Raw genomic sequence first — 144,179 nt, forward strand, 5'->3', positions numbered from 1 at the left:
ACTGCTTTCTCATCGCCATTACTGGCCTTGAATACTTAAATACCTTAAATGCAGATGTAAATGTTAATTCTTCTATTTTTTTGCTTCAAATCATCCTCTGCACCATCTGGAAAACACCACAGGTTCCTAACACCACTGTGGTATTGCATTAGCAATTGCAAGACTTAAGTTAGAATTTTAACATACCTGGAGCTTAGGAAGGAGGCTAAAACACAGAGAGTTCACTAGTGCATTTCTTGTGTTTGTCTTCAGTTAACTGTAAACAACATTGCATTGTTATGACACTAAATAGAAGGAACGAAGTGCTCTCTTACTGACAAAAGTGACAGTAAAATGCCATACTATAAGTATCAATGAAAACTCTATTACTTTGAATGAGATGCACTTAGTTTTTTTGAACTGTTTCCTGTAAATTTTTGCTGCCAATGAAAACCTGCTTTGACGTACCCGAGTATCAGAGTTAGTTGTAGGAGCCAGTAATTTTGCAAGTTAATCAGAACACATGAATTAGCCCTCTCATATTGTTTAAATGCAGAAAAGATATGAAAAGGGATGGGATTAGGAAGGCAATTACACTCCTCTATTAATTAGATTCCTTACTAACAGTGAATATTCAAGTAAAAAATGGTGACCACAGTAATAATTTTAACGTTTATTTTAAAGTGATTCACCTATCCTTGTTGACAAATAAACCTGACACAATTAATGCAGGAGCCTAGACAAACAAGACTAGCAAAAGAAGCAATAATAATTCACAGCAGAGAGACACTGTTTAGAAAGGTCAGTACAGTAACTTTTCTGTAGCTCAGACGGGCCCGGCACAGCCCTGCGGGGGGACATGAGGAGAGGAAGGGCGCCCTTCAAGCAGCACTTCTCTCTGTCAGGGCGGAGTGGGCAGAGCTCCATCGCGGCTCCCTGCGGGACAGCTCGGCCATGCCTGCATCCCCGGCAAGGACGGCGAAGCAGCGGGACCGGCCCGGCACCACCAGCGGAACCGCCCGGGCAGAGCGGACGTGCCGCTATCGCGAGAGCCCGCGGGGACGGTCGTCATGGGAACGGCGGCGGCGGCTCCGCGGGTCCTGCCGCCCTCCCGCGGTGAGAACGGGGCTCTTCTGTCCCGCCCGCCTTCCCTCCCAAAAAATCCACGGGTGTTGTGGGCCATGCTGCTGGCAGAGGCCTCGTGTAGGCCAGAACTCCTCAGGGAATAGGGGGCCTCTCGGCTGGCCGCGGTGGGAAGCGGGACTGCAGCTTCATCGGCCGTGGAGGCACGTGGTGATTGGTGTAAAGAGGCCTCTGCGTGGGATGAGCCCGGGATGCACGAGGTGAAGTGAATGGATACAAACTACTCTGTTTCTTCTCTGCCCGCTTTTTATACCTTGTTATGTTACAGACTTGTGTACAGGACTCGGTTTGCTCCGTTTCTTGTGCTGAAATAAAGAGCTATATTCATTTGGGCCTTCAGAGAGTTGCCAGCGCATGTCGCACACTCAAGATGTTTAGTTCCTGGGAATTCACACAGTTTTTGCAGAGGAACATGCATTTCTGTGGTTTAAACTCAAAACAGCTGAGATGGGGAATGTGATCATTTGGACTTTGGAACTTCCCCCGTTTAACATAAATAGCTTTTGGCTGCTTGAGTTGTGTTCAAGATGTCTCTAAAATGCCCTAATTCTTTTGTTTGTGCTAACTTAGCCAGTCCAGTAGTTTTTAAGAAAAGAAAAAAAAAGAACCATGATAATTTCTCCATTGTGAGATTACTTTTAAGATTTACACCATTTGAAGTTTCTTTGATAGTAAGCACATTTGAATAATTTGGTTGGCTTGATATAAATGTATATTTGCACTTATATTAAAAAATGTATAATTGAGTAGCAAGCTGATCTAAATAGGAAAGACCTCTCAATATGGAATTTCTAGAAAGGATTTGAAACTTGTTTGATCTACATCTGAAATAGTACAAGATTTGTATTGCTTTACTACGGAACTGATAGTTTGAAGGGTTGTTTTTGAATTTTTTCCCAATTTTAGGTAACAATGGACATTACAAGTGGGAGCGCAGATGACATTTCAAGGCCTGCATCTAGCTCAAAACCCAATTGTGGATCTTTGAATACATCTATAGAGTTACTAACACCAGAGCCACATTTGCAAAAGGTAATTCTCACCTTCAGCAGGTTAGAAACTCTACACCTAGTTCTTCATAAGAATGCTAAAAGGTAATGTTCTACCTTTTTAGCTTCATATGCAGTTCTGGGCTCTGCAGGTGTGCTAAGGGCTTATGTGAACATTCATGATGTGATCTGCTCCTTATGCAGCAATGGAATAATTTTTAATTTCATTTTGGTGAATCTGTGTTACTTTTATATTTGCCACAAAAAGAGTAATTTAGCACTGCAACCTGGAAAACTTGGTTGTCTTCCTTTTTATATTTAATCGTATTATTAAATAAATTCTGTTTTAAGATAAAAACATTTGAAATTCTGTCAGTAATACGTAAATGCACAGCTATAAGTTGTTAATGCATGAGCAGTCTCTGAATAATTTCACTTTTATCCCATTTGTGCTTTTAAATTTAAATTGGAAAGATTAAAAGAAATCATTTGAGCAATCCTCACAAGTTTAATTTTTGACTACAAAGTTGTCTCTGGGTATTTTTGGGTTAAGTTTAAAAACCAATTCATACTATTCTAAGAAATAGCTCTGGGAATTTAGCAAAGTCTATTGGAAGTAGGTGTTCATCCATCCACTGAGAAAATTATTATTGGAGATTAACTTAATTTGGGGATGGGATATGAGATAAATTTGTTGGGATGTAGGAACTAGGACTTGGGAATTGGAGATTTAGATTGATTTACTTAGCTTAGTCCAATTGTGTTGTACCTCTGCTCACTTGTCTGTAGAATGGGATCATACTTAGATGCTTCACAGAAAGATTAAAATATTTTTTTATAGATTCACAGTCGGGTATTGACGTTAACAGCAGATAACTTTGAATCCAAGTTCTGATCTAAACTTACCAGCTATCGAATGGAAATTGTAATCTCTTGAGAGTGATGAATTAAGCATGAGCTTTTCAGCCTTTCTTTGTAGTATGAGCAAGAGATTGGGACGCTTCACGTTGCAGAGCATTCACAGTGTCTGGAAATGGATGAGATTGTTTTACACACAGACTCATGTGTGGTTGTCTGTGTAATAATTATTTGTAATTAATTGTAATAATTTCCTAGCGTAGCAGTCCCAGATTTGGCAGTCTGTGGAATGACGAGCTTGAGAATCAAAGTGATAACTAAGGAACTGAGCTCTGTGTCAGACTTGAAAATGGTTCTTTTATTTAAGAAGTACACTTAAATATTGTGCAGAATTGTTGTTGGCCTTTGTGATAGCATGTGAGTATTGTGATTACCCTTAATCTTCTCCCAAAATATTTCTGTCTTTATGGTTGTAATAATTTGCATTTCATAGGTTGATTTACTTGTCAGTGTGACTGATGGTTATCAGAGAGGCAGTCTAGAAGATTGCTGTCCAGCAGAAAACAAAAGAGAGAAATCTGATGTCCAGGCAGTAAGAACAGATCAGCAAACCACAGTGGAGAGTACGACCTTCTCTCTTCAGAAATATATACAGAATCCCAACGAATTGTCAGGTGCGGAAATGACTAACACTTTCTCGTGTTGGGACTAGACCAAATATGAGGTTTGTATAGTTTGGGTAAAATTCTATTGGTGGAAGGAAAAGAGCTTGCAAATAGGTATTCTAGAAAAGAAGGTGTCAAAATCCATACCTTCACTTCTCTTCACTATTTGGAATCCATCTTTGGAAGAAATGGGTTATTACTGTCAGTAAAGTACAGCATATCTTTTGTGGCCTCGTAAGCTGTGATCTGCACCTTGGTGATGGCCTAAAAGATTGGGAGAAAGCAGTGGGTTGACCCAGGCTGGATGCCAGGCACCCACCAAAGTGGCTCTCTCAATCCCCTCTGCAACTGGACAGAAGAGAGAAAATATAACATAGGGTTCATGGATTGAGATAAGGTCCAAGGGAGAGATCACTCACCAGATACCATCATGGGCAAAACAGACTCGAAATGAGCATATTAACTGAATTTATTAGTAACAAAGTCAGATCAAGATGAGAAGTAAAATAAATCTTAAAAGCACCTTCCTTCCACCCCTCCCTCCTTCCCAAGCACCTTCCTTCCACCCCTCCCTCCTTCCCAAGCTCTACCTCCTCCCCTCCACCGGCACAGGGAATGGTGGTTACAGTCAGTTTGCCACAGGTTGTGATGCTGCTGGTCAGGGATAAGAGTCTTTCTGCGCTCCACTGTGGGGTCCCTCCCATGGGAGACAGTCCTCCATGAACTTCTCCAACATGAGTCCAACTCACGGGCAACCGTTCTCCATGAACTGCTGTAACTTTTGCATGGGTCACTTTTCCACGGGGTGCAGTCCTTCAGGCACAGGCTGCTCCAGCGTGCGTCCCCCACAGGGCCACGAGTCCTACCAGGACCCTGCTCCAGCATGGGCCTTCCATTGGTTCACAACCTCCTTTGGGCACCCACCAGCCCTGGCGTAGGTCTCCTCCATGGGCTGCAGGTGGATCTCTGCTCACCCATTGGCCCCCATGGGCTGCAGGGGCACAGCTGCTCCACCATGGTCTGCACAATGGGCTACAGGGGAACCTCAGCTCTGGCACCTGGAGCACCTTCTCCCCTCCTTCTCCATTGACCTTGGTGTCTGCAGAGCTGTTCCTCTCACAAGTTCCCACTCTGCTGTTCTCTGGTCGCAGGTAAATCTGCGCTTTAACTTTTTTTCCTTCTTAAATATGTTATCACAGAGGCATTACTGTCATTCTGATTGGCTCGGCCTTGTCCGGCAGCGGGTGTGTCCTGGAGCCGGCTAACATTGGCTCTGCCAGACATGGTGGAACCTTCTGGCAGCTTCTCACAGAAGCCACCCCTGAAGCCCCCCCACTACCAAACTCTGGCCATGCAAACCAAATACAGTGTGTTCCATGGAACCATGCTAGAAAGTGTATTCATTAAGGTGTTTTTATCAAACGTCTCACAGAGATCATGATCATTAGTTAGAAACTGTGTATCCTAACCTGTCCAAAAAATTGGGTTTATGGTTATAAGTTATAGTATTTAACAGCTGAATATTGTTAATACTAATAAAGTACTTTGAATATAAGTATGCAATGTGTAATTTTAGTTAAAGCACTCGCAGCAGTGCTTTGGATGGCATTCTTCTCATTCTGTAAATGGTAATGAATTAACTTTCTGGAGCTTCTGACTATTGAAAAATAGAGATGCAAAGGCCAGTATTTGAAGCAGAAGTTTGGATACCTTCTTCAAATTTAGTTAAGAATTGGGACCAAAAGAAATCCCTTGATTCCTGCTCCTGCATTTAACATGAGTCCTGGCGTACTAGTCCATACCATTTTTTAAACTAATCCCTGCAGAGGCTCTTTGGGGATCCTTAACTCAAAAAAATGGATCTGGGTTATTGTGAAAGGCTTTTCCCTGTGTTTTTCAGGATATAGCTCTAATTCAGATTGTGAAGACACTGAAACATGGACTTTGAAATTCTGTGAACCTTTCCAAGGAGAACCAAGTACTGCAAAATCAGGTATTGCTTTTCAGGTGTATAAATTGAACAGTTTAATAAAACTTTTTCATTTTCCTTTTCTTATTAATGCTCCTAGGAGAGTTTGGGACTCAAGTGTATTTGTGTGTCTATTATGTAGTTATAAAAAAATACTACAAATTGAAAACATATATGCATTGTGCTATTCAAGAGGTGTTGGATGAATTCTTTGTTTAAAGATTGTTTTATTAATGGATATTCACTTTCTTTAATGTTGTGATAGAATTTAGTTTTACCTGCATTTGGTCAGGCAGAATCCAGGGGTGATTCTTTCCAGTGCAGCAGTGCATGATACTTTTTTCTTCAGAACAGAAATTGGATAGAATTTAACCTCAAAACTTAACCCAGTCATTTAAACCCATCTGCTGGGTTTAGGCCAGTTGAAATAAGAGCTCTTTTTTTACCCTCTGTCCTTAGAGTTTCCCTGGAGCTCACTTAGATTTTTATAGCTTTTATAGCTTTCCCCTTGTTTTGTCACTCATCTATTTTATGGCATAAAGTAGACCGATGCATTACAATAAATGCTTGGATCAATGACCTCGAAGATTAGAAAATGAAAGAGAGTATTGAAGGACTCCAAAATTTGGAAGTCTGTGGGATAGGGACGGTGCTACAAGTGTTCTACTTGTGATGTGGAAACTAAGTTTGGCCAGGAAAGAGGACATGGTATGAGGATGCTATAGGAAGGGGAGAAGCTGAAAGTGATCAGAAATTGTGGTCTGCATATTTAGGAAAGAAAAAGAGACAGTACAGAAATCTACTTTAATTAAATAATGGTAGTTTTCATAATGTTTCATAATTTCTATTTTTCATAGCAACATTATCAGAATCTGATTTGTCTGAGATATAAGTCAAGACTGAGACTTCTGTAACATTTAAAGGTAGAGATATTAGACGGTCTCAACCCCAGAGTTATTAATTTCAACATATGTTCTACTTGTCAGGTTGAAGACATTCTTTTTATTTTTAAGCTTACTTTGTGATTTTTGCTGATACTGTGGAGATGTTGTCAGTCTTCCAGTATAACTTTGAATCAAATCACTTGCCCAAAATGGGTGTGTCTTCCTCTCCCACACCTCCGTATCCAACTGCTATAGCTCAGAGGTTGATTCAGCATTCTGTTGCAAAGACTTCTGTATTTTTCCCTGCTACAAACAGGTTTAGAAGTTAACATGGTATATGTGCTTGACAGTAGTTGTACTCTTGTCTATTGTTGTTAGCAAATTACTTGTTGTGCTTTTTAGTGTTTGTTTGGCTTTTTTTGAGTTGACATACTTCAAGCTAACATTAATTTTAAATATATTCTACAGCAAACTTGAAATGTTCTGAAGACACAGATGTAGATCCTCAGATTCAAGCAGCTATAAAGAAAATGAATAAACTTGACACAATACTTGAAAAGCAACATCTTAAGGAGAAAGCAATTAAAAAACAAGGCAAAGAAATGAGGGCAGTGCTCTGGGAAGAACTTCAGGTTAGGAGTGTTCTGCTTATTTTGTGAATGGTGAATCTTAGACTAATGTCTTATAGAATATTATATTTCACAGAAGCATTATTTTAATAATTAACTCCCAGTTGACTGATTAAAGTGAAGAAATGAATTTTAAAAATTAACATTGGATAGGTTTTAATATATATTGGCTAGGCAGGCTTTGAAAAAAGGCCATGGTCCTTAAAAATTGATAAGACCGATTGTCAAATATACAGCTGTCTAGGTGTGGTCTACTAGCATAGTATTATGCTTCAGTTCACTACTTGCAGGTATGATAAGTTGTGACAAGAGGTAGTGTCTGTGAACCCAGGATGAAAAGCGTTTATTCTGCTCTAGTATGACCATTCTTAAGCCTATCTATTTCAGTACTGTCTATTGTTGAAGAAATAGAGATGCCCCCTGAAAAAGGCATAAGAATGTTACAGCACAAATTCCTTCACACTATTCCTACTCTCACCTCTAGCAATTAAATGCCACTTTAAGCCTTGAAACAGGTTAGTATTTCTTCTGAGGTTAAGTATTGTATATTTTGCATGAATACAAATGTGAGTTGCTAAAAAGACATGACTGGTTTGACTGCATCTCATAATTTCATTGGATTTGGATTTGGGGCCACGTATATGTTACAGAACTTCTTTGACTTGTGAAATGTGGCTCCAAATAAGAGATAATATGTAACAGAGACTTTAAAGTTCCATGATATGTACTTTTATCATAAATTCAGATGTTCAGATAACCTTGAGAAGAAAATAAAGTAGTAAGTAAATGTTGCCACTGAACAAGGAATTTTTAATAGGGTCTGAAGTTCATTAGATTTGATAAGCAGATGTGTTTCACTTTAAAGAATTTACTTTAAATATGTGCATGTATCTATATATTTACACTTTATTCCTTTTGAATAGTCTATCAGAACCAGAGGAGGCCACGAGGAGATAGAAAACACAAACCTTTTTTTAGCTTTGTTCTCACCGTGGCAGGATACAGCTGGTAAGTAAAAAGAAATAAATACCCTTATATAATTATCCTATATTTTGATTACTGTTCATATTTTTGTTGGATATGAGAAAAGCAAATCTTTCAAACCTTTACAATAGAATAATATTTGCATGAAAAAAGTGTATAAATGGAATATTTGAAAAATCAACTGACATAATTTTTGCATTAACACAAATGTAGAAATTGTACTTTACCATTAATTTTGCTTATAGAAACTGCATTTTTTCAAAGAACTGGATATTCTAGAAGGGTGGAAGTCCAACAAAAGTAAAGACTGCATTTTTCAAGTTATTGGCAAACACACATGATTTTTTGCAGGAGGAGGGAGAACAAAACCAGACCGAATTTGTTAAGAATATACCATGTCAAATCTTCGCGAGAATGGTTTTTAAAAAATTGCTGTTTGAATAATCTGTGTGGATGCTGGAGTTCTCAGAGACGTGTCAATCATGTGCATGTTTTGCATCCCATCCTTCATCTGTATACCTTTGGTGAAAGGGTTTCTTGGCTGAAAGGAAGCAGAATTTTGGTTCATCCTGTCTTTTTCCTTGTTGGGGAGAGAACAAAGATTTGAGGTCTGAATGGTTATAAATGAGCAGAAGTCTCAGCTTGAATGTTGGATGTACATGCATATAAATGGTAGCAATATGTAATTAAAACATTTAAGCAAAACTTACTATTGCAAGTAACCTGGTTTTATTTCTATGCTAATAATTGGGTTATTAAGGGAACAAAACAGAATTTGATACAGGTGATATTTAGAAAGTCTCCAGTAGATGTCAGGATATATTAAAAAAACAGTAGACAAGAAAGACTGCTAACAAACCTCCTTTTTTTCAAAGGTTACTCCTGCATCATATGTTTTCTGGTGTTCTTTACTGACAAAACTCTGTGTAGTTTAGATTTATATTTTTCCTCTAGCTTGATCGTTATCTTAACTTTTTGTAATATGCTAGTGCCTTACTTTTAAGGTCTTATTTATTTATGTATGTATTTATTTATTTAAATGAGTGCCCTCATAGCTGCATTTGTTGATACTGCAATGGAACGCAGTTCATATATTTTGCTTTTCAGAACTTGAATTTGATAGAGCTTTATTAAGTAAATTACATAGGGGAGCTATTTAATGATAGTTTTTAATGTGGCTGTGAAATCAAACACAAGTTCCAGGTATAAAATTGTTGATAACTTAAGTGTCCCAGCCTGTCAGGGACAACAAAACCCTCTGGCACACTCACAGCGGAAATGTAAATCAGAAGTTAATTAAATGGCCTTAAATTCATTACCCAGTGGTCTGTATATCAAAATCGTACTTTTGAGTCCATTGCACTTCCTAATACTGGATACTGTTTGTTTTTTTCCTTGTGAAAAACACGTAATTCAAGTGGTTCTTTGCAATATGAGTTCTTTTCTGTAAGTGCTAGGTGTATAGACTAGAAGTTACTGCTATATTTCTAGTTGATACATGCCAATACTATGATTTCTTTTCTTTGCATGGCTGAAACAAGTAGGGTGCTGTTTTTCTAGACTATACCCTTGACCTAAGCCACTTGGAAGTCTAATAATTCATGCATAGGCAGACACCAACTGTGAAAACCTGGATACTTCATTTTCATTCAAATTTCTAGATGATTCGCCACATGGTGTCTGCAGAGGCATTTGAACTTCAGGGCCTTGGGCTATGGCTTTGAGAATGTGATTAATTGTCCTCTATGGGCAGTAGTTGTTAAAAACAAAAATATGAAACAGCATACTTATTCATGAGTCACATCTTACACTTTCCCCCTTCTTTATTTCTTGAGAAGTAAGGTGTTTATGTAATTTATCCAAGTGAATTTCTTTAACTTTTATGTGTGAGATATTATAGCACGATACACATGAAGCTAGATCTTTTTTAGATGCACTTCAATTAAATTTTACTGAAAAAATTCCTTACAGATCCCTCCCATACTAAAGAAAATGAAATATGTACTTCAGTAGTTCACACACAAATGAATCCAGAAGATTATGATTGTCATCAAGCCCAACGAAGCAAGGGTAAGCTTTATTAATTGTACAGTTTGTATTTTTGGATATGACAAAACAACATGCAGTGGGTGGGTAATGAAGACTCGGCCTTTGTGGATAGGCCAATGAAATGGTAAAAAGCAAGGTTGCTTACTGGAATGGCAGTAGTTCTGACTTTTTTTGCAAATGATAAAAGAGAATAGTTTTGTGACTTATCTAAAACATTTTACTCAACATGCTAAGAAAATTTTTACTTTTGGGTTTATAAAACCATTTGCCTTTCATTTCAAAATGAAAAGGTGTGCAACTGATATATGCTAAAATGTATCATTGGTTTTTCATGGAAATTCTTTAAAATATTGTCTTTGCTGTTACTCTAGGGTATCATAACTTTAATTAGTAGGCTTATATTCAAGAAACCATATAAAAATGATGAGTGGTGCTGTATATAGTTGCAACTATTCTGTTTTGGGTTTTTTTTCAGCAGAAATTGTATGGATTTGTGACAAATATAAATCTTCAGACAACTTATTTTATATTTTGTTATGCTGATTATTGTAAAGTCTGCATTGCTTTTATGGATTAAGTACTTTCTGGCGAAACTCAAACACCTGCTGATTCTTTTAGAGATCACTTGTTAATGTGCACTGTATAGACATTTAAAATGCTGGTAGTAGTGTAGTGTGTCCAACACTTTAAAATAAATGGAATTGTGCATTTATACCTCTGTTGTTTCCCTCTTTGAAATTCGAATTTGCGTGGTTGAGTAACTTTTCACATGTGTTGTGACATATGAAAAATAGCTTTGGTTGCCATTGCTATCACCTGCAATTGTTTATTTCTTTGTCATCTACCATTCTATGTAAACAGAAGGACTCTATCTTCCTGGTGACTGGCTAAGATGACAAGGACATAAACGTGCGTTCCTCAAGGCTGAACCATTGATGGCATCAAAATCTCTGCAGTTTGTAGAATGTGACTGCATGTTTTAGGTTTTGAGCACGGACCTCATTTTATCACTTAGTCCACCAATATGCAGCCTTAACTTTGTGGGCTGGAGCAGTGCTTTGCTTTTCATTTCTCTCTATTCCTATCATGTGTCTTCATTCTTCCCTTAAAATGAAACTTGACCCTCAACTTCCACCTTCAAGGTTTCTGAGTTGTGCTGGAGTGCCACTGAATAGCAACATAGGTTTCATTACCAATATTCAGGACAGCACTGACTTCTCCAGCTTCCAGTACATAGGGGTGGTTGGGAGTTGTGATCTCTTGCTCTATTTTGAGATGTTCTACATGCTCCTAATTTGGGAACGTGTGAAGTAGAGATCGCTTACAGCTTGTGGGCAATACATTGCTTAAATGACTTTTACTATTTCTTCTGGAGACTCATGATGTGGTATCTGAATAGCTAAGACTTGCTGTTTTGGTTGCTTTTGGATTTCTGTGTCACAGCTGTCATAAAGGCAGACCCTAAGAGGAGCTTAACTTGGGAAGAAGAATGTATGCATTAGTTTGATATTATTGCTTCAGCAGTCTCATTGAGATTGGTACCAAATCTTTGAAATTTGAACCAAATCTACCAAAACTCATATGCAAAATTTGTTGAGCTGCAATCTCTCTTTTACTTACCCATGTCAATCTTCAGTGTTTTCTTTGTCTCAGTGATCCTGTCTGTCCATTCTTTACTTGAATGTTCTGAGATGTTTTGCATGTAGTTCCCTCTCAAAAATGCTATCTACAGTAAGAGAAAGATATAGTTTAAAAGTAATGTATATCTTACTGTTATGTTGGTGTTTGGTGTGTTCTGCTTATTTCAGAATAGGACATCTCTTGTTTATATTGATTGGTAAGTTCTTATATGATCCAGTTTCTTAACAGATTCAAGGTGTTGCCTGGTAATGTTAAAGTTTGGGATGCTTTCAGTAGACAGTTGTGCATTTGAACTGTGACAGGTTTTCTTGGTCAGATCCAACACTTCAGTCCTTTAAGGTTTTTGTGTAAAAGGATGCATGGAATTTATTTCATATCTTTGAGAGTTTGCTTTCAATCTTTTCACTGTAAAAAAAATCTACTTCTGTGTAAACTTCCATAGCCTGTCTTCTATTATCTAACATGTCAAATTTGGTTTTTTGAAGGCAAAGAGCCGACCCATTTTTCAAACCTCTACTTTCCAGAAAAGCAAAAATAGACATGACTAATTTTGAAGTAGTTCTTGAGATTTAGAAGTTGGTTCTATTTGCTTAGGCTTGTTATTTAATGTGATAAATATTTGCTGTTCATAAAGGAATTGTTATTTTAAGCCTCGTAAAAGTCTCTGAAAAACAGAATACATACCCACGTTTTTGTGATGGATAGAACCCATTGTTATTAGAATATCATGTGTCTGTTTAATAGATTTACAGCTCTGTGATGAGTTTTATTTTTTAACAAAATTTGTTTTATAAGCTGTTATAATAATATCAACTATATCATCTGTTTTTCAGCTGTTTTATTTAGAAAAATGTACTTGATATGTCTCCAAATAGTTCTGTGGTTTTCAAAAAATTATTGTCTGTTTTTTTCCTGATGAGAAAACTGCAGTGATGATAGGGTTTGAAGGAATGCCGTGGATTTAAGGCTACCATGTTTAACATTTTTGAGGTCAGAAATCCAAAAGTATTTTAGCCTTTATAACATTGAATGATCTCATATCATAAAAAGTTAAAAATGAAAATAGATTTTGACAATAGCTATGTTTTAAATATAACCATATTGTTTATGTAAATAATGAAAACACCATACAAAAAGTTTGTCTATAAACTTTATATGTTTGCTAAAGGTTTAAATGGGATTGCTGTTATTACAGCTCTTACTGAACCAGAATAGGAATGATTATAACTTAGAAACTTTTCTTCCTCAAACTTCAGATTATCCAAGTGAATTAGAAACAGAATTAGAAAAAACAGCAGAGAAAACACGTAGCAAAAATAAAAGCAACAAGGATTTCATTAAAAAGAACATTGAGGTAAGCATTAAAGTGTCAAATAATTTACATTTTGTTAAATGTTAGCTAAATATTGGTCTATAAGTACTTCTGGAGACAGTGTTTTTAAATCAGGAACATTAAAAGCTAATTAGACATAAATTAAAAACCTTTATCTTTGAACTGTTATTTATGGCAGAGTACTATATAAGGTAGATTTCATCTTGGATGATCGTATTGGTGAGGATAATACTGCTTCTGTGTATTTGCTAAAGAGTACTGGAAACTGAATTTTTCTGTTTGTGCCTGGCCATAGCTTGTTTTAAGAACAAATATTTCCTAAGACTTATATTTACTGTTAAGTTAAAGGAAGATGTCCTTATTCATAGATAAGGAATAGATATACAGATTGTTCATGTGCTGGGTCAGGAACTGGCTGAAGGGCCGGGCCCAGAGAGTGGTGGTGAACGGTGCTGCATCCAGTTGTCAACCAATCACTAGTGGTGTCCCCCAGGGATCAGTGTTGGGCCCAGTCCTGTTTAATATCCTTATCAATGATTTAGATGAGGGGATGGAGTCCACCATCAGCAAATTTGCAGATGACACTAAGTTGGGGGGGAGTGTCGATCAGCTGGAAGGCAGGAGGGCTCTGCAGAGGGACCTGGACAGACTGGAGAGTTGGGCTGATTCCAACGGGATGAGGTTCAACAAGGCCAAGTGCCGGGTCCTGCACTTTGGTCACAACAACCCCCTGCAGCGCTACAGGCTGGGGACAGAGGGGCTGGAGCGCAGCCAGGCAGAAAGGGACCTGGGAGTTTGGATTGACAGGAAGCTGAACATGAGCCAGCATGGATCCATCCAGGTGGCCAAGAAGGCCAATGGCATCCTGGCCTGGATCAGGAACAGTGTGGCCAGCAGGTCCAAGGAAGTGATTCTTCCCCTGTACTCAGTGCTGGTGAGGCCACACCTGGAGTGCTGTGTCCAGTTCTGGGCCCCTCAGTTCAGGAAGGATATTGAGGTGCTGGAGCAGGTCCAGAGGAGAGAAACAAGGCTGGTGAAGGGACTGGAGCACAAGTCCTATGAGGAGAGGCTGAAGGAGCTGGGGTTGTTTAGCCTGGAGAAGAGGAGGCTCAGGGGAGACCTCCTCACTCTCTACAACTCCCTGCCAGGAGGTTGTAGCCAGGTGGGGGTTGGTCTGTTCTCCCAGGCAACTATCAGCAAGACAAGAGGGCACCGTCTCAAGTTGTGCCAGGGGAGGTTTAGGTTGGATATTAGAAAGAATTTTTTTACAGAGAGGGTACTCAGGCATTGGAATGGGCTGCCCAGGGAAGTAGTGGATTCTCTGTCCCTGGAGGTTTTTAAGAAGAGACTGGACGTGGTGCTGAGTGCCATGGTCTAGTAACCGCAGCGGTGTTGGATCAAGGGTTGGACTTGATGATCTCGGAGGTCCCTTCCAACCCAGCTGATTCTATGATTCTATGATTCTATGATTCTATGTATAGTGTGCATGGGACCTCTTTTTGTCAGAAAATACATCCCCCAATTTTTGTGCTTTTTTTCCTTTGAAGACCTACTATGTATAATGATTCCTCATCCAGTGAAAAATATTTGCCTCCCTGCTATGTCACAGACTATTACAAGGTTATAAATTTATTATATGTAGGCTGCTATATTTTTCTGTCAGTGATACTTTGTATTATGGCAATAAGCAAGTTTGGGATGTTAATTTCACGGAGTTTAAAAACTTTGTTTTGATGATGTTTGAGCTAATGGAGTTCTAAAGTGTGTTTATTTTTTTGTTTTTGTAAATATTTTAGCTAGCAAAGGATTCAGAAAACCAGTTTGTAATGCTTGAGGGAGAAAGGAAAAGGCTAATTGAACTATTGAAAGATACAGAGGATGGAATTGAATTGCAAGGTCTTGAGGTATGAAAACTTTAATCTGTCCTGTTGTATTTAGCTTATTTTTACAGTAAATCTAAAACTGATCTTAGTCCTACCATGGAATACCCTACTGAGATAAGAGAGAAAAGCTGGACAAATCCTTTTGCATTTGTCTCCAGGAATGAATTTGCATTGGTTTCTTTGTTAATTCTACTAACTGCAGAACTTAAAAGAAAAGTTAGGCACAGGTAGAAGGAGCCTTAGAACTACACTCGGAGTAGATGACCTATTTATTCTGCATAAACTGTGAAGTTACGGAGTATCAATCTGCATGGCTGGTGCTGTAGTCTCAGGCAGAAGGGCCAGCAGCTATTTTCAGAATATTCCCAACGAGAGTTTTTTAAGGACATGACCTTAAAAATACAGCAATTGAGGAAGTATGCATTGATGAAGCTTACATGTCCATTTAGAAAGATAACATGACATCTTTCTGTGGCTTCCAACTCTGTCTTAAAAGTATACAAAGTGGACAAAGTCTGCTTAAGTATTAGTCATTTATACTTTAATATAATATTGTTAAAGAGTGTACAGTCTGCATACTGCAGCAGGAACTGAAGTAGGTAAAAATACCTTTCCTCACAGATAATAAAAAAGAATATTTGATTGTCCCACCAATCATTGCTTCTAGGAGAACCTGAGCACTAAAATGATTCCCAGGGATGTGAAGACATCAAATAATCTTTTGATCTCCCAGCTACTTGGAGATGGCCTTTATGTCTTACTGCTTTGAGGGGAGTATCACAGTGAAGATGTTCTTGGAGGCTCTGTTGTTTTACAAAAGCTGCTGGGATGGAAAGATAAAATTTTATTTGAAAAATGAATCATACTGGGAACTTACAGTACTTTTCAACTATAGATGGTATCAGATATGCTAAAGATACATGTTTTTATAGAATGAACGTCCTCAAACAATATAAACTTGATATAACTCTTCAAGAAACTTGCATTTTAATAAGTAAAAAGAAATGTTGGAAAAATGCTTTGTGTAAAGAAATTAGGTGGCTTTTCTAATTTGCTTTACATTAAAAATTACATTATGTTAAGTCTACAGTAATGTTATGAACTTCTTCACTACATTTGTAAGTATACATTGAACAATGGTATCTAAGGACAAAGATGTGAATTCTGCATAGATGAAAAAATATATCCAAGGTCCACTTTCTGTTTAATTTATACAGCTAAAAATGATCTGGAGTAAATTATTTTTCAGTAGGTTAAGTAACAACTTAGGTGTGAGAGAAACAAAAGCAAATGCAATAGTATTATTTTTTAATTGTTTCTTCCCATATTTTAGTTCTATTTATATTCTAATAAGGTCGTGAAGACATCCAATTCATTACTCTTTTCTAAAACATGTCTAAAATACATCTTTATAAATTACTATTTCAGGATATGGGGTAAGGAGATGAGCTTATTGTTTTTTTCCATCTGAATCCAAACTGGTTATGGAAACAGAGGACTAGCCTACCCATGGTTTGTGACATTAAACAGATCTGTAATTTACCCAACTTCAGTGTGATTTCTAGGTTGACAGTCATTGGATCTTTTTGCTCTAGGGAAACTAGTAAGTACACACTGTGTTTTGGCATTTTCAGAGCTTTGTGGGGCAAATATAAGTGAAGGAGTCCGTATCAGTCAGGAAAACCTGATGGACAAATGATTAAGATTATATAAATGTGCAGTATTTTAACAGTAATTGTTCTTTCACAGTAAGATAAAGTAGCAGCACAGATAATGTATCCTTTGCTGATTGTTGATTGTTCATGTACAAAGGTTTAAAACTATCAGCCACACTCAGCGCTTGTGTTCATCAGATGAAAATCTTCAAGTTCTGTAAAATTGCAGCAGTCTTCCTGTTTACCCGACATTTGTTCCCTCGCTTTACATAAGATGCTAATATAATTTTTTTGAACATGAACACTGAGCTTGCAGATTGAATTTTTTATCTGTGTAAAATACTCATCAATTAATAATGTTGCACAGAGCTATTTGACTTAGCTGACATAGTTTAGCATTAAAAAAATGCAATGGAAGTTCTTTGGTCTAATGTTGATCTGTGGTTAGGAGAGTTGATTCTTATTTTACTTTTAATTTGTTGCATATTAGAAGAACAAAATTAAAGCTTACTGGATCATTATTTAATCTTTTATCTGCGCATTTATGAAAAGATTGAAGGTGTTCTATTGGATCTGCTTGCAACAGGCCTGGCATTGCAAACCCATGTAAGGGTGACAAAATGTTCAGCTGAAACTACTTCATCCTGACTTTGAATAGGAAGAAACTGGAGGGAGAGGATTGTGGGGGATTTGTTTTTGTTTTTCTCCTCTTGTTGGAAAGGTCAGTGTTTGATTAACGATGCTGTCTCTTCTGTTCTTTCCTGATCAAGGACACGTTTCAATTTGAGGAGATGGTTCTCCATTTGATAAATGTCAGCATTTAAAGACCTGAAGATGTTTTAAACATCCTTATGTTAGTAAACATAGTTTTCTGACCTAGGGAATAGTGGCCTTTTTAGTATAATTTATTTTACTAATTGCAAAAGTATTTTCTCAAAATGCGTAGTTATTAGGTTTTCCTTTTCTTTAAGCTGATGTCCTTCACAAAATTCAGAGACGTTTATGCAGAACAGCTAGTGCAAATTCTGACTAATGTGTACCTTTTTTTGCACCAATTCTCAAAGCATCGAGGCATCAAGGCAAGGGAAAGTGTAACCTTTACCCACATTTTGTATTTGGCACATGTCACTATCATCTTGGCATGTATCTATAGATATTTTACTATTAATATCTGCTATGAAGTAGATTGCCTCACAGGTCATGTGTGTTGTTGCTGTGTGTTCCTTATGCCATGGACAAGAATGGTAATTTGTGGCTTACTCTGGTCTATACTAGATCATCTCTTCAAAGAAAAAAGCTCCTAATTCTACTATCAAAATGGAATAGAAGAAAGGATAATAGTTACTTAAACCTGTCTAGTCTGGTGATTCTTCCTCTCCCACATTTCAGTTTTATTATGGTGAGGCATTTCCTATAGCTGCTTTGTAACAAAGATCATGAGGAAATTATCAGCTAGTGAGTAATCTAGACAACTTCAAACTGGCCCAGGTAATTGTCCAACTGATGGCCTTTTTCATCTTATTTTATTCTGACTTTTAAAAAGCTTGTGCAATCACATAGGCTAAAGTAATGTTTTGGAGGCTCTCAGTCAAGGCAGATCTGGCTATGCTGTATGAATTCTTCTGTATAGTGTAATGTGGATTAGATAACTTCACTGGACTCATACTACTAAATATGTCAGATATCCGAACAGCACTTCTCACTTTTCAAAAAGGTGTTTTATGAGTTTTTAAAATATTTTACAAGTACATATTCATTCTAATTGTCAAAGCTGAAGGTGCAGGGGTATAATTTGTTTCAGATGTTCCACAGTAAGCACTGACTGTGCTGTTATAAAAATACTGTTCTGAGTTAACACACAGGAAACATTGACAGGACAGAAGCTTATTTTCCAAGCAAAACCATCTTAAAAATACAAAAGAGAATGTGTGAGTCCATTTCACCCTAAAGTAAAGTGACTACTGGTGTAATTTGGATATTTGGAGCATGGGATATAGACACTGAGCTGTAGCTAATGAGTCCAGTTGCATCTTAATCGACTCCTGTAGAGTAATTTCTGTGTATTTGCGCTGTGATCTTCATTCTCTGATTAGGGGGTGGTTAATGTGACACAAATGTAGAACCATGCTGGATAGTTATGTTTTGATGGCCACTGTCCCACCTGAACAGACGTTTCCAGAAAGCTGGGAAGCATCTAAGACATTTGTGAGTGGCTCTTTTAGAATCAGGTCGGGTCCGGTCAGGCTTACTGGTTGTGTCTCATCATACTTGTATGAGAAAGCATTAGAACTGATTTTGTTTCACAAAAAGCATGACTCTCTCTTGACTATTTTTTTTATTTTTTTTTAAATTTATTATGGAGGCAATTTATGACAAGTGTTTGGAGTATGCTTTTTTCTTTTTGAAACTAGTGTGCTTTAGGGTAATGGGAATGAACCACAAATGACCTCATAGCAATGGTATTGAAGTTGGAAGCTGATATTTCCTCCTCTTGTATGGATGCAACTGCTTGAATGGCCAAAGGACTAATCTGGAAGCTGTAACAGAATGGTGGACATGAATTCTTTGCAAAACAGATGTTAGAGTCTTAGGGCAAGGTGCTTGCCCTATTCTGGGTAGGAAAAAGAAAGGAAACCAGTAATACACTCATGTCCTTCCCCACATCCCTGCTCTTCTACGGTCTTATCTGCTGTTTCATTGTGGTGAAGACAGAGATGTAATCTGCTACTGTCATGCCCATTGAATGGTGGTTGTGCATACTTCCTTCCCTGAGTGTTGAGGCAGGAGTGCCAAGTTGCTGTGGAGAACCTGCATCTATCTGTGAGTATGAGCTCATTTGCTTGGGTTAAGTGGGCCAAGCTCACTCACATTATGCAACTGTCTGTAGTAGGAGTATATATTCATATTTGTTATTCAGGTGTTACTGCTATCAAGAGGAAAAAGTCATGTAAATCACAATCAGGAAAAAGAACTCTCTGCTTTCTGCCTCTCCCAGTCTTTCTGGGCCTCTAGAAGGATGGCAACTACTGACCTCAGAGCAGTTCCTTTGATTTCCTATGGATGCTGTGTCTCCTTCTTTGGTGATGTGCTGCAAGTGTCATGTTACATCTCATACCCTCCCTCTGAAATTTGGCTCTGGGTGGTTTCTGCCATAGCATCAATCTCTGCAGTTCCATTCTAAGCCTAGTTTTGGTCAAGCTTTCTCTCTTTGTGACTCCTTTATCAGATGGAAAGTAGTTGTCCTATTAGACATAGCTGCTGATTGTATTTCCTTCTTTGACTTGCACAGGGGTCTGTTGCTTCCACTTCCTTCAGAGGACAATAGAGAGTAGTAGTGTATTATGTTCCAGTTTATTTGGATTTCTAAAGCGCTGCTGTGAAGGTGTGTTTGAATATGTAGCAGAATAGATATGTCTCTGCATTTGCCACCAGACTTTGAGATGCAAGTTTATTGGGGTTGTTCGAGAAGATGTGTTTGGTGTAGATAAGAACATCTCATTATGCCTGTGGACTTTTATTTGTCTTTTTTAAAACCAAAAAATACCTTGCTGTTTCAGTTATGTGGTCAGCTCTGTGCTGTTTCTTGTACTTAGTCTGTAAAATAATAAGCATGCAAGCAAGGAGTGCTGAGATGCTTGACCTAACGGAAGTGATTTAGGGTGATGTTGAGGAAACTCCTAGTGCAGATTCTGAGGGCTGTGCTTTTCCACTTCAATATTAGCATTGAAAATGTGAGCTTATAACATGTTCTTTATGTTTGCTCTTTTAGGACTGGTGGGTCTTAAATCTGCCAGACACTTTCCTCTTCATCTCTATCCTCTGCAATATCTTGCAAACACTTCTAAATTGATTTTCACGTCAGTGGCATCAGAAAGTGATGCTTACTGTGCAGCACTGAGCAGCAAGATGTTTGTGCAAGTTAGGAAATGACAAGAAATTATTCCTTCAAAAGGGAGCTGAGTCTGCCATGTTGAACAAATATATAAACCACAACAGGGGAAGAGTTTGCATCTGTGGAAGGGAGCTGTGGTTGGCATGGCATGGCATGAAACTGTTTTTAAGGTTTGACTAACTTGGCTAAGAGGCTATTAAGTAAGATGTATGGTTAAGAAAAAGGGATTGGCTATCCAAAGAGCTTCTTTTGGCTGTACAAGAACTTGTTCAAGGTAGTTGTATAACCTTGAGAAGAATGGAGGGGCAACCTGGGATCTGTCTGATTGTTTTTTGGCCAGCTGGCATGAAGGCAAAGCATCTGGCTTTAAGCAATTTTATTTTAGGGCTTCTGAGCAACTAGTCTGTTGAGGAAACAGGCTTTGGATTTTGATAGAAATAAGTATAATAGTAGCAAAAGTCTGTTTAGGTTAGCACAGCACGTTTTTTGCTATTAGATTTTAACAATGCATGTAGATGTATGTGCTTTCTAAAAATAAAATTATATATATATTAACTTGCTACTTGGTTATATTTTAAAATGAAAAATGTATGCCTATACTCATTCTGTCTATATCTGCTTTTGAGTGTGCTAGGTACATGAATATTTGGGAGATTTCAGCTATATAGTGAGATGGGTGAAAATGTACATTTTACTCTTAAGTATGCTCATTTGAAGAACAAATACACTTGATGTGTAACTGCCTTTAAGGTCTTTTTCCTTTGGGAATGAGGTTTAAGTATTTTCTGTACTTTTCAATAGGAGAATGTATCTGTCTGGCTAGCACCAGGAGAAGGGTACACACCTGAACCCACGGAATTTCATCTCCTAAATGAAATAGACATTAAGCTTCAAGCACTACTATCTGATGGGGATTTTTCTGCAATTTCCAGCTCTTTCTCAAAACCTCCAAGCCAGATTTATCAGGTAGGTTACAGAACAGAGCTTATGCTGCAGGTTTTTTGTTTGAAGTGTGCGTTGAGATCAATACAGCATATGTCTGTCTGTATCTTTTGCGTTTTTCTTTAGTATCTTCTGTTTGTTCTCCCAGTATATGTGATAAGGAATGAAGTGAAAAATTTTGGCTATGGAAAAATAATTTGTTGCTATTTTGAGTGGTATGTAATTCAAGGACTGTCTTGTTTTCAGCATTTTTGATTCCACACTTTTAGAACTTTTTTTTTTTAAGGGGTTGGTAACAGACATTTTTAGCTGCGTGAGGGTCCCATGGGTTTTTTTCAACATAGTAACAAATGATAGTTTATCTTTGGGAATAAGAATTAGGTTTCTTCTTATCTCAGGATTCCAAAACTGCTTCTTCACTTGTGATCAGAAAGATAAAGCAATGACTGTAGAAAATAGATTGGAATCGTATGCCCCTTGTTTTTAGTGGCCTTCATCTTTTTCCCTTGCCAACAATATTAAGAACCCATGAAGATTAAGAATCAAGGTCTCAGCCTTGGGAAGTGATTGTTTGAATTTTGTGCTTAGAAGACTCCAGTTTATCCCATGCCCCAGTAGTATTGCCTCTACTATAATGGGGCATAAAATAAAAAAACATAATTCTTATTTTGCACAAAACTTGTTTACTTCTGTAATATTTACATTCTATGGCCAGAACTGGTATATCAGAGAGAGTTACCAGTGTATGAGAAACATTTATTTAAAAGGCTAAAATACCTGTGGGGTTTTTTTTTCCCTCTTTTTCTAAGGTCACTTTAATGTAATTTTTGTATTGACTTATTTCTGAACATGAGGCTTTGTTTTACCTCTAGTGGTATCTTCTGTAGCTCAGTTCTGGAGGAGTAACATTTTGATGTTGATCATTTACCAACTGGGATTTAATATGTGAAAGAGCACCTCCCTCTAGCTGGTAGTGGCTTATGCAAATGCAGTTGTTACCCAGTAACTTCAGTTTCATGGACCTGAGCTTGCCAATGATTGCCTGATCTTGTGTTCAGTGTTACGAGACATCAGCTTGAAGTTAATGCAACTGCCTGTGATAATGAACTCTCTGCTTGGGAATGTTTGTTCAAGTGGTTGTTGTTGCTTTCTTTCAGGTAATAGCTCAGAAGTATTTGAATAGAAAGTGGCATTTAGGTGTATGCTGATTGAACAGTAAAGTATTATCTATTTTGAATAATATTAAACCTAAAAACCAAAAAGAGGTGGTTAATTCCTTACGATACCTTTCATTCGTGAAAAGCAGTTGCCTTTCAACTTTGTTTTGCAGCATGTAAAAGGGATTTTCATTTCGAATTTTAGAAGTAATTAAAACAGAATTAGCTTAGAGTTGCATATTATAAAGCTGCACGTTCTTTTCTTCCAAGAATTGCACTAGATACAACTTTCAAAATGGAAACACTCAATCACCACTGCCTCAGTGAGAGATGTGCTTTCTGACACTGATGGATGCTTTGACAGGATATAGGAACCGTGCTGTGACTCTGAAATCTTTAATAAATGGCATTAATTGTAAAGAAACAATAATTTCTGTTTGCTTGATTGTGTTAAAAGATAAGGTAATCAACATTGTATTGCCTTGAGGAGTTCTTTCATACATGTTTGGGATTTTTTATCCAAAAAATATTCCCTTTTTCAGTTATGGAAGTAGACTATAGTTAACAGTTTAAAACTAAATAAGTACTCAAAATTATTATAGAATATACACTAATTTTTCAATTAATGAACTCTGATAGCCTATGCTCTTTGCCTCCACCAAAGCAAATGAGTTTCATGGGTATATCTGTTTCAGGGCATGGTTAGAAGCAGGTTGATAAGCTGATCAGCCAGTTTTATGTCTCAGGAAGATTGTATGACACTAATATATTTCATTAAGAGGGATTTTGTTATTATTTATTTATAGAATTTTGGAGAAGAGGGAACGCAATGAATAATTTTAGACATTTCAAATACTCTTGCATTATGTTTGTTACAGCTTTGTCTGTTGCTAAGTACTTGTATTTTGTCTTGTGTAAACATATTTAACACTTATTATCTACAGATCTAAAAATCATATGAGGTAATCTCAAATGGACTTTCACTATGTACACGTGCTGTATAATTGAAACATAAAATAATGAAGGATTGAAAAATTTGAAGTATTTGAAACATAGACAATAAAATATTTTCCTTGATATAATACTTTCTGCATTTATTCTATCTTGAGAAAAATACAAAAATATTACTAAGTGAGAAAAGCCTTAACTTTACTTATATTGTGTGAATTCTGATCAGTTACTATTCAGGGATGAGAGAAATGAAACTGTGACAACTATTTCTGTGAAAGCAGCAGGTTAATGTTCCATAGTAGTCAAATATTCAAATAGATTATTAGGAATAATTATGAAAGCAATACAGAATGAAACAGAAAATGTGACTGTCTGTTATGGGAAAATTTACTGTCATTGGAGTACTGCCAACTATTGCTGACCATAAGTAAGATTTGTAGTGTTTTAAGTTTATTTTCAAGCAGCTAGTAGTTTGATTTAAATGTCAGAACTCATAGATTTTCTAGATGTTTAGAAGTTGTTTACAGATATAGTCTTTTGTATATTGTAGTTGAGAAATTTTGTGTTGAATGTTGAATTGCCAAGGTTGTTTTTCTTTCCAATTAGACATGCTACTTGGAATTATTTTCCTTGTGTGTGTCTATTAAGATTCCTTGAGCTGCTTCTGAAAATAAGAACAAATAGAGTATGTTTTTATTATATGGCTGCTGATTGTTCTTTGGTTTGAATTGACTATCAAGTTGGGTGGAGGGTATTTTGCTTGTTTTTTTCCCCTCTGCTGTTATTTGTATCCCTTGAATTCTTCTACAGAATCTTTGGTTTGCAAAAGAAAGCTCTGTTTTTTTCCAATCACAACATAACTGCAGTTTTGCCAATACTTGTCGATCTTAATGAACTGAGTTACATGTAATATCGAACCTTGAATGTATTTGGGACTTCAGGGTCCAATTCAAAACTACTGAAGGATGTGAGAGTGTGTAATCTGAATCTTTAATAATGGTTGGGCAACTAACTACAACTTACAGAGAAAGGATTATTTCTCATTTACTGTGATATCTAGTAAACAAAAACTATCATCATTTCAGCTCAATTCTTCCTTTCCTTTCTGGCTTAATTCTGATCCCAGTATGGTTAATAAGATCAAACTTTGAATCAGTCATTCTGTCTCCCCTAGTCTCAGTGCATTTTTATTGTTGTGGTAGAAATTAAGCATCAAAGTATTAGTGCTGGAGACTAAGAAATTCCTCTTAAAATGCAAAGGGGAAGAATTCTTTTACTGAAATATGTCCAGCCTGATATTTAGCTATTGTATTTGAAAACGTGCATAATGAAAATTATGCGTATGCAGAATTTGACATTGACACATTTTTGTGTTTCCTAGTAGAAATCAAAAGAACACCCATCTGGCTATGAAGCAGTATAAAGTCATGTGTTTAACTTCTGTCTGTTCTTTCTTTTGTCAGGAGTCTCTGGTTTATGCCAACAGAAGCCTAGAAGCAGTTCCAGGTGAAAAGGTTCTGCGAGACAATAAGGAAAAACGTGATCAACAGAATCGTCTGAAAGAAATAGATCATAAACTGGAATCTCTAGAGAGAAATCTTGTAAGTGTCCTATTTTTGTTGGATTTTTCTTCCCTCAGTCTGAAAACTTTGGAGTTTATCATTCCATCTGTCTTAAAATAAAGTCAAATTTTGCAACCTTATGTCAATTTCTGGAGGAATCCCCAAAGAAATATGCAAGCAAGTTTCAAATAATTTTTCTTAATCTGGGAAATACATTTTTTAGTTGTAATGCGTGCTTACCATTAATGTAGTGTCTTTCAAAGTGAAAGATACTATTCTCCTCTCTTCCTCCCCTGAGGTGGATAGCATAAACATCCTAGAAGGATTTTTTAATGTCTCATATACTTCGGTGTTCTTTGAAGGACCAAGTCTGATGGAAATGTTGTATACACTAAGTTATTGTGGTAATCTTTCTTTATTATCATTAGATTGAAGTAAAAATAGTATTTTTTAATGGTTGTGCATTGTAGAAATTTGTTTCTTGTTTGTAGCTGATTTTAGTGTTTTTCATGTAGTCATAAAAACATAAATATATGAGTTTGTTGCGTCAGATCAAAAAATCCATCTACCCTAACTTTGGCTTGTGGAGGTCTTTATTCAGCAGTAGGTTTACTCTCTGCAATAATCAGAGTTAGGACAAGTACTGTTCCAGTTATCTTTTATAACCCTCAGAAAGGGATCCCCAGTGCAGATCAAAAGCTTTGTGGTTCAGGTAGCAGCATAACTGCAGTGGTATAATCTCAATTACCGATAGCACTGTCGCTCTGGTTGCAAAAACTTCAACCACTCTACATAAGCAAAGTTTATTCTGGCAGTGCTGGAGTATATATGGAGTATGGGAACAAAGACTTCAGAAAAGGAAACAGTGATTGTTTTAGAGGCTGTTCACTTGTCTGTGTATGACTACAGTAAGGCAGCATATTTAATTCTTATCTGTTCACAGACCAAAACAACAGTAGAACTTTGTTTTAATACACTGCTCTATTATATTAAACAGTTAAAAGACAGGAGACAAGTAAATAGAGGAATTCTGTGAACTTCAGTATATTGAATAGGTTAATGGGTAAACAGATAAAATGTCTGTGTATTGTCATATTTTTCTAGCCATTGACCTTTATATCACTTTTTGTCACTACTGACCTTGTTCATGAGGCAAGCACAATCTGAGGAAGTGCGTCTGGGAATTGTATGATAGTCTACAGCAGGCCTGGGAAATGCAGTGGGCTGCTGACTCATTCAAATGTTTTGTATATAAATGGGTCAGTTCCAAGTCTTGGTTGGGTTATAGCAATTTTGTTTGGTATCATATTACAGCAGACTCTTGCAACATACCACACATTTTTCCTTGACTAGATTGTGGGTATTTAAAGCTCTAAATTGATAGACTGTAATGCTGATTTACAATGTTTATAAATATAGAATGTTACCTGTACCGATGTGTAACTCATGGCCAGACTAGCCTTGCTGTGTACTATGCAGCACCTGGTAAGGCTTCTTCAGGGGGGCACACTGTGTCTTCTTAGCAGTTGCTGCTCTGTAGTATTACTGAGAGCATGGTATATGGATATGAAATATTTGTTTTAGGTCATTTGCAAGGTACTTTGGTAGTCAGTGCAAATAAAGTGTTCAAGTCTGAAAGAAAGTAGTTTTTTCCTTCTAATACAGTACAGTAAAATATATTAAAATGTACAATTTTTTGTGTGAACAAAGAACAACCTTAGAAGAGACTGCTTTTCTTTTTTTATTAAATGCAGCACACATAATTGAATAAATTTTTTCTTAAATCAGATAACTTATGCAGTGTTGATGGGGCACCTTGTTTGTATACCAAAGTTATATTTTGGCAAAACTGCTCTCTGCTGGGAAACTACCTGATAAAAAGCTAAACTGAATGCTTAGCTTGATGAAGGGAGTACACAGATGGCATGTTTCCAGAATAATTTAATGATTTCTGGAAATACTGTTTTTTATTCAATAGGTGGCACTCTTCACTGTATGTCAGAGAAGGAATGCGTAGGCATGGTTCTAGGGGATATTTTGACTGGTAAAAAAAGTTGTCATTCCTGCGTTACAAAATACAGGTTGTGAGAGATTGACTCTTTTGGCAAGAGTCCAGGTGTGCAGCTTTTAACACTGTTATTCTTCTATCTTTCTTTAAAATTGTCTATTTAAAATCCATGTTTTTCAAATTCACATTGCATTTCAATTTCTCCTTTACTCTTTCCTTAACCACTATAATTTGCTGTGTAAAATTATAAATAAATTCTCTGCTCTGAGTAGAGAAGGTGGTTTGCCAGCAGTTTGGAATTCTGTTTCTGAATGCATGGTTATACTGGGCTTGATTGTTGTAAAACACAGTATTTTACAAATTCAATGTCTGAGAGAGAACTTACATTAAGTGTCCTTCAAAAAATCTCTCAGACAAAGTATTTGTTTTTGGTTTTGCTTCCTATGTGGAAATTGTGGAGAGTTTAACTAAGCAGAATTTAGCTCTGTGTTGGGGAATAACTTGCATTGTAGGTGTAAAGGTAACTTTATTAGCATTTTTTTGTGTGTACAGTAGAATGCTATGTTTCTTCGCTACTGCAAAATGAATTATTCAAATTTATTCATGTAATAGTAGTTTTACTCTGATCTTCTCTTCAAGGGGGAGGAATACATTCATCATATTTCTGAAGGAGGCTATTTAGTAGGTGTGGGCTTCTGAAATTATAACATTTATGGATTCTTCCACTACAGTTTACCTCATGTATGCTGTAAGTCTGGGGGTGAACTCACAAGACAAAGCTGGAAGATAAAACCTTAACCTACTTTACATGCGATATAAACCCAGAAAATCTGCTAAATATTCTGCTTGAATTAATGAAACTAAGGGCTTTGGAATCTGAGTTCCTCCTTTATTTTGACAAAAAATTGTCCCCAGTGAATTAATATACCAAAGAATGTATTGTATGCATTGTTGAAATACATTGTGAAATTTCAATCCAACTGAAATGTATCTGGTTTCTTGCTGAATTTCTTTTAGGTTTTAGTTTGACCTTAGCTCACTTGTTCTTCATTTGAAATCATGTCTGACTCTCTCTGCATTCTTTCATCTTTCAGTTTCCTGGAAACCATTGAGCTTATCTTTGTTTTGTGAATTGCATTGTTAACTGCTGCTTAAAAAAAAAGTTCAGCAGCCAAATGCCTGTTGCTGAGCATTAATGAAAAGAATTTTATATAGAAAGAATAATAAATGTAGTTATTTTTCAATTGTGGCTTCATCTAGTTGGCCATTTTTGATAATGCAGTGGCACGTTTGATGATGTATTGAGTTTCTTCATGGCAGACAGTAGGTTTAAATGCACCTCAAAGCAAGCTATTAAATAAGATAGCTTCACCTTTGCTGGCTATATGTGTGTTTATTTCTAATGTGTTACCCTGGAAGCTAATTATTTCCTGCCAGAAATCTGCCCACAGATGTCTGTTTTGGGGTTTTGGTTAAATATACAAGTTAAATTTACATAAATGAAAATATTTCAAAGGATATTGAATATGCATATGATAGTGTGTATACATACAGATATGTATAAATGATGCTACCTCTCAGCATGACCAAGATATTGATACCTACTTTAAAGAAAAATGTGTCCTCTTACCTGTAGTAAGTACTTTTAAAACAGGAGCTAAATCTAGTCTTAAATTTATCATCAGATGTCGGTACATCTGTAGGAATTATTTTTTCTGGTTCATGCTGTCTAGTGGCCAAATGCATTATGTGATTGCTAATTACTAAGGGTTTTTTTATATCAAATAGTATTAGTAAAATACACATTCTGTTATCTGAACAGCTGAAATATGCAGGAACGTGAGCAACTGATGTGGATAATGCAGAACAAAAATAGTAAATGTAACATTGCTGTCGAGAACTTTGATTACCTGCAGGATCTTACTCCAAAAGGCATGATTCTTATCTTCTTGATGCACAATAATGTATATCTATGGGAAAGCCTCAGGATAAAACTGATTATTGTTCGGTCCTGGAGAAAGTCCCATTAACCATTTTGTTTTTTACCCTGCATCAGGGTGATGAGGGGGTTTGTTGTTTACATAATTTTATTCCATTTTTTTCCCTGAAACTGATTGAATTCAGTGTACCTGATCCTGAGTCTGTATTAGGCAACTTCCAGAAAAGGAGAATAATTTGTTCCGTAATTCCTTTTTTTCACCTTTAAAGGGAAGAAGAGGGCAAGATAAAGTCCTACTATATATTTGGAGAGCAATTTCTCAACTAGACAATACTGTAATGTGGTTTTGTGTCACAGTGTCAGCAGAGATTAGTGGCTAATACTTTTGAACACGGGAACATAGCCATATTTTTTAACTACTCCGTGCATTGGTAGTCCTTCTCAGTTCTTCCAGTATGCTTTGCAGTAGCATATAAGTAGCAAATATCTTTATTTTAATCCACATAGTATCATGTAGTGTCTGGTTTCTACATAAGCATGTGTTTATCCATAAAAGTAGAACTTGTTTAATAAAGCATTTTCATAACACATATTTCATTGCACCAAGTAAAGGGAAAAAGGACAACTTAACGTAAATAAAGTTGAGATATGCCGGTTTCTATGTTATTCCTTTGAAAAGTATCTTCCAGGTGCTAAGGTTGCTTACCAAGCTGTTGCCAAGCTTCAAACAGGTATCAAGTTTATTCAAAGTTTTACAAGAATTCATTCTGATTATGTGATTGTACAGAGTTGTTTCAGAACGAAATGCGGTAGCATTTCCACCTGGGACAAAATATCAGTATGAAAATCTTATTTTCTTCATTTAACAGCTACTACACACATGAAGAGAGCAATAAAATTAACAGCAGATTGACAAAATGTTAATATTTCACCCATATGATTGAAATAAATTTCCTGTGTATTGATTGTTTTTCACAGTACTGTGGGTAAGAATGAAGCGGCCACTAAGAGTATTTGTAATAAATTATTTGAAAACTGTGAGTTGCACTAAGACTTAATATAATTCAATAATTTTTGTATAAATGTTAAATTTTTAAAACTAATTTATACTAAAATATTTATCAGTTAAATCTTAATGGTGCTTCTGGTTTATATGGAAAATTATGAAGATAATATTTACATAGATGAAGATAAATTTTACGTGGATGCTGGAGCCTATTAAATGAACTGCATCCCTATGATGGTGATAAGCAACATTGCCAGTTGCATCATAAGTATTAATTATGGGTTGATACTGTATATGAGAAATTATTGCTGGAATTTGAAACCTGCAGTGAGACCTGCTTTAAACATGATGGGTTTCTATGTAAGAATAATCAAATTTTTCTTCATTTAATGTACTGATCCTCCTTCTCCTGAAATGTAATTTCCAGTTTAGGTGTCAAATCTGCTATATTATGGTGTTTGACATCTTAAAATAACAAACAAACCATCTTTGGCTACCCACCCGTCTCTAAATTTGTTTGATCATTGTTCGATCTCCTCCCATTTTGTGTCTCCAGCATGACTTAAATTTGACTATAACTGCACTGCTTTCTTAATTTCCTTTATTTGTAAATGGCATTCAATACCATCAAATAGATCATTATTGGAAATGTGCTTTTTCTTAGATGACGAAAGAGTTCACGAAAACCGATTTGTTTCTGTACTCTTGTGTTATTCATTCAGTGTGTCTTTGTCACACCCTCTGTCCTCTCTGACCTCAACAAATATAACAGTATTCTTGTATTTGCCTATTACTTTTTGTATTACTTTTTGTTACTATGTCATCTATTTATCTGCCCCTGACCTCTTTCATCATGTATAAACCGGGTTCCATGTATCCACTTGCAAATCTCTTTTCCATTCCTTCTTAACTCCCCTTTAAAAGGTCATCTTTAGTTCATGGTTGAGATAAATACATGGCTTCAAAGCAGGACAGCGTCTTTCATCCAGTGGCTCTATATTTAAATAATTTCATATTGCTCTGCTTCCCCCAGAAGGGAAGCCTTCTGGTTTAAGACATTCAAGCATGTTGATCACTGGAGTTTCAGTGTTTTCCAAGTACTTGACTATGTGTGTAATTGTAGCTTTTGTATGGATATACTTACAGGTTTGTTTGGAATTTTCATTACTCCTTTCTCTTCCAGTGTTTGTACAACATGTAGCATCACAGTTCAATGCAGTAACTATGGTTTCTAGCTGCAGTGATATTAAAGTAATGCTTAACAATTCTTCTGGTTAGTAAAGGTATTGACAGCATAAAATTTTCATCATTGAAGTGTTCATGTCCTTCTGAGGCAAGGAGAAGGTGCTTACTTGTTACACATCTCTACTGGCAAATGCAGGAGTTCCTCATTCCTTTCTGCCCGTTAGCACTATGCTTTAATCCCTGTAGGAAAGAAGCGTTGTTTTTGTTGGTCTTCTTGCACCCTTTGCTCTAAGAGAAATAGTCAGGAAAAAGCCTCTGTTTCTCCCCAAACAGGAAGGCTGTTTCTGCTTTGCCATAGGATGTCCCATGCAAAATGAGAAACGAAAACCAGCACTGCTCTGGAGGAAACCTTCTCCAGCGTGTGCTTAGGTGTAATTTATCCTTTGCGGGTAATTAGCATCTTGATCTTTTGATAAGTTTCCTGAGGTGTCAACAGCAGTATTTCTAGCATGGTTGCAATAATTTTATTTTCAGAAATAGTAATCCTGTTTACAGAGTCAAAAGGTTGGAGAAAAGCTTTGAAAGTTTTTTCTCATTGATCTGAATAGTCTTGTTATACAGCATATTTTCTAGTTATGCTGCACAGTGCAGACCAATATCAGAAATACTTAGGAGGTTGGGATGTCCCTTTTCCAGAAAATCTTCACTTAAAATATTCCTCTCATTAGGAATCTGAAGAACTAAGGGCATATAAACTTCTGATGAAAAAAATACCTAGATACCTAACATTCTGCTATTTGTACTGGTTGCCAGTTTGGCAGAGTTGGGCACCTCGTGGGCTGTCTCATGCCTAAGTCTGTTTTTTGATTCCTGGACTGAGTATTCCTTTTTCTGTGGCCCCATTTGCTACACATACTCAGAGCATGACAATACACCCAAGCAGCCGTAGGTACAAAGCGTATTACCATGCATTATCAAGATTATGTCTATTTTCTTTCAGAAACACAACCTGGGAAGTTAGCATCTTAGAGTAGTTCTCCACTTTCACCTTCAATAAATTTATTTCAGTGGCTTTATCTCCATTTTGCTTCAGAGTCACCTAGCCCCTACATAATTATTTTTCTAAGATTTAGAGGACGAAGGACATCATCTCACCAATGATGAACTAAGATATTCATCCAGGAACAAAGTATTCAGAGCCAAACCAGTATAAATTAGTAGGACAATATTTCTGTAGCCTGGTGATGGGTGGAATGCTTCTCTGAAAGAAAAGCAGATAATAATCTGAGCACTGCTTGTACAGACTTGGATTCTCTCATGCAAAATGTATAAACAGATTGTTGTGTGGGGCCTGGGACCTTCCTTTTTTGCAGATGACAGTCTCATCATTGATCTAGATTAATGGTTTCTAACACAATGAATATTTCATTTTCCTAGTGCTTCATTTCAGGGCTTTGGTGAAAAGAGTTTTTATTCGGACTTGCCTGAGTCCTTACCAAAAGGGGAAGTAGGTTGAGACTTGGAAATCACTTTCTGGACTTGTACTTTTGTAACTATGCAGGGCAAATGTATGTAAGAGGCACAGCCACAGCCTTTGTGATAAATCCTCCAAATCTTAAAGGAGCATGGTTGTAGGATCTTCCCTTTGGCTCTTTTTTCTGTTGTCTGGTTTAGTTTTGGGTTTCATTTCTCTTTAAAGCACAGTGCTAATAACACCAAGGTCATGGGTTTGATCCCCATACGGGCAATTCACATAAGAGTTGGACTTAATGGTCCTTGTGAGTCCCTTCCAACTCAGAATATTCTTTGTGATTCTGTGTGATTCCCCTCATTATTTCTTTGGCACTGTTCTGCTTACAAATATTGAGAAATATACTTTGGTACATAATACTGCATGATAGTGACCATTCTTTATATGTTATGGACTACTTATTTATGGAGATATGCTTTCTAAATGGTGTGTTACCTTTAGTTTCAACTATTCAGGTAGTACCAAAAAAAGAAGCCCATTATAATAAGTTGATGTTGGAAGACAGAAGATACTGACTGGACTTTGTAAGAAATGCTTTCCTCTGCTTCTTAATATGATCCATTTTTAGTTTTCTCTTCTGCCAATTATGCTTAGGAGTGAATAGGTTTATTTGAATTCCTTCCATAGAAGAAGTCCCACACTTCTAAATTATTCCGTTAGGAGTACTTCCACTATATCTTCACAAGCTTGTTTTTTTTTCCTCCTTTATAATATAGTGTAGTAGTATAATATAATAGTGTAGTTAATTATCCAAATACAAAAGCTAGTCAAAATTAAACACACCTCCATACTAATAATCTCCCTTTGTATGCTCTCTGTCACTTCCCTTTTTTTGGAACGCCTTGCTATTCCTTATGCGGTTGTCTTAATTTTCTGACATGCAGGAAACTCCCCATCCCTTTCTGGTGGGATCTAGTCTTTGTTTATGTCATATAGTCTTTACTGCCTAGACTATTGATGATCTTTGTTTAAAGAGTATATATTTTTCTTTTGATTGTATTTATCTTCTCTAGTGCCTTAATTGCAAAGTAGTGTAATTATACTGTGGGAGGTGTATGTGTGTGTGTGCGCATGTATACGTATTGAACACTAAACAATATTGCTAAGAAGAGTATTTTACTCTAAATGTTTTGAATAGTTTCACTCTTTGGGATGTTAGCTGAAAAGAGATTAAATGGATAACTGCTTCTACAAACATGAACATGTGGTTGTAGCAGACCTTTTTTCTTCCTAGCTGCTTTTCTTTCTGTAAATCAAAGCCTTCCTTCAAAGAAATATCAAGGAAGAGTGGTGTCTCTCAGCAGGGAGTCTTCATTCTGCAGGAAACAAACATTTTGTGCCTGTCCTCTGCTATTGGCTTAAGTGTAGTAGAAGCTTATTAAAAGTGTGCTGGAAGCTCCTGGTTTGTGAAGAGCAGCCTAGAGGACTTGGCCTTTTTTGTTGAAGCCATGTGTATTACTTTCTCAGTTTGATTGCATATGAATATAACACGCAATAGAAGTTTTTGAATTTATCGTATATTCAACAGGTATATCTGTGTAATTGGAAAAGTATTTAGGGTTGTTATGGTTAGAATTGTCACTTCTATGCAATATCTTGTACCTACTTTTCGTTTAAGATAATTGATTGGGAAAATAAAATCCAGTGTAAATACCAACAGATGTTTTTATTACTAGTATTTTTAGTGGCAAAACTAGAAAGCAGTTATGAGGTAAGTGACTTCAAAGTGATAGTGGTAACCAGCTAAGAATTTTTAATATAAAAAACCAGCAAAAGAACAGTGATCTTTTTTGTACTGTATGCAAAGGAAGGCATTGTGACCTGCGTTTGTAAGAGAAATTTCAAGTATGGTGTGGTGATGGTCCTTCTCAGAAAGGCATGTCTTTAACTTGAACTCTTATAACAATAATAATAAATTTATGTTTTAAAATTACATTGAATTATGTGAAGACGAGAAATGACAAGAGTAAGTACTGTATAGAAGGTAGAGAGTATGGACTGATTTGTGAAGAAAGATTAGAAATAGTCATTATGCATACATTAATCAGACTCTTTATGAATTATACACTTAGAGTGTAACCTCTAAATAGAAGTATAGATATATAAATAGGGGATATATAATAAATTAATGCCAACAGTCATTATGCAAACGCATGCCTTTCCAGCTGGGAATAGTATGAAAACTGAATTACCAGTGTTTGAAATTATTCTATGAATAACTTTTATAGGTGTTTCAGTCTCTGTCTCATTACCAAGTGACTTTCAGTGACTGTCTAGTTTCTCAAGGGGAAACAGTGTTTCTCCCTTTTGAATGGATCCACCTATGAAATAATTTTTAATTGGAGGAAGATTTATGCCATGTGAACTAACCCTTTAGTATAAGTTCCAATATAGAAGTGTTTTTTAAACTTTTCTTTGTATTCTTTATTTTTCAATTACCCACACTTCCTTATCTGACACTTCGCTTTTTAAACCTTTGTAATGCAATAGTTTTAGTTCATTTATGAAGCTTTGGTACTGAAGCTAGGAGTTTCAGGTGCAATATATGATACCTAAGAAAATAAAGCATTGTATTGGAAACTGAATTGATAATGTTAGCAGGAAAATCAGGTTCAAATTCAGATTTCTTACATTAATGACATGTTTTTATTTTCATAAAAATTAACAAAAGATAAATTAGATTAAATTTGTTTTATTGTTTCATGCTATAGGAATTGTCTTTTTTATTTTTTAATGCTTAATAAGAGGATGGTCTTAGTAGGAAAAGTAATATCTGTATCTTGCTTGTTTTAATATTGGGGGTTCACAACAGCATTTAGCTCGAGAAAAGTGAGTGGACAAATCTTTTAATTAACCTCCATCATTACACATCATGCCCTCTCATTAAATAGATGTAACAGGGAGAAAAGCCAGTTGTTTCTATTAATTTTCTAGTCCTTTTGTGGTTTGTATACTTCAGTGTTCTGAAGGTCGGATAGAACTACCAGACCATAAAATCCAGCCAGCGAGAGATTTGGAGCTAAGAGAGCTCAAGGATTTATTAAGTGATGTGAAACTCTATTGTTTTGTGCATGTGTTACATAATTGCTGTCAGTGCAAGGCTGTTAAAATTCCCTGCTAGTAATAACACGAATACCATTTTATAGCTTCAAGAGGAGATAAAAGAAGTTTCTTAGTCAGCACTTCAACAATATCACAGCACATGTCAGTTTTATTATTCCGGGGGCTTCAGTTTTGGCAGATGCTCTCCATTCTGGCTGTGGTGTGGTAATTACCATATAAATTAAGCAGTGAAATAAGCTGAGTGCAGCCTTATCCCTGCTGCCTGTAACCAGGTTGCAAGTACCACTGTGTGAAACAGGCATAATTCAGGCTGATTATATTTAGAAGACCACATTTTGAAATCCTGGGCCTTTATTTCTATTTGAGTCAATTTTAAATGTAAATTGAAGCCGTTTATTTGCTGTGCAAACAGGAGGATCATTCTTTCTCCACAAGGTACTCTCCATAATAGCATTCCAGGAATTAGTTTAATCCATCCAGGTTTGATTCATAGACACTAATTATATTTCAGCATACATTCTAATCCTTCAAATTATATGTGTCCTTACTTTAATGAGTTGTAACTAGTCCTTAAATGGGGAGCTTTGCATTTTCTTTTATAACTAACAACCTTTACTTTGGATTTTATGGGATTAAGCTACTATGGAAAGTCTAGGAAAGTGAGCTGAAATTAGTGGTTTTATTTTGTTTTATGTCTTTTTTTTTCCTAATACAATTAATTCTGCTAATTTGGGAAGCCTTGGAAATTGTTAAATCGAGAGTCCAAATGCAAACATGTCATTAATGTAAGAAATCTGGACGATGATAGTGATAAACCAGATATTTTTCTCCATGTGCTAAGTAACTGCATGTGTCAACAGTGGGCAAAGAAAAAAGAAATGATGTGAGCGACTGATGCTTTTTAAAATCAGGAAAATTGTGTTGGAAAATAAAAGCCTCAAAAAAATAGTGTATTACATAATTTTTTTTCTTTCTGGTGTTGCACTACAGAAGTCAAGGCATTTTAGAGAACTGGATGTGTTATGAATGGTGTAGTGGACAGAAAAAACACGGCCAGGGTTTTGGTGAGCAAGTGACAATGCTGATGATGTAACTGCAATCTTTTGATTTAAATTCTTCTTTTAAATTCAGTGTCATGGAAAGGACAAGAGCAGAAACTTGTGCCATCAGTGTTAGGCTACAGTTAATTATCTCTTGCTTTACTAGACTATTTTCTCTATAGCTAAAATTTGAATCCACAAAACTGCTGCATAAGAGATAATTTCTGATCTTTTAATAAGATGGAAAGTAAATTTAGGGATTTGATTTTTGTACTTACATTTCAACTCTGAGGGATAATGTACAAGATATATTAAACTATCAAATCTATTAAAAATATTGTTATATTCAAAAGATAATAAAATTAGAGTTCCTATCTTCTCAGTTTTCATGTACTTTTGGAGTAAAAACTGTTTTCCCCGTTTTGGTGATTTTCTTCAAGTACAGCAGCTGGATTTCTTTTAACATTCTTGACATGAAACTCGCAGTTTCAACAGTGAAACAGAACTGAAATAATAGGAATTTTATTCTTTAAATATCAGAATTGTATTTAAGTATTGTAGAAATAAACACCAATGTTAGAAGCAATTCCAGCTCAACTAAGTTTATTATTCCTACTTAAACTCTGGTGTAAGGTATATCTTCCGCCCTGGTGTGTTGTTGGGTCGGAATCCTTTTCCCCCTTTCCCCATTTCTCTTGAGCATTACTCAAGAGTTGACTGACTTATTTTCTAACTGACAATTTAGGTAGTTTCATGCAGCACTTCAATGGCCTGTAGAAACAAAGGTGCTATATAAAAATTTTGGATTACTAAATATTTGAATTGTTAATACTAGGGTAATCTTTCTATGAGCATATTGAATGCATTTTGATATCGTTGAAGGAAGAGAAGAGGCTCTTCCAATCTGTCAAATGTGTGGTACGTGGCATTAAATGGCTTTTTCTGCTTTGGAAAATCCTATTTTTTTCTCATTTTTTTAAGCCCTTTCTGAAGACAATATTAGATAAACCATTTAAATAATTACTTTCTGCATGTGTATCTACTCTATGCATTGTTATTAATTCTTGCTGTATAATTACCTTCATTAGGGCTGTTTTGTTTGCATTTTCTTAGAAATTAAATCAATTAAGACATGCTGTAATCCCACAGAAACTTTACAGAATTCAGAGTAGTATGACTGGCCATGAGATCTGCTTGGGCAGAGTAATTTTAAAATTTAATGCTGAAGTCACTACTTGGTTTTGATACTCAGACCTTTCAGTAGATGAAAGTTTAGCAGCCATACTTGGAATGTCTGGCTTGGTAAGACCCTCATGAGAGTATTTTCTGTGCTTGACAGAAATAATATGGGAACACAGGTAACAGTGGATAAAAATAATAATTGGTGCTGAGAATATGGGAAGTGAAGACCTTGGTTAATCAGTAAAGATATGTTACAGTTAAAGATTGACAAACTTTTGAGCTTGCTTCACAAGCAGATACATACAACAAAACAACTCCAAGCTACTAATTATATTATACTACTTGACTTACTATCTGGATTTTTGCCAGGTAGAAAATGATTAGGCCAAATCTTACTTGTACTTTCACAGTTGACCTCACTGTAATCCCATGGAGGAGAAAAAACCCAAAATAACAAAACCAAAACTCAACCAAAAACCTTGGTAAGTAATGCTTTGTGGGGAAAAAATGTGTTTAAGTATTGTCAAACTTAATATTGCTGCTGGAAAAATTGAATTCCACTTCCATCCTTCACTCTTAAAGTTATTAATTCACAACTTGTCATTCCATTACCAAAAATACTTTTAAATACAAGTAAAATACTTGTGGGTATATAAAACATTGGTAGAATCTGTTACAGACTGGATTATGTATTTGGAAAGGGCTTTTGAGAGCTTTAGCTTTTGCTTTTTCTTCTCTGCTGTCTTGCAGGCTTTCTGTTTATATTCTGTTTATTCTTATTTGTAGAGCTTTTCTTTGTGTTTCATAATGTGTGAGGGCAGTGGTATATCTCAGCTGTTCCTCCTATGTTTAGTCAGTTTTGAATGTGGAGTAATGTTTGCTTTCATAGATTCCATTGAGCAGGCAAGTAACAGAAGGCAAAATTAACTGTGAGGACAAGAGATTTTAAGGTGCAATTTTAATCGTGAGTTATAATTTTCCCTCATTTTGTTTCTAGAATACAGCATGCAGCACTTTAAAATTCAATTTGTTCTTAATCTTCTCAATTTAAAACCATTTCTGTGGTTTACCTAGTAATAACGTATTTGTAACTATAAACTGCTAGATGATGTGTAAATTCACTGACTATATAATCTTTAAGGTTAGGTTAAATTAAGTAGTGTTGATGTGCAGTTGTGGTACAGGATATCAGAATCTTGTGCAGAAATACAGTGTACTCATGTTTTGATGAAAGTTAGAACAGTCAAATTGTGTTAATTCATCTCCATATATCATTAGACTTTACTAGGTCATTTTTTTTCCACTAAAAATGAAAATTTGTTGCCTTAAAAAAGCCTACACTCTTCTTCTAAATGTATCTAAATGTGATGTAGGCAAAAGAAAACAAACTATACAAAGTAAAGATGGGAATGACTTTCAGCTTTTATTAATACAACAAAACTGCTAATGCCTTTAATGGAAGTTGTAAAAGCAAATCAAGCAATATAGAACAATATAATATGCAAGATTGAAAAATCACATTCTTGAGGGTTTTATGGTATAGCAAGCTAAATTTTGAATTTAGTGATTTTAACAATCTGTCTGGCTTGAACTAGCTAAACATTCTCTATTAGGACAACATTTAAAGTGCAGTCTAATTAATCATTAACACAATTTTGTGCAGTTAATGCCCCCTGCAATGAGTTTGCTTCATCTATATAGCAGTCATAGCTGAAAATTGTAGTTTCTGCTCTGAAGCAAAGTGTTCAAGTTGTGGACATGTGTCATTGCAAGAAAAAATTAGGAAAAAAAAATCTTGAACTTACACTTGATTTGTACAGAAGTTGCAGGACTGTTCTTTGAATCATTGTTACTTAGCTGTCTGATGTAAAATGCTTAAAGGTAGTTAACATGCATATTTCAACTTCATGGACTAATAAATATTACATTGGCACCAAAAACTGCAGTCTGCAAATAACTAGACAATAATTAAAACAAGAATAAGCTTGATTTCTCTTTAGTGCTGACATAATAATTTTAAAAGCTGATATTCTCTCAGACTTTTGAGTTTCTTTTTATTAAGAAAGGAGAACTCTGCCCCAAGTTCTGTGTACTGCCAGATCCTTCGCAGAATGCCTATATACAGAAAGCAAAGTGGCTTATGCAGATTGCTCTGCTCTGAATGTTTTAACCATAGATGCAGTTAGGCAGGTGTCAGGTAAGTTCAGAGAGGGAGATTACTTTTAAGCCCATGTATTAATTTTTTCCCTAGGTAATTAAGATTTTTTCCCCTTAATAATCTGCTAATTCATATGTTAAAACACTGCATCTCAGAGAAGATACATGTAAGTGCTTAAATCATTACAAGACCAGTCACTACAGAAAATCTTGATACTATATAAACATGTGTACAATGCAAGAAAGTGGATTTCATTTAGTTGAATGTAGCCTTTGTCCTGCATGTGCATTCATATGCTGTCTGTGAAAGCTGTTTGTGCTTGGGCATCAGGTTGCATAAAATTTATTAAAAAACCCCCTCATGTAGTTTCCCAGTTAGTACTTGAAATGTTTTAAGGGGCCTGCTAAAGTCCAAGTCAGTTTAAGGTTCTAAGCTAAAACTAGTAATAATCTATATTCATTGCTGCCTTTAATAACATTGAAAAGTTCTTTGATTTTTACCAATTTACCTTCTGAAGAACTAGAAAGTAGAGAGCTGCCCTTTCATTTTGAGCAGAATACTGTTATTCTGTATTTTGAGTAGAATACTGTTATTCTGTATTTTGAGTACAGGGTGAGTATTATTGCTTGGATAAAATAACAACTCTCTTATTCTTAGGTCCATTCTAGTGTCAAGGAATGTGATTTATGTGGTAATTTCCTTCAGCATTTCTTTTCTGTCTAAATCTTAAATGTTAAAAGCAGTAACTAGATATGGAATATCAAATGGAATATATTACATTTGGCATAGATTTTCAAATAGTACAATGTTTATTTACAGGTAAACTAGCCAGTTGTTTAATGAGCTGTAATATTTATGGGCTTTGGAACAGAGTTTATCATAAATGTTCAAGCTGGAGAATCAAGAGCCTTATTCTTTGTTATGTCGTTGTGATGTGACAGAGAAAAAGCAGAATACATATTTGAAAAAGAACATTCCAAACCACATTAATTTGCTTAAAAACATTTATCTTCTTCCTCTTTGTGGATGTTTTGTGTTTGAGCACAGAAGCCTTAATGATGAATTCTGGAATAGAAAACTAGCAATTATAGAAATAGCGGCCTTGTACCTTAGACTTCTGTAGTGAGCTGCTGGTAAACAAGTTGTTCAAAACATTTGTCTATAAACATCACAAATATTTTCATTCAACCTAGAAAGTATTGAATACATAGTTCTGAAATAAATGGAAATAAATAAAAAAAACTTGTTTTTTCTTTCACGTATAGTGTGGTTTTGACTAAGAAGGTTTGCATAGAATCATTTAGGTCAGACAGACCTTTGATGTCATCGAGTCCAACCACTAATCCAGCACTGCCAAGTCCACTATTAAACCATCTCTCTTGAGTGCTACATCTACACAACTTTTAAATACTTCCAGGGATGGTGACTCAACCACTTCCCTAGACAGCCTGTTCCAATGCCTGACCACGCTTTCAGTGCAGAAATATCCAATGTAATCCTCCCCTCGTGCGACCTTATGCCATTTCCTCCATCCTATTACTTTTTACTTGGGAGAAGAGAACCGACCCCCACCTGCCTGCAGCCTCCTTTCAGGTAGTTGTAGAGAGCAACGAAGTCCCCCCTGAGCCTCCTTTTCTCCAGGCTAAGCAACACCAGCTCCCTCAGCTACTCCTCATGGGATTTGTGCTCCAGACCCTTCATCAACTTTGTTGATCTTCTTTGATTCTGAATGACTTTTCTTAAATAGTAAAGTCATCAATGAAATGAAAATACTGTGGTAAGTCAAAAAGCATATTTAGTATTTGAACATTAGTAATGCATCAGTTGTGCAAAGCAGAAAGAAAAAAGAGCTAGCTTTTCAAAATATAATACGCTGAAACAGCAGTACAATACAGAACACAATGTAGCTCAGTACAATACCTGTTTTGTATCTTTTCATTTTTTCAGAGTTAAAACTTAGGTTACTGGGTTTATTGGAGAAAGGGAATACTGGTCGCAGAACTGTTAAAGCTATGACTATACAGACAATGTTAGAAATAGTCTTCCTCTTGGAGTTTTTCATTCTGACAGATTTATCAGGGCCATTCATATAAAAAATAAAGTAGGAGGAAATCCTATGCTTATTTTCTGTGGAAGAGGAACAATGTATACAGGAAACAAATGTATTACTCTTACATTGTTGTTTATAAAAGCAGGACGATAGTTTGGCTCAGGGTGTCTGAAATGTCCGTAGTTCATCTCTAGCTTTTAGCATCCTTTAGTTATGACTATGCTTTATTGACATATACCTGCACAACAGTCTTTAACAAAATGGGAAACCTTGCTGTAAGTGGCGTTTTGTTAGTGTGACAAGTAGACTAAACAGTGAAGATGATTAAGTGCTAATAATTCATATTGGACTTTACTGTCTTACTTCAGAGAAGTGCTATGGTGTTATCTTTCATATCATATATGAAAGACATAATATTTCCAGACATAACTGTTTCCTCCCTTTTATTTTCACTTGTTTTCCTTCTCCAGAATGAACATAATAGTTCTGTATTTGGTCAGTATTTGTTTATTTAGATGCTTCTGTGGTTCAGATTAAGTTTCATAGATATTTTGACTATATACTTTAATTTACTGTGAAGGGTTAAAATGAGTGGTTTTGTCATAATTAAGGCACACATGTTTAAGGTTGTTCAAGTGCTTATAGAGTTTGTCAATCTGTCTTCACTGCTTAAATTGATATTATATAGCCTGATCTTGCAGGTTCATGCTTGTAATATGAATTCAAAGAAATATTTATAATTTAATTTTGTCTTGTGTGTTTTATGATGAAGTCTGTAATTTTTATTACTAGAAATCATCAAAGTGGCAGAAAAGTAACATAACTCATTATTGTGGTCTATGCCTAGGAGATGTTTTTAAAAAGTAATTCAACTGTTTAGATAATTTCAGAGATTTCTTAAATAGCAAAAATGCATGCTTCTAGGAGACAAATGCAATGTTCTGGTTGCATGTAATAAGTAGAACGCTCTTTTACATTTTCTTTATTACAATAACAATTATGAACTTGCTCCTGTTACACTAAAAGCTGGACAGAAATATTATGATGGTCCTCTCTGTGAAATTTGACCTTTGTGTGATTTTTAAATTATTGTTAGATGAGCTTTGTAGATATACTCGTGTATTTAGATGTGTGTGCTTGCTTAGATGCTTGCTAAGTCAGGCAGTCTTGCTAAGTCTTGCCTGTCTTGCTAAGTCAGGCAGTAGAAACCAGGGCTAAATTTTCAAAACACTGTTGTATCACTAAACGATGCACAGCACACATAGGCTGTGCGCAGAGTCATTTTCTTATGCAAATTATCCTTTGCATATCTAGCTACTGCTTTTAACATAGTAACATGGAGATTTGCTTTCATGATAGGAAGATGCCCATGCATAAGTCAATCATGTGAAAAGAATTTTTGCATGACCAGATGAGACACTGCAAGATAGCTATACTCCCTTCAGATGGCTGGCTGTAAAAAGAGGCAGTGAAAACAGGATAGATATTCCTTTGTTTCTTCTTTGGTAGTCGTCTCTTACATTCAGTCATTTTGTAGAACTGATTTTAAAAAGTTTGTTTCATTTCTTTACTAGTCAAGAAATACCAGCCTTCTAATATGTAATTGCTTAAGCAGTGGTTTGTATGCATCAATTTTATGTAAAGGAATAAAACTTTTCTGCTGTGGCTGTGTTGTTTGGCTGGATGTGATTTCTACCTACACTGTTTAAATGTACTATTACTGATCTACTTTAGGACTAACTATTTTCTACTTTTATGGGAAACAGACAGAATGTCTGGAATTCCACTTACAAAAAGGAATCTGTATCCTGCTGAGTAATAGCAAGACGGTTGTCTTTTTTTCCTAACTGCAGATGTAAAATTCAATACCCAAAGGCATGCAAAGTATTGAAGGCGATTTACTGTTAAGATTTAATATTGTTTCTTAAATTACATAGCTATAAGGAGTATATCTGGCTGCAGGATTAATTTCAAGAGAGGTAGCTTAATCTTTTGTTGGAGAAATATATTTCTAAAAGGAAGAAATAAAAGTAATAGATTTAAATCTTTAAATTGCTCATATGATTTATATTTTTTGATTTAATGCATTCACTCCTGTTTATAAGCGTTCACATACACATCCATGTGTACTTCCTATGACTTGACCAAGTTTAGGTACATAGGGCAACTGAAATTGCAACACATTGCTGAATGTATTTTGCTTATGTTGATGATGGCAGAAACTAAAGAAGCTTAGAAACTTGTTGAAAGATGTAGCTTTATATATTGTTAAGAAATTTAAATGCATTATTCTTAAAACTTACATATCAGGCACTTACGAAAACAGCAATAAACCAAAATGTTACTCCACTTGCATCAATAACTATAATACAGCAAAGCAGTGCATATATAACCTTCTCTTATGAGCTAGACATGTCATTATTTTAAGGAGATGGTTGTGTTTACACAACAAAATCCGTGACATCTCTTCCATTGATAGGATTTTGTTGGTATTTCCTAGTTTTCAACCTTCTTTCTGACAAAAAATATGGTAATAATATGAAGATTTTGGAAATAACGAACGTAAAGAACTTCAAGCCATTATTCAGTTTGCAGTAGATCTGCTGTGGTGAAATAGCAATTACCCTGTTTCTTTACTCTTGTTTTCAAAGTCATGTGGATTTTGAATAATCTAAACTCTTTGATTTCATCCTCTGGATTTGAAGATTTTAGCAAATCATTATTATTTTTATAATTAATTTAGCACTTAATTTTCTTCTTTAATAAAACATTTGGGTTGGCAGGTGAAGTGATATTACCAGTTTTTGTGTTACTAACATTAAAAATATTTAATTTAACACTATTTTTATGTTAACAGATACCAAATTTTAAATTTGAAGTCCTACATAAAGACATTTGAGAACTTGTTTGGTTTTTGTTAAATATTGATGGCAAATAGAGGCAAAAAAAAGAGTGACAAGTTGAGTTGTTGACTACTCTTCAGAAGTACACCATATAAATACACAGTTCATAAAGGTATTTTTTTAAATTTAGAAGAAAATCATCAGAAGTAGCTTAGGTTTTGGATAAATGGAGGAATGTTCACTAATTTTTTCTACAACTCTCTGGTTGTAGAAATCACAGCGTTTGTGGGTTAAGGGCATCTAGCACTTGGAAAAATCTCAGTTCTCTAGGAAATAGAGTTAACAAACACATCTTCTTCATGTTGGAAGAACTTCCAAATTTACAGTATTACTTGTAAACTTGGGGTACGAAGTAGTAATACAGGATCATGATACGCTGCAATGCATATTGCATCAAATTTCTAATACCATTTGAATGCATAAAACCTCTGTCTTCTACTGTTGTTTATATTTGTAGGAATCCTTTTCAGGTGTAATTTTTACAAACATTGGGAGTAGAAGCGTGGGAGAACAATACTTAAGTTGTGCTGACTCTGTGTCTGAAGTCAAACACTTCATGCCTCTGAAGAAGTAACAATGAGATGTACGCACTGTTTTAAACATGATTTCTGGAGCTGGAGATTTGTTTGGAGTAATTAAAGCACAGAGCTCATGCTGAAGTAATGGGAATTTAGTCACCTAATTAGTTTCTATAAATCTCATTGTGTAGGGTTGAAATGCTTGGTTTCTTGACCTGTTTCATTGTGTCATTGATAATGATGACTCTGTTGGGACTGACTGAGTCATTTAGAGCCCTATACTCAGGTCAGAACATGGGTACTTGCCTTCTTACCAGTTTGGATTTTGGATTTATCCTCTTTTTATTGCTTACATAAATTTTGGGGTTCGGCTATTTAGACTATTTCATGGAAGTAAGTTTATTTTGCTACTTTATTTCTGCCATTTAAACCATGTGTATATTACCATGTAAATCATGCTCAATAAATTAATGTGATTTAAGTGCAGAAGGACATATACTTTGTAGTTTCCCTTAAATAAAGAACAAGACTTTTGGAGACAATGCTGTCACACTGGAGAAAAAAACCCAAACAACCCACCACATGTTTCCTTGAGTAATTCTCTGTGGCTGAGGACACTCTTACTGAACATTTTAGAAGTCATTCTAGGTACGAAACATCTATGAGAATTTTGTGATTGGAAGTTATCCAAGAAACACTGTGCCGTAAAGAAAACCATAATACATACAGTTATACTACTGACTCTATTTATTAAATATAACTTTAATATATTAAAAGCCTTGTAATACTGGCCACAGTGAAAGTGGATGCAAATACATCTCTATCCATTTGTTCCGTTATATTATTCTGCATAGAGCACACCAATAACAAGAGGCTCAAAACATTCATTTGGAGTGATGATACTGTTAAAAGAATGGTCAGCATTCATAGTGTTTTCTGAAAGTTTGGGGTTTGCTGGTTTTTTTTAGCATGAGCTGCCTTTTTTTTTTTTTGTGTAGTGCAACGTGGCTTCTTGTGCGCTGTCTTTTTTTCTCTAGGTAATTTTAGGTGGTAATGTAGCAGGGCAGTTGATGAGGTGTTCAGAGCTGTGGCTCATTTATGCCTCTTGATAGAATTTTGAGGCATATCAACTGTTTTGATGAAACAGAAAATAATTTTTCGGTCTTTTTCCCTCTGTTCTTTTTTCTCAAATTTATGTTGTGTTATATTTGTTAGTATTTCCCACATCAACTTCTGCCTACCTCTTCTGGTATCATATTCTTTTCCTCTTCACATCTTTTCCTGTTTTCCCCACAACAGAGATGGTCTCTTTGGAGTTGTTATTGAACCATTACAATGGTTGCAACCCACTCCTCTTGTGATTTCTTACAAAATCTTTCCATCATTAGTGCTGTCTCACGCTTTGCATTGTCTCCTTTAGTTTATGTAGCTTCCTCCCTTGATCTCTGCACGCTCCTTCTCTTTCATGTCTCCTGGAAGAAATTTCTGATTTTTAACCACAGTACAAATTACTCTTTGTAGAGAAGGTAGAGAGGGGAGTGTAGGAATAGATGAGCAAAGTATAGAATCTCTTTTGAGCTCTTTTTCTCCCCATGTTGAAGAGAAAGAGGTCAAATGGGAAATTCTTTCCCTACTCTCAGTACCTTCTTAGAAGCACTTTTTCTACTGGTAGGGAAACAGTCTGTAAAGCTTTTAAGTTCAAGCTTTTAGTTGCCATCAGTAAGACTGGATTCAAAACCAGGTGGCAGAGATGAATAGACAATGTCTGTTAACAGTGCTTTGAATTCTACATCACAATACCTACCCTGATGAGTTCCTTTTATTCATGCTGAAATAAGAATTAAATAGTGCACAGTGAATCACTGAATAATGCTTTAAGAAATACTAAAAAAAAAGTGAAGTAATTGTTTTTTGATGTTTGTCTGTTTCTTTGTTGTTTAAATTCAAACTGTTTTTAATCCTTCAACCCCTGTTGTTTCTTGCATTATTGCTCTCAATGCACCGCACATTGTTATTTCTGCCCAAGTTCCCTTCAATGAGAAAGGCTGGGTCCATTGTCACTTCTAACTTCATGTTGTGGGGAAGCGTTGGGAGTGTGAACTACAGAGATACATTTTTGTATTTGGAGTACCACTATGATTATTAATATAGCTGTATTTTTTCTTATTCTCTTCAGTCTTTGTTATGAACATGTAATTGGGTACTGAATCTGGTATTTGTCCTGAATGCTTGCCTCTCAAGAGTATGTGACTCCTAGGGAGTAAAATTCTTCTACCATGGCATCAATTAATGGTATTGTGTTGTATAGTAAGTATGAATGGCAGAAATCCAGACAGGCAGAGGAGGCATGTAACTTCAGGTTCTTTTGTTGTAATATTCAGAGTTGGTTTAAGCTGTATACAAAGCTTTGGTTAGTGCATAAAATCTAATCACTTTAGAAAATTAAATAAGTTTTAGCTACTAATTGAAGATGGGAGGGGATACGGACACTTTCCTTGAGAGTCTAGATTTTACTTAGTCATGGGATTCGTAGCTTGGATAATGTTCTCCATAGAATAGGATGAAAATGGGGAACATTATTTACATTAGTGATTATAAATCAGATTATAAAAAGCATTCTTGTCAAGTTGGAAGATGATACCAAACTGGGGGAGGGCAGAGAGGGTGGTGCAACACCAGTCAATACACTTAAGAGCAGGGCTGCCATCCAGAGAAACTTCAGCAAGCTGGAGGAATGGGCCAACAGAAAGCTTATGAAATTCAGCAAGAGTAAAAGCAAAGTCCTTCACTTGGGAAAGAAGAACTGCCAACAACAGTTCTGTGTTTGGGGTTGGGGACTTACAGACTGGGAAGCAGCTCCACTGAAAAGTACCTGGGTTTCCTGATGGATGGGGGGGTTCAAGCTGCGTGGGAGGCAGCAGTGTGCCTTGACAGCAAAGGACAACAGCATCCTCGACAGTATTCACAGGAGCAGAGGCAGGAGAGTGAAGGAAGTGATTAGCATCTCAGCTCAGCACCTGCCTAGATTTTATAGGCAGTCCTGGAGGCTGCAGTTCAGGGGAGACTGCAACAGAGAAATGTGGGAGGTGGAGCACTTGCCCTGTGAGGAGCAGCTGAGGTAAATGGACTTGTTCAGCCTGGAGAAGAGGAGGCTACTGGTAGCAACCTCCCAAAACATATGAGAATCCAGACTCTTCATGGTGGTGAGACAAGAGATCATGGGCATACTGTGAAACAAGAGATTCAGACTGGATGAAAGAGCTCTTTCATGAGATCAGTCAGGTGATGAAAAAAGTTGCTCAGAGAGGTTGTTCCATCTCCATTGGAGATTTTCAAGACCTGACTGGATAATTATGACCTGAGTCATAATTTTCATTTCAGCAAGAGCAGAGAAGAAAGATCGTTCTAGATATCCTGAAGAGTAATTGAGGACTAACATAGACTGCCTTTGCTAGCAGGATGAAGATCAAGTCAAATTGAGAACTCCTCTAATATGACAAAGCTAAAATCAGAAGTAATAGGTTGGGATATATATTAAATGTATATTATAAGTATATGTTAAATGCCAACTGAGGCACTGAACAGCCTCTTCCAATTGTGTTGGATTTGTCTTCTGGCAAATTTTTAATTTTTCTGCATATGATTATTTAATATTTTATTGTTTAAAACTATTTATCTTAATTTCCTATCATGATTTTGTATTTGTAAACAGTGAGAGCATTGTCTGTCAACATTTATTTTACTGTCCATTTTAGAAATTTTTCTTCTCCAACTTTTGGTAAATTTCCTTCTTTTTTAAGGGCAGACTTGTATATGTGTGAAATGTGTTTCTCTTTCTCAGCATGTTCACTGGAAGTTGGGAATACTTCACATGAAATTATTGCCTGTCTTCCAGAAATTATTCCCATTATTCTAAATTTCTGTGTCTTAAATGAATGGAAAAAGATGTATTTGCATGGTGCCAGTCCATTGTGGTGGACGTTTTGTGTTTTGCAGAGAAAAAGCTTCATGTTTGGATACTTGCACATTTATTTCTTAATAAGTAGTTGCTGAGGAATGCTGCAAGGCTCTGCAGGTGCTTTTTAAAAACATAAAAGATTGTACAGGTATTTAAAACCTGTATTGGGTATTCTCCAGTTATAATCAACTCTTACCTTATTTAAACTCAAATCAAACTTACTCGTTGCTGTGCTAGTGAATGTCAGACTGGGGCATTAGGAAGGTGAAAATATATCTAGCAAATGGGAACCAAGTTAGTTAGAAATGGCTTTCCTCACATTACTGCATTCATATGTTTATAAATGTGTTTAAATATAAAGATTTATCCCCTCCCTCCAATTTTTAATACTTTTAAGCTCTGCTGACCTCTATCTTGCTTAGGCTTAATGCCTGGCACTTTTAAATCACTTTTGCTGTCTCTTACCACATTTAGCGACAAAGCCAAACCAACCAGTAAATGTAACCCTTCACAGATGTTAGCAGGTTATAGCACAGCAACAGCTTTGTTACAGGAAATGAGGGCAAATATCTCTCCCGGTGGAAACTATGGGAAGAATTTAAAGAGAAAGAATATTTGGGGGGGTTAGGTGTTAAACTTAAAACTTTTATGCTTAAAGTGCTGAGGGATCTCTCTAGCACAGTTATTAAAACCCCCAGTTTTAGATCTAATTCCAGATGAGGCTGGTTGTATTACAGAATCTCCGTGTGTGTCTGGAGGACAGTAGGGCTTTTTTATTCAAAAAGTCACCTGAGCTATGAACTAGGAGTTAATCAGATCTCTCTTGTACAAATTCTGAGTGGAATCTGATTCTGCTTTTATAGCAGACAAGATCAATGCCCGATAAGGTTATGGAGCAGATTATCTTGAGTATGATCACATGGCACATACAGGACAAACAAGGGATCAAACCCAGCCAGCATGGGTTTAGGGAAGACAGGTCCTGCCTGACCAACCTGATCTCCTTCTATGACCACGTGACCTGCCTAGTGGATGAAGGAAAGGCTGTTGATGCAGTCTATCTGGACTTAAGCAAAGCCTTTGACACTTTCTCCCATTACATACTTCTGGAAAAGCTGGCAGCCTACAGCTTGGAGAAGTTCCCTCTTCACTGGCTTAAGAACTGTCTGAATGGCCGGGCCCAGAGAGTGGTGGTGAACGGTGCTGCATCCAGTTGGTGTCCGGTCACTAGTGGTGTCCGCTAGGGATCAGTGTTGGGCTTAGTCCTGTTTAATTTCTTTATTGATGATCTGGCTGAGGGGATTGAGTGTACCATTAGCAAATTTGCAGATGACACCAAGTTGGATCAAAATGTTGATCTGCTGGAGGGAAGAAAGGCTCTGCAGAGGGACCTGGGCAGGCTGGATCAGTGGGCCGAGACCAGCAGTATGAGGTTCAACAAGACCAGGTACCAGGTCCTGCACTTTGGCCACAACAACCCCAGGCAATGCTGCAGGCTGGGGACAGAGTGGCTGGAAAGCTGCCCAGCGGAAAGTGACCTGGGGGTGCTGATCAACAGCTGGCTGAACATGATCCAGCAGTGTGCCCAGGTGGCCAAGAAGACCAATGGCATCATGGCCTGCATCAGCAATAGTGTGGCCAGCAGGACCAGGGCAGTGATTGTCCCCCTTTACTCAGCACTCGTGAGGCCACATCTTGAGTACTGTGTCCAGTTCTGGGCCCCTTACTTCAGAAAGGACATTGAGGTGCTGGAGCATGTCCAGGGAAGGGCAGCAAGGCTGGTGAAGGGTCTGGAGCACAAGTCCCTGTGAGGAGCAGCTGAAGGAGCTGAGGTTCTTTAGCCTGGAGAAGAGAAGGCTCAGGGAAGACCTAATCACTCTCTACAACTACCTGAAAGGAGGTTGTAGACAGGTACCTCTTCTCCCAGGCAACAAGTGATAGACAAGAGAACATAGTTGTAAGCTGCACCAGGGGAGGTTTAGTTTGGACATTAGGAAGAATTTTTCACAGAAAGGGTGATTAGATATTGGAATGGGCTGCCCAGGGAGGTGCTGGAGTCACTGTCCCTGGAGTTGTTTAAGGAAAAACTGGACGTGGCACTTAGTGCCATGGTCTACTTGATATGCTGGTTGGGTCCTAGATTGGACTTGATCTCAGAGGTCTTTTCCAACCTAGCTGGTTCTGTGATCACACGTCATAGGTTTCTTTTCTGATGTGTTTCTGACAAATGATATTAAATCATGCTAAATCTTGCTAAAATGAGCAAGATATGTTCAAAGAAAGCAACATTGTATGTTAGAAAATCCTTCTACTTAAAAGGGGCCATGCTAAGGATCAAAGTTCGTAATACTTTGGGTTTTTTACGTCACACTTGGATTTAAAAAAATTGTATGCAAGTGCTAACCTTACCATTTCTAGTATCAGTCAGCTAGCAACTCTATCCATAGATTAAAAAACACCCCAAAACTATGGTAGATTATGTACATAGACTGGGTGTTTTCAAATTATCTGTTTGATGGGGCTCATCAGACTTAAATTACTGCAAGAAGATATCTCAGAAATATTAGTAGTCAGAATTAAAGATGGCCACAAGAGTGGTTAACTGAGAGACTGGGTACGGCAAAATAGTGCTTATTTTTTAAAAATAAGGAAAAAATAACAAGGATGCTACAGCAAGGAGATTCGTCAAGAAAAATAGTATCAAAACAAAGAACTCCTTTGTGTGACAATGTAGCAAGAGGGAATTTGGATAGAAGTGATACACTGAAGTTGGGTTCAAATCTATTTACACAAGCAGGCTAGAAATATTAATTGTTCTCAGTGGAAAAAGTCAGTGAAATGTGGCTCCGAAGGGATTTGTCCTTGGCTCAGTTTTATTTTGAATTTTCATTTATGACCTGAAAATTGAAATGAACAGTATGCTTATTAATTTTTGGTAGCATGAAGTTGACAGATGTGTCAATATCTTTAAAAATGACTGTTATGTAGAAATGATCCAAAAATAGTTAAGATGCAGTTCATCAGGGTGCTGTGATTATCAACAACAGCACAAATACAAAGGACATTAACTGTTTAGGTGAAAAGCTTCTCAGGTTTATAGCAGCTCATGAACTGCATGAGTCATGATGGAAAAAATGTGAAACATTGTACTGTGATGTATAAAAAAGATATATTTCTGTTCTGTACAGGTTTGTTAGGTCTTGTGCCGCGGTCCGAAAGGGGGGAGGGGAATGGGGCCGCGACACAGCACGGATCCGAGACACAAAGGTGGGGTGCAGGTAGAATGATTTATTCCAGCGCGCACACGGGGTTTTTATCTGGAGGGAAAGGGCCAGGGTGGAGCAGGAGACAGACAGGTGGGGGGACAAACCAGGATTGGGCCATGGGCAAAAGGGGGGAGGGACGCAATCGGCAGAGAAGACAGAGGAGCAGGGAGGTGAACAGGCCGGGACATGCCCGGAAGATACAAATTTGGGGGAACACACAATGTGTACATGCACAACAACTATAAAGTCCAAATCATAAAGTCCGTTCAATCGCTGTACATATTTTTCCATTTCCAGAATCGTTCCCATTCCGATTCCTGGTCCTTGACAGTCTTGGTTAGAATCCCACATTCTGTTACACAAACTGTAGTAAAAGGGTGGTGGACTCTTTGGTGAGAGTGCAGAGGAGAGCATCAAACAATGTCTAGATGCCTGGATCACGGACCACAGATTTAGAAAATAACTACATCAATATGGAAAGACCTAGGGTGAGTAGGAATGAATGAGAGAACTCTTGAGGATGTGGTAACAGTCTTCAAGTATGCACTTCTGCAAAGTGGAATGAATAAAATTGTTTTCATAGTGAAAACACAAAGGAGAAATTGTGCTTGATTTGATGAAGAAAAATATCCAGATTTGATCTTAAAAAACGAATAAATAGCTAGGGTTTTTAAGTAACCTCCGTGCACTGGAAGTGTGAAAAGAGATTAGACAAAAGTTATGTTGGAAATGGCATGAGGATAGTTAAATATTTCTAGAGGGCTTGGAATAGGAGATCTCTTGTAGTGTCTTCAGTGGATTTTTCATGTTTCTTTTCAAAATGTCTAATTTTCTGTATAGGCAAGAAGAGATGTCTCAGAATTTCATACGAGTTAGAGCTAGATGCAGTCACAGACACTAGCGGTAACTGCAATCCTCCAAAGAATTAGTTATCGTAAGATCTGGAGTGGATATGCTGAATAAGACATTATGGAGAGTGTAAAATTTCTCTAGATAGTCAATACATCTGTACCTGTAAAATGCTGAATACAAACTATGGTATGTCTGAAGGCAGTCCAATAACAGTCATCTGGGAAGTGCATGTAAAACATCCTCAGGTAGTAAAGAAGAGAAGATAAGCATTCATTCACTAAAAGAAGGTAGATCAGCAGGTACTGTGTAGTGTAATTTGTTTTTCATGATATATTAACAGTGTATGTAACATGGCAAAGTGAATTTTTTTATATATATTTTATATTTTATTCCATTTTTAATTCTGCTGCATTTGAAAGCATTAAGTATGGATTTGATTCTTCGAGCAGTCATGAAGCCTCAATAAAAGTTAAAATGCTTTGCATCTCAAATTCTGCAGTATTAACTTAACCTGACACCTGAAATAGTTTTCATAATGTGAATACCTTATTGTTATGGAGTTAATCATTTAGGAAAAAATGTAACTCTGATGCAGAACAGCATTTCCTGAGTCATTAAATCCAATTTTAAATCCAATTATTGGTCTACTAAGGCACATCTAGTAAAAAACTTCTGGTTTTTGTACTAATATTTGAAAAAGGAGAAAGGCAGAAAAGCAATAGGGACAATGACTTTGAAGAAGTCAGTTGAGTGTTAGTAATAATTTACAGTTTCATGAATAAAATAAGAGTTTTCAGCCTAAGAGGCTTAAAATAACCATTGAACTCTATGATTCACATGGATTTCAGGGTGGGATACAGCAAGCATCAATTTAGTTTTATTGCACAGATGTCATATGTCTAGACTCTCATACTAGAAAGCTCTGGCGTTTTTCTTAACTTGCAACCTGGGGTTTGTTCTTTGTGGTTGAAGAAAGAAACACTGAACTGGAGGTTGTGGAGGTTGTGGCTCTTAAGTCACTTGTCTGTACGCTGTGGGAACAGACGTGATATTTGGCACAAGTCTGGTAAGTGCTTGGTAAATCAGCTGCCCTTAAAACCATCTGGAAGAAAAAGAAAAATACATTTGAGGGGAGTGATCAGCAAGACTAGCAGAGAGGACTCCTTGTCCCAGGAGGGTGGGGAGGTAAAGCAGAAGTATGCAGTTTCTGTACAGGTTAATACAGCTTTACAAGTATGAGTCTTGTGTCACTCTCTGCCATCACTCACTATGGCAGTGATGATAATGAAGCCATAATTAGAATGGATTCACTGTGGAGTGCAGATGCTGCCTGGAGATCATGAGTAGATTCCAAGATAGCTGGCCCAAACTGAGTTCTCTGTTACTGTGGTTTTCCTTCTAAAAAGCTGTTTTCAAGATAGTTTGTACATGGTTTCACAAACAGCAGCTGTCCTGCTGGATGGCAGTCCGTACACAGCTTTAGACTCAGACATTAATTTTGTATATTTGACAAAGAGCAGTTTTGTACTAAAAAGTACCAAATGTTTGACTTGACAACAAATTCCAGTATAAAACTCAGATGAATTTCATCCATTCTTTCGTGTACTCAGAATTTAAGATGTTTGTCTGGTTTTTTTGAAGCGTTGTTCTGCTAGCCATCTTATGAAATCCAACAATTGGCTGATGACTCGGGCTTTTCTAGAACAGTCAAGCAAATAGTGATTTTTAGCAAGCTCAGAAGAGGATGTAAATATTTGTGAACAATGTATTGTTAAACTGTTATGATGATTTACTGAAACTGTTGAAGGAAAATTAACTTGCTGTTAGAAGATGAAATTTGAGCTAGAGAGTCTTCCTTGTGCTTATTGATGGTAGCACATATTGTTTGAGTTTTTTTTAAGAAAGAGCTTTAAAGTCTTGGGTTGGTTAAGAGTATTAAATTCTTGACATTGTGTGAATGATTCTCAGACACTCCTTTGTAAGTATTTCAAGGTTATTGAAGTTTAACTAGAATCAGAATGCAATTGGTGGAAACTAGCTCACAAATCATGCTTCATAAGCATTATTTTCATATCTTTTCCTGCAGAAAAAAAGGAGATGAGTACAAGCTGAAAAACAAGATGTTTGTTTTAAACCTAAGGGGGAAAAAACCTCAACCTTTAAGAGTGATTGAACACTGGATCAGGTGTCTAAGAGATTGTGAACTCTCCATCCTCAAAGACGGATGGAATCTGACTGGACACAGCCAAAACAACCTAATCTAGTTGACTCTGCTTTAAGCAGGGTGTTTGGGCTAGGCATCCCCAGAGGTCACTTCAGACCTCAACTATGCTATGATGCTGTGATTCTATATTTGATAAAATGCGTTTGTATCTTTGCAGAAATATGACTAAATATTTGATACCTACTCACATCAGCTTCTTTGAACCAAAGGAATTTTGTATTTATTTTTTTCTTATTTTATTGGACGTACTCTATTAATTGACTGTTTCATGCTGAATAAAACCAGACAAGCCCAGTATTCTTAATGTTTGTGAAGAAAGGAGGAAATGCGTTAAAAGCATAAATATGAGTTTTTTGTTTACTATGTGTATGAATACCATACTTCACATGTTATAGCTACAAATTACATCATGGTAGTGTCTAATGATAGTAACCCTTGATTTTTGGCAAGGTTGGGATAAGGTACATGTCTAAAATTTGAAGAGGGGAATGTTGCCTAGGTACATTTATCTTTTCCTTGGAAAATACCCTAGATAAAGGTGCTAGAGGATATATATGAACCCTAAAGGTGGTGTGATTTACAGGAAGAAAATCCTCTGAAGTAGGGAAATACAAATAAGTATTTAAGCTGTGATGGGCAGGGCACGTCTCAAGGATGAAGGACCACCGCCTCCCTAAGATCCTGCTCTATGGTGAACTTACCACCAGCTGCCGCAAGAGAGGAGCCCCGAAGAAAAGATACAAGGACTCCCTGAAACAACATCTCAGCCTTGACCATATTGATCACCACAACTGGTCTACTCTGGCCTCAAATCGGGAGGCCTGGAGACACACCATCTGTAACGCTGCTGTCTCCTTTGAGAACACACGCAGGATCACCCTCGAGGAAAAAAGGCAACGCAGAAAGAACCGTGTATTGCAGAATACACCATCTAAGGAGTCTTTCTGCTGTGCCTTTTGTAATCGGATGTGTCTGTCACATATTGGCCTCATAAGCCACCAACGTGCCTGTAACAAATGTGGATAGAGCCTTCCCAGATCTTTGTTCGCGAAGCCTAGCCATGATGATGACGACTACTTTACAAGAATTTCCCTTATGTGTAGATGGCAAGGGAGGTGATGAGCAGTAGAGTTGAACTACAGTGGGCCACCCTGTGATGGTTTTGAACCACCTTGCCCATGAGCAACCCTTTGAGCAAGCCAGAATTATAAAGGAAAAGAAATTTTTTGAATCCTTTTGCCCTTTACCTTCTGTAGGCTGTGAGTTCCTTGATACTATTAAAAGATGCATCAGGTAATCTCACATCTGGATATTATCTGTGTCTCTACTCAAACTCCTTGGTCTCCTATATGAGAGGAACACTGAAATATGCAGATGCAAAAAGCATATCAGTATGCCTTGGCACCTTGTGATATTTTTTGTCATCTGAAATGTTCATATATTTGAAATGTAATGTCCTCTTCAGGTAGCACTGTAGAATGTCCAAGCTAATCCCCTTCAGAAAGCTACCTTTGGCACTCATCTCTAAGAATGATTTTAGTATGTATAGTAATGCTGTAATTTTAATTACAGTTCTCTACTTTTATGGTGCCAGACATATTGTGCAATAGGTGCTTTGTAGATAGTTGGCAATCGTAGGATATATAGCAGTCAGGATTAAACAGCAATAAAGGATTCACTGAACTGCACTAACAAATCAGATGTGATTACAGTCTGTGTCAATGCATATGCAGAGATTAAAGATGTGTGCTGCTGAATAGACTGTAGTCTTTTTGCTTATGTTATTTTTCTTTGTGTGAGGCAAATGAAGAGAAAATGGTAGTATGTGGTCCTAAATTACATGAAATATTACATGAAGGCAGTAATAATTGAGGAGTTTGAATTAAACATTCAGTTTTGTGATGTATGTCACCTCTTGTTTTTACCTCTGTTCATCAATATTTTTGTCTTTCTGTTATTTTTAGTAATACTGCTGTTACATGGTTCTCAATAAAATACTTTGCTTTAGTGTTCAAATAATGTAAAATTTAATCACTTGAGGAGACCTACTGTGTCTGATTTGTTTTCAAAGCAATATAGAATGCAGTTTTCACAGTTTCATTTTTTGGTGCTTACCTTTCTCAAATTCTAATTTTTTTTTGCCGTAGTCTCAGTTTTGAGATCACTTGTATGAATAAAAACAGCACTATATGAAATGATTTGTAGGTCTGAATTCTCATTCTTAACATATGCAGTATTGCACAACTTGCCCATATTTTTCTTGCATCATATTTTATTCAAGGAACTCAGAGTTCTCCAGCCAAGCTTTTGAGTGAATCGTTTTGTCCCTTTAATAGCAATTTTTTTTTCAGATACATTAAATTGAGATAGAGTAAGTATCTGAATAGAAAAAAAATCATATAGAAAAGCTAGGAGTAGAAATTGGATGGTAAGCATAATTTATTCTTTGATGAGTACAGGATCTTTGGTCTTTATTTCCTGCATGATAGAAACTGTACATAGGACTTTTAGTAGCAATTGAAGTTTAAATTGTAGCAGCTTCAGAATAGCCAGAGATGTTTTTTAAATTTAGGATTAGGTTCACTTTTGTATTAGGAGAAGAGTTTTTATAAGATGTACTGTTAGTTTGTTGATTCTCCAACTGTTCTTCCGGGATTTGTTGGCACCTTTTATACAGTGCTCTCACTTCAGACAAGCGTGGCTTTATGCTGTAGCTATAACCAGACTTAAGGACTTGGAGCATGGCAGGGCTTTCCTTGCCCACTTTGTTACAGTGTTCCCATTTTTGCACGGGCAGTGCCATACTTGACCCTCAGGGGTGCCCAAAAGCCAGAAGATTCCCTCCTTATAAAACTCTAAACCAAGTACTGCTCATCAGAAATAAAGAGGCTTCATTTGGAGAAGGGAAGCTGTCCTTTTAGTTCTTATTATATTTGTTGTATTAGCAAATATCCACCACTTCTTTTTTTTCCCCCCAGAGTAACCTTTTAAAGATTTCAGCATGAACTTTTTTCCTGTGTCATGAGAAAAATAAATCTTAAGTTTCTGATTATAGAGATGATTAGAATTCTTCAATGAGTCTTCAATATTTTTAAAAGATTAATTTTTTTTCCATATGGTTTGTTTCATTAACATATGGGTCTGTTTTGTGGTTTGGGGAGATACAGTGATCCAGATTTTTTTGTATGTCCTAGAGTGAAATATTGGGATTTAAAAAAATTATATAATTGCATACTGCACAATAGGAATTTGCATTCTACACATCGACTTCACATTTATTCTTAATACTTTATTATTTTGTTCTGGTTTCATTTGCAGCCTTTTCCTGTGCCCATCCTGATATTTCTGGTTTTGTAAATAAGCCAGTAAATGATGAAATTAACTCATTAGGAGCATAGTGAGTGTATGCATATATGCTTACACACTCTCATCCCACTCCACATACAGAGATATAAGACAAGATAGACAGAGACTTAAATCACTGATTCCTTTTTGTTAGTGAGCCTTTTTGTTGTTGTTTTTTTTGCTTTGATGTTGTTGTTTTGTGGGATTTTTTTTGTTTTTAAACAAGAAGTGAATTTTAGGAACATTGTGAGAGACAGGTGGATAGAGTGAGTGGCTCAGCAAACTCTGCCCTCCCACTTTGGGCAATACAGCAGTTAAAGCTGTATTGAGTGAATGTATGTTGATTCCTGGGCTTTCTCTGCAGTTCAGAATGAGGATTGTGTGGGTTTAGAATAATATTCAGAGCAGCCAGTTTACTGAGCTGGAAACAGCCTAAGGCTGACATATAAGAGGGAAAAAAAACCCCAAACTCAAAACCCAAACGTCTGTAGACTTGTGGACTCTCCCTCTCTGGAGCTTAGGGATTTTGTTTATTGTGGGCTTCAGTCAGGTGTCTTTGTCTTCTTAAGATCTAAAATCTAGAGGAACTTTGTAAAGCTAGGCACATTTAAAACATTTTTGTTTCAAAGAGGGAAGAGCTCTTCTAATTACTCAATTTCTTTGATGGTTCAAACATTTGCTTACCAATGGTGGAACTAAATTTAGTTCTTTGTAAGCCCACTGTTTCAAACTACATCTATGTGATCTTCTAGGAGAAAATCATCCATCCTGGATAAGCTATAAAATAGATTCAGTGCAGCACTGCTCGTGGCTGTCAATGAAACTAGGCTCTGTCATGTGGAGAAAGCCAAGCCAAAGAGAGTATGCCTAATAAGGTGCAAGATGTTGTGACACAGTGCTTAGCACATCCAGCTCTGAGTAGGGAGATTGAACTGTCTTGATCCTCTTTCCCAAGAGTGACTTGGGGATAAAATATAAAAATAACTGTGTCATGTCCCTCGCCTTGTTATTCTCTCCATATTCCATTTGATGGCTTTTTAATATGGTGCCTGACAGCCTATAGCTCCCACTAGCCAGTATTACACTGGCCCACATAAAACTAAAAATTAGTCACCCATATAATGAATATTCTTCCAATGATGCATAAAGTAAAACATAGGCTATGTCAAATGCATCAAGTGCATTAAAATAATTCCTGTATGAGGTGGTTCTTAGTAATGTAAGGGGATACATGCATCAACAGATTCTGTGAGGCTAGAACAAGTTGATTGTGTCTCCTGCCAGGCAGGCCAGTGAGATCCACAACAATTCATTCTTAAAATTCCAGAAGAAATGGATTTCTGATGTCCCTGGAAAGGGTAGAAAATCATTGTGTGGCTCAGATCCATTATGTGTCTGTCTTAATTAAAACCCATTCATTTTAGGAATTAAATATAGCTCTCAAATTGTGCCAGCCAGGCTGGTATACACCCATGTAATCACATTGTAAAGGCTATACTACTACACAGCATCATCCTTCCAGATTGTAGCTGTATCCAAACTTGGTACTTATATAGACTTCTGTTTCTGAAACAACAGGTTAGATGTTCATGTATGTTTTTATTATTGTCATTAACATAAAATAATCAGTTACGTGGAACTTCCATCTCTCCTAATATCCTTTTGTTGTATTTTATGCACTGTAATAGTGGTGGAAACTGCTGCTATGCTATGTGTTTTCAGAGTTGTATATCTTTCCATGAGCATATATCATACTTGTCTTAGTTTGATATATAAACTGTGTTTCAATCTGATCCTTGTTACATTTAATTTGAATAATTTACCAGTCTATCCTGAAAGTCCTTTAAAAGTTTGAAATATTAATAAGCTTAATGGAAAAGCATGTTAACCTAAGAAGTAGGTGTCCTTGGTGAAAGAAGTTATGATTTTTAAATATTTATCATCCATCCTAAGCTTCTACTTTTGTTTCAAAAAATATGATCTGTTCTTTTTTCAGTGTATTTAAACAGGAACTGTCTATCTGAGTTAGCCTAATGAATAAGTAGCTTTCTCCTAACTGCCTGGAAGAAACACGTGAAACACTTAACTCTGTCATTGCCTACTGATTCAGTAGCTGTGACTCCACATAACTGAGAGTAGTGTAGTGTCCTCTAAAACCAACAATGTCATCATTAATTCATCAGAAACACAGCTGTGAACTTTGATTGTTCTTTTTTACCAAAGCAACTGGGAAAAAACATTCCAATATGCAGTAAAGAAAGTTCCAAGCAACTGGGGTGCACAGTGCTTTGTGTTTAAGTCACTGACCTTGTAATGTGATCACATAGAGTTTTTGTAAATTAATCTTTCAGATCTTATGAGTGACATGTGAACTTTGACTTCATGGGCAAAAGACTCCGGCTTCAGCAGAGTCACCTGTATCCCAAATGCACGATGAATTTCCATAACTTTCTTTTGAAAAACATGAACCTTTTGGTGCATTCATATCTTTTACTAGGAGAAATAGCAGACCTTTTTTTCCTTCTTGTGCAGTGGCATACATCATTGAGTACAAATGATATTGTCCCAAGCATTTAAAAATATATTTTAGCTATTCCTATTGCAAGTATACATTTCAAACTGCAAAATACTAACTTTTCTGTGAGCTACATGCAGCTGTATCATTTTACATTTTGGTAATTTGTTTGCAGTTTCTAGAATTGTTTTAATTTCTCTAAAAACAACATTTCTTAGAATCAGTGTTTACTCAGCTGTTTTGAATTGCATTTTACATATGAGCACATTCTGCAGAAAATGGGTGAAAAATTCAAACCTAAAATATTCTTATATCATCGAGACATTATTTTTTTAAACCATGACTCTTTCTACCTTAAAACCTTTAGATTTCTACATGGACGTAATTATTTTTTATCCCTGGTGCAGGAAAGCTGGTATGCTTATGCTTAGTATATGCTGTTTGAGCTATCTGATTTCCTGTACATCAAGAAATCCGAGTCACTTGGCTTGTGGCATGCTCTTCGGTGGTGATGAAGAAGTACGGGAACCTGCCTCGTGAAATTGTGTGACCCGATGAATGCCGTTGTTGCTTCTAGTTACAAACCTGTAGCCATCTCTTATTTACCAGGCACAGATTTACCAGGGTAATGAGTAAGTGGAGGGAAGGAAAAGAGTACTACAGTGTTGCATTATGTACCTTTTGTTCTATAGCTTCCATAGTCAAATCAACTTAGTCTCTCTCTAAAGCGAACAAAGGCTTTCTTACTTTTATCTGGATGCAGATACCTGCTTCTGCTTATAAGAATCAGGATAATAGCAATAAGGAACTGCAACACTTCGAATGCATGTACTTTTCTAGATGTCTTTGCTCTGGGACATGAGAAGAAGAAGAACTGAAGATGCTGAAAGTGGTTTTTATTTCTAAGGCCTAGTGAATTAAAATCTATTATAAACTTAGTGGCATAAAGTAACTGTGAGGTTTTCCCTCATTGCCTCAGAAGAAAAATAGGGAGGTTTGGTCTCCTACCTGTTCTTGTAATATTTATATTGTTTCTAGTTGGGCAGAGACATAAAATACCTGGGTTTTGGCTATAATAATATGCAAAATTTATCATGCCAGCAGAAATGTAGTCATTGGTACTGTTGCATATTTACTATTTGTAAGAAAAGCCTCAGGAAAAACTGTAAGGGTTTTAATCAAAACTGAAGTTTACTTTAACAACTAGACTTTCTGAGCAGTGCCCTTTGTAGTTAGGAAGAAAAAGGATAATATTATAATTTTGCTTTTTTGTATGTCTTTTTTTTTTCAAAAACAACTGCTAAACATCAAGTAATAACAATAGATTATCACTTGTATTATCTTAGTCATACCTTTTTTATTGTTACTTGGTAAATGTGAATTTTCTGGTAATATGTATTTGGATGTTTCAAGCTCTTAACTGCTGTTCTTGTACTTACTGAAAGGTTCTGTGCCCTGTCCCCTATCCAAAATCAAGAACGGGTGCAGGCAGGCTTGAAACTCCAAACAAAATGTTTGGGGCAATATTGTTCATCACATTCTTCCTAAAGGCTTTGGGTTTTCATTTTTAGTGGAAATACAAGAACCAGATGCAGTTACCTCATTTCAAAATACCCTTCCATTCTTAATTAAGATTCTTATTATTTTCTTTCTTTTTAAAAAATGTTTTTGCAGCACTCTGTAAGATATATACCCACATTGACAAACACAGCTACAACCTGATGTTCCCTTTAAAAACTTTGCATTTGCCTTGTGGCAGTAGGCCCCACCAAACAGAACTTGATTTTTTTTTTTTCTGTGGCCTCTCCTAAGCAGAGGCACAATTATCTGTACCGTTACTCATTTATCTGTACTTATGTACAGGGATTTTTCCCTTGAAGACAATGACAGTTTTATACATTCTAGATGGGATGTTCCCATGAGTCTAATTTTCTATGCCATGGATGGAAACATTGAAACATTTAATGCCCCAGTAAATGGGACCTTGATTCCTTTTTTTTTTTTTAAAGAGACTTAATAGTCCTGAGACTGTTGAAATCCTGAGGTAGGATTCCATACTTGAAATTCACACAACTACAAATATTGAAAACTTCTCTTATTCATTCCTACAACTTGTGTAATTTTTGGCACTAGATTTTAGCAGTGCCACAATGGCACTAGAATCTTTACTCCTATTAAAAAAGAGACAAACCCAAGCCTTTCTTTAAAATTGTAACAACTGAAAGATCAAAACAAGAAAAAATTACAGTTTCAGATATACTAGACCTGGTATCAGGAATAGTTTGGCTAGCAGGACCAGGGAAGTGATTCTGCCCCTGTACTTGGCACTGGTTAGACTGCACCTTGAGTACTGTGTCCAGTTCTGGACCCCTTGATTCAGGATGGATATTGAGGTGCTGGGAGTGTGTCCAAAGAAGGGCAACAAGACTGATGAAGGATCTGGAGCACAAGTCCTATGAAGAGCAGCTGAGGAAGCTGAGGTTCTCTAGCCTGGAGAAGACGAGGCTTGAGGGAGACCTCATCACTCTCTACCACTACCTGAAAGGAGGCTGTAGTGAGGTGGAGATCGCTCTCTTCTCCCAGGCAACCAGCAGTAGGACAAGAAGGCACAGTCTTAAGCTGTGCCAGGGGAGGTTTAGGTTAGACATTAGGAAGAAATTCTTTACAGAGAGTGATTGGATGTTGGAATGGGCTGCCCAGGGAGGTAGTAGTCACCATTCCTGGAGGTGTTTTAAGAAGAGACTGGATGTGGCATTTTTTGCCATGGTCTAGTGGATGAGGTGGTGTTGGGTCAAAGGTTGGACTCGATGATCTCAGAGGTCTTTTCCAACCTAGTTGATTCTGTGATTCTTTGTATTTTTGGAGGTGTGCTGGCTCTCAGTGTTTGAGTGCTTGCATTTGCCAATAAATGGCAATACTGTAGATACTCTTCTGTTGAGCTGTGGGATGGACTATGATAGCAAGACAATGAAAGCAAAGCTAGTGTGATACATTATGGGTCTTGTTATATATTGCAGGTCAGGTTTACCATATACATAATATGTTATATAGAAAAAGTCAGTATTCAGAGGTGCCTGTTGCTGTTGGTACACAAGGCCAATTAAGAGTCACTTTAAAAGGTACCTCTAAAGAGTATCGGAAAATATAGTCTGAACCCCTAGAATGCATGAACTATTTTTTTTCTTTTCTAAGCTTCTATCTGAAGTTACTTTAGATGAGTCTTTATGGCCTACTGTTCCTTGGGCCGGTCCTTTCCATATTTAGTAAGACTAGAGCACACTTAACTACGTAGGTAATCTAGATCATTTGTTTGTGGCTTCTCTGTTTTCATAGAATGGTAGGATAGAATGGTTTGGGTTGGAAGGGTCTTGGAAGGTCATCTAGTTCCAACCCCCCTGCCATGGCTAGGGACACCTTCCACTAGACCAGGTTGCTCAGAGCCCCATCTAACCTGGTTTTGAACACTTCCAGGGATGGAGCATCCACAGCTTGTCTGGTCAACCTGTTCCAGTGCCTCACCACCCTCACACATTAGGTATTTCTTCCTAATATCCAATCTAAGCCTGCCATCTTTCATTTTGAAGCAGTTGTCCCCGGTCCAACCCGTTTACAAGAGTTACATACCCTTGTAAACAGTCTCTCTCCAGGTCTCTTGTAGCCCTCTTGAGGTACTCGAAGGTGCTATAAGGTCTCCCTGAGCCTTCTCTTCTTGAGCCTGAGCAATCCCAACTCTCTCAGCCTTTCCTCACAGGAGAGATGCTCCATCCCTTTAATCATCCTTGTGGCCCTCCTCTGGACTCACTCCAACAGGTCCGTATAAGAAGTTTTCCTTCTTATTTTGTACTCTTTCCAAGGTCTAAGAGAAGATTTCCTTCTTGTTAGATGAATTGTTAGTTTTATAGGTGTTTTTACATTTGCAGTGAAGTTTCATACATTAAGAGGTGGTCTTTAGTTTTATTGCTGTTTGTTTTCTGTTCCCCAAGTAGATTATAGACTTGTAAGCATTCTTAAAATCTCAAGATACTTTCTTGCAGAGTTTTAAATTTGCTATGTGATACTGTGATCCAATATGCTACACTGTATCTATTTCTTGGTGGAGGAAGGAAGGAAAGCCAGCAAGCCAACGTGACCAAAAAAAAAAAAAAAAGAAATGGGGTTTTGTAACAGAAAACAGCTGCAACCACATCAAGGCATTTTTGTCTACTCTAGTGGCTTTGCTGAAAATTAAAGCCACAACTTAATATTCAAGGAAGATATTTCTATGGAATGAAATCTGCTAAATGCTTAATAACAAACAGTTAAAAACACAAAATGGGATGTTTAGGAAACTGGGTTTGAATGCTAAATACCTTAGATTGCAGAAGTTCTGTTTCTTCAGTAGAGGCTAGAAAATGAGAGTCTTATTCTGAATGATGGATTGTAAATACCAGTTCACGAATTTGTCTTACATTTTCTCATGCTGTCAGTGTGTTCAGTTAAAACCAGCTTGCTTTCTAACCTACAAAGACTTGAAACTGTATGAAATCAAGTGCTCTAAAAACAGGGAGCTATCTGTTGAGAAAGATTTTATAAATGAGAGAAAATTTACAGCGACTCATATATAGTAAAATGCTAAGTTTTTTTCTATCTACAAATGCAGTAGATTAGATTAATTAGATTAATTTTGAATCAATCTGAAGTTAGAAGAGCTGAATTCTTTCAAAACAACTGTTGACAACTTTGGAGTAGAGGGATATTTAAATTCAAAGTTTTCAATTACTTGAAAAATAGTATTTTTTTATTAATAAATACATGCCTGATAGGAATGTTAAAACCTTTAAACCTGTATGACATTTTTGAATTCTGTTTCCTAAAATTACCTTCTTGGAATTTTGGTGAGAATGTACAAATTTAGATTTTAGTGTCCATAGCGAAAACTTCACTCCTAATATGTAGGCACCTAGAAAACATTACACAACTTGTAGATCAAAAGCTACCATGAAATGAAGTTAAAATTGAAAGTAAGCTTCAGAAAATGAAGGGTGAAAAGTACAACTTGTAGCAATTCAGAAATAAAGCTCTTTGAATCTTTAAAAATTATAGAATTATTTCCATAGGCTTCCAAGAATAAATTCACACAGCCACCAAAACCTCTTAATTATATCCTAGTAGAGTACCATGTAAACTTTGCAGCTGCAAGCAATGTTGCTTAGTGTCTATAGTGTCAAATGAAAAGGATTGTGAAAAATCTTTTAGTTTCCTTTTTGATTTTTTTTTTTTTTTACTACTTCTGTTACCTCTGGCAACCCGTTGCTTTCTCTTTCTAAAGTTTACAGTGTGGCATAGCTGATTAAACAGTTTCCCTTTATTTGCATGTTCAAACCAGAAACAATTGACTTGATATTTTTGAGAAAGCTAAAATTAAAGCAAGTATTATGCCTCTTTGTAATGAATAAAATATGCATGATTATGACAAGTTCTTACAGACAAAAATAATTTAATTATTTTTACCTGCATAATCTGTAGACTATCTTTAAAAAAATTAACTGCTGCAATTATCATGTCTCTTTTTCACAATTTTCATCTACTTTGCTACTCTAAATAAGAGTAAAATTGTATAAACTCATGTCTCCTTTTGATTTCTGTTAAGAAATGTCAGAGGAAGGGTTTTTTATTTTCCATTTATTAATGAAGTTCATTTTCTCTTCTGAAATTTTATACTCTTCTTAAATTAGTTTTTTCATGGAGATTTTATATTACTCCATGAGGCTGATAATGACTTTGATGTTGTGGTTCTGATGGCTCATAATGTTAGAAGTCAAATTTTCTTTTCAGACAGTGGTGTTACCAGATGCTCACTAATCTCATCCTCTTTTGTTTAGTGCTTCTGTTTTCTTGCCAAGATTCTTCTGCCCTTTCTGCTTTCTGACTCTTAGCAGCAGCAGCTCCAGAAAATTGACTACTAGACCTTTTCATTCTGTCCTTACACAAGCAGAAACAGTGGATAAAAATAAGAGAAGGGAAAATTTCACTAACAGAAGGAAAGACAGCAGTAAAAGGAAAAAAGCAAAAGCAGGAGGTTTTCTTCTGTGGCTCAGGAATCCTGTTCATTCTTGAAGATTTTTGTCTTTCCTGAAACAGTACAAAAGTCCCCAAACCCAGTAAATCTAGATAAGCACAGAACCACCAGATAGTAAATCCTGATTTTAGCATGAGGAGCTCTTAATTTCTGAATCCATTATTCAGCTTCCAGTCTTAATTTTTAACACCATCAAATCAATACACATTACTGTCCTCTCCAGAAACTCACTGAGTTGTGAGCATGTTTTTGATCTACTCTATTTAACATTTTCTCTCATTACATTCTGAACTAACCCTTCTGAAATAGTCTTGCAGAGCAAAGATTAACTTTCTTCTTTTACATTCATTAAGGTTTTTCTCATAATGTAGTAAGACAAACAAGCAAGCACTGAAAGCAGTAAAATGACTTGCTGGACACTTAATTTCTGTGTGAAAGTGGATGTGTGGGTCTCTGTACTGGGTTTACCTGGGATGTTAATGTTTTTCATAGCAACTGACAGGGTGCTGTGTTTTGGATTTGTGACTCAAACAGTGCTGATAACATACCTGTGTTTTAGCTGTTGCCAAACAATGTTTGCACAGCACCGGTGAAGAGATTGGGAATGTGCAATAGGCTGGGCTGTGAGGCAGATGACCTAAACTAACCAAAGAGGTATTCCATGCCCTATAGCATCATGCACAGCAATAAAAAGGGAAAAGAGAGGGTTCTACAAAGTTAGCCGTCTTTTGCTCAGGAACTGGCTGGGCATTGGTGTACCTGTGGGAGATGGTGAGTTATTTCCTTTGCATGCTTGTTTTGTTTTCTTTCTCTCTTTCTCTTTTCCTTCGCTTATTAAACAATTTTTGCTGTGATCCACAAGTTCTATTAGTTTTATCATTCCTTTCTTCTTCCCCTGTCCCACTGGGGCGAGGGGGTGGGTAGTAAGCAAGCAGCTGTATGGTGCTTAGCTGCCTAATGGGATTAATCCACAATGGTCTGATATTCCATTAATTTAAATTAGTTTACAAGTTATGGACACCAAACTGACTTCTGTGATGCAAAAGAACTTTGGGCTTTTAACATTTCTGGAAATTGTAAGAAGCCCTGTCACAATGACATGATGTGTCTAGTTTGTATGTAATATATTAATAATATTCCACAGTTGCACTGACCAGTATGGTTCATAGGCAAGTGCATGATGCTTTCTTGAGATGCAGAAAGGGGAGACCTTGGAGTTGATGGTGCACGTTGAGTTGAGTATCATGGAGATAGAAGGCAAGAACTGCCTTTTCAAAGCAGAATAGAGCTGACTGAGAAACTGTTAATAAGTTATTAAGTAACTGAAACTTTCAAAACTCTCATGTGCTGATCTGTCAAAAATCTGAACTTTGTCTCAATAGATCAGTATACTCTTAAAATGGAGTAGTTTTATCAGGAACAAAGCAGTTACTTTAGAATTGACTGTTGCAGTCCCACACATCAGTAAATATGTAAGCAAAATAAAGCATCAAAGTAAATTATTTCAAGCAAATAAAGTATCATGAGAACTGTTATTGTAATACTTTCAGACTAAGCAACAAAACTTGCATGTTTATAAACATGCCAGCTACATGAGTCCTTAAATAGTCCTGAGTTACTCATTTACAGTGTGTCATTTTATGATTATTTACTGTAATTAGAAAGAATCCTGACATACTAGCTTTCTCCACATGGTAAAATCTGATAAGGGCTTTCAGTGTTAGTCTGTTTTTGTTACTGTGTACATGTAGGAAAAAAGCCTAAAGATTTGAACTTGAAAACTTGTTGTCACAGCAGGGCTGTCCACAGTGAACTACAAGTTTGCATTCCTACCACATGCAGTAAGGTTTTCTCTATAGACTCCTGTCACTGAGGAATTTAGCAAGGAACAAGAAATCTTCAGTAGGAGAAGGGCCACAAGTGTGTGAAAAGCTAGCCACACATAAACACTGAAGGTCATTAGCAGGCTCCTAGACTCCTATCTAGGAATTAGTTTTTTAGATCATTAACGGTAAAAAAGCCTAGGAAATGAATAGGACTCTGTCCTATTAAAAATTAGCCAGAACAATTAAAAGGTTTTCCAGTTTTTAATGGGAACCAGACCTGATGCCTCATTTTCCTTGTCTGGTGGGCTGTTTCTGCATTTTGAATGACATTAATTTTATGTCCTTGTATTTGTAAAGAAATATCTTGAACTACTTTTTTTGTACAGGAGTTGTAAACTTAACAATGAGGGCAGTGAAATCTTGGGAGATGTAGAATCTAGTGTCTCCCTAAGATTGTGTTACTGAATCCAAGTCTTGTGACTCTGAACTATTACAGTTAATTGTGATAGGATTGCTTCTGGTGTATGCAAATGTATATTTTGCAAACTTCTAATACAATTGCTGTATTATGCAACTCCATAAGTTAAAATGCTCATTTGGCTGCAAATGCACAGCCTTTTTTGCTGTGAGGTGTCTCTCCTTATGGTGTTACGTATTTCCTTAAACTCAGTTTTCTAATTTCAACAGCAGCCTTTCTGCTTTCATTTCAATGTAAATTCCTTGCTGCTGAGTGGATGACTGATAGTTATTTAAGAGCTATCTTCTCCTCCACTGTATATTTTTCCTTAAGCCTGTAGTCATCTCTTCACTTTGGCACAAGAAAATAATGAACAGTGCACCTTTAGTATTTTAAAATGTAATTTTTGGAGAGGTTTATTAAATACTTTCTTTCCTTATCTTTGCATCTTAGCATGCATGCCTTACAAAAAAATCCAGAGAGAGGAAGAGAGAGAAAGAAGAGACAGAGAAAGAGAGAAAGAAAGAAAGAAAGAAAGAGAAAAAAACCCCTGTAATGTGTGATTTGCCTGCCGGCCTGCCACTCTGGAGGAAAACAAGCCCACAAGTTCCCAAACTTTTTTACTCTATAGCTGTTATACTCATTTCCGTCCCCATATGCCTTAGGCTCCAAATCTTCCCACTTAACCCTCTGGTAATAATCAAGGTAATCTATGAATACAAGCCATATGATTTTCCTCAAAGGATAAAAAAGAAAAAATAAATTTGGATGAGGAAAAGTGAACTGCAGATAAATGGGGTGGAGATGGGGAGAATAAAAGGACAGGAGAAAGGCAGGACAAAATGATCTTCCTCACAATCTTAATTTTGTACTTGGTCATTCATTTACTCTAGATGCAGAATTCCTTTCTGCAGTGAGTGAATTGCCCTGTCATTAACATAAAATTAGCTCCAAATGGTCTTGGCCAAGAGCTTTGAAATATGTTAGTATAGAACCACACACTCAAAAACATGTGGGAATCCATGTGGGCTTCCAGATGTGAGAATCTTCTGTGTTACAAATGTAGTTATGTTTATGTAGCCTAATAATCTGCTCAGTGGATATACTGTAGATGCAGCTGTGCTTCAGTTGTGGTCTGTTATGTGACGCTCTGCCTTAGCGAATGCATCTTGTTTCTTAGAGCGAGTCCATTCTAATAATGGCTACTTGTAAACAAACACTGGCATGCAAGTTAAAATACTCTGTCATGAAATGTAAGGAATTCAGCATGAGCTAGTAGATTGAACTGAGAGTGGAAATTTGGAAAATTTCATGTTTCATTTTTGATTCCTCATAGTATTTTGCTGATAATTGTTTTTCCCTGTCTGATTTATGTTTTATCAGTGAATACTTTCTGCACTAGGATTAAAATTTGAAAGCCTGAGAAAAGTTTGAAGAAGTCATAATGTTTTCTGTGTTATCTAAATAAGCATTTAAGGTAGTGATTTGATTTCAGTTATATTATCAAAAATACAAGACTATCTGAATCTCAGTATAATTACCTGATTTTGTTTTTATCTAACTAATGATCTCTACCCACAGAGATAGTCTGTTGATGCTCTTTTTTCTTTTTTCTTTTTTTTTTTTTTTTTATGTTTAAGAGCCTGTATTATCTTGATTTCTTTAATGCAGTTGTCTTCTGTTGTATGTAGTGTAAGAAGGGAACTGGGAGTATCTTTGGGAAGAAAATTGATCTGTACAGGAAGACTAGTGGGTTGAATAGATCTATAAAGCTGAGCTTAAGCACATCAATTAGTGCCTGAACTCTACAGTATTCAGTCTGTAGCAGTGACTATTAGCTGTTCTTAATCTTTGAATGTGTAAGTACAGAATGGTGACTGATGGTAACCTGAAATGTCATTCTTGTTCACTTTGTAGTGCCACCAAGTAATTTTTAATAGGCACAAATTTTTCAAAGAAATTCTATTCCTTTGCTGACTGAAAACTGTCTTTATTCATGAACATGAATATTCAGTTTCAGGTGCAATCCATACACCTTGTGCTACTTTGGCTGTGATCTCCTTATGTCGTATACATCAAACAGGATCATATCACTCCTGTAGTTGGATCAGAGACCTTCAGGGGGAAAAAAAAATCAACTCTACATCTGATATTGATCTCTCCTCTGAAGTGACAGTAGCTCCATCCTCTAGCACAATGGAAAGTAAATTCTCTGTAATAGTCATCACACAATGAATAAAATTGTTGTTTGACATAAATCACAGTAGCCTAAGAGTTCATTAGACTGTCAGCTGATCCTTTGTCTCTTGGGGGTTGGGTAGAACTGAGGCTTTTATTGTAGAAAGCATCTTTTTCCATTAAATTTTGCATATTGTTTCTAACATTTTAATATATATTATTATATCTCCTATATATCCTATTTCATGGGCAAGCGTATTATGCATATCTAAAATAGGTCTTGTACTTACCATTATAATATTTAAAGTGTCAGGGAGTATTGTGCTTCTCTGTGTTCAGGAGCATTAAGGATTGTAAAAGCTGGAAGTAAATTCCCATTGCAAACTTCTTTGAGCAAAATATCCTTTGCTATTCATCACCATAACCAGCTAATATCAGTTGTTATCTTTAGTAGCAAATTTTAAGAAATGTCCAGGAAAGGAGACCTGTATGATACAAAATGAGAGGAGTGTGACACTCTCTGAATAAGAAAATGACTGAAAAGATACATCTGTGAGCTGTGCAAGCAGTAACAGCTTGAAGGAAGCACTAAAACTGTCCTACAGAAGACAGAAGAAGAATTTCTTCTGTCTCATGCCATGGGTCATGCTTGACATGGTTTAGAGAGGCTGTGTGGCATTTCCCCGGTGAGAAGCTGTGAATACTTCAGTCAGTATGTGACACTGTTTGTGGGCTGGTGCTGCCCAAAACTGTTTCTGACCCCAGTTGCATTGTCCCAGCAGCCTTTTAGCAATGCGCTATTTTTCTTTCAGTAACTAAAATCCTAAAGTGTGTGTGTCTATGATACATAACAAACCAAGATATATGAAAAAGTACATGCTCTGGTAATTAAAAAGCGGTCAGATCTAGCGCAAGACTATGCAAAGTCAAAGGCCTCAGTGCCTTGCAGACATCAGACTTCTGTCCTAACTTTCAGCACAGAATCTATCTAGAACCTGGTGAGGATATTACATAAATGATGTGATTATGTAAATGTATATTTAAATTAAGTTTTAATTGAAAAACATTTATACCGATATAAGGGTTCTGCCAGTGCTTTTGTATCTCTCGAACTGTTTTATGGCGCTGCTTTTAATTAATTATATTTTGACAGAAGAAATTCTCTCTTTTTTTTTTTTCAGACTGAAGAACAAATGAGCCTCTCTGAAGAGCAGCTTAAGACCTTTCTGGAAGAATGTATGCAGCCTGAGAGAACAATAAGTAACGTTACCATGCCAAAGTCTCAGGAATCTCTTTCTTTTGGATTAAGTCCCCCTTCTTACACAAGTCAAGACTCCACTCTTCACTCCACATCTACTCTTTCCAAAATGTTAGTTGAAGACCATATTGTAGGGATGTTAATGGCTCAGGAAAAGGCTGGACTCGAAGACAAAAGCTTATGTGCAGAGAGCGAAATCCCTGGCTACTATATCAGCAAAGCATTGGCTGTTAGTCACTTATCAAAGGATTCACTGGCCCAAACAGAGGAACTTGATGACCTAGAAGGTTTACAGAAGATGGGAGATGAGAGTATTACTGAAGGTTACTTTATGTCAAGAGCACTCAACAGAAAAAGATTGAAGAAACCTTCTTTCTTGGGTGAACCATTATATTGCATCAGCATGAACAATGAGCCATGCACAGAGGCTGACATTCTCAGCATACCACTGCAAACCAAAGGAGGTGAGACTCTTAACAACCCTTTAGAATAGGCTTTTGATTATAAAGAAAAAAACCTAAGCAGGTTCTCACCAAAGATATGCACCAATACACACTGATTATTGTGGTGGGCCAAGGATGTTCTTTTATAAAACTGTGCCAAAAATAATACACACAAAGTAACAGAATGTTTATTAAAATTCTTGCTCTGACATAATTGAGTTTTATGAAATACATCACTGATGTTGATTAATTCTGTCAACTGGAAAACAGTGTTGACAACGCATATGGATTACCTTTTTGGTAGTAGAAAGTCATGTTCCCTGTTCTGTGGAGAGTAAATATTCTCCCAGTAGTTGGTACAATAATTCACTGAAAAATCCAAGTGTTTTGTGCATGTTTTTAATAAGGTGAACTCAGTAGTATAGAAACAAATATGACCTAGCTTTATTAAAAATACTAAACTGCTTTCAGGGAGTTCAAATTTACACATAGAAGATGTCAAAAATCATAAATACTGCACAATTTCTATAAATTACTTTTAGTTTGGTAAAAGAAAGAAAGAAAGAATAGACTTTAACCAGCAAAAAATGAAAACCTCTACTTGGTGTTACAAAAGGATTGTGGAAATGTCTGTGGTTTTTATGTCCTTTACTTATATGCAATTATATAGTGATATTGTAACTTAAATCTACATTTAGATTTTTAGCCTAAGACTACTTCTCTTCCTGGAAAGCCAGCTGTTCAAATAAGCCAGATTTTAGGCAGGTAAAATCTTTAACTTCTTTCATAAAAGTTGTGACAGTATGAAGTTTGTGATTAGAGTGCTACAGTTTAATTTTATTAGAAATCAATACATTTTGCTTTCTTTGTCAAGATTGATCTTTGTTATACTAGTAATATATTCTGAATTTAGAGAAACTTTTTTTCACATACCTTGATAATTTAGAATAATGTCCTAATATCGCTTTGCTATTTTATAATTTCTTAATTATGATCACATCTGTTTCCTTGGTTGTCTGTACTTAACCTTTCTACAGTGAAGAGAATGTTAATATTTTTCAAAGGGATTCCACCTGTCAGAAAGCAGGAAGGCTTGTTATTTCTGCTTTTACACTGCTAAAAAACTTGATATCCAGACTCACCTGCCATATTTACCCCTTATGAGATTTAGGTCATAGCTGCTGCAACACGAAGAAAATAGTACCTATAGAAAAGGTTGGGTGATTTTGGGTTTTTTTTGGTTGGTTAGTTTTCAGCTACCTTCACATGCCAGCTGTGCTCTTCATGTAGATGCAAGCATCAGAAGAACAGAGCAAGGGAGGAAGGAAGCGGTCTGCCTCAGAGGAGAGCGGGGTGGCAGTGGTGGTCATGGGGAACCCCACAGAGGACCACCTCTGCCAGCAGCAGTTGGTCTCACGCAGGAGTAACATGGTTACATTCTACACCACCAGTCTTCCTTGGCAACCAACAGTGAGAAAAACTCAGTACCTTGCTGCCTTCACAGCTTTAGATCTTTAGTTAGAACTTTAGTTAGATCTTTAGTTCTCCTTTAGTCCGAACTGATGTAGTACAGTTAGAACCAAGTGTAACACAGACACAGTTACCACCTCTCATGAGTGTGTTTTAAGATGGCAAAACACCATGCATTGTGAAGTGAGCAGGTAACAGTATACGTAGTCCCTATGAGGTAGTTATATTGCACAAGAGAGGAAGATTTTCACTATTAAGTAAATTTTCATATAGGACATCTCATAGTAAAAGTCTATAAGGTGAATTTATTAATATTTATCATGTAATAATTTAATTATATTTGAGTCAAAATCATGTGTACCAGAGTAATGCGAGGGATATTTTGATTGTCTGTTTTCAGTAGTGACTGAGTAATGTTCGACTGTGTAGAACTCAGTTCTGTATGGTTAATAAACATCTTGGGTTTATGATTGTTTTGCTTACCAATTTTTTTTTTTTTGAGGGGGGGAGTATTCTGAATTTTTAGTCTCTGATTTATTTTAATTTTTTTTGATAAAAAAGTAAAAACAAACCACGGAGATAATTACAGATATTGTAATTTCATCAGGCTTTGAATTTTTGTCTTAGTGTCTAATTTTTTAAAGTGGTGTGAACAGGTAACTTTTAGGCACAATAAAAGTAAGCGCAAAAATAAAACCCCCTTCAGAGGTTTGTAACTGCTAAATATTTTACAGATATCCATGTTTAAGTTTAAATTAATTATATTCAGATGTATCGTATTCTGTTAGTATTAATGTTATGATTAAACAAACATCCAAAATTAGCATTTAAATAGGCAGCAGTCCATTCTTATTATTTTTGTTAATGTACTGTTTACAAGTAAATGTATAGCATAAAACAGAAAACCCTGATATCTTTCCATGGAATTAATTTGTTTCCCACAAAGGTGATTCAGTTCTGTCTGAAGCAATTATTCCTGGCCATAAGCAAAAGGGTGTGATGTTTATCAAATCTGTAAAGTTGCTTAATGTATTCTATAGATAATCTAGTTGTTAGTTCAGACATGATTAGATATGCTAATTGTATTGAGGAATGAAGATCCCAGTGGAATCCAGTTTAAGGCAAATACATCTGCAGATGAAGGTGTGAGAAGTGTCAGGTGTTATTTTTATTTTTATTTTTAAGAGATATTTACATAGTTGAGCTTTGTTATGGTCAATTCTAAAGGACATTTAAATGCGTATGCATAATCTTTTGTAAGTAGTTTGATTTTCTTGCCGACTTACACATGGTTTAAATTCTCTTTAGTGCTGGGTAAGCAAAAAAACCTGTGTTTGTGTGAAGCTGGTTTAGCACAATTTTGGTTTTGCAGTCCTTATGGTACTGTAGTCTGTGATATCAATTTACTGTAATACATTAAATGATATTTTAAGAAAAGCATAATTATGAACATAATGCATATGTATATACTTGTGTATATATATATCTGAAGGAAACTCTCATGTGCCTTCAGAGATAAGTAATTCCTGTTTCTTGAAAGAAGCAGTAATCTACATCTGGCTCATATGCATGTAAACATAGATGATGTTTAATGAGGGAAACAGAATCCAGACTTACCCATATACAGATATAAAAAGGCTAGTATTTCTCAGTTGTATGAGCCAATTAGTAATTATTTCCAGCTCTGTTTTGGGGGGCTATATTAAGTTTTAAGTAGAAGTTGTATCACAAACTGTTTTTACTTTTTCATATTGCAAATAATGTTGTGCTTACAGTGGTTCAGCATATTTTTTTTCTTTATTTTTTCAGATGGTATGAACATTGAAATTTGAGGGGAGAGTGTGTGCTTCTTTGCACAACTGTTTTTCTGAAAGTGTGGTTAAACCTCCCTCAGTGATATTATTCTGATTCAGTATGATTTCGAGCAACCTGAAGGGAATGAATTATCATAATTGAAAATGTTCCATGAGTTGACTTATTCTTAAGAGATAATTATTATTGTCATTATCATATATTGTTGCAGTTTGATTTCAAAATAAACTCTTGCATTTCATTAAATTAAATACCTAAGAAATAAATGTACGCACACATTTGTGTACCTGTGTGTCTGATAGATATGCATGTCTTTGTGAAAAATGTAAAATAAAACTTGGAAAGTTCAGTATCTACTGATGGAGCTTTATTAGAGCAGATGTGAAATGTATATAATGATTTCATTTTTCTTCACACACACAGTCTAGATTTTTCATAAATTTAGCTAAAACCTGGCCTCTGGTTACCCCACTGCAGTTTCCTGGAGCTTGCAGCCTGTCTGATTAAGAGCCCTGACTCAGGGAAGGACCCAGCTGTGTGCTAAGTTTTTTGCCTTGGGGCTGTCTGTTGGCTGGACAGCTGGTTTGGTTGAAGGTTTGACTTGCACAAGTCCTCTGCTGGATTAGAACATCAGCACTTGCCTGCTCAGGTCTGCCTGAATCTTGCCTGCGAAGAGTGTAACCACAGAGCCAACAGTGGTATCCTCTAGTTAAGAAATGTAACTAAAATTGGGGAAATTGCAGTCCCTGGTGAAGGCTTGGCATGAGAGAAAGTGAAGGAGTTCAGAAGTTTGCCCTAGCAGTTACTGGATTGTGAAACATTATAGTAATGGCTACCTGAGGAGAGGGTAATGCAGCTGGCTTGTGTTTGAGATAATAGTAACAATTCATTACAGGTTTTTGATTGACTAGTCTTTACTGGTTTTCCTGATTTTCTCTTTATTTACTCAACTGATGGTCAGTTTTTCATTTCATGCACTGCAGTGTCAGAATAAGAGGACATTATTAAAAAAACATGGTTCTTTTTAAGAAGTTCTTTTGTTAAGGTGGAGAGATATTCTAGCAAAGAAGATTCAATAGATTTTTTCCCATTGACAAACTCTCATGTGATTTGACCTAAAAGGACAAATTATTTCTCAGATCCTATAGTAGCCATTTAACATTCACCAAGAAAAGATGTACAGATAGAATGTTAAATCTACAATGGCTGTTACCACATAGGGCTTACTTGATCTAATCTGAGTGTTTAAATTAATGCACATATCGGCCCAGATTTTAATCTAATTTACAGAGTTGCCATTAGGAGTGGATGCACTCCTGGGGAAGTGGTAATCATGTGGATATAGCAGAGATCAGAATCTAACCTACTTGCTTTTCATTAAAATCAGAATGGGACGTTATATTTGTAACAAGCAAGTACTATTTCTTCTTTTATTTTCTGATATTTTTACTTACTCCGCAACAGCAATAACAAACCTGTTGATACTGGATGTTCTGCATAAGATTGCTGTAAGCACATTTCATGGAGCTTTGTAAATCTCACTTAGATGTATTTCTCATCTTAAAGATGTTAAGCCTGTGTCATAATTTCAATAGCATAAATATGATCAAAGCAATACCAATAAGATTTTTCAAGACTATTTTCTGTGACCGTATGATATTCATGCATTACTGTTCACTGGCTGTAATCTTTCCACAATCCAGTTATTTTCACATTGAACTTGTGTTTTATAGAGACCTTCTCAAAAACAAGTGTTCCAAGTACTTGGGTAGTTTTTTCAAAAAATCAAGTTCTGTTTAGAGATTATATATAGTAAATAATTTTTCATTTTCTTGGTTTATTATGTTATCTTAACTCTCTTGTTGTTATGAAAAAGCTTTTCCTCAAGGAAGGGTCTCTGTTGCTGATTAAGCTTTGCAACATCCCTGAGGCCATGAATGCACTTTTTATTCACGTCTGGCATTTCAGGGATAGGGAGGTAGGTTTGAATGACTGTTGACTTGAAGTGTATATTCCAACAGGAGCTCTGTGACTTAACTTTTAGTCTTGGGAAATGCTGAGCACCCTGCACCAGTTGTAGTCACTGCAAACCACAGGGATGTAGCACTTGTGGCCTGGTATTCCAAAGGTGCGTTTGGTCAGTACCCAAACTCAGAGACTGTCAAAAACTAGTGACCTGCTATTTATCTGTGCTTTCTTTCTACTGCATTATATTAAATAACAGGTTCTTTGGGAATAGTTTCTTTCTTTCTTGATATTGCAAGTGAAATATCAATTCCAAACCTCCTTTTTTTTTTTTTTAAACTTCCAGTTGTAAGTAAAACTGTAGGAAATAAAATTATTTGGTAAAATATGGTTACTGGTAAGATGTACACAATAACAGAGATATTATAGAAAATATGTGACAAGGTCATTTGCTGAAACATCAGCAATACTAGGGTAAAAGGAAAGTTGAGCCCAGGAGGATTCATGGGTTTTTCTTTGTTTTTCCAGTTACTCTGTGTTGTGACCTGCAATAACCCCTCTGTCGGGGCTCACCACTTGAATTCCAGCTGCACTGGAATGTGGCAGCTTCTCCTCAGGGAGTGATGCTGCAGTGATGATTAGGATATTTAAATGAATTTTCTTTTGCAGCCTAACTCAGGATTTGGAAACAGGTTTTCTGAAATACATACCTTCATCTAGCATAAGTTGTATTTGGCAAAAGATTCTATTTACTAGCTTCTTAACCGTCTTTCCTAGCTCCTTCCATCCCAAAACACAGCAGAGCATAGGAGACTGATTTTTAAAGTTAACCTTCTGACATTTGGGCTTTGAGATGTTTGAGGAATAAGAAATTTTGTGTGTGCATGTAGGTTTATGCTGTTTGTTCTCCTTATTTCATACTATGATTTTACAGGACAAGATAGATGCTTTTGTTCCAAAAATGTAATATTGGTGAAATCAACATACCCGTGAAGAGAGGATTTTGGTGTGCTTGTATCTAATTCTGAGCAATATATGACCAAACCTTTCTGTCTTTGTCACTGAGACCCTTCAGTAATATACATACAGTGCTGCCATCTGTAGTGACCAGTGCTCAGCTGTTGATACTGATTTCCTCAAATGGTTATGTTTCAATGCTGCACTGTTTGCCCTTTTAAATTACAAACCCCACATTGTTTTCCTCTGAAAGTGGAAAATAAGGATGATTCAATCATTTTCGTGAACCATATGTGTGTATATATATTATATATAAATTATGTGTATTAATTGAAGATATAATTTACAAAATATACTATAAATTTGAGTAGGATAATTTAAAGAACTACAGCATTGATTTCAGTTTACTGTAGTGGTATGAGAAGTTCAGTCCAGCCTGACGGTTATTCAGATTTAGAGTGATTGCAGGGATTTTTATTTCAAAGAGCACTGAATAAACTAAATATCCTGATTAAAAAAAAGTAAAATTTTTTTGCATCTAGACAACAATAAAATGAATGAAGTTATTCTTACATGCCCAGAATTCAAGTTTAAATAAAGTTATTCTACCAAGGGGTAAAACACCTTTCAGTTTCATCTTAAAAAAAAAAAAAAAAAAAAAAAATGAAGAAAACGCCCTACAAAAATTCTCAGCCTTATGCCTTTTTCCAAGCCAGACATTTGTTGGTATCTACTTTGTGGATCTGTAGTGCATGCTTTCCCTCTCACTTCCCGAGCAGAACTCCTGCAGAGTCAGTGGGCATGCTGAGCGCAGAGTGAAAACAGGCTGTGCAAAAATTATCTGCTGCATAGATAAGAGGAAAGGGCTGCTTAAACATGTCATCAGAGTAGCAAGGACTAGTCCAGAAATGCAAAAAAATATGCCAGTAAATTCATGTGCTGGAAAGGGTGCATTTTTACTTCCAGATCAGGGAGTGATAGGTGAGAGGCAGTTGTTTGTGTCTCAGTTTCTGTAATTTCAATAATTATAAGAACTTTTATATTTTATTAAAACCTCTTATTTGCTAGATAAAATTTCAGCAAATGAAATGAGAATGCACCTTTTTGTTATGCTTCTGAAAAAGGCTTTCTAAGCACAGCTTTGAATAATACCTCTCTCTCTTGCTTTTTATATGCAAAATCTGCCACAGTTGACACCTCCAAGAGCTGACATTTCCTCCCCCACTTATGAATAGAGAGCCTCACCTCTGGTAATCTCATGCAGTTTGAAGGGTAGACGCAGAAGACAAGGTGGTTTGGCAGATCCTCAGGAAGCTGATAAATTAGGAGGGTTTATGAAATCTGGGGAAAAATAACTGATCTTTTTCTTTATTTTTCAACACATGCATTTACTGAGAAATAATTGTTCCTTTATTTGTAGGGACATTTAAAGGTCAGAAAAATAGTTTCCTTTTTAGATAGAATAGAGGCACTTGAATACTACTAATGCCATAACCTACATTTATCCAATTATACGTTTGGTTGAGGGATTGGCTGGAATCCAGATGCAGTAGTTAGAATAAAAGGCTCCCTGTCATTTAAGTCTATGTGAAATAGTTCGCTGCTTGCAATTGAATCTGCAGAACCTTATCTGTTAAGCTTAAAAAGCCCCCAGTAAACTGGAACACTCTCGAGTGTTTAGTAACTTCTAGAGTGCTAAAGTGCATGAATAATTTTGCTTTGTAGGCAAGTATTCTGCATTTAGAACTTTTGAAAATACTGATCTGTGCCATTGTTTTCTTATTGTTTGCTTTGTGTATTTGGTGTGCATAGTTTTGGTGGGAAGAGTATTGCCAGAGGCCTTTCACCCTAATTTTCCAATAACACTGAAATGGTCTCTCCATATGCATTTTGTGAGCAGAGTCATCAAGGGAGACTGACACAGTATTTAAGCAGCACTCGATTTAGCCCTTGTACATGTTGCCTGGGGTAGCAGTTCTTGATTTTGAAAGCAGTTGAAAAATTAAAGACAAATGATGTCTGGGCTTCCTGGGATTTGTTTAAATTTGAAAATCTAAGTTTCTCTATGATACTTGTCTAATTTTATGGATTTCTTGTGGAAGATTTTATCTTCAAGACTTCTGCTTGCCAAACACTTTTCTCTAATGAGTTCTCTTCCTCTTTTTATAACTCTGCTTAAATATTTATACAACTTTGTGCATTTGTTTTTTCTGTCTTGGAAAAGATGAGAAATAAGAACTAGAACTCACTTTGTGGATACCTTAAGATGCTCACTTCGGTAATCTCAGCAATCCTTTCCAAAATGAATTTATGTTGAAAATCTGCCAATTACCATACTATGGACTTCACTGCAAAAATCGTGCCAATATCAGTGAAAATTGCAGTATTGTCATAAGATGCAGATTTGCTATGGTTATTTCCATCTTTATATCTTATAAATATCTACAGGTTAAACTGCTACACCTGTTGAATATAGTTTTGATGCAGATAACTGCCTTAAAATGTAAGGTACTGCATTTGCTTTGGCTCTGAGAAGAGTGGTAAGAAAACACTGCGCTCTCTTCAGTAGCCTGAAATTCAAAGATTGCTCATGCAAAAAAATTTGACCAAATACCAAGTAACGCTAGAAGTGGCATGCATCAGTTGGTACGCTTACTTGTCCCACTGATGAGTCTCCAAGGTTTTGGGAGCAGCAAATTTCTGACAGGCTTCACCTGCAGAGTTTCTGCCCTGTGAAGTGTGACCATTATTCATGTTTCTGTTTAGTAGTTGTTTCTTTGGGCTAGTCAAGGCTGAACATACCTCAACTATGACTCCTGCTTGTGTCCTACTGTATTCATACTCACCAAGCAAAAAGTGGGTGGACTTACTTAAGCTATGGGTTACACAAAGCACGTGGCTTGCCTTTTTTATTCCAGCGACAGTAAAAGCTACATAAATGCATGTAATAAATTAGATGAAAGTTAGGTATGGGCTCAGACAAGGTCATTGGAATAGGTTGCCAAGGCTATCTTCCCCACATCAGCAGCAGTTCTCTGTTTCAAACTTCTCATTAAATCTACATATATCCATATGGAGACATATCTATTCAGACAAGTGGTTGGTTTTAGGGTATCTCGTTCTTCCTGCAAGTACAGTAAAGAGATCTCTCCAGGTGTGAAATGTCTTTGGTTTTTGTAGTTCTCAGTCTTCTTGGTGTCCTTGGGAGGCAAGAAGAGAGTTAGACATCAGAACTGCAGGAGATTTGGTACAGCAGCCCCAGATAAAATCAGATGGGTTACACTAACAGTACACTCCTAGAACCCCGTCAAGCAGACAATCCTGTAACTGGTGAGGGCAGAAATTCAGCACTCCCTCATATTGTGGAAGCAAAACAGGAACTCTTTGTTCTTGTTCTCAGTAGGAAAAAAAATCAAATATACATGACTGCCCTCAAAAGTTTAGTGACACAGAACAGGACTTTCTCCTCAGGAAAAGGAGACTTAAAGATTAATTTCTGTATCTGCAGGACCCCCTCAATACACTTCTATTGTGGGTATCTAGCACTCCTAATAGCACCTGGCTTTGCTGAGCAGCATGAGATGAACTGCTGCAAGTAAAGACTGAGCAACCAGTCTTAACTGTTCTTATTTTTAGCAGCATGTTCTGGAAGTTGATATAGTGCCATGTCATCAGCTTTTTGATCACACTAGCAGTTTCAATCTTGAAGAGTCTAGATTCCTCTGCCCCTGCAAATAGCCAAGATGCTGCCTCTTTCCATGTGAAAGGGGGTATGATTGAAATCCCTCGGTGTTTTGCTTTGTGGCTGCATCAAGAGCAGCATGACTGTGTCTACACAGAAATCTTTAAGTGCAGCCTTCAGAATCAGATGTGCCAGCTGCCCGTGCTACATAACTGCGAAAGTGCCTTGAAGTGGAGCAGCTGTTATACCCAGGGAACAGCTCAGGTGCAGCCCCTCAGCATAGTTTTAATATAAAGAGTATAGAGATATCTTGCACTGAAGCCAAATTTGACAAAAATAACACATCAGTGATCCAGAGATTTATTACAAAACACAAATAAAACCAGAGCACAAAAGTATAAATATAAGTGTCCTTGGTGATTTATTGTTCTTTGTATGTAAGAAGCTTTATTGTACGTCTTACACACCTTTAAAATGGAAAATGGTTAAAAATGTTTACAAAAAAAGCACTTTCTTAGAAAATTATGCTAGCAAAAACATCGGGAGGAGGGAAGCAAAAAAATCTTCAGTGTGCAAACTTTTTATAAAAATAGAAATACTAACTCTACAGGTAGCATTTCATGATAAATTATTTAAATAGCCTATCTACAAAATTATGTGATTAACTATTACAATGGCAATGAGAAAAATAATTTATAAAAATACAAGCAATGGTATACGAGATGACAGGAAAAAATATAATACAACATTAGAAATTGTATTTGACTTTTTTTTTCCAATGCCATTTCCTTACTGGGAATACATTTTCTGCAAAGAAATTTTGACTATGTACATCATTAACTTTTTAGTACTACAGTAGCTTTAAAGTTTGTTAGACATTTGAACTCTTCTTAATCCAAACGTTTTTCTCAGTCACACAACAATGAGGTAATATTTGTACGTAAAACTTTCACCATGTTCTTTTCTTTCCTTTTTTTTGAAAAGACAAGGAAGTATTGTAGATATAAGGATGATGCCCCTTCTGTTGGGGAAAACAGTCTTTAATGTACATCAAGCCCTCTCCCTCTTTTGCAAGGCGCTCCTGAAATTCTGTCTAGTCCGTGAAGAATTCCTTCTTTTGTAGCTGCACATCACTAGTTACAATACTTAGCGTGCAGTGGCGCAAACAGCGGGTTTGAATGGTTACTGATGGCAGTCATTGTGTCTCTCGCTGCAATCTCCTCAGGGCAGGTATCCTGGCTTTGTGTTAGGCCCACTGACCCGTGGTAAAGCACCACAGACATTTCCCAGCACTGAATAACACTAAGATGGTAAATGGCATTCCCTCATCTCTAGTACTACAGATGGGACAGAAACTGCTACCATCTAAAGGGACTTGAATTTTAGCACTGGAGAACAATTGCCTGCCAGGCTACTAACTGCCTTGCACAAAGAAAGGAAAAGCCAACATTGAGCTCAGACTGAGAAAAACAAACATCTCCTTTCCCACCCCATCACTTTTCCCTGCACCTCAAAGCCTTTATGGGAAAAATCGCTCTTTGTAACAAGTAGATTACCACTATCTGCTCCAGAAAAGATTCTTTTTCCTCAACTAAACCCCCTCTAGTTTCAGTATAGAACAGAGATAATAAATAATCTGTATTTACAATCTTACAGTCATGAAGACTTGTAAAAATGATTAGGTGGATAGTCTTGACGCATTTCCTGTTGTTTTAATCAATAACCCCTCAGTCATTATAAATCAAGAATAGGCAAAAATAAATATTTTACAATTTTATCTACAGGCCCCTTTTCCTCCCCTCCAAAGAAGTGAGGGGTTTAAGGCATCTGTGGCATGTAGAAAAGGAATGTTTTCATTACTATTATTTTTGTGCCTCTTTAACCATAAAAAGTGAAGCACATGCTAGTCTCCTGAAGGACAGCATGGTGCTAGCTGAGATGGTGGTGCTTTCTGGCACCATATCTGAAACACATTTAAACGTAAGCAAGATCTGCATCTAATCAGGAAAAAACAGAATCTAATTGTAAATCCCAGTTCTCCCAAAGCTGGTGTGATCCAGTGTACCAGTTTTTGTCCTCTTTCCCTCATCCCATGACAGAAATCAGTTTTAGGATATCTGTTTTGTCCTGTGTAGTTACAGAAGCTGATCTAGCTTACCACAATTAGAGTAAGGCTGTGTTTTCATCTGTAAGATATGACATAAAACCCAATATTTTCTCCAAGTTCAATGGATGTAAACCAAGGTAGCGCAGCCCTCCTTAAAAAATTCCTCTCCCCCATAAAGAATAAAGATGTGGAGTTCCCCCTCCCACTCAAAACCCCTTTTCCCCACACAATGAAAGGTCTTCAGTTTAAGTAGTCCACAGCACATCCAAAGATGTTCTTTTTACAAAATGCTACTCCATGGGACCTCCAGTTAGAGAGGCAGTGACACTGCACTGTGATAAACAGCAAACAAATATCTTTCCTACTGAAAGAAGTGTGCTTGTTCAGTGAAGACAATTCTCATTTGCAAGACATTTGTTTCCTTCCATTTCAGCAGAGGTCAGATACCAAGTATGTTCTCACTTTCATTCTCTCAAAAGCATTCTCTTGAGGCAGGTCATGTGTTTCGAGTCCACATTTACGAAGAAAGAAGAAAGGAAGGAATAATATAATGGTCCCAGGATTTGTAAGGCTAAATGTTTCAAAAGGTGCAATTACCAGCATTTTTAAATAGTCTCTGAATCCAACAACCTTGTGATTATGGATCTGTGAAAAACAAAAAAATTGAGATATTTAAGTATTTCTGTGCATTACGCGTGACTATGTCCAAGTCATTAATGCCTAGAGACATTTGTAAAGAAAATTCAAAGTGCTTAGGTACTTTCTTGAGTTAGACTTCAGAATCCAGTCTATGTAACCATTACATGATGAAGTCACAATTTAAGAAGACCAGAGCATCTGGAACTAATTGTATGCACTTATCTCCATTAAACTGCAAGACTGCAATATATGGACAATCTTATATTTTGCTTGCTTTAAAAAAAAAAAAAAAATCAGTTTTTTGCTTGCTAAAGCCAATATTTTGCATTTCCACCTGTTTCACTGTTGTTTCATTCTAGTCAGCATTTTAAAGAAGATTCAAGATATATTTCATTTCTGGAACTCAACATGGATTTCTGATACTTTGAAATAACACAGTAGAAATATACTTAGATTTTACACATTTAAACTTTTAACTGTGAAAAGTTTATTAAGAAGGTGTTCTGCATCTGCCTGCAGACCTTGCTTGAGATTGAGCCATGAAAGATCAGGGGTGAACTTTCCCTCTTATGTCTTGTCTTGATCCATTCTACTTTTCTTGACAGTGGCTTTCTTGAATTTATACGGGATCTCTTAAATAAAAATGTCATCCTTACCTCTGCATTCATATTTAAGATCTGAGAAGAATACCATTTCTTGAGAGAAGACAAATAATCCTAGCCGACCACCAGCATAGGTTTTATCATAGATTGGTCCTGAGTCTGCCATGATCTTCTTCCCTTCATACATTACAACTCTACAAAGAGACAATAGCTCAGCCATCTTTGACAAGCTTCTGTTAGGTACATCTTTACAGACATCCACTTCCCTTGTGGATAATTATTTCAGATAAAAGGATGATGCTCACCTGATGTAGCCAGTCTTTGGTCTATGGCTGAGACGCCATCTGTATGCAGTGAAGTCTTTCCAGCCTATGTGACGAGGGTCATGCCACAAAGTTCTCACCTATGAAAGAATATTTTTTTATTAACCAGAAGCCTGAGATAACATAGCCATTATTTTGACATAAAGATGCCTTGTCAATCATCATTATTACTATTAAAGGCTTCAAGTAAGTCGTTAGGGGAAAATTACAAAGTTACTGGTCTTTGTCAAAAAGATTATGCCACTCTGATCAGCATGTGCAGACCCCTGTAAGCATTTAACTTGTTGAAAGAACAGCTTGTCTTATAGTGCAGAAGAGTAGGTTATTGCATTGGAGTACTCATGTTATCACATTAAGAATACTTTAGCACGTAGTAAGTGCCACTCTTACCTGGCCAGGAGTGTTTCCTGTGTGCCACAGAGCATTACGAAGGTGTTCTCCTGGACCAGTGGTGGAATTCACAACTTTGATGGAGAGACCTGAATAGCCTTGAGCTTTGGTTGGTGTGGAGTCCCAGTAAGACTGAGTGATCTGCTTCCACATGACCACATAGAAACGACTGCTAGATTGGTAGCCAAATACAAAGCCAGCATAATCATCATCCCTTTCTGTATTGATGAAGAAGGTACCACTGAAGTCCACAGCATTGAATTCATCAAAACCTATGGAGACATTAAAGGATAAAACTTTAGGTGCTGCTCTTTTGCAATTCTTAAACAACTCCTTAGTAGTTTCTTAGGTTCTCCTGCCTCAACAATAACAAAACCAACCAACCTGCCTCCCCCCCCAAAAAAACAACCCACAACCCAAACAAACAAAGCCACCCAAAACCAAAACAAAAAACCCAAAATCCCAAACACCAGTGTAATGCCTGTTAGAGTTACATTCTTTCCCTTACCAACTGCAAGGCCAGGGTCACAGTTCACCGTCTGAACCAGTTCTTTACCCTGGTGACGAACAACCCAGTTTGGATCATTTTGGGATGTTCCCTTGGGATCCAGGGGAATCATCTGAAATCTTCGGAAATCAGTCTCACTAATTTCCACATTTTCAGGGCAGATATCATCAATGTCTGGCACACTGTCTTGGTCAAAGTCATCTTTGCAAGCATCTCCACGTCCATCACCTGCAGGATAAAAGTAATTTTACCATTATATCACCACCTTTGTTTGCTTCTGAGCCTTAAAACTTAGGAGTTTAATTGCAGAACTCTGACTGCCCAGGTACTCCTGGCAGACACACGACAGAAGCTGCAACAGCTACTGTACAAATGCCCTTTCACTCCAGCCTGATAGTGACTTAGGAATAAATTGGGTATGCGGCCATTTTTACATTGCTCTTTACTCCCAAGAAGCACTACAACAACAGTACAGACATCCTAGATTTTTGTTACTTGGAAGTTTTATTCAATACTGAAAATCATGAAAAAATAGCATCAAACTATTGGAAGATACTCTTAAAGTGTTATTATGATACCGGCCATCTTACCATCAGAATCAGCTTGATCTGGGTTGGCAACCAATCTGCAGTTATCTTTGTCATCAGGGATACCATCATTGTCATCATCATGGTCACAGGCATCACCTTTTCCATCCTTATCATGGTCAGCTTGATTGGCATTGGGCACATAGGGGCAGTTATCAAGATTATTTTGATGGCCATCTTCATCTATGTCCTGGTTGTTGTCACACTGATCACCTATGCGGTCAGAATCGGTGTCTTCCTATGAGAGGAGAAAAGAAATATTTTAAAAAGCTACTTAAAGAAGGCTGAGATAGGAGTCTCTGACATAGAAGTTTTAATATCTAGAGTTAATTGGGATTTCTGCTTGCTTTATCAAGAGCTAAGATGGATGTAGTGAGTGGATTAATACACACTTAAAGCTTCCTGTGCTACCTGGTTTTATCTTACTTTAGTCCTGTCCTGATTTTAATTTGAATCCACAGCATCAGAAAGCAGTGTGGTCATCAGCTTATCTTCTCCCTTCTGCCACATGACTCTTCTGTCACTAGTCTACTATACTGGACGCAGGGTACTTTACCTCTCACCTTGCTTGGCAGCAGTGTGGTTTCAAGGGCCAGACAAGGGTAGGACTACTCTGTACCTAGTCAGTAGACACTGTAACATTAAAACAGACTCTATAAAGTCTTAGTTTTACAGCTTCTACACCATATAATAATTTGCTTTATCATAAAAGCCTATAATGCTCTTCATATCCCCTGATTTATCAGCCAAGACAATTGTTCCCATAGTGGTCTGCATAGTGGTCATGGACTGCATTAACTGCTGTGCTTGCTGATTGCATATTTTAGCCATGGACTGCATTAACTGCTGTGCTTGCTGATTGCATATTTTAGCCAGTCATTTGCTTAATCAGCTTCTGAAATAAAAACAATCCCATCATCCCTGAGGTTGCTTCAAGGTTTAGTCTACTCGTCTTGTTAACACTGGTGGATGACCCTGGTGTTGGTGTAGGCAGGAGGCATACTACACATTTTGAATAGTACTAGTTCTGCCATTTGAAATCTAATATCTCCACTTCTAGACCTTGATTAGGAAAGTGTTTGGAAAGCCATTAGTCTTACATTAAGATTTCAAAGTCATAAGAGAAACGTTGCCTGAAAGGATCTTCAGACAATTCCCTCCCTCAGGTGGAGAAGTAGTAAAACAAGTGACAATGACTAAGAAATTTTATATTATCTGTTTAAAACCTTTGAGTAACACTGCTTTTAGGCTATGTGACCACACTACATTACATTCCACTGTTTAGCTTTTCTAACCCTTCAAACATGTCCCTGAAGATCTTAAACTTAGTCTTTTAACTGACAGGATAGCACAGGCTTTATCCACTTCTGCCTTCAAATGTTTTTGAACTAGTAAGTTGTCTGAGAGTCTGGATCCCCCTGTATCTTATGAAGGGAATTTTAAAACTGTCTGAATACGCCCCTTCCTTAGAGAAAATCAACTTGTGCTGCCTTCAATTTACTGGTATAAAAATTATCTTCTTAAATGCAGTTGCCTCAAGCTAAGAGACAAAGATTGAAGTGCAACTTTGTGTCTAAGTAAACAGAGCGCTACAGGCTATGAAGAAGGTAGTTCCTACTACCTAGATTTCATACAATACTCCTGAAGTATTTCATATTCTCACTATGAGGATCACCACAACTAAAAAACCTAAGAAATGTTTAGGAGACAAGTACAAGCAGTAGTCTCACAGATCTTCACTAGAGTTACTTTTCAGAAAATACCTAACAGCTGTTCAAACTGTGAGGGCATGTTATTTGATAAACACACTATTTGGGAAATTACTGATTTATGACAAGTCAAATTTAAGGTGTAACTTGTTCAAATATTTTCTACAACACACAACATATATATTTTTTATCACACCAGTCCTCTACTTACACAATGCAAATCCCCTACCTGGTCAGGATTGTGTTCCAGTGGACAGTTATCACACTGATCTCCAACACCATCCAAGTCTGTATCCCTCTGGTCTACATTGTAGACATACTGGCAGTTGTCCATTTCATTAAGCACCCCTGCAAAATTAAGAAAAGTTCATGAATGAAAGTCAGACATCTAAATGCTGCAGAGGACTGTGTAAAGCCTCACACACTTCTTGATACATTTTTGAAAGCATTTGGAACAGCATTTGAAAGCTTTGAAAACTTGACTCATCACTAGCTCTGCCTGTTCCTACTGCCTGTGAGACTGGAGCTAGAATTGAACTGTGCCAAAATGTATACATTCCAAAGTGAATTTCCATTAGCCCTAACTGTTCCTTCAGTAGCCTTCAGGTCCTGAAACCGCCATGGGAGAACTTGTGTTCAGGGATGAAACTTTTGTAGGAAATCAGTGGTACGTTGGTACATTTGATTCTTCGGTGATTAGAAAACCATCTAAGGGAGCGCTTAGAGGCCACCTACCATCTCCATCAATATCTACTGCACATGCGTCTCCTTCGCCGTTGTTGTCAGTGTCAGTTTGATCAGGGTTGTGATTGTAGGGACAGTTATCGCAGCGGTCACCAACATCATCCCTGTCGTAGTCATACTGCTGCGGGTTGTAGATGAATGGACAGTTGTCCTGAAAAAGCAAGACAGAAGTCAAGCTTTAAAAACAGTCAAATTAAAGCTTTAACCAGAAGAAATAAAGGCAGGGAAACAGTTAAGACTGGAATGCTACTATCTCAAAACACCCCATTGCTTACATGAGTGTAAGAATGGTTGAATAAAAATGAAAATTCACTTCCAAAGCTCAAACAGCTGCAGAAAGTTAGATATGCATAACTCTGCAGGACAAAGGTTTCTAGGATAGCTGTCAGTGCCAGCAATTTCCTATGGTCCTCTCTTAAGATTAAGGTCAGAAGCTAGACCCCACCTTTAGGAGGAGGAATGAGAGAGCCACATTCTCAAAGGCTATCTTTTCTGTTGTCTTACCCGGTCATCAGGAATGCCATCATCATCATCATCATTGTCACAGGCATCACCAATCCCATCCTTATCATAGTCTTCCTGCCCAGAGTTAGGCAGATTAGGGCAGTTATCCTAGAAAGGATAAAGTAACAGATGCATTCACTCCTGGTGTGAATACAACAGGGATTTGAGCAGGTAACATGTAATACCTCAATGAGGTAGGTATTATCTTACTGTAATTCTCTCAATTTAAGCTAGTCATTAGTGTGATAAGTCTTAGAAAGCCACAGTAAATAAAGTAAAATAAAGATTGGGTTGCTTTTAAGAATCTTACCCTGTTGTTCTTCCTCCAGAGATAACGATATGTCAGAGCAAATCTGATATAGGTATAGCCTAAACTAGAATTTTCCTAGAACATTTACAACAAGTGTTTATAATTGTGTCAGGCTTCACCTTTTCCCATATTGCAAGAATATATAAAGCAGTACAGGAACAGCAAGAGCCTCCTAGCAATGCCTTGACAATGGTATCTCTACACCTCCTCTATCTCTAGAGGGTTATTTGCAGACAAGATAGTTTAATAGCCCTAACTAAACAGAGACTGGCTTTATACCCCACACCTAACAAGTTTTGTACATTTCTTAGATAGTCAGGCTGTTATAATGGTAGATGGGAAAAGAGGATAAACTCACTTTTTTACAGTGGTAAGTGGCATTGGCAACACAAACAAGATTCTCATTTGGCCATCCATCCAAGTCAGTATCTTCTCCACATATTATGCCATTACCAGCATAGCCTGGTTTACATTCACAGCGATACATGGGGTCACTGAAGTGGCCAAGGTAATTGCATTTGGCATTCTTGTTGCAGTCATGTGTTCCATCTGTGCATGGATTACGTGGCTTGCAGACCTAGAAGACCATACAGAAATTAAACTCACTAAAACCATCATTTTATCCCTCATTTTTTCCCCCCAGAAATTCAAATAAATCCTTATCCTTCAATCAGGAAAAAAAAAGCCTCATGCATGACATTCTTCCAGTCCCCAACTCAAGTACCATTCTTGGAACTAATTATTTCTCTTGTTCAAACCTTATATATTTTCAAATGGAACCAAGCACTAAGATACCTTTGAGGCACATACTGTTGTATCATTAGGGAATACTGATTTACTCCTAAATTACTACTAAAATTGTGTATAACATTTGAACCCTCCATGGCTGGGGAGAGCACATGGCTGGGGAGAGCATTTATATTTAAAACTCATTTTGAACTCCAATAGAAACTGCTTAATGCTCCTTCTGTTCTGAATCACAGAAGATGGTATTTTATTAGACATATCAAGTCTTTCTTGCCTAAAAAGCAGTTATTTTCTTTTTTTTTTTTCAAAAACTTTGTGAGATTTCATAACCCAGAACAGTTCTCAAGTTGACAATACCTGTTTGTTAGTCATGGCATCCTCAACACTGCGACCGAATGGCTGTGTTCCAGTGAAACGTGGTGGACAAGGCAGACAGTTGTACCCAGGTTCAGTATTCTCACACCTGTGTGCTCCGTTGAAGACAAAGCAGGCATCGGGAACTTCTTTGCACTGAAACAGGAGTTTGAGATAGAGGAGAACAACAGTTAGCATTAGAAAACACGGATTCTATTCTCCTTTTCCATCTTCCTTCCTTCCCTTTCAAGGAGCAAGCTATATTCTTCTTACCTCATCAATATCTTGGCAGTGAACACCGTCACCATGGTAGCCAGCAGGACAGGCACCACACTTCCAGGAACCATCAGGAGAGCTGGTACATGTAGCCCCTGCAAAGCAGGGATTAGACAGACACCCATCTGTGAAACAAATGAGAAAATGATACAGTGAGGGATTCTTACCATACTGCTACTGGTTTAAAATTCTAGCACTTATGTTTTACAGACTTACATAAAATTTTTAAATCAATATTTTCAAGATTGTCAACGATCTTCAGATGTTTATGGGATAACGGATACTCACCAATTGGACAGTCTTGTTTGTTGCAGACCTGAGTCCCTCTAGCTTCACCTACACAAGTCTTCCCACCATACTGAGGCTCAGGATTATTGCAGAGACGGCTACGTTTTTGAAGTCCTCCTCCACATGTCACTGTGCAAGCATCCCATGGAGACCATGGTCCCCAGTTGCCATTAACTAAAGGAAGATAGAAGTTAGAAGACACGTATGGTTTTAAATTCAGTGCTACAACTAGTTTCTACCTGCTTAGGACTATTATTTTTGTAGTGAGAGTACTTCAGACATTGTTCCAACATAAGTGACAGAATTAATGGGCTCCATGGAGGAGGCATAGAAAATAGTTTACTTTCATCTGAAACTAACCTGTGAGGTTTTACGTAGCCCACCTCTAAGTTTAAAGAGAGAAGAATATTAGAACTAGGTTATATAGCAACTACTCCGGAAGTTCACCATTTAACCTACCAAATAGTAGTTATCACCATGACACACTTACTTGGGCAAGGATCTTTCTGGCAAGCTTTGTTTTCTCTTGCCTCACCCTCACAAGGTTTGCCATTCAGCTGTGGTACTGGAGAGTTGCAGAGACGAATTCTAGTGATGATGCCCGTGCCACAAGTGACAGAACATGACGACCATGGTGACCAATGACTCCAGCCACCGTCCTGTTTAACTACAGGAGAGAGATGTCTGTTATTAATAGTTTCTGAAGACTTCAGCTGCAGAGCACCTAGAACGTAGCCAGTACCAGAACTGCACCAAAGACTTCCTATATAACAGATAGTCTCCGCACAGTCACAGATCAAGTTTTGTTGCTAAAGAAATTTCATACCTAAACTGGTGTCAAATTTTGTCCTGGGAGCAGTGCCCAAACACGCCTGTTTACTGCACAAACTATGTGCTCCCCTTGACCTGATTAATAAAAGTCCTTAAAGCTAGAAGCCAACGATCCACATCAGCAACAGAACTACATGGTAATCTTTGCTGTTAACATCAAGCCAGTAAAAGCAGCCTACGTTTTACTACCAGCATGAGTAGATTAAGTACTTACATCTCTTATCGCACTCCTGAAGGTGGCAAGTCCGAGTCTGCACAGAAGACCCTTCACAGCGGTTATTGAGACTGTCACAGGAACGTCCTCTCTGCTGAATTCCATTACCACATGTGACAGAACATGAGGTCCATTCAGACCAAGGAGACCATCCATCATCGGCATAGTCGCTAGCTGCAGAGGGATACAGCTCTGAATAAGACTCCATGTACATGTTTTGTCATAGTCTTTTCTCCCACACCTCTCTCCACCAAAAAGGTCACAGCTGCCCTCAAAAGCCACATGCACCTTCCTTTCTTGGACAAGATAAAAGCCATGAACTCAAATATTTCAGTATGTTGTGCATTGTAGAAAATATTGAACGTGCACCACCTAAGTGATTAACTTCAAAGAGGTATCAGACTAACCGTACTTCAGCAGTGCAAAGTTATCCTTGTATATCCAGTTGTGGGATACTTTAGAGCAGCATGTGTCTAGTTAGATGAGGCCAACTGCTACAGAAGCATGAATGAACTAAGTACTTACGCCAGCACCGGGGACAGCACTCCCCATCAGGCACAGTGGCATTGGAACAAGGCATGAGAGGACAGGACACTTTCCGGCATATAGTAGCAGAGTTCTATAAAGAATTGTGAGAATTGCAATAAGCAAGTAGAATATAAACAATGTCTAGAGTCCGGTTAAATAATAGAGATCTTTTCTGCAGCACTTAAAGCTCAAGAGCATATCTAAAACAGAGATCCTTGTAGTTAGAGCTAATATAACCCAAGGGTAGTCCCAGGCATTTTCATCAAACTTCATCTCATTTCCATTCTCACACATTATTTTTTGGTTTTGTTTTGCAGAAGTTTATCAGGAGTAGCTAGCAGATCCTGGCTAGACTAAAGGATTCCCAAAGTATAAGGTCAGACTTCAAGGAAACAAAACAAGAATGAGAAGCCAACTTTCTTTTCAGTTAATATGGATTTAAGCTAATTATATGGTAGAGATAAAATGAGTTCAGTGGACTCTGCTCAAGAGCAATGAAATCTATAACTTATACTTAGAGGTTTTTGATCTGTAAGCCAAACAGGCAGGGTAAGAACACCCACCTCCAATCTCAATGAGAACTAAAGGGCAGTCTGTAGTTTTGTTTCTTGAAGGTAGCAGCTTGGTCAGAAGAATGCTCTCGTGATTACTATTTTAGTCTCCCCAAGCAAATGACTAGATTAAGGCAATTACAGCTAACACTGAGTAAGAAGGTCGGTAGGAAAGAGGCAGATGCAGAAGTCAGTATCATTTGCTGACTAGAAGACAAAAGATGTTAAGAGCTAAAGTAGATGCAGAATTTGAGATGCCTTGGATTGCACGCATACAAATAGCTTTTAATTTCTAAGGATTGGCAGGCTAGTTAACCCATTCTTTGGTAGACTGGTACTCCAAGAAGCTTTTGCTAGGGTATACATAAATGGAACAAGCAAATAGTTTAAAGAAACCCTGAAACTGTATGTTTTGTGTATGTTTACAACATTCCGCAGAAGTGAAACAAAACATAGATATCTTCCCAGGTGATCCTGGGATTTAAACAGTTAACCTGAAATCTGAAAGGGATTGCTGTTCCATATAATCTATAACAGTTAATAGGAAACAGCTAGAAACATTTGCTAGATAAACACCCCAAGTTTAAGTGCCTTTACTGAGTACTAGAACATCTTATTCTACTAAGCCAGCAGGAGGTTCAGTGAGGGCAGAAGATAGATCTAAAGTATTCCAGGAAGCAAAGCCAATAGTACTACACATTTGTTGTATTGATGCTGACTTTTAGTTTAATTATGAACTTATGTAAAGAATTCAGGCATTCCCCAAATTAAGTAACTAAAAGGGTGTTAATAACCATATCAGAGCAATGTTTTGTACAGTTTTCTAAAATACTGCTGTTGTAACACTGTATGAAAGCTGCCTTTATACCAGAGATCTAGTAGAATGAAACAAACTGAATAATTCTATGGGTGCTCTAGTATGCCCAGTTCTGTGTATGATTCACTCTTTTTAACAAAGAATATAATTTAGAAATATCTGTTAATTTCTCCTCCTGAGTTTTTATTCAGAGGATTTATGGATGTGAGGAACCTTACCTGGCAAGTACATTCAGTGCAGCTGTCGATAGTCCACTCATCTTTATTTTTGTGCAAGATTCCATTATGAATGCATGCTCCAGGAGTGATCTGGACCACTTTAGCAATGATTTCATTTTCTTCAGTCTTGAGGGGGGTGTAAGAGGCAAAGAGAAGATATTTAGAAGTTAATACAGAAAACATTGTTTTTCACAAAAGTCAATTTATTACTGTTTATACAGCCTCTCAAAAGGCAGGTTATAATTAATGCACTAAGTGCCAGTTAATAAAAGGTACCATGAATTTAGCCAACACTCACCACTTTGCGAACTCTGTCTTGAAGTGTTGTAACCATGGACCGAAGCCCTTGCAGTTCCACAAACATATTTGTTAGTTCATCACAGGAAAATCCACAGACTGCTTGGATGTCCTTTGTTTTATGGCCAATGTAATTAGTGCGGATAGCTGGGCTGGAACCATTGATGGGATTGTCCAAAGTAATGATTGCACTAGTGGCTAAGAGAAAAACCAGACATAGTAAATGCATTTTTTACCATGTGCATTTATCATTCCAGGCTAACACCTGCTAAACAGCTGCCACCAGATTCACGAGGGTGCCTGCAGAAATATAATCTTATATCTTATGCAATGTGGATTTGCATGTCAGCATACTTCTGAGTTCTGTTTCAACTTGTCTTTCTAATGCAATGAGAAATCTTATTTTTAATAGGTCATTGAATTCAGAAGATTGTAAACTTACAGCTGGAGCAGCCTTTGTTCCTCAGGATAGTTTCCAGAGTTGTTCCAAACACAAACCGCACATTCTGCAGCAGTCCCTGTGGATGGAGGAAGAATTACAGCTACTTGCAGCAACTTCAAGGGAAAGAAGTACCACTTGCATGGACAGACTGAAGGTCACGTAAGATCTTTAAGAGTACTTTTGTGACAGATATATGGAAAAGTGAAACACGTTTTTCTAGTCTCTTTAATGAAAACAAGCCCTGCTTCCTAACAATCTCATCCTTGATCACAAGAACCTGGTGACTCTCCAGGCAGGAAGAAAAAACCCCCACAAATTTCTGAACCTCACATAAGAAGCTGAGCAATGAAGCTACAACTACCTGTGTTGAAGCTTTAGTGCCTTCTTATTGCTGCAGAAAGTTCCATCCCTACAAATCTAATACTTCATCCTTCAAATGCCATTATTAAAGTTTATTAGATTTAGAGGTCTTTGTAGCTTTTTAGGCTGTTTGAGTAGCTAATGCACCTTCAAAGCAGATGACTGAAAATACTAGGCAAAAACCTTGGTGAAAGTCTTACCTGGAAGTTGTCATTGACTCCCCCTTTGGCAATACGGAGCCTGGCACTGCTGGCCAGGTCCCTAGTGAAGATGTTCTGGATGGGGATGTCCAGTTCAGCATTCTCCATTTTTTCACACCCCACATAGAGCTGAGCTCGGTCCTCCTGCACAAATAGGGTGATGTTCTTCCAATGTCCTGTAGCTAGCAAGACATCCTCTACTGACACTAATTGCTGCTTGCCATCACCAGAAAGGCTCAGGTCCAGGGAGCCTGCCTTGCCATTTGATACTAGACTGAAGACATGACCAGAGCCATCCTTCTGTTCCACAGATAGGAGAGTGCCTCTGCTTTTCTTGGCTTGCCGGAGAGTGGCCAGGAGGATGAAGCCCTTCTCAGCATGAATGGCATCTAATAAGTCTTGGAACTTTGAATCAGGGACGGCAGGGATGCGACTGGCATCCTCAATGCGGTAAGCAGGGCTGGAGGATTCCGGTCCCTTCACCAGGTACACCCCGGGTGCCCGGCGCCCGCCTCCCTTCCGCATGAAGCCAATGAGTTCAAAGAGATCGAAGACACTGTTATCATCATTCCTGGACTCTGCAGAGAGAGATCAGGAGAAGCATCATGAGAAAAAGGACAAGAAAAGGCTGAGTAGGTGCATATTTTCCACAATTACTTAACATTTTGGCTCCTAGTACGTGTGGTGCATGGCAGAGCACCTCACATCAGACCACAGACAGTAGCTCTGATGGTGCAGCAGTCCCACCAGGAGCTGCAGCGTGGCAGAGCATGTGCATTCTTGTACAGGAGCCAGTCAGCACAGGAGTGCCAGGTACCTGCTGACTGACACACAAAGGTAGCAGCCATTCTGGCACCTCGTTATACTGTAGCAGAGGAGAAGTAGACAGTAAAGTCCTGACTGCAATATTCCTATGCTAGGACACAGGAAAGTGAGCTTGCTTAATCCAGCTGAATGACAGTAAGCACAGCAGCAGCTTCTTAATGGCACCATGATGGTACCCTACTGCCCCACTCCTTCTTCAGACATTTCCTACATTATATTCCCCCTTTCCTCTGCCCAGTGCAGAGGTGGATATGCTACACACTCAAGTCCTGGAGACTCTGCATTCCTATTTCTGAAGGTTACACAAATTCCACACCAGAGAAACTTTTCTATTCCCAACTACCTGATGTTCAGGTTGAAACGGTTTTGTTCATTGAAAGCTTTGGAGCTCTTCACCACCGAGCACAACTCCATCTGCTTGAACAGCCACCAAAGAAGTGTTTTATTTTTTGTTCTCCCTTCTCTGCCTGCTCCGGGACCAGCACAGAGCTGGCCTTACCTGCGGTGCGCTTGGTCTCTGAGCCGCCGAGCACGAGGAGCAGGAGGCAGAGCGCAGTCGCTGGCCCCATGGCAAAGGTCTGTCTCCGAACCAGCCTGGGGACACACACAGGTAAGAAGGTCACCGCGCAGCCGTCGCACCCAGGCCCCCCCGCCGGACGTCCCGGCGCCAGCGCGGCTCCCGCAGGCAGGGAGGGAGGGAGGGAGGAAGCGCGGCGGGGACGGGGCAGGTGCCCCCAGCCGCCCTCGGACGGGACAGCGAGCGCGGCGGGAGCCGCCTCAGCACTCACCTGCGGGAAGAGCGATCCGGGCGGTCAGCGCCGGCCTCCGGGTAGCGGCGACCAATTCCCGCGGGAGCCCCGACGCGGGAGGGCGAGAGGCAGCGGAGGCTGTGGCAGCGCTGCCGGGACACTGCGGGCGCCGCCGCCGCGCGCGCCTTTAAAGGGATGGCTCGCATTCCTGGGCGCGCGGCGGGCCAATCGGCGGCGGCGGGGCAGGAAGCGGGAGGCGGGAGGCGGGTGGCTCCGGGGCCAGGGACAACTTTCCGCAGGGGCCGGGGGGCGGGGGCGGGCGCGCCCCGCGGGCCGGGGCAGCGGCGGCCGCTCTGCCGCGAGGGGGCGCTGCTCCCTCGGGGCCGCCCGCCCGCGCCCCGCGGCCCCGCGCGACGGCTCGGCCCCGGCACCTTCCCCGCCGGCAGCGGCAGCGCGGCGGGGCCGCCGCGGGCCCTCCTCCCCCAGCCGGCCTTGAACTCCGCCGGACATCTGCTCCCGCCTGCCCCGCCGCCCGGCCGGCGTCCCAGCCCTGCCCTGCGGCCCCTTGGCTCCCCGCCGCTCACACCGGGGCGGGAGGAGCACTGGGGGCGCCTCCCACCGCCGGCACCTGGCTGGGCCGTGCAGGAGAGTTGCGCCCGGACGCCACCGCCCCTGGCTGTCCTGAGGCGCTGATGAAGCATCCTTAACTTAATTAACCCAGTTCACTTAATGAGAGCTTCTCTTCCTGCCCACTGGTCACAATACACAGCACATGGGACACTGGGTCCACAAAAGGGGGAATATCGTGAATTCTCGTTAGCTCTTCCTGACCACCCTTGGAAGCGACGGGCTGTGTGGGGGAAGAGAGGGGAACATGGCCGGGAGGACGTCAGGCTGGACGAGTGGGAGCCTGGCGTCTGCTACTTCTGACTTCAACCCTTCTTGTCGCTGGAGAAAGGTGTGGGGATGACCCTCAGCTAACAACTTGGCCTCGGGAGTGAAATGACCACTGCTGTACTGCAGTTGAGACTCTCCCATAGCAGCTTTGTTTGATGAACAAAATGACTAACGCTACTTCAGCTAAGAATTTTCCATGTAATCCGAATTTCAGGTAACAGGAAATCTTTTAAAGGTTAAAATACTCTACATCGTATCGTACTCTGGGTGACTAGAAGTGACTTGAACGTATGAAACGGCTTTGAAGTAATCGAATTCCAAAAATGGTTAATTCCTCTGCATTCCCTGGCCTTTGTATGCTTGGCATGTGCTCCTGTGGAAAGCTGAGTGTCAGTGAGCGAGAAGGATCTCGTCACACAATTGTGTGTGTGGGGAGGGAAAATTGGAGTGAGCAGTGACTGAGTTGGACTCTAAACAGAACTGTGTAAAATGCATCAGACAATCAGACTGGCTAATGTATGAGGAGGCATTACTGCTCTACAGATTACTCCAGGAAATGCTCTGGGAAATTCTTGACCCAGAGAATGAGGTAGCTGCAGTGCTGTGTATATTAGGGCAAAGCCAAAACAGTTGTCTGCCCTTTTAACTTAGGAGATAGAGTATACCGTCTGAAGTAGGCCTCTTTACTGCACAATGATTCATAGAAGAAAAACCTCAAGCATCTCAAGATAAAAAACATGTCAGTAAAAAAACCCCAAAAGATCAGCAAGAGAGAGAACAAGCAACATATACTGATTGCTCTTACACGGACAGGTTTAACTGACAGGTAGTTGTAATTCGTAGTGGTCAGCTCACTAAGCTGTTTATATACCAGTGAGTGTCTTTGATGGATATGCTCATGGAAGCCAAAGGAGCTGCTGCTCATGTGAGCTTGTGTCTTGGAGCCTGGGGAGTTATGACCGTTTCTTTATGTGGCACAAAGTCAAGACGAGGTTAGACTTGAAAGGCTGTGAGAGAACCTCGAAAGTGTTCTTTACATCAATGAGGAGTTTGGGCTGGCAACCAGTAACAGTCCATTTCAAAATGAAAAATAATATCCAAAATTTGTCTCTTATTTCATCCAAATGTGTGTGGATGAATCTGTAATCCTTTGCCAGAATACTCCTGCTTGATGGGTATTGTGAGTGTTTGTAAATTGTATTGTGAGTTTGTAAGTTGGACCCATCTTTAAATTTTAAAGAATGCGTTTAGAACATGAATTCAACTTCGAGCTGTCTAATTACACCAGAAATACACTACAATGTTTGAGGTCAAAATCTGACCCATCATTTCAGCATGTCCCACACTTCCAGGTTCAAATTCTTACTACTGTATGTAGAACTAGCTTTGTTGACTTCCGTGGAGCTAATACCAATTTACACACTTATTGCTGATGCCAGAATTTGCCTCTTAGCTCTCCTCTAGTAGGCAAGAGATGATCAACTTGTTGAAACACTTCTAGTGGAATTTACCTGTTGTGTGCTGGATATGTTCAAGAACGTGAGCTCTGTTAAAACTGGTAGCCAGGTCTTGGGAGTGCATGCATGTTTTATGTGGTTAGTCTGTTTTTCACTCTCTTGTCATGAATCCTGGAGTCACATTTTTTTCCTTACTTTCTCTTGAGTTCAAGGTCCTTTTATATTTTCATTGAATGGTCATTGCAGAATATAGTTACAAATCCAAAACTTATTATTGCTTCATTGAGACTGTAAAAAAAATAGTTGTAAAAAATGTATCTTCCAGTATCTGGAAGAACACTGATAATATTTTCACTTCTGTGAGTGTAAATATGGTCCCACGCCATTGTAGTTACTGACTCAGACTTAATTCATATGTTAATGATATCCTCAGGACTTGAATAATTAATTTCTATTGCAGTTCCATTCCTTTAATTGGTGATATATGCAGAATTAATTTCGACTTTTACACAGAATAATTTTATTTACTACATAAAGCCTTGAGTGAGAAATGTAAGAGCTTTTTATAAACTTCTATGGACTTGAACAAACAGATTAATTTTCAGTGGGAAGGGTGTGACAAAGTATCAATAAAAGTATGGCTTCCAAATTGCCTATATTGGAAACAAAAACTGAGGAAATGTACAGTTGGATCTTCAACTTGTCTGAGCTCTTTAATAGCTCACATTTTATGCTAGAGATTATTTTTCTCCCTTCTTGCAGTCGGTATCCTCCTCAGCAGAAAGCTGAAGAGCATAGCGAATGGGATATGATATCATATCACAGAGTGTTTCACATCCATAAGTATAATGGTGAAGTACAAGAAAGAAGAGCTTATCTGTTTTCTGTTTGCTGGATAAGGAATTGGTTGGATGGTCACATCCAGTGGTAAGTGACTCGATGTCCTGATGGACGTTGGTGACAAGGGATGTCGTTCAGGAGTCTGTATTGGGGCCAGTATTTTTTAATGTGTTTATCAATGACATGGATGGAAGAATCAAGTGCAGTCGCAGCAAGTTTGCAGATGACACCAAACTGAGTGGTGGAATTGACACACCTGAAGGCTGGGATGCCATCCAGAGGGACCTGGACAAGCTTGAAAAGCAAGTCCATGGGAATCTCATGAGGTTTAATGAGACTAAGTGCAAGGTGCTGCATCTGGGTTGGGGCAGCCCCCAGTATCAATACAGGCTGGAGGATGAACAGATGGAGAGCAGCCCTGCTGAGAAGGACTTGGGAGTGTTGATTGATGAGAGTCTGTGCTTCTACTCTGCTCTGGTGAGACCCCACCTGGAGTTCTGCATCCAGATCTGGGGTCCTCAGCACAGGAAGAACATTGACCTGTTGGAGGGAGTCCACAGGAGGGCCACCAATTTGCTTAGAGGGATGGAGCACCTCTCCTACGAGGAAAGACTGAGAGAATTGGGATTGTTCAGCCTGTAGAAGGCTCTGGGGTGACTTTTATACAGGCCTTCCAGTACCTGAAGGGAACCTACAAGAGAGCTGGAGAGAGACTATTTACAAGGGCATGCAGGGATAGGAAAAGGGGTAATGGCTTCAAACTGAAAGAGGGTAGATTGAGATTGGATACTAGGATGAAATTCTTTACTCCATCCCTGGAAGGCCGTGTTGGATAGGGCTTTGAGCAACTTGATCTAGTGGAAGGTGTACCTGCCCATGGCATAGGGGTTGGAACCAGATGATCTTTAAGGTCCCCTCCAACCTAAACAATATACAATTCTATGGTACCTGCTATGATAACAATATGCAAATTAGATCAAAGAATCAATCAGTGTGGTTTCAAGTGTGGTTTGATTCTAGGGCAAACAACAAAGAAATGCAAAATTAGTGTGATAGAAGAAGTGAAGTTTTCTCTAGATAAGACCTTCTGTCTAGAATCTTTTGATAATGTTATTCCTTGGAATGCAGAAAGAATTTGGGTTTTTTAAAGTTACATAAATGCAATAAGGAATCTTAATAACCTATGCTGAAATTGTAATTTAGGGTTAATGGGACAGGCAATTTGCATTGAAATGATGCCACTGAAATGAATGTTAAAACAATTCACACTGTTTTATCTGGTAAGTTTTAGTCACATAAAAGGTGAGCTTTAAAAGTACATAATATACCTTTTCATAAAGGTATAAAATATATGAATGTACATGGATAAATATGTAAAATATCAACTTCTTGGCACAGCACTGAAAATACAGAGTCGAGTTGTTTATTATTGTTATCATTTTACAATTTAGCAAAGATCTAATAAGATTTTATGATGCAGAAAATATTTTTGACTTGTTTTTGATGGAATTCATTTTGCCTATGATCTGAAAGGTAGACTTTTAGTCCCAGTTTGCTGCTTAATTCTTTCCTTTGTTAAACACCATCTTCAGAAGATCTCATTTATTTTAGGATGAAATGAATCCCTTCTAGAGGTGCTTTTTTGTTTCCTAAAGAAAACAACTGATGAGTTTAGTTTTAGTGGTTGAAGTCAGATGAGAAGGATCTCATCATTTATGACTTTCTGGAGCATATCCTCTGTTGGTGTTTATTATCCTAACAGTAAGGAAGTTAATGGTTGGCTCCCAGAGGAGGTAGATACCTGTTGGAGGAATGGAGATTTCAATTCAGGACATAACCCTTCCCCTCTGGAGTGGAATCCAGGACACTGTTCTTTGACAAAGCTATGTCTTGTCTGTGAAAGAGTCACTCTACATAATTTGCAGTAAAAAAATATGTTGGTGCATATATGCTTGACAAGAATACCTTGCTTATCAGTGCTCTTTCTTTGCAGGCATGTTCCATGTGCAAATGACAGCCGTAATCTGTCTTCATACACCAGTCAGACTGGATATTTTTTGTCTACAAAGTTCTTGCATCAAATGTAGACCTTCTCTCATATGAAAAAAGTGTGGGAAATTGCAATGTCTAATTATCCATAATCTAATATTAATGGATAGCTAACTCATTGAGCTGAGCCTTTATACCTTAATAAGAAGAGATGGATGTGCAGCGTATTTGTTTACTATTAGTCAGAATTTGAAGTTGGCAAAAGGTACTCCAATTTGATGTGAAGAATATGCTTTAAAGGGATTCATTGTACTAATAGAATTTCTTACAGGGTTGCATATGGTTTTGTACCACTATAATATCAGTAGCATTTTTTCACCAGAAAAGGTGAAGCCATTAAATAATTTTTAAGCCTTTTTTTTCCCTGGAAGGAAAAAACATTTATTTTTAAGAAATATTTAGAACTTGCAGCATGAAGCAAAAAATACTCCCCCTCTCTATTCCTGATATTAAAAACTGTACTTCAAAGTTCAAGTGGGTTTCCTTTGTCTATGAAGGAATAAAGAGGAATAAGCCTAGTATTCTCTGTCAAAAGGCTTTTTCATGTAATTCTTTTGTCAGCAGCAGATCAAAGGTAACCTTAGATATGGACACCTAGTCTCTGCCTCAGTGGATTTCTAGTCAGTGTATCATTAGAGCATGTATTCAAATTCAAGCACATGGTAGAGTTTCCTTGGTTTTCATTAGAATTCAGGACATACTTGTGGACATGTGTTTTCAGATGTTTTACTCAGCAGAGGTGACCATAAGTACATATGTTTGTACATTTATATACTGGGACCTTTGATCCCATGAAGTGAATGAAAGCTGCTCATTTGCATCCGTTAGCAGTCTGTGTCCTTGTGTTTTTGTGTGCTGTTAACAAGCAGCTGCAGAGCTTATAATCCTCACAAGATAATCACAGATGGAGTGAAAAAGAGCTTTATGTTTACCTATCAAACAGAGTATCTTTCATCTCCATTATTACAGAGTCAGGCAAGACTCAGGCAGAACATACGCATTTTATCACAACATGAAACCACATTTGAACAAAATACCATATCATATACAAAACTTCACCCTGTTATTTTCTTCTTTTAATTATGCAGAAGCAATCAATTATTCATAGACCCAATAGAGCACTCCTAATAATGCCATTAATTACTTAATATTGCATAATTTCTTCTAAACATAAGGGAAAAAGACATTGAAAGATCTGTGCAATACATAGCTGGGTGTTGCTGGCAGTCATGTGGTAGAGAAAGTGAATAACTTGTATATTAAAAAAGGACTGTGCTGTCATTACACAACTTGAAAGATATGCATTTAAAATAACTAAGAGAATTGATGAATAAACAGTAATGTGCTCATGAGAGGGAAGATTACTTTTGTGCTAGGAAGTGATGTGCCTAGAGTTTCTTAAAGGCCAATTGGTTAAAACAGAGTGTCTGGGAAGGACTGAAATATAACATAAAAAGCCTGTCTTGTAATTTCCAAGGTCCTCTCTGTGTTATCACAACATATGTAGCTATCTGCTTTTTTCTACTTGTACAAAAACTGTTAGAGCATCCTATATTACAGTTTATCTCTCTTATGAACTTGATCTAGATTAACAAGATAAGACAAATTCTGAACTTCACTGTTGAGCTGTAAAATAAAGAATACTGGCGTTTAGTCATTCCCTTATTCTGCACAAGTTTCTGCAGCAGTTTGATGCAGCAGCAGTTGCACAACGTGCACGTACAGAGTAACAGTAGACACTTTAGGAAGAACACAGGCTGGAAGAGATTCCATTTCGTGTTGAGAAAGGAGACTGAATAACAAAATTGCCCGGTATAGTTATTTGCAGGCTTTTATTATAAACAATGCCTTGGGGGCAGGGAAGTAAGATGTCTTGCCAAGAGATTATTTTGAGCAAATAAAATGGTCTGTGAAATTTATAACTAAGAATCCTTGACACGCCCTAGTTGAAACTCCCAAGCAGTCTGCTGCTTAATGGAACTGCGAGCCACATAATGTATATACATGAGGTGAAAAGTGTATAGAAAGTACGGGTACATTTCTTACAGTTTCAGATTGTCTAGCCTTTTCTTTATCCCAGAGGTCATAATAGCAGTGTTGAATCCTGCAAAGCCTTTCTCATTCCTGTAGTTTTTAGATACATCATTAGCCCGCTTGACTTTCTTACACAAATAAGGACTACTGGCATGAAAAAAATTCTTCAGGATCAGGTTCTTACAGTGCTTCATTAGAAGATGTCCTGATTTTGTCTGAGATAGAGTTAATTTTCTTCCTATTAGCTGGTACAGTGCTGTGTTTTGGAATTAGGATGAGAATAATGTTGACAATACACTGCTGTTTTAATTGTTGCTAGGTAGTGTTTATACTGAGCCAAGGACTTTTCAGCTTCTCACCCCACCCCACCAGTGAGTAGTTGGGGGGGGCGACAAGAAGCTGGGAGGGGACACAGCCAGGACAGCTGACCTGAACTGGCCAAAGGTGTATTCCATACTATCTGGCATCATACTGAACTATAAAATGGGGGAGTTGGCCAAGGCGTGGTGGCCCACTGCTTGAGAACTGGCTGGGCATTCATTGGTGAGTGATGAGCAATTGCATTGGGCATCACTTGTCTTGTATATTGTGATTATTTTATACAAATAATATTAATAACAATAATAACAACTATTATTGTTGTTGCCATTCTTTTTAATTTCTTTTTCTGTCATTTTAAACTATCTTCATCTCAACTCACAAATTTTACCTTTTTACTTACGGTTCTCTACCCCATCCCACTGGTGGGGGAGTGAGCAAGTGGCTGTGTGGTGTTAAGGTGCCTGCTGGGTTAAACCATGTCAGAAGTGCAACCTACTGTGACTTCTATGCATTCTAAATTCAAATCGCATGTGGCATAATACCTATATCAATTACAGCCATCTCCCAAATTGTGTCACTTTAATTACTGTTGGGGATGGAAGGAAATTTTGAGAAAGTTGTCTGCAGTTTGCTTGAAACCATAGTGTTGCCTAATTGCACAGCATGTGGACTAGAGTAGGCAGTTCTGGAGAGAGTCATGCAGGAGCTAAAAAAGTGCCATGTGTAGCACATACCTCCTTCTCTCCTCTGAAAAAAATAAAACTAATATTTTCCACTATCCAGCTACCTCTACATTCTCTGAAATAATCCTTCTTAGAATATCTGAAATATAAAAATCTGGCAACTCCAGTAACATCAGAGACAACAAATAATTTCATCCTTAGTGAGGAAAAATTCTTATGGCCCTTTTGAGGCTAAAGACTTGATCTGCAAAAAAGAACTAAAGCACAAGCAGTGCTCTGCAACAGTTCTGCCTAGGGATGCTTTCACTCAATATTAGGGAAGTCCTCTAGGAAATTACTCTAGTACCTGTGGACCTTAAAGTCACAGCCTAGCATATTCTTTTAGTAGCCTTGTTTTGTTAGCAAGAACTTCAGTCTAACAAACATAACAGTAAAAATAGTTGCTAGGAACTAAGAATGTAGACATCAAAATTGCTTTATCTATGATTTGAATGGAGTTAGTAGGGGTAGATTTTTTCTTTTAGCCAAATTTTTTAAGAAAACGAGACACATGTAATCATGCTCTGTGTCTGTTTGGCTATGTCTGTGTAACAGATCACTCTCTTCCTACCCCTCTGGTGACTTTAAAACTGTTTTCAAACACAATCAAAATTGCAGTTGGTATCCTCAAATCTCAACTCTCTTATCACTTGTGAGAAATGTTAGGCTGTCAGTGTAAGACAGTACAGTGCTTCATCTACCCAGTCTTCTACAGTAAACCAGGATTCAACAGAGGAGCAGCATTTTTAAGGAGGTCTTAACAAGTCACATGAAAATTGGCAGCTAGGTAAAGAAAGACAACCCAAACTGGGATGTCACTCAGAGGGATCTTGACAAACTTGAGAGGTGAACTCATGAAGTTCAACAAGGCCAAGTACACGGTCCTGCACCTGTGTCGGGGCAACCCCAAACATGGATACTGGGGAGAAGGACTTGGGGTTGTTGGTGGTTGAGAAGCTAAACATGACCTAGCAATCTGTGCTTGCAACTCAGAAAGCCAAGTGCATCCTGGGCTGCATCAAAAGAAACATGGCCAGCAGGTTGAGGGAGGTGATTCTGCTTCTCTACTCTGCCATTGTGAGATCCCAGCTGGAGTACTGCATCCAGCTCTGGGACTTCCAACATAAGAAGTTTGTGAACCTGCTGGGGCAAATCCAGAGGAGGGCCATGAAGATGATCAGAGGGATGAAGCACCTGTCCTATGAAGACAGGCTGAGAAAGCTGGGGTTGTTCATCCTAGAGAGGAAGAGGCTTCAGGTAGGTCTTACAGCAGCCTTCCAGTACCTAAAGGAGGCTACAAGAGAGCTGGAGTGGGATTTTTTACAAGGGCATGTGCTGATAGGCCAAGGAATAATAGCTTCAAACTGAAAGACAGTAGGTTTAAATTATATATTAGGATGAAATTCTTTACTGTGAGGGTAGTGAGGCACTGGACCAGATTTCCCAGACTCCATCCCTGGAAGTGTTCAAAGCATGGTTGGATAGGGCTCTGAGCAACCTGGTCTAGTGGAAGCTATCCCTGCCCATGGCAGGGGAGTTGGAACTAGAGGTAGAGTTGTCTGTCAATTACTTGTATGAACCAGTCACCTGATGGATGAGTGGTCAGCTGCTCCACTCAAGCTTTTTATTTGAAAGCACTCTTAACCAGCCCCCATGCTTGCTTCTTTTTTCCCAGACAACATGCAGATGAAGTAAGCAGGGAACGGAGGACATAGATAGATTAGATTGTCTGTATGAGAAGGAAGTAGGGCTGTCAAATGGTATCTCAGAGCACAGAGAGCTAGGTGAGATGAAAAGATATGCAACATGGCATACAAATTAAAAGAAACCCAAATTACTACTTGTTTTTGTAAAAATTCTGTGCTGTAGGCAGTATTCTAGAATGTACCAGCAGCATGAGGGAAAAAAGTAGAAAAATGGGATTGAGATCTCAGATGATTGTCTATCTAATTCAGTCTTTTACAGTAAACCAGGATCAAGGACTGCAGACCGTCCCAATCGCCCAATTTGTTTTTGTTCAATTAAGTCCCACAACTTCCCCATGCAGCTTGCTTACACTTGTAGACATGCTTTCATATTACAGTTTTCTTTATTGCAAATCACTGATTTCTTCTTGACCTTCCTCCAATAGACATAGAGATTGGTTACTGCCCCCTAACAAGCAATCTTTCATGCTATTCATGTCTTCCCTCAGTCTTCTAGACTAAACAAACCTGATCTCTTCAGTCTCTCTTCATAGTTCATATTTTCTGAACCTCTTCTTCTCCACTTTGGACTTTTTCCAGGTTTTCTTTAGCTTTCCGAAAAGCATGGTAACAAAACCTCTTATGCAATGCAATATTCCAGCTGAAACCTTCGTAAGACTTAGTGAAGAAAAATATTTACGGCCTTGTATATAGAATATTTCTGGTGGTATATGCTGGCATGACAGTGGCCTCCTTTTTCTTTAGTTTTGGTTTTGCCACAGTGTCATATCATTAATCTTTATGCTGTCTGTTTAATACGGGACTCAAGTCCTGTCAATGTTTTTTGTTGTCTTGCCAGTTATTTTTGCATTGTGTTTGATTTCTTGTTCATAGGTACAGGACTTGTTCTTCACTGTCATGAATTTCCACTTAGCTATTTTGTATACAAGACTATTTATAGGGTAGAGCTATTTGTATCTGAACGTGATTTTAGCCAACTATGCTAAGGTAAGTGAAGACCAAGGATCTGATATACCTGCACAGAGCAGGCCAGGAAGGCTTATCTTCTGTTTGGAAGTCATTATCCATATTACAGCATTTATTACAGAAGTATTCAAGAATATTCTTTAAATATTTGTAAATATAAAATATATGTAAATATAAAAACTGTATTATTCAGTTGCAGGGGTGGATATTGGAGGCATGAAGGAAGGTTTTGACAGTAACATTTTCAAAAACAGCCAGTGCAAAATTTGTGTTCTTGCAGAACAGCCTTAGATGTATTGACCAAATGTAAACAATTTGCTTCCTAAGAATAAGCCCGATTTCCTGCAATGGTGAAGGCATCCAAACTTGAAGGCTGTTTGGAAAATTTTGACTGAAGGAACCTATCTGAAAACATCATGCCAAGGCAAAACCTGGAAGGTAATTTGAGTGTCTGTGTCTAGGAGTACGTACTGTCTTAGCAACAGGTCTGATGTAAAATATATATACAGCCTTGCACCCACGCCTGGTAACTCCAGCACAGCACCAACCGGCAGCATCTCTATACCATGGGTGGTGCATGTCGGGCTGGCTCAGTCTATCAGTGAGCTTAATACAAGACTATCTGCACTGTTCATTTAGACAAACGTGGCATCTTTGTTTTCAGTCTTTTCCTCAGTGGGTAGATGAAGCACTGTACTGTCTTACACTGAGAGCCTAACATTTCTCACAAGTGATAAGAGAGTTGAGATTTGAGGATACCAACTGCAATTTTCTCTCAGAAGCTATTAGTTTCCCAGTGCAGAATGGGGCTAAATGTACTTATTAAAAGCATGATTCATCAATGCAGAGATACTCCTTCAAATTGCTAACTGTTGCATTCACTTGTGCACATCCAGTATCCTTGGACACATTCTCAGGCATATACAGATTTAAATGATATCATTCTTAATCTGAAGTGCCTAACCTATCTGGTCATTGTAAATTCTTTCTCTCTGCTTTTCTCTCTCATCACTGAATTTCACTTGAGAAAGAACTCTCAAACTTTAAGAAGTTTCTCTCTGAGAAACTGTGATTTTTAGTTGCAGTGGGTTTCTGTGGCTGGATTTTGGTAGCGGCAGGGGGGGCTGCAGGGATGGCTTCTGTTAGAGGCTGCTAGAAGCTTCCCCTGTTCCATGAAGCCAATGCCAGCCAGCTCCAGTACAGACTTCCTGCCGCTGGCCAAGACCGAGCCAATCAGGAGTAATAGTAACGCCTCTGTGATAACATATTTAAGAACAGAAGGTTGTGGTGCAGAAAGAATTCCAGCCAGGGAAGAGCAGAGTGAGAACATGGGAACAAGAAGATAGACACCAAAGTCAGTGCAGAAGGAAGGGCAGGAGGTGCTCCAGGCACCGGAGCGGAGGTTCCCCTGCAGCCCGTGTTGGAGACCATGGTGGAGCAGCTGTGCCCCTGCAGCCCATGGAGGACCATCCGGGTGCACAAACCCACCTGCAGCCCATAGAGGAGCCCATACTGGAACAGGTGGATGCATGAAGGAGGCTGTGACCCTGTGGGAGGCCCAAGATGGAGCAGGGTCCTTCTGGAGACCTGCAGCCCGTGGAGGGGGAAGCCCACGCTGGAGCAGGTTTTTCTGCGTAGGACTTGTGGCCCGCAGTGGAGCAGCTCATTCATGAAGGACTGCACCCCATGGAGGAGTGACCCACGGGACAGCAGTTTGGGAAGAACTGCTGCTGAGGGATGGACTTACACTGGAGAGGTCCATCAAGGACTGTCTCCCGTGGGAGGGACCCCATGGAAGCAGGGGAAGGACTCCTCTCCCTGAGCAGCGGCAGAAACAACAACTGACTGTAACCCCCGTTCCCATAACATGGAAGGAAGGAGGGGTGGGGGGAAGGTGTTTTTAAGACTGTTTTATTTCTCACTCCTTGGCTCTTACCCTGTTAGTAGTAAATATAAGTACTATCCCCACTTTGAGTCTGTTTTGCCTGTGAAGGTAATCAGTCACTGACCTCTCCCAGCTCTTATGGATCCTTAGCTGTTTTTTTTCTCTCTCCTCTGTCCAGTTGCAGAGGGAGAGTGAGAGAGAGGCTTTAGTGGGTACCTGGTATCTATACATTAGTATACATATTTTCCTCTTAGGGCCCTTCCTATAAACATACTCCCTATGCTAAGAGGCCTAACAAAACCAGATGCTGGCCTTGTGGCAGTGAACAATTTTTTTGCCATGCTGAAGAGAGAATACTATTCAACATACATGTGCAAGAAAATGAATTGCTAGAACGTGTTTCAGAACATGACCCATTGTCACAAGTCAGGGAAAATGTACAGCCTCCAATTCACTTGCAGAAACATAAGTGGATAAAGTATGTGTATGTTGCATTTAATATTGTATATATCCTCAGGGAGAGATAAACAGAGTATTTCTGCTTTTAGATAAAAATAGACAAAAAAGGATTAAAATTAGGAAGACATTTAGTTTCTGGGGTTAATAAATCTGCTTGTAGCTTTTCAGTTCAACATAAGCTAGAAACTGCCCGTGTGTTGCTGAATAAATCACTCTGTGTTGCTTTGTGTCCAAGCTTTATTTCTGAGCCAGTGAAACTTCATACAAAATAAACACTTTGCAAACAAGTGGGAAGACACGTTTAATCAGAGCTTTCAGGAGTTAGAAACTAAAAATGCAATGGAATGTGGCACGTGGATTGGCATGAAAAAGTAGGCATTTTCCTTCGTGCCTTCCTTTTTTCTTTGTTGGAAGATGTTATTTGAGGTCAGGTAGCCCATGTAGGCTGAAGGGAAAAAAAAGAAAAAAAGCATAAATCCAAACCCCATTGCCTATAATACGTTAAGGAACGGCATGTTTGTGGAGAAATTCTCTGAGCAGCTCAGGTCTCTGGATTTTGGAAGTAAGCACCTAAATATATGAACTTATACTGGAAACAGGGCATTTTGCACTTCTTTTTGCACACCAACATGCGTGACCATAACGTTGTGAGAGACAGTTGGCTTTAACAGATTGGAATGTGATAGTAATCAGTTGTTGCTGTCCCAGTTATGACCCTGATTTTGAGACCTAACCCTGAATGAGCTAGCTGCTGTTGACCACATTGCAATCCACATGTTTTTCATACATAGTGGATTGTTAGTCAAAACACTGTTTTTCTTCTTCAATGACATCCTCAATAAGGAGAATACACTGGTAGCCACGTCTTGTTCTGATGGAAACATGAGAAGTTTTCTTCATTCAAAAAAGACATTCTGTGTCTTGAATTTCTTCATATATAAACAAGATACTGAGTATATGAATAGGTTAAAGGGGACTGTATAACTGAATACATAAAACCAAAATGCAGAAAGTATGTATATCAAGGTTATGGGGTTTTTAATGGGCATACCACTTCTAACCACAAAAGGGAAATTCTGACAGGGTTTATAATGCATGCATTGATGCATTTATGGAGGGAATGCTAGGTCGCGTATGGTAATCCAACTGCTTTTAGAACATGTTGGCTGATTTCTTTCTCCCTGTAAACGATGCTTTAAGGACACTAGCTTGTAGTTGTTTCATCATGCAAGGGTGGTAGCGACACCAAGAGTATTTTCATTTATATCCTTTTTATAGTTAAAGCATTTTTATAATTGTAAAACTCCTCTTTAATTACCATTGTTTTTTCTACAGTGGGAAGCTCACCCTGTTTTGGAATGTTGGTTTTGTTCTTGATTCTTTGCCTTCCCAGATTGTATAATTCTGCTTAAGCAATTATTAAGACGTAAACTTGTCTAGCAGCAAAACAGCCTCCGAGGTTTCCACATACTGTACAGGCAATTAGGAAGTGAAAAATTTTTACTTGGGATGGAAAAAGGAAAAGAAAAGAACATTTATAAGTACACTTGGTGGGAGTACAAAGGATGAACAGCCTACGTGTCTGGGCCTTGCTATTCACTTGCTTTGCCTCCCATGTGGCAAGCCAAATCAATTTTTCATACCTCTGATCACCCACGTCTTCAATGAGGACCACAGCACAAATGGTAGGATAGTAATGAAATACATACAGCATATGAAAGAGATGATACTGTTATGAATTCAAAGTGTTTGAAAAAATTTTATCTTGTCAAATAGTGCATTACTTTGATAGATAGATTCCACCAGACTTCTCTTTATCCATTTCAGTCAAAAGCCAGCAGGAAATAGAGGGTAATGAGTTGTATTAGTTCATTATAAAACTGCTTTAAAAATAACTTAAAAACCAATTCTATTGGCATGGGAGGTGTGAGGATGTTTCAACAGAGCTGCATTAGCAAAGTTTAAATCTTATGCAGGTGTCTGCAATGATGTAACAAGACATGGCCAAGATCTGAAGGTTCAGGGAGGTTTCAGGAGAGCGGGACAGTCAAAGATGACGCTCAGAGAGCAAGACTGATAGAAGAGGGCTGCGCCTTTTTTTTACTTTGTTTTGTTTTAAATTTATAAGTCAACTAATTTGTTCTTTGAAATGCTTTTTATCTCTTGCACAAAAACCTTGCAATGGGAGATACTTTTGATTAAGGATTTGATAATATTGATGGGCCTGCTGCTTTTTGCACACTTTGCGTTTTTAAGGCAGAAATTAGTTGCTATCGTCCTGTCCAGAATTTAGCTGGGGATTTTGCAGACTTCTGATTCTGCATTCTTTTCTTAGCCCTGATCCTTTTAAACAGTATAACCTAGCTCTAACTTCCAGGCAACTATGTGCCCCACATGGGCCATATCTTTAGGGGTATAGAACAAGCTGTTACCAACCCCCTGGACTCCCATCCTGAATAACAATCTGAATCATGCTTACAGGGGCTCCTTCTTATTTTCTCCTCCTTTTTGAGTGCACATATGGGAAATGATGCTAAGAAAATCACAGGAAGTTATACTGGAGTGTTAATCTAGTAAGACCAGAAACCTGACATGTGTGGCCTGATGATCAAGTGGCAGAATCCACTTTTTTACTGTCATTTGTATTTTGCTTTGGGTTATGTTCTCTTTCCAAGTTTTCAGTGAGAAAAGCATTTGTTTCTCAGATTTTAGTTTTTGTCTGGAGATGGAACTCATTATTCAAATTCTAGCAAAGAGTATAGCTAGATGTATGATGCAAAGCTGTAGTCATTGGTGCAACCAATGTGTCTGAATCCTACCACAGAACAGTGAGTAAGTAATGTGTGGTGGTGTCTGGAGTGAGAGACTGTACATCTTAAGCTCATAAAACGCTGTAATATTCTCATGAACATATTGACCATTAGGTAAACTAGAATATCTGCAGCCATATAGTGTGGGATTATATAAGTTTATTATATAAAAAAAGCACAAGGAAAATGTGGTAATTTTTTTCTGAAGGATAAGTTTTGCAGCTACTGTTAGAACTATATTGTTGCTCTTTTCTGGTCTGTTCATACCTACAGTCGTACACTCTATGAATTTATTGAAACTAGGAACAAATACATGTGTTTTCTCAGGATTTGCAACCAAACTGAATACACTCCCCAGAGCTACCAAGAGGTTTCACATCTAAAATGCTCAAATAAATATCCAGTCATAAAAATACTTAACCAAAATACTGTAGAGGCCATTTTACTAAGGGAATAAAACAAAAGTAAACTTTTGTGAAGTGAAGATTCCTCGCAGTGGTGAGAGTTGGCATGCACAATATAAAGTATTTAGAATGACTAGGCTTTTAATTTTGTTTATATTTTTAAACATTACCTCATTTTCATACACAGAGAAAAAAAGAAAAGAAAAACCATAATTTTGTTGTTGAATTATTTTTGGAAAAACAACTACTTCAAAGTTTCTTCCTTTCTGTGCATGAGTACAAACAAATGCCTGGCTATATAGGTAGTCTAGGAATGGTACAAGTACAGCATATCCTTATAGGGTGTGCATGGTAAAAATGCACTTTATGAACTGCCTATGGGCACAGTATTAATTTAATGAGTACTGTCAGCTACAGTGTTAAATGCAGTCTGCTTACTGAAACATTTGGAATCTGCACTGCTGAGAATGTGACCTAAAAATATTGCCTTTAAACTTTTATATAACCTCATCTTGACCTGGCTGCATTTCAGCTGAAGTTTTCAACAGTCAGTAACTTACACTGTTTCATGCGAGCAGCAGAGAAGACTTTAGACTGGGGGACAGCAACTAGAGAAATTAATTGTCTAAAAAACAGAGGAGGAAAAGGATGGAATGAGGAAAACATGAGAACAGAATTGCTGTGAAACTTGGTGATGATGACAGTAAGATTATTCTTATTGTTTGGTTTTACCCTGTGCCCCATAAAACTTTAATCCAGTCATGTGGGGAAAGGAAAGTAGATTACTGTACAAATTATTCATACAAAAGAACATACACTAGAGCACACTTTTCTAGCAAAAGAGTTTGGGATCAGCACTTGGGATGTGCAGAATGGGAACAAATATTTGTTTTTTAGAAGACCTCAGAAAGAAATACTAAATAATCCTCTTGAGATGGGAGGAGAATCACTGTCAGTATGAGTGTGTCATATCATATGAAGAATAGAGTGGTTACTTGTGTGTTGCAATGGCCAGAAAAAAGAACAGTTGCTGGAGAACAATACTTGTTATTTTTCCTCTGGTGGTGGTCTTTTCTTCCCCCCCCCTTTTTTTTTTAATCCTATCAGGTTTAGAATATGATACTGTCTTTGATAATTTGTTTGAGGGGTAAATCTATCTGCAAATATCAAGACTCTTTGCAGTCGTATGAAATCATTAACAGGTTTTTCTACAAAAACCCTCAACCAACCCAGATTTTCATTTTGGCACATATTCAATCATTAATTGGGTTTTGTTGCTGTTAGTAAATTGAGCAAGATAGTATTATGCTTTTTGAGGCAGGGTTATTGTTCCAACTAAAAGTCTGTTTTGAAGTTTCATTTGGGTCAGAAGTTGGTATCCATTCAAAGGAGATGGGAACACATAAAATGAAGGAAGTTTGTAAGAGTAAAATTCTTTAAAATGCTTGAAGCATCTTAGGTTGACAAGGGGTTTGTCCAAGCGAAACCTTCTCTAATTTTTTCATCTGTACCTCTTGGTAAAAGAACACTTCAGACATTGCTTGACCTTGTTTTTTGGTGGCATTTTGCTATAGCATTGATGGTCTAATGTAATTTACAGCTTTAATGTAATGACTTGTAAAAGTGTAGAGAAACCGAAGGTAAACGTATTTTTTGGAGATGAAAATTTTGGCTCTGAAGTCCTTCTAGATCGTTTTGGCAAGTGTTCTCTGTGATCTAAAGTGCCACACTTATGTATGTGTGATTTGTATATCCTTGATATAAAGGGAGGCCATTGGTATGGCTTTTGCAATGTCTTTGATCTTGTTTACCTGAAAATAAACTGAAAAATACACACTGACACTCATAATTATTTCAAGTAATGACATCACTCAATATGGTAAGAGAAATGGTCTTTTATTTTTTTTCTCCAATGTATACTTTTTGATAACCTTGTGATGGGATAGTCAATGATTAAAATGGCATCCTTCAATTCAATTATCATATTGCTGGAAAATCTGCTTGCAGTAAAAGACTCTTCCTAAGTGCTGTTCATGTAGAAATTTCCTAATGTGTTAATGCCACCAAATGCTTCTTGTAAGTATCTTCTGCATGTGAATTAAGACAAGATGTCTTAATCTAGACTGGATTTTAGAGGGGCCATTCTGAGACATTCTGAACCAGCTGACCATTTATGCCCTAAGTGTGTAATATTAGGTGTGGCTTTTGACACTGGACAGGGGAGAAACTTGGCTTTTATCTCTGTTAAAGGAAGTGATATATTCTGATGATAGACTCAGAAGAAAAATTACCTCAGCTATGTATTTAGATAAGCAGGGAAGACTGATGCAGGATCTTACACTGGTCAAAATTAAGTTTAAATAATTAGAATCCCAAAATACCATGTAAACTAAAGGTTTTCTTGGTGAGGTGCCAAAGATGTCATGGCTGAGCTTTCCGGAAAAAGCTGAAATTCAGTTCTGTGGCATTTTTTTTTCTATTTTCAGTGTATACAAATTTTACAGTGAAATTTCTGGAACCATAGACTTTCTGTATTCCAGAATTATTCAGGATGTGTGAGTTCTCACACACACACATGTGCACACATGCCTACCCACCCTCTAGAATCAACACAGCATGTCACATCAGTCTGGCAGGATTATGTTCATTAGATGTTCATTTTTGCTCCTGACCTCTACTCCCTTCCCCGCCCCCTTTAATTTTCATTGTGAAGAAACAGCTCTAATAGCAGGATTATTTCTGGATTAGTTGAGCTCTTTAGCATATTGTCTATGGCCTTGTTTACCTTGCAAGAATCACTGAGCCTAAGCTGTGTCCCATAGCAATGTCACAGAGCACAATGGCCTGGAATGAGCAATAGGCACAAAAACTCAGGACTATTAGCCTGGCATAGGGAATGCTAATGGTGAAAGGCTTCTGGCAGGTTATTTGAGCTGGCAGGAGATTGAGAGCTGCTGCCAAAAACCCCACAGAGACCAATTTCTGCAAAAGATGAGAGTGACCTGCCTGAGGAAACTACTGTGTCCATCTATCCTGTGCTAGATACTGGGAGTAATCTAAAAGTCTAGTCCAAGTGGTTTTGAAGAGCAGAAGAAAATGACTCTTCAAGATTTGCTGTCCAATTGTGGACCTAGACAGTGGGAGATATGATCATCAGCACAACTGAGATCAGTGAAAAGCTTTAGGCAAATCCTCTCTTGATCTGCCAGTTCCCAGCTTCTGGGCCTGGAGGACCTCACTGAAAATTGATATCATGGGTAGTTTTCACTGTGGAGACCTCAATATGGAGTGAGGTTTACTTTTTAAGTTCCGATAACAACTGCAGGAATATGGATGTTTATTTGGCACATGTATCCTATTTCTCTTCTGGGCTGCTCTGTAAATTTTTAGGCTGAATCATTGCATGTGCTCATAGTGTGGCTCTCCATCCTTTTTTCTTTTCTTTTTCTTCACCGGGAACTGTGCAAAAGGCCTGTTGCTCAGTCAGGATCTTGCACCTTCCCTTCCTACTGTCTTTGAATGTTTACTCTGAGTGTTGTGTTTTGTCATCTAATTTTAAGTTAGACTTTAATGTTTAAATTCACAACCAAATTCCCCCTCAAAATAGCCACTTGCAGAGTAAGAACCTCATATCAGCCTATTGTTTTTTATCTTGGGAAGTGAAAATACTGGTTTCTAGCATGGCAGATGGCAATTGTTAGTTATGCACTGCATTTTCTTCTACTCTTTTCCCTCCAAATGTCAAAGAAACCAAACTTATTTCATTTTGTCCCAGTGTGGATTTTTTCAGAGAGACTATTGGGATTTGACTGTGACCACAGTACTCTTGGCAGGCTTATAATAGACCCATAAAGTTCCCAATTGTAGAAGCTGTTGGATGAAAGCATCAGTTTAAAGAATAGTTTCAGGGTATTCGTAGGAAATTCTAAAAGTCATCTTACCCAGCAGATTTTCACACAGTGGGTTTTGCATCACTGTCACATTTTCCCCCATGATTTCCCCGTTTAGTCCATTTGAGTATGACTCTTATTAACATATCTTTGTTTAGAATTGTCTTCAAGGCAAAAATGTAAAAGGATTGCAATTCCAGAATGTTTTAAATCAAAATTACATTAGCAAAGAAAAGTCTGGAAACAGGGGGGAAAATCAACACTGAGGAAGAAAGGAAGACTGCTAGAAAGATGAGGAAGAGGACTGGATTCTCCCAGAGCTTTTGCTGAGCCCTTTGAGGCCCAGCCTGCTCTTCTGGTCTTCAACGTGACTCTTTGCTGCTATGCCAGTGTGGAGGGAGCATGAAGAGTATTTAAAGAATGGAGAGGAATTAATCTGCATTCAAAGCTATTCCCAGCCACTTGAAATGTCCCACTCGCTTATACGACCTTTTAATCAGCACCCTGCCCTACAACAGGCTCACAAGTGAACCTCCACTTCCAAACAGAATAGGTGGCTTTGTTATAGTCCGGCACACTGTAGTGCATCACTCATCCATTTGTTGCATCCATTTGTTGCAGAGCTGTTTGTTCCAGAAATGAGCCTAAACACTAAATGCCAGATCCAGATTCAGCCTTTCCTAAAGTTCAGGTGTGTTCCTTTCTGATGGCTGCACCAAATCCCTTCCTTTTTGCTATAACCAGTATCTATCCATCTCTGTCTCAGGAAAAGCAATGCTATTGACTAGCACCACTGCTGTGCATATCATAAAGCAAACAAATTTAGAATTCAAATTTTAAAAGGTCATAGTTTTTTTTCTCAAGAAAATGAAACTGAAAACCACACTTTACCCTTTCCTTCACTGTCCAAAAAATCTAATTATGAACTGCTATCTCAAATTGATTTCATCCTATGTGAGTGACTTTATCAAGCAGGACTTTGGGGCGTTTTCGGTTTGCAGGCTAGTTGTTTACTAAATCTTACAATGTTTGCCTTTTTTTTTTGAGAACAAGCTGAAGCTGGGAATGTGAGTGTGCTGGGAGATTTATTGCATCTGGCAGCTGCAAAACAATGATTCTCAGCCAAAGTGTTTATGAAAGAACAAGGAGAAGAAAAAGTTGCACAGTATATGGTAATAAATAGCATGGTTCCTGTGTTGTCCTTTGCCAAATAGCTGCTACGGTTTATAACATCTGTGAACAAACCATATATTCGTATTAAACTTTTGCAAAAGGTTTGACAGACCTGTCTCTTCTTGCACTCTTCTGGCCTTACTTGTAGCTGGCTTGATTCATGTCTTGTTCATTTGCCATTTTACTCCATGAGATCAACACTTCTGAACATCAGCATCTAGCTCATATGTTTTATTTCAGTGGATCCGCTAATTCTTCTTCTTGGCAAAGTAACAGAAAATTTGCCTCAGAATTTGTGAAGAGTTAGAAGAGATAAAATCTTTGTGTGACAGGATTAGGGCACATTGTCTCTTTGAGCCAGATCATTCAGTGGCAGCAATATAGCCTGACCCATCTGCACCAACATGTCTCCTGTGCCAATTTTGCATGCAGATACCAAAGTCAAAGCAAAAGCTTGATTTCCAAATAAAACCAAAGGAAACTTTCTACAGATAGCATCTTGTAAACCTCCAGCCACTGTCATCTTTAAGGCATTTTAGTTGGACTCCAAAGGGAACCAGTCCTTCTCTTTTCAGGCATTTCTCTCTTTGCTTATCAACTCATCAGACTTCCCCGATCTTTCAAAAAGTCAGACTCACACATCCCTGGGAAGTAGGGCAGGGAGAAAGCATTTGCACAGGATGGTTGTCCTGGTTCCGACTAAGACAGATTAGTTTTTGCAGTAGCCAGGAGGGCATGGCTAGGACATGGAGGTTATTCTATACCACCTCACGTCATTGCTGGGGGTGGGAGGAAGGGAGTTTCTTCAAGGAGAAGGGGTCCCTTCCAGTCAAGTAAGTGTGGTGGAGGGAGCGGTGGGGTGGCACTGTTCCGAGTTGGAGGGAGCGCTCAGGGTGGCGTGGCTGTGGTCGGGTTGGGCTCCGTGGTGAGCATTTTGCATGTGAATCACTCTCTCTCTTTTGTACACTTTTGTTATTGATATTTTTACTGTACCTGTTCGTTTTCTTCTCTCTTTGCTGTTTCCAGTAAATTTTCTTATCTCAACAGCTGATCTTTACCTTTTGTGCTTCCAGTTCTCTCCAGCCCACCACAGAGGAGGCAGGTGGGGGCTGAGCAGCAGTGTAGTTTGGAGAGTCTTGGTAGAAGCACTAAATTGGGGAGTACCATTCCTAAACCATGACAATAGTCCATTGGTAATCTAGTTGCTGAGGTGGTAAAGGGACAAGCAATGTTGCTATTACCAATAGCGTGATAGAATTTATTTTTTCATTTCCTTTCATTTACGCAAAACAACCAGATATATACAGGAGAGATCCCTTGCAAATCATCATTGTTAGTGTCTACACCCAACACTGGCTGAAGGTTTAAATAAACAAGCACACTGCTCTGAAATGTTGCTTATCATGTTTTTCTTTCTGTCACAGGTTAGATTACTCACTCGGGATATTTTTTCTGTTTCCCGTCTATGGTGTATGTCTGCTTACTTTTAAATAAATGCTAAAGCTGTTAGTGATCAATCAGACACCAGTGCAAAAGTTCAAGTCCTGAAATGTTAATTTGTTTTTCTCTATTATCACTCTAAGTGGACTGAGGAAGCCTATAGTTTGTTACTGCTGTTTCTCAGTGAGACTTTAAAAGCGTAAGTACATTCAGATCTGTTGAGTGAGACTCAGAAGAAATGTTGTCCTGACAGTATTTTAGATGGAAGTTGTTTTAATTTCCTTGCAGGCTCTTTGGCTTGTTAAGTGTGTATACATTGGCATATATGAAATGCGATTGTTGTATCCAGAACTGAAATGATCATGTTTCAGCTGTAGCATTATGCCCAAGTATTAGCTAGGTACTTTGGTACAGAGGATTACTGGGAAATCTGGGAAATCATGAACTCATTGCAAAATCTCTTTACTTCTTATAAGAAGTAAAAAAATGTATAAAAGATAATCTGTTCTGATATATAAAATTTAGCTTACATTTTTTAATATACTGGAGGCAAGAATATTTTTATTTTTGTGTCATACAAAAGGCCTCTTAGAGTGGGTTAATGCAAGTCTTCAATATGTGTTCATGAATCCTTGTTCCCCAAAGTGCTAATCAACCTATTTCTGGATTACATTCTCTCTGTATGACAGCAACATTTGAACTTCATGGCGCAAGGTCGTCCTTCAACATGTCACCATAATGCTAAGATCATTAATTTTCTCCCCTTAAGGATACTGCATTATATATATAAAATCAGTCAATTAATTCCCAAAAACTCAACAAGTGTCCCTGAATTCTACTACTCCCTTGAGTAAGAACAAGCCTTTGGAAAACCAAATGAACAAAACTGAGCTTTCCTAAACCAGAAAATTTTCAACAAGTCTGATGACTAGAAGAACTTTCCTTAAACCCTCAAACATCCTTCCGCCTGCCAAAAATCCTCCCACCTCGTATTCCCACAAACTTAAACTAGGAAATAATTTTAAGTTTGTTTTCCATGAGAAACTTTACTGATTTACTTAAATGTTGCAGAACCAAATGCACTTGCAATACAAATGAAGTGACATGTGAAAATATTTTCTATTTAAGATCCACACTAAATGCATTGTTGTGCCTGCTTCCTAGTATGATGCAAAGTCTTACTTGCATTAGGTGTTACTTTTAAACTTCCTAATCCTATAAAACATGAAAATTCAAGTCCATTTCTTATTATATGTCTGGGACTGAAAAGGCATAGGCATCACTTCACCCTTTAATGCAGCATGGTTTAAAGCAAATGTTCTAAAATAATTTAACTTTGCTCTGGGAAAATCAGTAATGACCTTCCAGAGGAGTGATTCATTTAGCAACACTGGAGACCACAGGTATGAAACCAAAATGGAGTAGGAATCCAAGGGTTGCTGCCCTATCCTTTGACACTGCCTTATAACAGTGTCTTTTGTAAGGCTAACACATGTTTTTCCCTCAGTGTTAAAAGAATTTTCTTCTGATTTTAAACAAAAGCATGATCTCAATTATTTGGCAAGTCCTTAAAGATGTTATTCTGCACTTAAGAAGAAGAGAGTAATAATTCTGGTGGTTTTTTCCCGCAGTTTACCATGACTAACTCTTGAGTATAATCCCCTCATGAAATGTTAAGGCTCAGTACAATGTGTTATTTAATACTACTGTGCCATGGAAAATAGCATTACTGCTCATTGACAGACAGTTCTACCATCTTCCATACCATCTTGTCTGCCTCTCACAGCTTACTGAATCAATTCCTGAATGATTTGAAGGTGCTTTATAGAAAAGCCTAAACCATCTTAGAAGAAATGTAAGTTGATGTCAACAGTTATTTTGTCATAATTGGTTGGTGTACTCAAAATCACTTTTAGAAAATTGAAATAAACCCCCCAGCTTCAGATTTTCCTCACTATTCAGGTCAGATACAATTTCTAAAAGTGATCCAGAATAACTTTTACAAGTGAAACCTCACTGAAATCAGCATGATAAATGCTATTGGAAAACTTTTCCCCTCTAAGGGACAGAAAAAACCTAATGCAAGAAAATGATGCTTTTTGCTTGCTTAGCATCTCATCATTTGCAGAGCATGGCAGTAATGTGATAAGCAACTGACCTAGTCCCATGGTACTGTATAAGGCTTGGTGGAAATGCAACTCAAGGCTGGCTTTGTGCTTGGTCTGCATTTCATCCTTAGCCAATTCAGCAGTGATATTAAACACTCGTATGAGGGATCCATGTGCAGCCGTTTTTGCTAGGAAGGATACGCTGCCTCCTATGGGACCTTGCATGTGAGAGGAGTACACAAAAGAATAGGATGATTCAGAGTCCTTAGAGAAGCAAAATATAGCATCAAACTGACTATTGGAGCTCTGTCTGGGTAAATTGGATTTGATTCTTCATGTGGCAGTGCAAAACGTTACTCGGATTGTTGCTGATCTTCCCATCAGACTTGCGTTTGACTTCCAGCCTTTACAGCGCTAAGAGTAGGGTGCTGTAAGGCTGTCTTTGTTGGAGGGCAGAAGAAGGGAACAAACAAACCAAATACAGATTTTAGTGTAATCCAATTACCATAGTAGCTGCTTGTTTTTATTTTAAAAGGCTTGGATTAGTAGTGTCTTTTTTCTTTCAGAAGAAAATTTTTTCAATAATTTTTTAAAAATAAAAAATCAGTACTAATATGACATGTAAATATTTCTATGCACTGCTTTGAATTTGCAGTTCAACCTCAGCCCTTGTGTCAGTTTACAATTCCAAGACATGTATATCTATACTACAATAAAAAAGGAGGTAAATTTGCAGGTTTCCTTGAGGAGATTCAACATCAAGAGACTCATGTAAAGTTCAGAAGAGAATCTCAAGAAAATTCAACTCTTTTCTGGCTCAGTGAATTCCTACTTGCTCTTGAGTGAACCCAATCTTTTGTAAGGCCTCATATTTCTGGAAAAGCTATCAATTAACAACATCTGCTTGTACCAGTGACCATTTTCTGTAAAGAATTTCTCTTTGTTGCTTTAGGTCTTCCCCAGATACATCCCATGCCTAAAGCAGAAGGATGACTGGAGGTGTCCCGGTGCCTTTCATGCAATATATTAATACCCAAAAGCTACATGATTCCAGCAGTGGGGATGTAGGACCTTTAGATCAACTTATAACTGGATTAACCATTTCAGATGTTATAATTTTTTCATAGGTGCATAGAAAAAATCAATGCAGACATGTTTTTCTAAGTTTGTCACCATTTTCTCCATTAAATCAGACTATAGCATCAGGTGAGTCAATATTTTCATCATTATTTTAATCAGATGACATTCATATAAACCAATAACACAAGACAATTTTTTCATTGTAGTGGATCTAGGTTACGGCAATTTTCACTAAGACACCAGTTGAGTCTGTTGAGAGTAAAACATACACTACTAATACTACAGTTTTGTGTATGGATTTAATTTTTAGGCTTAATATGGAGCATAAGTGATGTGACTATTCAGTCTTTTCTGAGTTGGTAACTCATTTGAGACAGAAGCTGCTTTTTGTGTTCCTTGAAGTAGCAATTGTAGGACCAACCAGTACATTGTGATTCTCAAATATTTAGAATAATAAGATAGTTTAAAATTTTTTATTAAAATTTGATAGTAATATATATTATCATTATATATTGATTATATATGATATATGTGACATATATATTTGCAATATGTCTGATATATATATATGATATACATGATTATATATGTTGATTATATATGAGATATTATTACATATTATATATAATTTTGTATTATAATGTTGGAGCCTCTTAGTTTTATCTTCATTTTTGGTGACCATTCTTCATAGATGGATGGAAGCTAGCTGTTTTAGGGGGTCCAATGAGATCCAGTGGTCTGGATTTATATTAATGAAATATTTCCACCCCCAAACTAAAAACTATGAAAAAGCTATACAAATAATTTAGAAACTAAGGGAGTGACAACCTAGACAATGGTAGAAACAACACAGATTTTAGCATGTGATTAAATACTTGTGATGAAGGAAAATTCCACTGCATTTATTCGTGTTGATTTTTTTTTCCTGTTTTGAGCCAAAGACTTAGAGTCCAGGAGCTTTGATATTTGCTTTATCAGAGACTTTGGTGTTACTAATTCCTTGATGCCATGGGAATGTACCTGCCTGTCAGAGGTGGAATTTTACCTGATAGTGTGAGAGTATCCAGGGTAAATTCTGGGCTCCGCCAGGTATCCTGACCCAGCTCTTTTTCTTGTCCTAAGGCAAACACTTGATGCTAGAAGAGAAAACATCAGGAGAAAAACAAAACTTTTAACTCAGGTGTCTTCTAAAATATTGGCTTTCATCCGAGAAGGAACCTCAGAGCCCTCAGTAGCTTAAGCACCATCACACCAGCAGCAGCCAGAACTCCAGTTTGTGAACCAGATGTAGCACAAGGTCGGGAAGGAAAAGCTTAGGGCAGAAGGAGTGTGTTGGGATGTGTCAATAAGTTTATCTGTCAACTCAATGGAGTTCTACAGGGAAGTCTTCTTGTTCCTGCCTTCTGCCCCAGAGATTTACTTGCGAGGTGTACAGTCAGCTTTGCATGTTCTTAGACATATTAGTAACTTGAAGAGACATTGGGATAGTGAATTGTGTTTTTCTGGCAAGTCTTTTCTTCATCAGTTTAAACGATTTCCATCTTCAGCAGAATTGAATCCAGACCAGAACAGAGGATCTCAGTCTGCTTATTCTGTGTGAGGGCGCAGATTGGGATGTGGCTCCAGTCTTTCTGGCTTAAGCCCATTTCTTGTCTCTGTTGTGGTTTTATGAGTTGATATAGCAAATATGTGACATTTGCTCTCCTTTTTTTCTTCTCTTGGAGTTTTTAGAGAGATGAGAGTTCCTGCTGTAGTGTAAGGCAGAAAACAACAGAAGGAGTCTGAATAGTAATGGGTATTCTGTGCAGAAATCTCCATGACTGGAGAACAATGGTTATTTGCAGCCTCCTAAAGGTTAAGGATGCGTTGGATGTATAGACATCTGTGGTTGTTCATGAAAAAGTCCCTTTTGAGGAAGAGCAGAGGCACAAACATCATTTTCTCCAGTGGATGTTACTAAACTACTAAGGCCCTTTCTATATCTCAAGAGTTTCTAAATGGACAACATTCCTAAGACAAAGAAGCAGTCTTACTAAAGATTCTCAGTACAGTAATGTGATAGATCAGATTTGAGTTCAGACAAGTTGTTTCTGGTAGTTATTTAGAAACATGAAAAAGTCATCTGAAAAGAAAGTTTAAAGATCCTTTATTAGACACATAATCCCAGTGTTTATAGTCAGATGGAGATCTGACTTTGATATTATGAATTTAGTACTTAGAGACCACTGATACCATCCCTCCTTCTGGGACAGCAGAGAGGAAATAGTTTGGATTTTAGAGAAAAACTTCAAATAGAAGAAAATAGCAGATAGTCCATTGGTGTGTTAGGAAATTGTCAATATTGCATTTTAAGTAGGATGCATCACATCTAGTTTTAGGCAACTGAGAGTTAGGCTGCTAATCTAATCTAGTTGCCTGAGCATCTCTTCTATAGAGTAGAGAGAGACGTATACTTCCAACAAGTGACTTATCTCTGAAAGTATAGTGCCTGAAATAGCTGGAGGATTGACTTTCTGGATGGTTTTGTCACTTTCCAGTGGTTATAGAGGGAAACTAATATGGGCTACACACCTTGATTTTAGATGACTTGAATCCCTCCCTATATTTCTTCCCATTGTAGTGTGGAGGGGCAGTGCCTCACTTAATAAAGATGCTGTGGAAGGTATTAAGTTGAACCAAAGTAGTCAAGAGTGGTAGTCTAAATGTTTGTGCAACAAAGTCTGTAACACTGTATATTTCACTTAAAAAGTCAGAACAGGTAAGACAATGGTGTTATAGTAGACTCCTGTCTAAGCAACAGGAACTTTACCTGACACTAAAAATTCCTCAGTACTGTGCAGCCGTTACAAGTTTAATGATTAAAAGCCATGTCATTTAACAGTTTTAGATATCTTGATTTCTAAACTTGTCTACAATACTTTTGTGTTATGCTTTTGGTATGGTTTTTGTTTGTTGAACTTGTAATATTGTCACCCATGTCCCCTTGGTGGACATTGTCATAAGTCACCAACTTTAGGGCCTTTCCACAATGTTGTCTCAATAAACAGGGCATTGATGTGGAGCTCAGGCCTTTGTGCTGGGCCTTTGTGCAGCTTTGGGCTGTAAGGAGCAAAAAAAGATATATACTGAAGAGACTGACCTTCTTGACTTTTTGGTGTTTCTTGGTAATAATTAACAGGTGAGAATTCATCCTTCCCTTTCTCCCTAGAGAATGTGGAATATAAACAGAGTAAACAGAGTCAACTTTTTCTTTTTTCTTCCAGAATGCTTTTCCATGTTGTTCTACTTCCTTCATGAAATGTCAGAAGCAATTAAAAAAGAAGAGAGGTTGGAACAGTTCCCTTTTGGCCAGAGCCAACTTCACTCATGCTACAGTGACCTGGCTCTAATTGATACTTCCTTTGCTGCCAAATATTCTAGATAGCCATCTAAATTCAGCAAAGAAGTGCTAGTGTGTGTATAGGCCTCATATATTTCTGGTGCATCTGCTCTGTTATACCTGCCTAAAAATAACAGCAGCATCAAACTGCTGCAGTTGAAAGGCTTGTCAGCCCTGTAGCATCCAGAACTTGTCTTGCGAAGGTATTATGCAAAATGCAAAGAAATAATTGTCAGCTATGTATTTCAACCTTCAAACCTCTACCAGTCTTCATACACCTGCATATATCTCTTTGATCCACAATCATGTTCTGAGAATTAGGTTGAGCTTTGTTGGGTATTTTACACTATGTTTAAGCTAAGGAAATAATTTTCCCCCTCATTTTGATTGCTTGTATTCCTAGAACAGGGTTTGAAGGGCATTTGCACTGATAGTTTTGGACTTTGTTTTCTGTGCGTACAGAATCCTGGCCACACATCCTGCTGCCATTGACATATATGAATTAAATACTACCTGCTATGTTTAGGCAAGCTAAAGGCAAAGGCAGTAATTTGAGATAGAAAATAACATTTCTCAGGTGAAACTAAGGGGAATTTTGGTGAATGCTCAGAAGTCCCTTTCTGCAAGCACTACAGGAGGTAGCACACATACAGAGTTTGTTACATCCAGATGGCCAGTATTAAAACTGAGAGAAAAATATGTCCTGATTTAAAAGGAATGGATGATTCTAAATGCAATTAGATAGTTCACCAGTGTCAAAGAAAAGTCTCCAAATACAAAATAACCAGCTGGGAAAGGTAGGAAATTACAGTGATATGTTGCCATATTACAATTTCTTTCCCTAGAAAATACTTTGCATTTCCTCCTATAACGTTGATTATATAGCTTGGCCTTCACTGAGGAGATTGCTTTTAGACACCAGTTTTGTCTATATGAAGAAAATACTGATGTGACAGACTCATCAGACTGAATCTAACCAAATTTTCTTCTACATGCTACATGCTTTAGCAGGCCTCAGCAGAGGTCATAACAATAGCAGACATAGCCCATTCTTGAGAACACCCAATAGTTCAACTTGTTCTTATGCAGAAGCCTAAATGCTGGATCAATTTGTTGGAAGTTATTTAAAGAGCTCTTACACCTCAGGTACCATACAGAACTTTTTGTTTATTGCTCATGACTTTACTATAGACTAGTCAAAAGAAAGACATGCTTGTACTAGTTTTGTGCCCTTCCTCCTCAAATAATTTCCTAATGTTTTTCCTGCCAAGACTAGGACTTGGTCAAAATGGTAGCATGTGGCATGTTGTGTAGCTGGATCTGAACTGCCACCTCAGCAGTACATCTCTGTGTTACATGCCTCAACTGTTACATCTTAGCTATGTGGTAGCTAGGCAGAATTTCAAGGCAGAAAGAATTACATGCTGATGATGTCTGAGGAAAGACAATAATGCTCTGCTTGTGTGGTGGTTAGTGTCACAGGAAGGACGCCAAAAGGCATCCTGGAAAATGTAGTTCCTGATACTCTATTGCACATGCTTCGTGGAATACTTGTATGTGATTGGTTGAACGTGGTTTGTTACTTTTTAAACTGCGTATATAAGATGTTGTTGTTCTCAATAAAGCTGATTTGGATGCTTGTCACCCCAAGCGTCAGGGTCCGTGCCCACAGTGCCATCAAATGGCGCCCTGCAACGGGGATATTAAGTAAGAGACATCAGGTGGATGTCTACCGGCGGCACCCCTGGCTGAACTGAAAGAAGAAAGGAGCTCCTAAAAAGAATTGTGCGTGCAATACCTGGAACTGGTAGGAAGGAATCCTGCGTTAGGAAAGAACCCTGCATTAAAAGAATCAAATTGCAAAGGAAAAAAGAAGATAATACAGCTTCAGCGATTGGATTCCAGGTAAGCAGAGAGGATGGGGAAGAGTGCTTCCCAAGAATTAGAAAAAAGTGCTGAAGCCTTAAGCCGAATACTTAAAAAGTACTTGCAAGAAATTAAAGAAGCCAAATTAGTCAAGCTATTAAAATGGATTAGCAAAGCTGTACCGGGGTTCCCCCTGACTGGGACTCTAAGTGTGACTACTTGGTGAAAAATGGGAAAGACTTTAAGAGACAGAGCAATGCTGGGAAACGTGGAGGTATTTAGAAATCTTACCACCTGGATGGAGGTCATGGAGGCCTTAAAGAGCACACAGAGGAGAGCCAATCACTCCATGGAAATAGACTCCAACCCTCCTGTTCCCCTCACAAACCCCGACAGATGTAGAATTCCCCTAGAGACAGGGCACAGAGATGGAGGTGGGGAGGAACTGCCAGCAATATGGGAGAAACTGCCGGGAATATGGGAGGAGAGAATTTGAGAAGGAGAAGGTATATTCTCGGAGTTGGTCTTGTATTCCCGCAGCCAAGGACGGGAGGGGGATGTCATGGGTGGTAGCTATGTGCCAAGTTTTTGCGGGCACACGGGACCTGGGGAGCAAATGTGTAATTCAAACCGTGGGACCGTTACCGGGGGGTGGTTCCCAGATTCCTGCCATGAAATTAAGGGATGCATGCAGGGTGAACCTGGCCACAGGGTGGCTGCAGAGTTGTGGCCACGTGGTGACCGCGTGGCTGACTGGGGGCTGCCATTTTCCCCTAGCTGCGCGGCAGAAGAGGGTCCTTTTTTTCCTGTCCGGTGGCCATTTTCTCACATGCCCCTGTTGGAGACCAGGTGCCTCGGTCCGGTAAGGGGTGAGATAATGGACGATGCCAGAGAGGGGTCAGCCATAGTCCCTCAGACTGAGAACAGAGGCGCAGGCGCAAGTGTTTCCATAAGCAGATGGAAAAAGTGTTGGGAGAAGGCATTACGAGTGGGGGACTGGGAAGTGGTAAACGCATGTCCTGTAATATATCGACCGTGACGAAACCCTCAGTTCCAAAGCTTGCTGTATGAGGTGATGAAGGAACTGAGGTAGATAGTTAAAGAAAGTGGTGTCTCCTTGCCCCATATGTTTTCTTGCTTGGAAACCTTAAATAACACGTATGTGTTCACGCCTCATGATTGGAAGATGCTGTTAAAAATGGTCCTAACAACGATTCGATGCAGCATTTGGCTCATAGATTTTAAGAAGAGTTGTGCGACTTTTGTTAATAATCAGAACAGTTTACAGGCTGAAGTGACTTGTGCCCATTTTGCGGGAGAGGGAGCTTTCACAGCACCCAGCTCCCAGGTTGATTATCCACGAGAAATTTACGGGGTTATTGCAAAATTGGTATTGAGAGCGGACAGAAAGCTTCCCCGCACAGATAAGGACAGTAATCTGTCCTTTGTTAAGGTCCTACAAGGACCTACAGAACTCTATACGCCATTTCTTGACAAGGTGCAGGCTTCTCTAAGCAGACAAATTGAAAATGAAGAAGGCAGAGTTGCTTTTTAGGCAGCTTGCATATGAGAACGCCAACAATGACTGTCAGTGGGCTCTGCAATCTATCCCTAGGCGGGAAAGCTGCACGATTGCTGAGATGGTACGAGCCTGCCAGAACATAGGGTATATCAACAACCACATGGCTTTCCTGGTGATGGCTATAGCTGCCCAGCTACAGGTATATGATGGGGTGAAAGGGTAAAGCAGCTGCTTTCAATGTGGAGCAACCGATCACTTTGCCAAAAACTGCCCCCAAAAACCCCCTTCGACAGCGTGCCATAGGTGCAGCAAGGGGAAGCGTTAGGATAGAGAGTGCCAGTCCAAAGTCTACCGTAGAAGGGAGCCTGCATTGCTGGGAAACTGGGGGAGGGACGCGTTGCTGCACACCCCTGCAAATCAAACAAGTTTGGCATCAGACAATCAGTTTGTGACTTGCAGCCACCCCAGGGAAAGGCCAGGAGCGGCTCAGGGGCTTTTGGAAGCACAAGCGAGCCACAAATATTTTGGGCTAAGACTATTACTGCTTCTCAGCCTATGCTGATTTGTCAAATAGACGGGTGTAGGTTTGAGGGCTTGGTGGACACTGGTGCGGACGTTTCTATTATTAAGGATGCTGAATGGCCTTCTGACTGGCCTACAGTCTTCCCTGCTTATACTGTTCTGGGGATAGGAGGTATGCAGAGGCCTAGGCAGAGTGCACACTTGCAGACAGTGATAGGACCAGAGGGACAGATTGCCAGAGTTGCACCCTTCATAGCTCCTATCCTGTGTACCTTGCGGGGAAGGGATGTCTTAGGTCAATTTGGCACCACCATTCAGATTGTGACAAGGAAAGATCAGGTTTTTCAAAAGCGGTCATTAGTCAGCCGTTCCAGAGACTTATCAAATTAAAGTGGAAGACAGAGGATCCAATTTGGGTAGACCAATGGCCCATAAAGATGGAACGGCTAGTCCACCTGTGAGGCCTGGTGCAGGAGCAGTTGGATGCTGGGCATATAATACCAACTAGCCCATGGAACACTCCCGTGTTCTGCATCCCCAAGAAAAGTGGCAAATGGTATGTGCTACAGGATCTCAGGGCAATCAACACAGTTATTGAACCGATGGGAGCATTGCAGCCAAGGCTACCCTCACCTGCCATGCTTCCTGCGGGATGGCCACTGCTGGTAATTGACTTGAAGGACTGCTTCTTTACTATCTTTCTGCACCCGGACGATGCTCCTCACTTCGCCTTCTCAATTCCATCCCTTAACCATGCAGAACCTATGCAAAGATACCACTGGGTGGTATTGCCACAAGGCATGAAAAACAGTCCAACAATATGCCAAACAGTTGTCACAAATGTCATACAGCCTGTCTGAAAGCTTTACCCCTCAGCTATCATATATCACTATATGGATGACATCCTGATAGCTGCAGCCTGAGAGACTGAGTTACAATCTGTTATGACTGCCTTAACTACTGTCATTCGAGAAGCAGGGTTGCAGGTTGCACCAGAAAAGATCCAGTGAACTCAACCCTGGGCCTACCTCGGATGGAGGATCACGCAGCAGGATATTGTGCTTCAGCAACTGACTTTAAAGGTAATGGGACACCCTAACATTAAATGACTTACAGCGACTGCTGGGAGCCATTAATTGGCTGAGACCTTTTTTGGGAATTATGACAGAGGAACTGCACCTACTCTTTGAATTTCTTAAAGGCAACTCAGACTTAAACTCTGTTCGATCCTTAACTACAGAAATGAAACAGGCTCTAAAAATATGCACCCAGGCTATTGAGAACAGGCAAGGCAGATGATGACACCCCGACCTACACATCTGCCTTGTCATTGTTCTCAGCAAATTCCAACCCTTTGCTGTCCTTTTCCAGTGGGATCAGATAGAGTCTGACCCCCTAAGAATTCTGGAATGGCTTTTTCTACATCACTCTCCACCTAGAACTGTGTGGACTATTAATGACATGTTTGCTAAGCTTATCATTAAATGCAGAGGACGTCTGCAGGAGATGGATGGACGAGATCCTGAGACCATCTACATTCCAGCCACCAAGGACAATCCAGACTGGCTCATTGCGGAGGACACTGGATTCCAAGCTGCACTGGCAGACTATAATGATGACATTTCCATTTATTTTCCGAAAGACAAACTTTGGGCAGAGATGGGAAATTTGTCTTTGATGGCCACGCATTGTTGTTGGCCACAGCCAGTGCCAGGTGTCACTGTCTTTATTGACACATCTAGATGGTCAAAAAAGGCCGCTGTGACATGAATCAATCCTGTCACAGGACATTGGGACAAGCAAGTACAGACAATAGACCAAGGGTCTGTACACGTCATAGAACTTGCTGCCATACGTATGGCTTTTGAATTGTTTTATAATCAACCACTGAATATCGTCACTGACTCATGCTATGCTGCAGGGTTAGTTTCGCGTCTCGAAGCTTCCTTTCTTTGAGATGTCACTAATTGTCATCTATTTGCAGAAATACGTACTGTACGGTTCCTTGTCAATTACCGAAAACACGACTTTTACATAATGCACATTGGATCACACATAGAACTGCCAGGGCCTATAACAGAGGGCAATCAAAGAGCAGACACTGCTGATACGATTACCACAGTCCCCAAAACTCCTGAGCAAGCAAAACTATCACATCCGTTCTTTCATCGAGATGCACGCTCATTGAAAAGGCAGTTCAAACTTAAAATGAACCAGGCTAGGGATATAATCATGTCATCTCCTGACTGTCAACAACTTAACCCCAATGCTTTCTAAAGCAGGGGTTAATCTCCGAGGCCTAACAGCCAATGAAATTTGGCAGACAGATGTCACACACATGGCCAAATTTTGACGCTTAAAATAATTTCATGTCACAGTTGACTCACACTTCAAATACATTAATGCTATTGCACGTGCTGGAGAAAAAGCGAAGGATGTTATCAGATGCTGGCTTAGTTGCTTTGCAACTTTGGGAATTCCGAAGACTATAAAAACTGATAACGGTCCTGCATATTCTTCTGCAAAAGTCAAAACATTTCTTGCAGATTGGGGAGTCCTTCATTCCATAGGCATTCTACAGTAACATTTTGCTGTAATTACCAGACACACCTATGTCTCCTATAGGAGTTGGAATTCAGAGAAAGCATTACTCTTCCTCTTCTTTGTTGGCATGGATGGTTCAGGCAGCTATTTTTCCCTACATTGAATTTTTACATTTGGTGCTGAAACTAAGTGCCTCTTCATGCCATTTGCCCTTAAAATAAGGCTTATGATAAAGATTTACATGATGCGAAAGTGAGGGCAGTCTATAAGTGGTTTATTTTCATGTCTGGAAGAACACAAATCATCCACAGGTTAGCTGATGGTTAGCTGATTCTTATGCATAACTCCCTTTTGCCTATGTGTTGACACTGTTACAGTTCTGAAGTTGAATACCTGTTAGGAAACCCCAAAGCTTAGATTGGCTCTTTAGTCTTAGTTTCTGCTTTATTTTGGCATATGCATTTCCAAAGCTTTTAATAATTGCTAATTATCCTTTAATTTTGCTTCTAACAAAATAATAAATACAGAGTACTCAAATAACATGGCAGGGAAGAAAACATCCAATGCCATTTCTGAAGCAAATATGAATAGGTATTATCTTAGCTCAGGATATACTTTTTCAGTAGCTGATAAAGACAGGAATTTTATTCCTTTCTGTAATGGAAAACATTATTGTTTGTTCTGAGCTAGTTTTTATTTTCATATTAAAAAGGTCATTGAATTCAATTTCATAAAACTCTAAATTCTGATTTTGATTAAATGGAAGGCATTTTTTTCAATTTAGTTTGTACTTTTTAGCTTTCATAGTAGAAAATATTTCCTTAGTTTCTCATATAATTTTGAGGAAAATTATCTTTTCCAGGCAAATGTTTTGAGGTCTCCAAAGAGATCAAAAAATGACCAGACTGTCCATTGAATGTTTGGATTCCAGAATGGTGCTACAGAATGACTATGCTATTGCCACTTCACAAGAAGATAGTATTTGTTGAAAATTGCTCTGTGTACCATTTTCAAACCACTAGATTTGAGGATTTATTATAACATTAAGGATGTACCTACATATTACTTAGTCTTCAGGAGGGGATTAACACAGTAACATGAGTAAATGAAAGAGTGAAAAAATATGAAGTAACTTAAAAAAGAGATCAAGATTGACTTGTCCAACCTTTCACTTGAAAAAGTATAGCCAAAGGATAGAAACACAGTAAAATAATATTTACATCTCAAAAGTACTTTTGGCATCTGTTCTTTATTGATGAGAATAATATTTATTGCCATCTGGATTCCTAATTCATTTTTTTGATATTGCTTATCGGGGGTTGTCATAGGACACAAACAGCTGGATTGAATTCCATCGTGTTGTGTCACTCTGACTCATTTATTTTTTCTTATCTATGAAAATTTCTTGTTGTAAATAACGTCTCACTCTTTCCCTCTCTGAAGTACTTTGCACTCTTGTAGAAGTCATGTGGTTTCTTTCAATCTTTCTCTCTCTCTCCCTGCCTTTTCTGTTCCTGCTTTGTGTTATTTTTCTCTCTATCTCAGAATCTCCCTCCCTTTTCCTCTTTTTCTCTCCTTTTTCTTAGCTCAACAAATACTAAGTAGCTTTATAGGTATGTTTTAGCCTCATCTGTGGTATCTAAATATAAGTTTAATATTGCCTGAATAATAACAGTAACAATAACGACAATATACTAATACTAATACTAATAAATTTAATTATGTGAGAGGTTAGATAATCTTCTCAACTGAGATTTCAGTCTACTTAAATCAGAATCTTTGATTTGATATCATTGGGATAGAGCTTTATGGCTGATTCCCTGGAACTGTATAGCTGCTTGAACATATAAGGGATGGAAAATTTTATAGTTATTAAGTTACCTAATGTATTGGCTGTCTTTAATCTTTTGTAGAGTGTCTGAAACCCATTAGTTCCATATAAGATTGTAGTACCTACATGCAAAAAAATAATTTCAGAATATGATTTATTAATTTATACAATACTTCCTTTGAAACTGTGATGTGTTTTTTTTTCTCTCGTGAAACCTGGTATAAGGTTGCTGTGAGCTCTGGAGGCAGAGCTGGGATACTGAGGGGAGCACTCTGCTGTCACCACAATGTCTTAACATTTCTTTTTTTTTTTACTCATAAAGGTATAATTTCCCACTTTGTATCATGTCACAAAACAAAGCCAGGTTCAATGTGGAGTTATTAAACACTTAATTTCCCTCATTAAAATTCAAGAAGAGTGAATTGTAAGGGACTTTCCCTGATGACAGACCAAGAACATACTCAACTCACTGTATGGGATCTTGACAGAGACTTTCCAGGAGTATTTCTGTGAACTAGTTCTGTTCTTTCATGAAAGTATGTGTGAAAGGATGAGGAAAGGAAATGTACAGGAGTCAGTTGTGTGCAAAAATAGCAGTAAAGGCTGCTGCAAATAAGATTTCTTCTCTAGTCTTGGTGTATTATAACTACATTTGATGTGCCGGATTTATTGCTGCTGGAACTGAATTGGAGTATTCTGTCAGATCATTTGTGTCAAGTCACATTGGATTTTAATATAAATTCTAAAGTGCTTAAAGACTTTAGAAAGAAGGATACTGGATCTTCTAAATATGAACTAGTTGTACTATTCTGAGTTCATTTCAGAAGTTCTTGTTAGGAACTTAGTGATTAAAAGCTCACCTTGATACCATGTTCCTAGAAAAGCTGGCAGCCCATGGCTTGGACAGGGGTACTCTGTGCTCGGTTAGGAACTGGTTGAAGGGCCGGGCTCAGAGGGTGGTGGTGAACGGTGCTGCATCCAGTTGGCGGCTGTTCGCTAGTGGTGTCCCCCAGGGATCAGTGTTGGGCCCAGTCCTGTTTAATTTCTTTACTGGTGACCTGGATGAAGGGATTGAGTGTACCATTAGCAAATCTGCAGATGACACCAAGTTGGAGGGTAGTGTCAATCTGCTAGAGCATAGGAGGGCTCTGCAGTTGGAGCTGGACAGGATGGATAGATGGGCCAAATCCAGCGGAATGATGTTCAACAAGACCAAGTGCCAGGTCCTGCACTTTGGCTGCAACAGCCCCATAGCTGGGGACAGAGTGGCTGGACAGTGGCCAGGCAGATAGGGACCAGTAGGCTGAACATGATCCAGCAATGTGCTCAGGTGGCCAAGAGGGCCAATGGCATTCTGGCCTATATCAGGAATAGTGTGGCCAGCAGGACCGGGGAAGTGATTCTGCCCCGTACTTGGCGCTAGTTAGGCTGCACCTGGAGTACTGTGTCTGATTCTGAACTCCTCAGTTTAGGAAGGCTATTGAGGTGCTGGAGTGTGTCCAAAGAAGGGCAACAAGGCTGATGAAGGATCTGGAGCACAAGTCCTATGAGAAGCAGCTGAGGGAACTGAGGTTCTTTAGCTTGGAGAAAAGGAGACTCAGGAGAGATCTAATCACTCTCCACAACTACCTGAAAGGAGATTGTAGCCAGGTGAAGGTTCATCTCTTCTCCCAGGCAGCCAGCAACAGGACAAGAGAACACAGTCCTAAACTGCACCAGGGGAGGTTTAGGCTGGACATTAGGAAGAACTTCACTGAAAGACTGATTGGGCGTTGGAATGTGCTGCCCAGGGAGGTGGTGGAGCCATTGTCTTTGGAGGTGTTTAAGAAAAGACACTTAGTGCCATGGTCTAGTTGACATGGTGGTGTTTGGTCATAGATTGCACTCGATCTCAGAGGTCTTTTCCAACCTAGCTGATTCTGTGACTCTGTGATTCTAGTTCTATAATAACACCAGCAACAGCAGCAGCAGTACTTTCTGATGGATAAGTAGGATCAGATGAGATAGCATCTAACATAAGAATTGACACCCAGCCCTCCCTGTCCTCCCTTCCCCCCAAAAATCTTGCTGCTTGCTTCGTAGGCTTTCAAAAGCATGAGAGGGGTTTTTTTCTTCTTTTTTCTTCTTTTTTCTTTTCTTTTATCTTTTTTTTTTTTTTGTATTTATTTATTTATTTCAAATAGAACTCTTAGAAGTTCTGGGCTAGCATTAAAACATTGCTTCTTGGCTTTTCAAGATTCCTATTTCAAGAAAGGATGTTATTATCACAACAGATTTGTTAGACTGTGCTTAGAACTTCCAGCATGAACCAAACACAAAGATATTACAATATATCTCAAATATTAGCAAATAGAAGACAGAAATTACCATAGCTTTGGGTAGCAAGAATTGCTTTTGGAGTTTAAAGCTCCACTACAATTTTCTGCCTGCTTATTGCAGTTCAGACGTTTCCCTTCCACCAGTGTATCTGCAATGTGTGACTCTGATCATAACTGTTGCTCCTGCTTGCCCTGGGTCTGCTTGTTTTGGCAGTTTTGATGGCCGAAAATGTCGGACCTCTTTCATGTGGTTTGTGTCACATGTGCTGCTGTGCAAGACACGCGCAGATCTTCGGGAGTGTTCGCTGCTTGCTGCTTTGCCTGCTCTCTTGTATGCTTCCTCTGCAGATGGCTTTCCTGGCTCCCCTGGCCCTTTGTTTGTTCAGTTTCTTTTAATGTGTGTACACCCACCCCATGCAGTTCCAATGAAGTATGTGTTGTTTATTTCCTCTGCTGTCCAGATCTAAAGGTTTAAATCTAAGGAGGCAGTCACTGACACTAAGTCCAACAGCAGTGCCTAATGCAACCTGTTCTTTTCCTGGCATGCTTATTCTTTTCCCTCTTGGAAGTGTGGATGTCTCCACTTGTTTTTAACCCTGTAGTGACTAATTTTAGCTATCTTACAACAAAGCATTCACTGTGGATGATATATCTTCCTAAGGCAGGCCTCTAAGATAGGTGGACAGATTTGTCTCTCTCAGATGATTTTTGTTTCTCTCCCCATTGATGTGGAGGAAGACTAGATGACAAACCTAGGCTAATTGGCTCACTTGGAGATAGCAATATCTGGGTGAGATAAATCCCCCTCCAGTGACCCAGTCTTTGTGGTGGTATGCATGAATGCTGTATGCTTGCAAACTGCTTGCTGGGATTTTTTTAGTCAGCGAATCCTCCTATCAGCACTTTCCATACTGCCTTACTCATGAGGACAGAGTGAAGAGTGTCAGCGGAGGGAAATGCGAGTACAAAAGATAAGAACTAAGTACTTCCATACAAGTGGGTCAGTTCCAGATTCACATGAGTTATTTATTCACTATATGAAACAGAGTAGCAGACTAGTCTAGGTAAGAAAGGCAGGGAGAAAGTAGGTGAGAAAGTATTGGTGAAAAGTGTTGATGAAAAACATCAAGACTGATGTTTTCATTAACAACTCTGCTGTTTTTGTTCAAGAGTAAAACTGTGAGAACCCAGATACCAATGGTAAGTTTCATAGAATCATAGAATCAGCTGGGTTGGAAGGGACCTCCAAGATCATCAAGACCAACCCTTGATCCAGCACTGCCGTGGTTACTGGACCATGGCACTAAGTCCCACATCCAGTCTCATCTTAAAAACCTCCAGGGATGGAGAATCCACCACTTCCCTGGGCAGCCCATTCCAGTGCCTGGTTACCCTTTCTGTAAAGAATTTCTTCCTAACACCTAACCTAACCCTCCCCTGGTACAGCTTAAGACTGTACCCTCCTGTCTTACTGATAGTTGCCTGAGAGAAGAGACCAGCTCCCACCTGACTACAACCTCCTTTCAGGTAGTTGTAGAGAGTGATGAGGTCTCCCCTGAGCCTCCTCTTCTCCAGGCTGAACAAACCCAGTTCCCTCAGCCTCTCCTCATAGGACTTAAAGCATTTCTGCTGATTCATCAGGTTTCTATACAATTTTTTTTTCAGAATTTGTACCACTTCTATGTTTAAAGGTGTGCATTAGATAAAATAACTAGCCACATCTATGAGAAATAAGACTTTCTCACATCAGAAGCAAAAACTTCCTTTTTTGGTAGAACTGTTAAAATAATCCAGGTTTTTATATCCTGAAGTAGTATTGAATAGTTCAAATAAATCAGTAGCAGCAGCAGTAAGATTTTTATTTTGACTGATCCTGCATATGAACTATGTGATAGTTCCTTCTATGCCAATGGCACCTCTGCTCACGGACCAACTGCACAATCTGTTCCCACATGCAGGATGCAAGGGCTGTAGTGAAGGAGATTTTAAAATAGCAAAGTTATTACCTGGTGGAAAACTGGCATTCCCCTAACTCTGCAAATCTGTGACTGTTACTGCATAAGACAAAGAGCGAAAGGCAACACATGTGAATCTGTGAGATTTGGGAGAAGTGACAAGGTTTGTAAAGGTGTTTTCTGTTGTTGATCTGGTAAGAAAGCAACTATAGAGAGCTATTATATGTCAGGGCGGACTTCTACTGCTTCATTTTTAGTTTGGTCTGTATCCATATCTTAGGAGTTTCCCATACAAAGTTGAAGAAAAAAAAATCCTCCGTAGTGTGAATTATATCTAAGGATTCAGTCCTATGCTCATACAGCATTCTGTTGTAGTCACTCGAAGTCAAGCCTGTAAATAAGGCAAGACTGGCACGTAATCTGCCTTTAAAGAATGTTATTTCTTTCTCTGGAAATTGATTAAAAATAAAATGAAAAATTATGGTTTTTGCCACTGGCACCAGCTTTACAAGGCATCAAAGCAATGAACTGCTTGTAATCTCTAGACATTTCCTGACTGACTGCAAAGGTCATCTTGGAGTGACAGAGGGAATCTGAAAAAGAGTTATCTGAAGGCCAAATAAGGTGAAAGTTTCTGTGGCTAAAGTTCAAGTTTATTTACACAGAATAAAAAAGACAAGTGAAAAGTTTTCTTTTATTTTCTAAAACTTTGGACAGGTTCACATAAAAAATAAAGAAAACTAAAAATAAAGGGAGTAGAATGTACAGTGACACAATAGAAATAGCAGTTAATGATTATCCCTGGCAACTTTTCGTTTTCCTTATTTATCTTATTCTAACCCAGACAGTGGTATCTGTGATATTGCTGTTATTTTCTAGCTTAGGAAATCTTTGAGGTTGGGACCTTCTATTTTTTTTTCAGCTTGGAAAAGTTGCCTAGCACAGTCTTGCCACTATGGAAGGAATATAAAATCTATACAAGAAGTGAAAATAAGGAAGTGCAGTTTCATGTAGGTTTATTTCTAGTTTATGTTTATAACATAATTCTGAACAACAAAATAATCTGAGATTCTCCTGCATTCCTCACAGATTTCCACAGACTAGTGACAGCATATTGTGGTAGTCTGACCTTGGCTGGATGCCGGGTGCCCACGAAAGCCACTGTATCGCTACCCTCCTCAACTGGACAGGAGAGAAGAAATATAAAAAAAGTCTCATGGGTTCAGATAAGGGCAGGGAGAGATCACTCACCAATTATCGTCATAGGCAAACCAGACATGCCTTGGGCAAATTTATTACCAATCAAAGTCAGAGCAGGATAATTAGAAGTAAAACAAATCTTAAAAATACCTTGCCTGTACCCCTCCCTCCTTCCTGGGTTTAACTTAATTTCTGATTCTCTACCTTCTCCTACCCAGTGGCACAGGGAGACAGGGAACTGAGGTCACAGTCAATTCACACGTTGTTTCTAATGTTGCTTCCTCCTCAGGAAAAGGAGTCCTTCCTGTGCTCTAGCGTGGGGTCTCTCCCACGAGAGACAGTCCTCCATGAACTTCTCCAATGTGAGTCCTTCCCATGGGTTGCAGTTCCTCACAAACTGCTCCTTGCCATGGGTCCTTCAGGAACAGGCTGCTCCAGTGTGGGTCCAGCCTGGGGTTACAAGTCCTTCCAGCAAATCTGCTCCAGTGTGGGCTCCCCTCTGCATGGGGCCAAAGGTCTTGTCAGGAGCCTGCTCCAGTGCAGACTTCCCACAGGGTCACAGCCGCTTTCTGGCATCTACCTGCTCCACGGGCTGCAGGTGGATCTCTGCTCCACCATGTACCTCTGTGGGCTGGAGGATGTCAGCCTGCCTCACTATGGTCTTCAT

At 38.2% G+C, this 144,179-nt stretch overlaps 2 protein-coding genes across 14 annotated transcripts; one reads left to right on the forward strand and one right to left on the reverse strand.

Annotated features, from left to right (window-relative positions):
- Window positions 1-1,066: 1,066 nt before the first annotated feature.
- On the forward strand, window positions 1,067-98,907 carry FSIP1 (fibrous sheath interacting protein 1). 12 transcript variants are annotated; one of them, XR_005562559.1, is made up of 15 exons: window positions 1,068-1,322; window positions 2,029-2,154; window positions 3,463-3,643; window positions 5,535-5,627; window positions 6,956-7,119; window positions 8,040-8,124; window positions 10,072-10,170; window positions 13,047-13,144; window positions 14,920-15,027; window positions 21,355-21,519; window positions 25,067-25,204; window positions 73,609-74,149; window positions 95,993-96,051; window positions 97,971-98,154; window positions 98,872-98,907. XR_005562559.1 is itself a non-coding variant. In XM_039378740.1 (14 exons), exons 1-13 carry the CDS (start codon window positions 1,314-1,316, stop codon window positions 75,553-75,555), a joined length of 1,944 nt encoding a protein of 647 aa, XP_039234674.1. In that variant the 5' UTR covers window positions 1,067-1,313; the 3' UTR covers window positions 75,556-75,598; window positions 77,408-77,656. The 12 variants fall into 12 exon arrangements, 8 of the variants coding, with proteins under 8 accessions (XP_039234674.1, XP_039234677.1, XP_039234676.1 ...); XM_039378740.1 differs by lacking the exons at window positions 95,993-96,051; window positions 97,971-98,154; window positions 98,872-98,907 and adding exons at window positions 75,419-75,598; window positions 77,408-77,656 and having other exon boundaries at window positions 1,067-1,322; XR_003539963.2 differs by lacking the exons at window positions 95,993-96,051; window positions 97,971-98,154; window positions 98,872-98,907 and adding exons at window positions 74,827-74,893; window positions 77,408-77,656.
- THBS1 (thrombospondin 1) lies at window positions 84,359-100,257 on the reverse strand. 2 transcript variants are annotated; one of them, XM_027716949.2, is made up of 22 exons: window positions 100,174-100,257; window positions 99,885-99,979; window positions 98,561-99,138; window positions 98,001-98,076; window positions 97,560-97,756; window positions 97,262-97,387; window positions 95,673-95,766; window positions 95,148-95,321; window positions 94,593-94,769; window positions 94,103-94,276; window positions 93,812-93,939; window positions 93,542-93,694; window positions 92,796-93,014; window positions 92,128-92,235; window positions 91,615-91,774; window positions 91,109-91,227; window positions 89,174-89,408; window positions 88,584-88,811; window positions 88,076-88,347; window positions 87,668-87,765; window positions 87,417-87,556; window positions 84,359-86,766 (listed from the first exon to the last, which is right to left on the reverse strand). In XM_027716949.2, exons 2-22 carry the CDS (start codon window positions 99,952-99,954, stop codon window positions 86,759-86,761), a joined length of 3,534 nt encoding a protein of 1,177 aa, XP_027572750.1. In that variant the 5' UTR covers window positions 99,955-99,979; window positions 100,174-100,257; the 3' UTR covers window positions 84,359-86,758. The 2 variants fall into 2 exon arrangements, with proteins under 2 accessions (XP_027572750.1, XP_039234673.1); XM_039378739.1 differs by lacking the exon at window positions 84,359-86,766 and having other exon boundaries at window positions 87,306-87,556.
- Between the last annotated feature and the right edge of the window lie 43,922 nt (window positions 100,258-144,179).

Source organism: Pipra filicauda, unplaced genomic scaffold, assembly GCF_003945595.2.
Source record: "Pipra filicauda isolate LSUMZ 115617 unplaced genomic scaffold, ASM394559v2 scaffold145_size1923396_pilon, whole genome shotgun sequence".
In the NCBI taxonomy this organism is placed as follows: domain Eukaryota; kingdom Metazoa; phylum Chordata; class Aves; order Passeriformes; family Pipridae; genus Pipra; species Pipra filicauda.

Bases quoted from the DNA above. Each gene is read 5' to 3' on its own strand.
- THBS1 (XM_039378739.1), bottom strand. From the start codon at position 99,954: ATGGGGCCAGCGACTGCGCTCTGCCTCCTGCTCCTCGTGCTCGGCGGC. The intron at 99,139-99,884 runs GTAAGGCCAGCT...CTCTCTCTGCAG, and splicing joins AGAGACCAAGCGCACCGCAG to AGTCCAGGAATGATGATAAC. The intron at 89,409-91,108 runs GTAGGGGATTTG...CTCCTCTCATAG, and splicing joins TGGAACACAATCCTGACCAG to GAAGACACCGATTCTGACCG.
- FSIP1 (XM_039378740.1), top strand. The intron at 2,155-3,462 runs GTAATTCTCACC...TGCATTTCATAG, and splicing joins CAGAGCCACATTTGCAAAAG to GTTGATTTACTTGTCAGTGT. The intron at 21,520-25,066 runs GTAGGTTACAGA...TTCTTTTGTCAG, and splicing joins CTCCAAGCCAGATTTATCAG to GAGTCTCTGGTTTATGCCAA.